The sequence below is a fragment of the Balearica regulorum genome, chromosome 2 (genome assembly GCF_011004875.1).
Source record: "Balearica regulorum gibbericeps isolate bBalReg1 chromosome 2, bBalReg1.pri, whole genome shotgun sequence".
Taxonomy (NCBI): Eukaryota; Metazoa; Chordata; class Aves; order Gruiformes; family Gruidae; genus Balearica; species Balearica regulorum.
Genome location: NC_046185.1, coordinates 155,005,831 through 155,129,040, shown reverse-complemented (window position 1 = coordinate 155,129,040; position 123,210 = coordinate 155,005,831). Strand labels below are relative to the sequence as shown.

Here is a 123,210-nt window from a genome sequence, read left to right as displayed (position 1 = left end):
AAAGCAAAATAAGAGTAACCAGGTAATTAATATTAACCTTTTTAGACCTACTGCTTTGTCGCCAAGTTTAAGAACAAACACAGTTTTGATGTTTTGCTCATCTTTCATAGCATATTCGTTATACTGCCTTATTCATGCATCGTCTGAACTGGAAGCTGTTCACTCAGCTGTGACCTGTGTAGCAGATCAGTGTGTAAATAGAGGGCAGACAGTGCTCCAGCAGGAGAAATAGTCACAGAGCAATCAATAAAAAAATCAAACTTCTTCAATGAATAAATTCAACTAAGACAAATAATAAATTAAAATAATGAACGGAATTCCCACATCTTTGAACTGAGGAAGTGCTTTTGCATCTACCACATTCTAAGCCAGATATTAATACATATTACAGTCCTTTGGATGTGGATACAACCTTTCCATCATAAAAGGCACAGTGCTAGTGTAAGCACATTATATATACTGATACCATTAAATATCTAAAAAGAAAATTTAAAAAAAAATTAAAATTGTCTTACCCTTACCTTTCCAATGTGATCCCTTGAATATAGTTTAAAAAATAAATTGTTTTATTCCTCAACATGTAGACATTTGCAAACTGAGAATAGGATCGTTATGCTAATACATCTGAGTATTTATTTTAACAACAGTCATAACCTATTTTAATCAGATTAGAAAGGACACCAATTATTTAAAATATTCAATGCAGAAAATATAAGCACACAAAAACAACTTCGCAAAAATAAAGGAGCAGAGAGATGCACTGGGCTTTAAAGTCTCAGCTAATGAATCATTTGATGAATGCATCATTTTTACAGCATCTATCCCAATCTTGTACCATAGAGGAAGATATATGAGGATCACGAAATCTTTAGACATCTAGCAGTGATACTGTGCATTTCAAGCAGGAGCCAAAGACAGACATTGGCATTTTGGAAAAAACTTGGAAACTTTTAATCTTCTTAGATGTTCAATGAATAAAACAACCTGTGTTCTCTTCATAGGAAGATATTTTTCTGTGTATTCGCAGATATGCAGGTAAGTTAAAGCAATATATGAAACTAAGAAGTCTCTATCTTCTCTCTGGGGGAAAACAATCACAAACCATGGCCACAATACACTGTGTATGCCAGACAGAGACAAAAACTTTGAACTAGCCTGGGCATAAGGTCTCCATTAAGGACCATCCTGAGGACATCTCTCTGCAGCACAGGGTAGTACAAAAATACTTTGGCTAGCTTTAAAACATTTGGCCATATCATCATAAAAACTCAGGCTAGAGATAATTGTATCAGTTCTTCACTTAGACAATGAAGAGCAGATTAACAGCAATATTGATTTTATACAGCAAAACCACAACATGAGTCAAAAAATGCCAATGCATAACTTACTATCATGAGTGTTGGGGTTTTTTTGGTGGTTTTTTTCCTGAAAAACAGCATTAGAATTGCTAAAGATTTTTCTGCTTTGGAAAAAGACAAAAGTTATTCAGCAACTTCTCAAACACTAATTGTGTACTGAGAAAAAAAAGGAGGAGGCAGGAGGAAAATTTTTAAAAGGAAGAGAAATAAAAACATGAAAGAACAATCATGTTAAACAGCCTATACTCTGTCTCAGAAAGCTGCACATACAGGATTAAATATGTTGTCTTATTTAGCATATTTTTACGAAATGAAAGTATTTCAGAATATAAATAAAGCAAGCAGATTGCAGACCCTATAAAATAGCACTTTTGGAACAGACTAGATTTATTTTCTCTTCTATTTGAAGTCACTAGTATGCACAAACTTAAAATATTGTTTTCTATCACAATTATTTGAGTCCAGCAAATTTGATTTTATCTGCCAAGAGGAATTCATAATAGCAAAATTTAAGAATAGTTACTTGCACCAGTTGAGTATTCACACTCAAAATCTCACCTTAAAAGCATGTCTGTAAAATCTCAGTCCTGCGTAGTAGCCTTGATAAACACAAGACACATGTATATCCTCACATGTAGGAAACACAATCTTTTAAGTAAAGAACATATTTCAAGGGACAATACTGAGTCAGAGGTTGTATTAAATAGCATTTTTACTGACAGTAGATTTATTAATGAGTCTCCAATTCCAACATATGGAAGAGACAAGAGAGCTGTCGCTCTTTCCAATATGAATGTAGCTCCACGATGACTTTGAAGACTTGTATGCCTGAATTCTTATTTTTATAGGCTTTTTCTAATACCATAATTTGATTTTAAATTCTTCCTCATTCTATATCAGATAACTAATACCACATTAAAAGTCTAGTGGTAACCTCCTTATAGCCTGAACTAATTAATTTAATGAGGCACCTTACATCATTGGGTTTGTCACTCAGATTCAGCCTGTATATTTTAGTGTACCCAATATGCTAAGAGCTTGTAGCTGTCTTTGACCCAGCTATTACTCAGGAGAAAAGGACCTGGTGGCATATAGGAATGGCAAGAATAGCAGGCACAAGTGAAAACAGAGAGATTTATGTTATCAGCATATGACAAAGCAAATATACACTAGTTATTTAAAGTTTAAAGTTTGCAAACATTCCCTTTGCACAGAGGCATCTCAAGAGGGATGTGGAAGAGCAGCAGGAGACAAAGTAATGAATGGGAGACTTTTTCCTATTGGTGATTTTATCCAGCTACAGCAACTGAGCTGTTTAGGCGACATTAGGAAAACAGTAGCGTATCAGCTTTTTAACCTGAACTTACAGCTGAAAACAAGGAGAAATGAGGACCATACACCAGTTTCTATAATTTAATGACAATGCACAGCTTTCAGTTTAAAGACTTACATGGTGCTACGAGCATTCTGAGCTAACCACAGCATCAGAAGAAAGAAGCCCTGCATTGCCATTTTATGTGATCTTGGCTCTGAGACATACTCACAAGAGAAAAAAACTTGGTATAGCAAGGACTGTCACAAACTAGGGAAGCTATTTGTAGTTAATAAGAAAAAAATAGCTGCTCTGAATTATACTCTAGAGAACCCTCCTTCTCTGATTATAAGAGTTTGCCATTTAGCTTAAGGAGCTGACGCTTCTATGATGCAGACTCCACCTTACATATCAAAACTCTAATACTCCATGGTAGTTTGATGAAGGGATAATTTTATATTGTTTTATTGGACTTTGTTAACAATACGTGCTTCATGTGACAACCTGTTGCGGTTTAGCCCCAGCTGGCAGCTGAGCATGATGCAGCTGCTTGCTCACTATTCCCGTGTAGTGGGATGGGGAGGAGAATCGGAAGAAAAAGGTAAAACTCCTGGGTTGGGATAAGGACAGTTTACCAGGACAGCAAAGGAAGAGCAAAATAACAACAATACTTACAACAGAATATACAAAGTGGGTGATATACAATGCAATTTCCTCACTACTTGGAACCCAATGCCCAGCCTGTTTCCCCCAAGCAGTGACTACTCCTCCCCAGCCAGCTTCCCCCTTACATACTGAGCATGATGTCATATGGTATGGAATATCCCTTTGGCTACTTTGGGTCAGCTGTCCCAGCTGTGTCCCCTCCCAGCTTCTTGCAAAAATTAACTCTATCCCAGCTGAAAACCAGGACACAACCTTACTGCCATAATCATCTTAAACCAAACTGTTTAGTCTACTTTAGATAATTTTAAAATATTCAGAGAAAAAGGTTTTAAGGATTTTAAACAAACATGTTGCTCCTTCCAATTTACTTTTACTATTTCATTCACTGATACTACAACATTACTAAATTTCCACTTCTTGAAAAAACACTCAAGTTCAGTACAAGTTAATAGCCCCATTGTCTGTAGCTAGATTGGAATAACAAATTGTTTCTTTCTAATGGAAACTATTCACACACAATGCCATTTCTGACAAATTGGATAGCAGTTCTGCAATAACAAGGCTGTATTTTATGGTAAAAGCTCTTGTCTGCCTAGTGGTGTTTTCATCTTTCTTCCTGCTTCACGTGCATTTTCCCTGCATATACCACAACCGCATATCAGAAAAACAGACAAGTCTAACTTAGATACCAATTCCTTTTCCAAGTAAGGCTTTTATTGCAGTACTGAAAAAAATTCTATCACCTGTGATCTGAATTCATAAGACTGCTTCACCAGAAATACTGAGCTTAGCTAGAACCCCAGTTTTTCCATCTAGAACGGGAGGCCGAACACAGAAGACCACTTTTACCCTTTGTCCAGCACAGCAGATTCTCAGATTCTTTTTAGACTCTGCCTTGAAACTGGCATGGTAAGAGTTTCCTCTCTTTTGTCATGGAGCTGTTAAAGCTGTTAGCTAGAATGAAAGCATTACTTCAGATAGTTTTCCTGATATTTAACCATTGTCCATGTTTTTGTTTTTTTGTGGATCACAGCTGCCTCTTAAGAAACAATACAGATAATCCAGGTAAAATGCCAGTGAATATTATACCTATTATACATAAATACTAATTATTTATACTCTTAGTATAAACAACAGCCTGCTTTAAATTTCTAGTAGGTTAAAATTCAAATATAGCCCCATGAATGTGAACAGAAGGAAAAGTTTAATTGTGTTCAATGTGTTTTCTTTTTGAATAAGCAAACTTAGCTCAAAAATGTGACTTATGCATAAAACCACAACACTAGCACTTAAATTCTTACTCAACTAACATATGGTATCTTCTCACATCTGAATTCTTGGTTTCTGGTCAAAGAAAGTTTCTTCCTAAAAACTCCCAGGTCCTTGAAAGAGAAAGCCAAATGCAACTTTTATTTTTCAGTACAATATCTACCTAGCAAAATTACTTAATTTGGAAACTATTTCAAGCCCATCTGTTAAACCATACAGCTGTGACATACAGAAATTTTAGAATATGTATGTGCATGTCATGAATTATTACTGGGAAGGGCAGTTTCAATCACAACACAGGAAGCAACGCAAATAAAAGTTGACAATGTGATACTATTATCCTATTTCTGTGTTTACATTTATATCTTACAAAGGAAGCGGTGTATTTCTTGTCACATTTCACATACAATCAGCACTGTAAATGAACAAGGTGACTTGAAAATAAACCTATCTTGGAGCGATTCCAAAGGGTCAAGAACATGGTCCAGGTCACTGACACAAAAATTATAGAACAGTGGTGGCCAAGGGCACTAGAAATAGTGCTTAAAATGTTAAAGCAGTCTTCAATGAAAGAGGAATGAAGACTGAAGATATCTGAATTTTAGATGAAGATAAATTATTGTATAGCTTTAGATTCAAGAAGAAATAAGTATCAGTATCAGTAATACAGAGCCTAAATTTATGTATTCAAGTCACTAACAAAAACAACTTTTCTTAAAAAAAAAAAAAAGAAAAAAAAAGGAAAATAAGAAAAAGAAAAAAAAAAAAAAAAGCCCAGTATCCCAAACTTAGCACTGGTAACAACATGTTACTATTCACATACATCTCAAAGTAACTATGGGGATGAAAGATTACTATCAGTCAGTTTTAACAGTTGTGCTTGTTAATGAAATACAAAGTTACTAGAAAATAAAGTATGGAACATAATTTTGTATCATGGTATCAGGTGGCCTTGCCAACCATTTCTACCTCAAACTTCTACGATCTTATTAAACTGCACTTCCATTGTGAGTGGCATAGGGAAAAAGGAAATAAGAAATATTTTATAACTTCCAGGTAAGTGACTGTTATCTCATGCAAATGAAATTTAGCTTGAAGCCCTAACCCACACCACAGCAGAGCGCGTGCTGCAAACATGACCATGCCAACTCATTACAAGGTTGGAATGGTTGTAAAACTGAATTAGCTCCATTACAAAGGAACAGAGTACAAATCTCCCCTCATATGCCTTCTTCATGTGATCCTTGGGCTGGAGACGTGCTCAGCTGTCTCTCCCTCCAACACCCATATTATGTCCTTCCTATTAAGGACGATTATTACATTTTGCCCAAGCGTTTGCCAGCTGACGGCTGCCCGAGGGTACCATGTAAGGCACTGCTGCTCCAGACTTGGCTGCCTACTGTCAGACTTACTTTACATCTGCAGTTTCATTTTCACTACTGCCCTGACTCTATAGCAACATCCTATCACTTGATCACGTCATCTACAGTAGCACAGACTGTGCCCTCTTGCCAGTGTGCACGGCTTTCAGGGAAATTCTGGCCCTAACAATTACAAAGAGAATGACTGCAATTTCAGTTATTTTGGCCTCTCCATGCTTCTAATGATTTTTTACCACGCACATCCATTTAGGTACCCCCTGGCTTTGACCCTCTTCAAACTATGAAGTGCTCCCAGTTTGCTCATTAATCACAATCTTGCGCTGACTCGTATTACTCAGCTTGTCGGCTGCATAGCAAGAGTTTCCTCTCAAGATCCCAAGTTTCTAAAACTACACTGGTTATTTCTGAAAGCAAAAATATTTTCAGAGCAGCTGCAACTTGGCTGGCAGTCTAACCATGTGCGTGAACATCCTTCAGATGTTTTAGCATGTAACTGACACTCTTCTCTTCATGCAAGATGCTACACCATACCCCAAAGTACTGCCACATCCTACAACGGGACACAGGGGAAGAGGTCAGTCACATGGACCTTCCAATTCCCTGGGAAAAGAAAAGTTGAAGATAGCTGTACTGTAACACTTGTGAAAGAGATGTTGAGAGACCTGTGCCAACCTTCCCTCATCAAATAAACTTAAAAAATAAATTAGAGCTTCACTAACCCAAATCTGTGACACTGGTAAGGGAGCAACCTCTTTCTGTGTTGTCCTAGAGAAGGTTTCTCCATGCTACAGGGTTCCAACACAGGACTTGATCCATGGCACTGGACATTACTTCTGAATACTTTTAGTAACTAAAGCTTTTAACTTTCCAAAATAAAAGAAAAACTGTTCAGAAATTTATGCCTTCAATCTTCTGCTTATTTGTAAATGCACTTAAAGTTGCATGAATACTTGCCTTCTAATCCACACAGCTAAGGAGCTATTACACACATTCATGCTCTTAGAAATTTACAAAATTGAGTAAAATTTAGAATTATAGAGTCATGGAATATTTTAGGTAGAAAGGGACCTCACAAGACCTAAATTCAATCTCCTGCTCAAAGCAGAGTCAACAGTGAATTCTGGGCTTTGTTCAGTCAGGTCTTGAAAACTTCGAAGGTAGAAGTTGTAAGAAAAGTGAATATTCCTCAGAGCAGTTCACATTCTTTTGTGATTCTTGATAAATTATTTTTATTGGTGGTAATACGAAGGTTAAGAAGGCATTAAAATGTTTTCCATAGCAGACATTATCTCTGCTGTCTCTGTTCCTGCCTTACTTATCCTTCCATAATTAATTTTGCCCTCTGTTCCATGTATTTAACTTTCAGTAATACACCCCGGTCTGGGCCTACATACTGGAAAATATCAGGGTTTCCTAAGGCAGCCACTTCCTTGACTTATACAGTACATGCTTGACACTCAAGGACTTGCGGATCCCAAGATAAGGACAATGGCATTGCAGCAGAATTGTTTCTGGGATGGAAATTCCAATCCCTCTCAGTCACCTAGCAAAATGGAAGCACTTTTTCACAGATGTCTGGTTTGAGCTTGATGAGCATCACCTTATGTCACTAAAATGGAATGAAGCTTCAGAGGAGCAGATCTTGACCTCATGGAGCAATTAGACTGGATATGGACAAGTGTACCAGGGAGGAAGACTTCCAAGATCTAGACCACAGCTTCCCAGAACTAGCTAAGAACCTACTAACTCTTTGTTTGTAGTACTCATCCTGCTTTGGAATTCAGTTGATCCCCTTCTAGCCCACCACACATTATTTCCCAAACTCCCACTGACCTCTCCTACTCCTGTGTTGTGGTTTAACCCCAGCTGGCAACTAAGCACCACACAGCCACTCGCTCACTCCTCCCAGCAGGATGGGGGGAACAGAATTGTAAGGGTAAAAGTGAGAACACTCATGAGTTGAAATAATAACAGTTTAATAATAATAATAATAATAATAATAATAATGAAAATTACAAAAAAAAAAAAAAAGGTAAATAAAACCCAGGAAAGACAAGTAATGCAAACGAAAACAATTGCTCACCACCAACTGACAGCTGCCCAGTCGGTCACTGAGCAGCGGCCCCCCCCAGCCAACTTTCACCCTAGTTTATCACTGAGCATTACATCATATGGTATGGAATATCCCTGTGGTCAGTTGGGGTCAGCTGTCCCAGCTGTGTCCTCTCCCAACTCCTTGTGCACCCCCAGCTACTCACTGGGGGGGTGGGGTGGAAGCAGAAAAGGCCTTGGCTCTGTGTAAGCACTGCTCAGCAGGAACGAAAACATCCCTGTGTCATCAACACTGTTTGCAGCACAAACCCAGACCACAGCCCCTACTAGCTGCTATGAAGAACATTAACTCTATCCCAGCCCAAACCAGCACAACCTGTCTACTCTTTTAGAATTCATTCCAGCATGTCACAAAACTGAGCTAGCTGCTGCTGCAAGCTAACTTGCCTTTTTGCTTTTCATAGTAAAATTTAATTTGATCGAGTTCTGAACTCACAAAAGCAATAATGAAGAATAAATACCATGACAGATAACTTCTTATATCATGTTAATTAATGAGTCATTTTCTCATCTATGTAGAATATTTGTTTTCCTTCGTGGCAAGAAGCATTTTCTTTTTAATGTCTCCAGTGAGCTGTTGTTATTGCACCTGTTCTTTCAGCAGTTGTTTACTTTTTTTTTTAGAAAAGCAACTATTTAAGACACAGCATTCATATTTTAAAGACAAGATACTGTGCGAGGCATTCAGCAGCAAATAGAGGCATTCAACATCAAAGAAATACTACCTTCCTGGAAGGGAAATGATAAGCCTAAGATAATTGACTGTAAACTTTAAACATTAAACATGCTTCATCTATGTTCTATCACAAGAATACCCATTCAATGTATTCACAATATAGTGATTATTTTCACATGATGATCCTAATGTTATTACTCAAACATATCATAAAAGGACTTCGGTCACTTGCATAAACAATCAAAGAAATCAATTTTTTTCTTTATTAGATTTCTATGGAATTCCAAAGAGTTATAAAACAAGTACAGAAAAAAAAAATCAATATGCAAGAAGCTACATATTTAGTATGTTCTTAGCACTAGCACATACTCTTAAATACTACACTCTATATAAGTTTATGACATTATTAACTGTAAATAAAAGCAAAAACAATCTTTTTTTTTTCTCAGCTCTGTTCCACATTTAATTATCACAGAATCATAGCATCGTAGAATGGTTTGGGTTGGAAGGGACCTTAAAGATCATCTAGTTCCAATCCCCCTGCCATGGGCAGGGACACCCTCCACTACACCACGTGGCCCAAAGCCTCCTCCAACCTGGCCTTGAACACTTCCAGGGATGGGGCATCCACAACCTCTCTGGGCAACCTGTTCCAGTGCCTCACCACTCTAACAGTAAAGAATTTCTTTCTAACATCTCATCTAAATCGACCCTCCTTTAGCTTAAACCCATTACACCTTGTCCTGTCACTACACTCCCTCATAAACAGTCCCTCACCAGCTTTCCTGTAGGCCCCCTTCAGATACTGGAAAGGCACAATTAGGTCTCCCCAGAGCCTTCTCTTCTCCAGGCTGAACAACCCCAACTCTCTCAGCCTGTCCTCATAGGAGAGGTGCTCCAGCCCTCCAATCAGCTTTGTGGCCCTTCTCTGGACTTGCTCCAACAGCTCCATGTCCCTCTTGTACTGGGACCCCCAGAGCTGGATGCAGTACTCCAGGTGGGGGCTCACAAGAGTGGAGTAGAGGGGCAGGGTCACCTCCCTCGACCTGCTGGTCACACCTCTTTTGATGCAGCCCAGGACACGGTTGGCTTTCTGGGCCATTGACAGGTCATGTTGAGCTTCTCATCAATCAATACCCCCAAGTCCTTCTTCTCGGGGCTGCTTTCAATCCATTCCTTGCCCAGCCTGTAGTTGTGCTTGGGATTGCGCTGACTCATGTGCAGGACCTGGCACTTGGCATTGAACTTCATGTGGTTCTCATGGGCTCACGTCTCCAGCCTGTCAAGGTCCCTCTGGATGGCATCCCTTCCCTCCAGCGTGTTGACCACACCACACAGCTTGATGTCGTCAGCAAACTTGCTGAGGGTGCACTCGATCCCACTGTCCATGTCGCCAACAAAGATGCTGAACAGTGCCGGTCGCAGTACCGATCCCTGAGGAACGCCACTTGTAACTGTTCTCCACTTGGACATTGAGCCGTTGACCACAACTCTTTGAGTGTGACCATCCAGCCAGTTCCTTATCCACCGCGTGGTCCATCCATCAAACCCATGTCTCTCCAATTTAGAGACAAGGATGTCGTGCGGGACAGTGTCAAATGCCTTGCACGAGTCCAGGTAGATGACGTCAGTGGCACTCCCTTATCCACCGACGCTGTAACCCCATCATAGAAGGACACCAAGTTTGTCAGGCATGATTTGCCCCTAGTGAAGCTGTGTTGGCTGTCACCAATCACCTCCTTCTTTTCCATGTGCCTGAGCATAGTCTCCAGGAGGGTCTGCTCCATAGTCTTGCCAGGCACAGAGGTGAGACTGACCCGCCTGTAGTTCCCTGGGTCTTCCTTTTTCCCTTCTTAAAAATGGGGGTTATGGTCCCCCCTTCCAGTCAGCGGGAACTTCTCCAGACTGCTGGGACTTCTCAAATATGATGGAGGATGGCCTGGCCATTTCATCCACCAGTTCCTTCAAGACCTGTGGATGCATCTCATCAGGTCCCATGGACTTGTGCACCTTCAGGTTCCTTAGATATTCTCAAACCTGATCTTCTCCTACAGTGGGCAGTTCTGCATTCTCCCAGTCCCTGCCTTCTGCGACCTGGGCAGTGTGGCTCAAGCATTTGCCAGTGAAGACTGAGGGAAAGAAGTCATTGAGCACCTCAGCCTTCTCCATATCCTGGGTAACCAGGTCACCCGTTTCATTCTGGAGGGGACCCACATTTTCCCTCATCCTCCTTTTATCACTGACATACCTATAGAAGCTTTTTTTGTTGTCCTTGACATCCCTGGCCAGACTAATTTCTATCAGGGCTTTGGCTTTCCTAACCTGCTCCCTGGCTGCTCAGACAGTTTCTCTGTATTCTTCCCAGGCTACCTGCCCTTGCTTCCACCCTCTGTAGGCTTCCTTTTTTTGTTTGACTTTGCCCAGGAGCTCCTTTTTCATCCACGGGGGCCTCTTGGTGGTTTTGCTTGACTTCCTCTTTGTTGGGATGCATCGGTCCTGAGCTTGGAGGAGGTGATGCTTGAATATTAGCCAGCTGTCTTGGGCCCCTCTTCCTTCCAGGGCTTTGTCCCATGGTATTCTACCAAGCAGATCCCTGAAGAGGCCAAAGTCTGCTCTCTTGAAGATCCTTGCTGCCCTGAGGATCTTGAATTCCACCATTTCGTGGTCACTGCAGCCAAGGCTGCCCTTGAGCTTGACATCCCCTACCAGGCCCTCCTTATTGGTGAGGATAAGGTCCAGCATGGCACCCCTCCTCGTGGGCTCCTCTATCACTTGGAGGAGAAAGTTGTCAACAACACATTCCAGGAACTTCCTGGATTGCTTGTGCTCTGCTGCCTTGTCCCTCCAACAGATGTCAGGGTGGTTGAAGTCCCCCATAAGGACCAGGACTTGTGAACATGAGGCTGCTCCTATCTGCCTATAGAGGGCTTCATCTGCTCGGTCCTCTGGTCAGGTGGCCTGTAGCAGACCCCCACTATGATGTCCCCTGCCCCAGTGCCCCCTTTAATCCTGACCCATAGGCTCTCAGTGGGCTCCTCATCCACGCCCAGGTGGAGCTCCATGCACTCCAGCTAGTCATTGACATAGAGGGCAACACCCCCTCCTCCCCTGCCCTGCCTGTCCTTCCTAAAGAGCCTGTACCCTTCCATCCCAACACTCCAGTCACAGGAGCTATCCCACCACGTTTCTGTAATGTCAATAAGGTCATAGCCTTGCAGGCACATTATATTACTGAACTTTTTAGCTATGCCTGTCAAAGTATTTCTAAACTGTAGGTTCTGGTATATGCGTTATGTTTTTTGTTTGAATTTGGGTGGGGTTTTTGTGCTACAGAATACGAGATAAGACTTTTTCTGGTGTCACTCTGAGCAAAAGATGCATAGAAATGCATTTTTACAAGAAATCAATATTAAATACATCTCTGCTAACTATTTCAATTTCACAGACAAGGAGAAATTAGAAGATGTTATTAATTCCCTTCACAGGAAGAAAACAGATTACATTGCATAAGGCATCCAGTCTGGCTTCTTGCAAATGAAAATGACTCTACTAGTCATTAAAGGCTTTTTTTTTCTTTTCATTCCACAAATGGAAACATTCCATATTTTTCATCATCAGTTATGATCCCAAATCAATACCATAAAAATATTTAGAAGCAAGAATATGAAATATGTACCACTTAACTACTATACTATCAACAGGAGTGAAAAGACTCTGACATTTTTCCTGTCTTCAGTATTAATAAGAAAGGAAGAAAGAGGTGGGAAGGAAGTTGCAAATAGTGAAAGCAAGGAGGAGCAAAGGAAAATAGATGAAAAAAAAATAAATGGAAGGAAGAAAAGAAAAGCTGGAGTGGGGAGGAGAAAGAGTGAGAAAGCAAGCGCATGCTAGGAAATAAGAGGTATTGACTGACCAGGAAATAGTATAAGTAAAAAGAAATACATCCTCTTGAAGAAACAATCTTTGCTGTTATGTATTATTCACAACACCATTACAGAATAAAAAAACAACAACCAAAAAAAATCAAAGGTAAAGATTGCTCCTTGAAATGCAAATTATTCAGAGCAAATACCTACCTTTATTGCTTTCTCTAAGTACTTGTAATCTCTCTCAGAAACTGCTGGCTGCTAACACACAAGCTCTAATGATGGCCCCAGCTACAATAAAAGTGCAGTCATATAACATTCTATCTATCTGAGCAATCTATCACTAATGGCTGCCTGAAGTCTCCACAACCACCTAGATTATTTTAAGCATTGCTGGAGCTTCCATTTTTGGGCAAGCCACAAAACTGGGGGGAAAAAAAAAAAAAGCAGCATAACCTCTATTGTAAAGAGTAAAATCTATCCTCAAAGGGAAAAGAATCCCATGAGAAATACATACATCAAATCCATTGTTTATCAGTACTCATAAAATTCATATAAATACTATAACTTATGCAAAAACATACAGTAAGTAGGAAGTCGAGTATTTACAATGTAACAGAGAACAAGTTCACTTGTTTAACTCTCATATTACAAACCATGTAAATATTGCAAATCATAAACCACAGTTTCAATTATTTTAATTTTAGATAAACTAAAATTCTCCAGTATCATGGGAACTGCTGCATATACAGAAATTTGGGGGGACCGCATTTTTAATTCATCATATCAGTAACTATGTAACCACATTTACATTACCTTAATTATACTGTCATGTTAATTCCAGATTATAAAATTCAAGTCTTTGTGGAAGGGAACCATCACTGTGATGTTTGTAGAACATCAGAGCTTACATTTAGAAATGAAGTTACACTTACCAAACGAACTGAATTAGATTAGATCATTACTAATACTATAATTTCTTGAGGTATAATTAAGGGTACATAATTTTAAGTAGAAAAACATTTATGTGGGTTTTTTTGTTGTTTTTCTTTTCCACATAAATATGATCCCCAAGGCCATAAAATAGGGGAAGAGGTTACTCTTTCTTTAAGCAACCCTAAGTTACACAAATCATATAAATTCTTTTTTATCTCTCCTAGTTCTTTCAGATTTTTTTTCCTTTGCAGTTATTTCCATCAATTCTGCTGAAGGAAGAAATCAGAGACAGCTTTAGGCCAAATTGCCCATTTGGCCCCAATCCACATAAGCACTTATTTGATGTGTCCTGTATTCGTGCCTTTTTGGAAACAAAAGACTAAGCATTATTCCAACCAAACTCTGCTGAGGAATATAACAAATCTTCAGAGAACTCCTTGATAACATCTACTCTTCAACAGAAATGACCTCCACGTAAAATTCCACAGTGCTCACCTTTTTTATAATATAGCCTAACAATTACAGCACATGACCAGAAAATGATGCTCCTGAGATCAGTTTTGCCCAAGTACATTGGAGCCTTCCTCTGCTATCTGCCTCATCAGTCAGGAGGGCATTTTTCTGGATGAGGACACTCCAACACTCCTGCTGTTACAAGGATAATACCATCAAATAATCAAGTAGTTTGGGCACTCATCTGTAAGAAAGAAGTTCTGTATTCTAGACAATGTCATCAGGTTATTGTTAATATTTTTATATTGAACATTCAACAAAGATAATTCACATCACAGAATAGTAAGAATTCTCCTAGATATTTCAAGATCATTTGCACTTCTTAAAAGAAAACTGCAGAAGTACCACATTCTGAGAATATCATGATTAGCCTATATCCTTAATGCGGACTACGAACACGTATACATGGCCCTACCCATTTCCCAACCAGACCTATACCTTTTGTAGCTCATAGTATGGCAAGCTTACCAATTATCCTGTGGCGCCAAATGATGGCTCACTGTGGAAGTTTTCTAGGTGAGAATGAAAGGCTTACGTACTTTTCTCCCCCAAACCAAGAGAATTAACTTAGTCAATTGTATGATTCATTAACCATTTAATTAGCACAATGTTTACTTTTAATGAAGTGTCTTAAGTAGTTTTTTTCTGTTTCTGAGTTTTTTTAAACCTCTGAGCAATTATGATACATGTATGACTGGTATGGCTCAATTATTCGAAACCTAGTATATCTGACACAACGTATCTTTCACAATAACACTCTTTGATCTGCAATATTTTTGGGTGGTGCTTAGCTCAGTCATGAATTTTCCTACCCAACAATAAACCAAGAAAAATTTAGAATAAGAAATGGACTCCAGGTCACGTCAAACCACAGAAAGATGCACTTTTAGAGGCTTAGAACTTGTTTTTTTTCAAGAATCAAAGTTTGAAAGCTAGATAACCTAGAAATACATAGCATGTTAATAATATTTGTTTGATGGTGGCACTGAACAGTGAATTTTGCAGCTGGCAGCAGGAGGGAAAAAAAAAACAATGCCACAGAATGAACCTGCTGAGCACCAATGAGAAAATTTAGTACATGTCATTTAAGAAAAGACACATGAATTTCTTATGGAAGAAATAACTATCAAGGCAAAAGACCACACTGACACATTTTCCATATAACTATTTATAGAACATTTGCCATAAAAACATGGATTCTGCAAAGCTAGTAAGAGCTGAACAATACTTCTTGGTTTTGAAGTTAGACAACATGATTCCCAGTCAAAATATTTTTGCTAGGAATTAATGTGCTACTGCTTAATCATGATTACATTTATATTCTGAGATAAACAAAAACATTGTGAAGTAAATAACTCCTAGAAAAATACTACCCAATTTTTTTTTTATTTTTTTTTTTATAAAGAACAGTTATAGTTATGTAAACTTGGGGATTAGAATTGTGCTTTTGTTTTATACATAGCCTGATTCAAGTACCATTAAAAAATCTTGCCATTTGATTTTAGTGGGAATTTCATTAATGTGTTAGATTAGTACCTCAACTCTGAACTGAAGAGTCAGGTACAGCAAATTCAAAGCAACAGCCTTTTGTCATTTGAGAAAAAGTTGTAGCTGATGTTCAGTAAGTGATTTTCTTTCATGATGAACACAGTGACATTTTACATTATCATCTCTCACTGAAAATAATAAAACATCCTTTAGAGTTGACATATTTTCCCTTTCCCACTTCTCAGGCTGACTTGGGCACTTTAAATGGCTTACACTTGCCACAGAACGTTATTAAGTATTTTAGTCCCTGTGTAAAATGGGCATATTCATAGACTAGAGACACAACTCCCTCTCTTTTAAAAGCTGATATTACAGTGACTCAGGATATTATCTATCTTTACAGTGAAAATTATTTTGATGCATTTTATATGACTATTGGGAAGTAACATTAATATTTTTATTACCTTTTTCATAATGTCTGTACTGGTTAATTTTAAGTAAATTATTTTCCAAGGTTGTGTTAATTGTTGCTCTCTTCCTAACAAAATCAATACCAATTAGAGATGAAAACAAGAAAAAATACATTAGAAAATACTGTTTGAATATTTATTAAAAGACTTACCTGTTTTGGATACAATCATGTCCCCTCTCAAATCTGTGTTAGCCTTCCATTGCCCTCATCTCCATCCCTTCCTCATCCAACCACAACAGCAAGTCCCTTCTTCAAATCCCTTGGAGATTTTCCTATCTCTCGTCTCATACTAGTTCTAGATTTCCTCTCATTTACACCCTATATTTCTAGCATAAAGAAAGCCTTGTGTACGTTAGTGTCACTAGGACTGCCATTATGCAAGAGAGAAATGAAAAAAAAACAACCCAAACAACATAGAATCCAGCCCCTGTATTACAGAATTTATACTGTCAGAACACCACAACTGAAAGGTGAAAACAAATAGGAAAAAGACTAAGTAGTACAAGAGTTTATATGTAACATGTAGGGCCAGGGAATATTGTAGTATTAATGGAAGAAAGATCTCAGTTCTCTTAAAGAAATCATTGTCACCATCTACCCAGAAATGATATCTCGATGACTACTTCTTTCCTATCTCAATGACTACTTCTGTCCTTTTCATGCTAATCTGTACATTTCATGACTAATTTGTTTCATTTTTAAATGCTGGAATTTCTGTAAATCCTTCCATCTCATTCTCTGTTCTCTGCCTGGTTTTTAATAGTATTAGAAAGTTCAACATGCGAAAGTTAATTGTCTTTATGAGTCAGAAGTCTCATGAAAAAACAACAGCTGGGCAGAAGAGACAGCCCCCATAAGCGCCTCAGACAAACGTGGGCTCACGTACCACTAGATGCCAGAGAATCCACACATGAAAGAAATGTCTAGCTGTAGAAAACAGCTTCACTTGGCTGGAAATCCATTCATACATCTCTGCTACTTATGCAATAATCTCGGGGTTTTTTGACATGACTTGTTCTTCCTAGTTTAATTTACTTTCAACGGATGATGTTGTGCCAAATGAAGTACTGGATGCATCCATGATATTGCATCCATGGTACGAACTGTTCTATAGTTCAAAGGCAGCACATGCAATGATATTGGCACAGTAAGTTAAGGTGGGTAGCAATCCAAAGTATTTTTAAAGGGTCAATCAGGATTTCTTAAGTAGCGACAAGATTTAAAGATGGGCAGATAGGCTTGACCTAGATGGCACAGGGAACAAATAGGCAATAAGAAAAGGATGCAGCAGAGCATCTGCAGTAGTCAGTATCAGGGAAGAGTCAAAACCCACCGTCCTCTCCCCATCCCATGTTGGATGGGGCTTTGGACAACCTGGCCTAGTGGAAGGTATCCCTGCCCATGGCAGGGGGCTTGGAACTAGATGGTCTTTAAGGTCCCTTCCAAGCCAAACCATCCTATGATTCTATATGATTCTATTTAGTATTACAGTAAGAGGACAATTAGAGTGCCTAATGTAGTGCGCAAATTACCTGCTGAGGTTTTATTCAGATAGGCAGTTTCTTTATTATCAGTTTGCATATCTCAAAAGAGCCTATTCTCTTAGTGTCAGTATGATTTATATATGTGTACCTAGCTGCATTGCAACTATATCCCACAAGGTTAAATAAGACTGTTTCCCCCAACAAGCTTCAATACTTAATGCAAGAATTCACTCCTTTTAAGATTATAGGCAATTGTATTGCTGGAAGATATTTAATTATATCAAGACAGCCTCAGGAACAAACAGTTCCACATCTTTTCCTCTCCTCCCACCTCTACGTTAATGACTTGACACAGACAAAATACAACTCTTTCCCATGAGCTTTGCTGAAGAACAATGAGTAGCTATAATAAATTATGAAAACAGTGAAATTATAGGCAGCTTCTTAATTAGACAAAAGTAAAAAAAAAAAATGCATCACTGGTAAGTTCATTAAGTACCATAAGGCAACTGGAGAAAAAATACTTTCAGGAAATAATAGCTTCTTAGCATCAAGGCTGTATTTGGCAGCAAGAGGTACAAGTCTACTTCCAGACAAAGTGTGAATGCTTTAGCTACACTGAATAAAACAAAGCCAATTCTAAAGTATGACTAAGTATCTGCACCAAACCAAACAGAACCAATGCAAAGTTTCCTCAAAGTGTTGCTCAAATGACAAACTATCATTAGTTCATGATCTTACAGTAGTCATAATAGTTCACATTAGCCAAAGACCTTTCTAATGATTTTACAGGTTTTGGATCAAGCCCTGATTCACTCAAAAGACCTTAACTGAGCTTTTGCAGAGCTACTCTCCAAGACACTAATGTGATGGCAATTCAAAACAGAACCTTTTGAACAGCGTGGGACTTTATGGGGGTTTATATATTTCTGTAACAAAAGCTCACCTTTATTACAATCTGTGACTCAGAGCTCTCTTCAGATTCAGGAAAGAATACAGTAAATTTCCTGTGGAATCACTGTTGTTCAGAGTATGCAAACTATTTGGCAATGTGTCTTTTCTGTTGTCAAATCACACACTTATTTTAACCTCTGAGTAGATTTGCAAACGTGAGCTGCCTACACATACTAGGTGTAGATACCTATTTGCAGGTATGGTTTCTTCAAACATTTATCTAGGAGCAATTTTGACTGAACTACTCAAATGACTGTACTTCTGCGTGTGTCTGTGTGAAAGCTGACAGGATGAGCACGTGTTTTTACAATGTGAGTTAAGTCTGAGATGTGATGAAGATGTTCAATAAAAACAATAATTATTACAGCAATTAAAATATAAAACTTGAGTCAGCGTTTTGCTGTTGTTTCTGACTCTCTCCCTGACTTGCTTTATAATTTTGGGCAAGTAACAGCCCCTGATTCTGCAAATACTTTTCCTTAAGCTAGGTACCACAAAGAACTGTATTCAGGACAATACAGCTTTGTTTGCTTAAGTTAACAAAATTGGGGTCTTAAGCTGTTTCTGTGACTGCACACATTGCTTGGATCAACAGAGTTATTCTGCTGTACTCCATGCAGCGTTATAATACAAAGAGTTTAAGAAAGCGCTTGTCTACCAGTACTAAGCATTCCTGAAGAAAAATCATCAGTGCACAAGAGGAGAACAAAAAGCCAGGCAGAAAGACTGGGATTCCTACCTAAAATAATTTCTCTCAACTGCTTTACCTCTGTTGCTCCCTTAGAGTCAACCTTTGTCTCTAAGCTGTAAATACTTACAGCAAGTAACTTCCTTTTCCTACCTGCGCCTGAACGTTTGCTACAGTTTTGAGGTGCCACAGCAGCAAGACATACCTGAGAAGGGATAAGGGAGGCAAAAGAGAATGAACAGAGCTGTAGGCCTTTGGGTTTCCCCGTCTGACAAGGCGGACGTGGACCAGGCCGTGCGACACCAGCCCTGCCAGACGGCAGAAGTAACTCTCTTCACTTATTCTGCATTCACAGCGGACGCTGTGTTCTCTGCTCACTGATGCAAGTCTTCCGAGCAACAGGTGAGCGTGACAGGGCAGGCCAAGCCGACTCACAAGAATCGGGCTGTAAGCAACCGACATGCTGGCAGCAGATTTCCCACTCGAGCCTCTGGCAGAGACGGGTACGCGCTCCCACTCGCGCAGCCCCAGCCGCCCGCCAGGCCTGCAGCGGAACTCACAAGGGACGGCTGGGCCGGGAGCTCCGACCAGCCTCAGCCCGCAGAGCCCAGCCCCACAGGGCGGGACCCTGACGGCAGCCCCAGCAAGGCTCTCGCGGAAAGGGCTGCTCGGGCAGCCCGCTCTCGCGGCTCCACACGCGCGACGGGGACACGCGGTGTTAGTCGCTACCGCGGAGACGATGAGTTAATTCTGGCCGACAGAACTAACTCCCTCCGCTGCTGCCCTGCCAGACGCCGGCCATGTTCCCCACATCGCCCCCACCTCAGGCGCCGCGGGGAGCCCGCCCTCACCTGGAGCCCCTCCCACGCCACCGCCCGCTCCCGCCCGCCGCCTCGCGCCACCTACCCCTCCCCCTCAACCTGCCAGCTCCCTCCGAATGTAACTGCACCGCACGGGCCCGCCTCACCCGCCGCAACGGCCGCCGCTCGAGCCGACAGCTCGCCTTCTCATTGGCCCTTTGGCCCGTCCGTCAACCGCCGCTCCTGAAGGGGCGTTGGAGGGCGGTGCCGGGTCGCGCCGCGTAGGGCTGTCAGCGGGGAGAGGAAGCGGCCGCGGCGGGGAAGAGGCGGGCGGCTGGCTGTGTGCGATGTGAGGGCTGCATCTCTCCTCACCTTTTCTTCTTTTTTTTTTCCCCCCGGGATTTTTCACACAACCACCCCCCTCCTCTCACTTTTTCTGTAGAAATATACCTGTCTGTAAATACACACCCACACCGGGATTTTTCGGGTTCTTTTTCAGCAGAGGCCAAGTACTTGATCGAGCGGAGTGTGCACCTCGGGTAACAGGGCAGGGCCCCGCGGCCAGGGGCTCCCTCAGCGACCTCGCTCCGTCTCGCCCGCCGGTGCTGCCCCCGCAGCGCCATGGATCACCAACCGAAGTTCTTCGAGAACCTCTCGGGCACCGGGAAGGCCATCGGGGTGCTCACCAGCGGCGGCGATGCCCAAGGTAGCTGCTCATGCCGTTCGCTCCGGGAGCGAGGGGAGGAGGAGGGGAAGGAGAGGCAGAAGATGAGGGAGTGGGGGGGAGGAACCGCGGACACGGTGGAGAATGGGGGCAGCGGAAAGGGAGGGTGAGGGTGGGGAGCCCGTCGGGGGATGGTGTGAGGGAGGCAGGAGCGCCAGGGGCCTCCCAGGCAGGCAGGGCGCCCGTACGGGAGGCTGGGGAAGGAGCCGGTGGGTGTAGCAGCGCCTGCCAGAAGGCGGTGGGAAGCATGGGCTGCCCCTGGGGTGTCTGGGGGAAGCCGCGCCTGTAGGGGCACATGGAGGTAGTGGAGAGGGGGAGGGGGTCTGGGAGCGGGGCATACGAGATTGCCGTGGTTCTCGGCTTCCTCTTTCCGTGCTAGTCTTCGACCTGTCTCTCTTACTATGATTATTTAAAAGATAAATCATTTTTGCGCGGCCTGGGCGCCTGAGCTGCAAACGTACCCTCATCCTTTCTCCTCCCTCCCTTTCTCATCACATTTCCTCCGAGCCTGCCTTGGCAGGGAAGGATGTAGGAACGGTCCAGTAACTTTTACCACTAAAATGCCTTCACCCCTCGGGAGATGGTGGGGAGAGGAGAATGAGGAGGGAGAGCGGATGGGTGATGTGAGCGCGGGAGGAGGTCGTGCTGCCTCGCACGGCGGGTGGGAGGCTGTCTGCGGTGCTGGGGCTCTGCCAGCCCTCGCCTCATCTGCTTTTCACTTCGTTTTGGCACCGGGGACGTGTCTGTGTTCCTACCCATGATTTAGAAAGCTCACATGGTAGTTTACTCTCTAGCCCTGTAGGAGTATGTTGGGAGCGTGTTTCACCTCCTTAAATCTCTTGAGTGTAGGGGGAGTCCTAGCTACAGGTCAGGGCGAACAAAAGACCTATAGACTTTAAGAGGGAAGGGAAAGAAAAGAGACTTGATCGCAATATACTTAGTCATGAAGTCGTGTTTTCCTACACTTTCGTTTCCCTTTTCTACCAGAAAAATCTCATATAGATATCAATAGTTGAAAGTTTCAGTTAATTACCCTTTCAAATGTGCAATGCTCCATGCTATTTGAGAGGACTCTTGCTCTGGTTTTGCCAGGAGAGTTGTTAAGTGATGATTACTTTTAGCTCCTTGCCTTAAATTACGGTGGTGTGTTTTTTTTTTTTTTTTTTTTTCCGGGAGTGTCTCCGAAGTACTTTCACCCGAAGAAACGGCGCTTTTATTCGCGTTTGTGAATAGAGATGGGAGGGGGAAGTCTATCTTTCGTTTTTGTGTGGGCTCGGTAGTTTAATGACCATGTGCCCCAGCTTTTTACGCGGGGACATGCGGGGCCCAGCCCGCGGCTGGGGCGTTCTGCCCCGTTTCCGCGGGTGCGGGCAGCAGCCTCGCCTCGCTTTCCCGGCGCGGCCATGAGGTGGTAGCTTGCAAGGACCAGTGTCTCTGCGCTCCCTCCCCACCGCCGGTGTGTACGTGATCCGCTGCGAGTCGCTGCAGATTCCGCCTCTTTGCGTCATCTGGGCCGGGAGAAGCATCCTCCCTCCCTCTGCCCGCAGGAATAACGGGGAGCCCCCGGGTTTTCCTGGGATTATCTGAAACTCTTTCTAGTGAGGGGTGGAAGGGATTTGGGTAACAATCGGAGAGGAAAATGCTGCGGTTCCAGAGAAAATGCAAGTTGGTGCACTGAAATCGCTTCTCTTTTGCCCCTCGGTGGGGTTGCACTTGTTCAAGTTTTATCCACAGTTCGCTTTCAATGACATCAGTTCCACTGCTAAATGATTCTAGGAGGGACTGTGAATCCAGGCATATCTGTTTTAATGGTCTGGTCGCCAAATCGCCATTTTAAAGCGTGACAGGGCATTGCCTCGAGCAGCAGTAGCGTGTTCAGCAAGAGGCTGAGCCCTGCTACTTGCTTCCGCGTGGCTGGAGATTATATAATGCAGCAGCAGCAGATGTATCTCTTTTTATAAAGTATTAATCTCCACTTGCCACTATGTGAATTAAAGCATTTACAGGACTGGCAGAATCCACGGGTAGCATCTACACTTTATTATCTGGCAGATCGCAACTGCGGCATATTTACATGGAGGGATAAAAAGTAACAGCCTGTGAAAGTTGTTGTCTGAGGAGTGAGGTTGTCACAAAGACCAAACAAAGTAAACTGGATGCCTTCCAAGTCGTTTTGTAGGCAGCATTACTGTCCTAATTTAGAAGAACAAGGAGGAAAAAAAACCCAAAACGTTTTAGAACTTGATCGTTTCAACTCAACACAGCTGAGGTTCATAACCCTTACTATCTTGGTAACAGTATAGATGTGTAAAATATGCAACCTCAAGTCCGTTTGCATGCTAGGTTAGGAATTAAACAAGGGACAGAATGAGTCATGCCTTGTCAAGGTCATTTGCCCTCTGTAGGGCAAATGTGGGAGAGAAGTGAAGTGGTGAAATATAAACAGAAGGAACTATGCTGCTATTACTGCAGAGTTGTTTGAAAATATATGTTCAAGCGAACTCGAGGTGAGGCAAAACTACTAACTCTGAAGTGGGCAAAAAAAGTACTAATATAAAAAAAGAGTTCTGGTCTCCTGTTTTGTTTTTTCTTAAATTTGTTAGACACTAGAAATCTTTGGAATGCCTGTAATGCAAACTGAATTCACAGGAAATTCAGTAGAAAGAACAGCCGTTAGTGTTGCATTAGACTCATGATCTTCATATCAATAGTGCCTTGATTTAGATTGCGCTGTAAATCTTAGCCTAGAACAAAATATGCTTGAAATTATTTTAAAATATCAGTTACCGCCTTTGCTGTTATTGTACTTTTTACAAGTAGCATTATGTAAATTACACAAACCTTTCTATTTATAGGACATGTTAAGTTTTAAATTACTTTCCCGCATTTGTGGTATTTCCTTGCAACGTTTTTTTGTTTTCCTTCTTACTACCTATGGAATATTAAAGACTATAGAATGTGTATATGTCATACTGGTACTATTACGGTTTAGTCGCCACATTTTAAACACAGGCGTATTCTTTTGTTTGGTACAGTTAAAGAATTTATCAGTGATTTATTTCATAGGAAAAAAGATTTGTATTTTGTACATGTAATGTTAAATCAGTACTGAACTTGGCAGTTCATCACTTTAGCTAGCCAGCTGTTAAATTGTGAACTAAACCAAGAGCTTTCCACCATAATCACAAGTACCTTGAGAGCTGAAAGATGTTTTGACAATTGATTCTCAAAATTTATGGGTTAGTTCAATTTCTGGACTATTTCTAAATTGTAGTGGTTGCAGCTCAGAAAGGTGGACTAATAAATGGGTTTTAAGTCATGCTTCTGTCTTCACTTTGTGGAACTCTCTGGCCATGGTCTGCTTCAGGTCATGAAGTACACTGGCTGTATTTTTATGCGGGTTGCCAGTGGCTGCCACAGACGGTTTTGAATGCCGTAGGTCACTTATGTTCGTAAAACCTCTGATCAGACTGTTTATTCTAGGACCATGATAGGTATGGCTCCACAGCAGGAACAATGCCATCTGAAAGCTTTGGACAGAAGGTGATTGTGTGCTGTTGGGGAATGATGTGTTTGCGGCTACTTTGAGCTGTTGCCCATTGAGCTGTTGCCCAATTTGCTGACTCAAGATTATTGTCTTTGAATGTGACTATGTTATTTTTGAGATAAACTCAAAAAATTTAGGGATTACATGGAAACGGTCTGGAATATCATAGAACATGATTGCTGAAGTAAAGATCTACATATCTCTGTTTTAAGCCTTACAGGCTTCCCAATGTTTCAAGGCATATTAAATATGTAGTGAAGATGTACTGCTGTTGACCCAGTAACTTACATTGGAAGAAGAAGTTTTGCCACTGAACAAATACATTAAAAAAAACCCAAACAAAACAACCCCACAAAAAACCCACAACCAAAGACAAAAAAAGAAAAAAAAGAAAAAAATCCCACACCAAAATAACCCACACTCCTTTTATGTCATCCAAATTATTTAACACTTATGTAATTTGAAGATAGTCACAAGGAATTTTTGAATTTTCACCCCCCTCAAAAGGCACCTTTTCCAGAAAATAATAGCATGTGTGTATGTATAGACATGTATAAAGTACATATATATATGTCCATACATATAAAATATTGTAAATATAATTTTTATGAAAAATTATATGGAATGTAGTTATTAATGATTAACTTAATGCATTTAATATTTTGGAGGAACTGCTTCTATAATTAGTGGATTCTGTGATTGAAACTAGTCTCAAGATAACTCCATCTTCAAATTAAAAAAAAAAAATTATGTATGTAGTCTAGATGTTATGCTATTATAGGTATTTGTGCAGTAGAATGTTCTGATCTAATACAGTGTTACTGTTTAAAAAAAAGTGTAGTATTCAGGTATCTAGAATCATTATTGTGATTATATGTAATAAAATCTTTTAAGCAATTAAAGGTAAATGGAACAAACCCAAATTGTTTTCTTAATGTTTTTTCAGTTCTTGTGTTTGCCTGCTGCTTCTCATCTTTCCTTTTAATGATTATAGGCTCTTACATCATTACTGATATATCCATTTACATACTTGAATAAAGTCTTTCTAGTCTTTTTCTTTGGTAATGTTTAGATATTTTCCTTAGTTTCTGTGTTTTGTTGTCTGGATCTTTGTTCAGGGTAGCACTTAGCGCATATGTGCTAAGTCATTAAGCATGCATTAAAGCCAATGTTTATCTTTAAAATTGGTGGTACTTCAGTATTTCTTGATACTTGTCCAAGATGCATAGTTTTGATTTTTCTTTTATATGGTTAGTATTACAGTTATTTATTTAAAAGTCTGTCTGGCTGACTAAGGTGAGGAAAACTTGTCTTAAATACAAAATAGGGTTTTAATTTTACTCAAACTCCTCTGTTGTAATGGTGCATATGTATATGGAACAGGACGTAGGCACGGGAAAGAAATACCCTTTTGGGGGAAGGGAGTGCCTTTTAAAATAATTTAAAGATATCTGCAGTATTGTTTGTAACTCTTATGAAAATTATTGCTTTCAAAGGCAATTGAATAGACAATATCAAGAAGGACAGTAAATTATCAACTCAAGTTAATTTCAGGCATTATGTGAAGCCATGGAAGTAGTTGCAGATTACTTGAATTTTGAGTCCAAAAGAGCAAAATAAATCTTTTCCTCTGTCAAAGGCTTTAATGCAAAAGCAAATGGTTATTCAGAAAGACTTTAAATAATTGTTATGTTGTAAAAAAAAAAAAAAAATACTGGTTTTACTTGTGGCCTTCTTTTGAAGCTGCTATTCTAATCCTATATGTTTATCACTATATTATTCAGGACTAAATCCATAGTTAACCAGGTAAATCTCTCTTTCAGTAATACGCATATAATTACATTTCATAGTTGTTATGGTAATTCACAAATGCTATTGTAAGACTCCACAAATAATCAAATACAGCAACATTTTGTTAGACAAGTTCTACAGAGACTTCATTAAATTCTCTGTATTTACATACTTGAATCACTGCAAGTGTATTCAGATTTAGATAGCTAACATGTAAAAGTCTAACACTTCTATGTTTTAACTGTATTTTGTAGATACCAAATTATAACATTCTTCAGTCCTTAGCCCTTCTGAAGTGTAAGCTGCTTCTTTAGGAGCTTGCCAATAAACACCCAAGTCCCTTTTCTGTATAAAGAGATAAAATATACATCCCCAAATAATCATAAAATGCATGTTGTGTAAACTCATAAAGTTACAGTGATGGTACTAAGAAAAGGCTTTCTGTCTGTAAGTTGTGGTGGGTTTTTTTTCCTAGGCTTTTTGCCCTTCCTTGCATTTTACCAATTTTTCATGTAAGATACACAGAAACTGGAAAGTATTTGCCAAGAAACTATGTGAGTCTGTGATGAATATATTCACAGGGAAAGAATTAATGCATCTGCCACTTTGAGACATAAATGCTTATATTTTACTCTGTTTTAGAAGTATGAACATTAAGCTAAATCAACATTTATAGGCTAATATATACATAACAAAGGTATGGCAGATCTGGACAATTTGTAATGAGAACAGAGTTATTAAAATACACTGATTAAGAGAGGTACATACTGACAATGATAAAACTGGGATACATGGCCAATAAAGCAGAAATGTGAGTGAGAAACAGATAAAAGACAAGTATGTATCTTTGGTAGAAATGTGAATATTTAATGTCTTCCTTTTTTTTTTTTCCTGATGAAACTATTCTGCTTTTCCAAGTATCAAATTAGAATAAAGAAATACAGAGACTACTGCTGAATGAGACACCAGAGTCTTTATAACTGAACCTAGATTAGATACCTGAAACAGTCTTAGTGGTTCTTCTCAGGTGCCAAATGGGAGATGTGAAAAAGTTGAACCTCAAAACCTGAAGATTCTTAAAAGGGCAGTTCTGAGTAGTCCTCGCTTGGTGAGGATGAACTTTTTCCCTTCAGAAAATGAACATTTTAGTTGCTCTTCTAGAGTTCTGCAGCTAAATGGATAATATACAGTTATACTTGTCTCTAGAAAAAAAAAAAAAAACAACAAAAAACCCAAACAAAAACCAACCCTCTCCACAAACAAACCCAAGCCAACAATGACACTCCCCTCCCTCCCCCTCCCCCCCAAAAAAGGCAACCCCCCCCCCCCAAAACCCAAACTACAAAAAACCCTCCATACCAACCAACAACAACAAAAAAAGCCAACCTCCCACACAACATGTTGTGCATTAATAGAAGCAAGCTGTGGACTTTATAAGGAGTAGCTTGTGCTTGTGTCTTCCCTGCTTGAGGAAAAGGGCAGTGCTGTGAAGAACTGTCAGCTTTATAAAGTTAAAGGTCTTTGTCTCCACTTTCCAGGGGACATTGTGGGGGTGGTTTTTTTATTATGAAAACTGTCTCAGAGGAGATAACTTTGCTCTGAGTAGTAGATTTGTTTTGATCTCAGAGTTAGCTTGCTAACTTTCTTTTCAGTACAGCCTGTCAGATGAGATTCTCTGCTTTGCTTTTCCATCATCCAGTTCATCATCCAAAGCTGTTCTTTTAGCTGTCTTGGCATTTGAGAACTTTTTCCACCTCTGCCACAAGGCTGACTCTATCTGAGAGAATTCTTGCTGTTATTTCCTAAAACAGAATTGATAAGAAAACACTGTACTTCTGATTTTAGTCCTGAGGTTAGGTGACATCTATACAAACAACAAAGCAACTTTTGGTTTTGGCAAATTTAATTTTTTGTTTTGCATTGGGCAACTTTGGGGGCTTTCTGGTACGTTCCTAAGTAATAAATCTTTGAGAAAAACCTCAGTCTCATTCTCTTTTCAGACAAGTAAGCTTTCATAGCTCAGTATTTTTTCCAGTAATGGTGGATATTGTAGGAATAGATGTTTATGGCTTACTGTGTTGTGGGTTTATATATTCTAGTTAGGGACTTTTTACATCTCCAGGTAGGTGAACACTTAACACCTAGGTTGAACAGCAGAGCTGACCTACTTTGCTATTTTGATATTAAGTGCAACAGATTTGGAGAGTCAGTGCCCAATATTTTGGATTTCACATTTCTGGCATCCCTTTTCAACTGATGTGCTGAGGCTATTTCTTTCAGTGTCGCCTGACTACTACTGTCCTCATGCTTTGCATAATCTCTTGTGTCTATGTGGTATGGAAGCAATTAGTTTATTACTTTTGGGAACTTCCTGAATAATGAGTAAGGTAACACAGTATCTGAAGGGGTAGCTTATAACAGGAATTCATTTGACCCACGTAGGGGGACCAGTGGAACTTTCACTGTTGCTCAGGAGGTTAAGTATTTGACCATTGGGCTTAAATAGAAGATTTTACATTAGTATAATTTGTGAGATGTTTGTAAGCAGAGAATTCAAATGTGAGCTTGCAATTCTGGGAAGCAAAGTGTCTTTTAGGCACTTTCCTGTCAAATGAGTCAATGCAGCATTTCTTCTGTTAATTTACTGCCGCCTTCTATCTTTTCAAGTGGGCAACTGCTCATGTCAGGAGCTTTGGCTGTGTTCCCCACAAAATACTGTGTATACACCTGTGTTACTTTGGAAAGCTCAGGAAAAAGAACTGTTACAATATAATTTCTACTGTGAAGAAACTAAATTTTAACTGGTTGAATGTTTTACGTTTCAGATAGAAAACTAATCATTATTGAAAGATGAATTTACTTTCTTGTTTAGTAGCTATTTCTTTTACAATCAGCAGCAATTTTATCTCTGATTAACACACATAGTAGCATCCACATAATTATTGTAACAAAGCAAATCATGGACTGATTGCACTGTCATTAAATAAATTTCTGTTTTGGTAGATGCTGATCGTTGTCTTCCTTTAGAAATAAATTGTTTCCTTTTTTTTAAAGACGTTGAAAATTTATAGTGTACAAAAAATATTGGATAACCTATAACAATGTGATTTTGCTTTTTCTTCCCAGGTATGAATGCTGCTGTGCGCGCAGTAGTACGCATGGGAATCTATGTAAAAGCCAAAGTGTATTTTGTTTATGAGGTTAGTTTTTGTTTTATTCATTTTGTATTTGTCTTCTGACTATATTTGAGTTTTTGTGGAAACCTCATGAAAAGTGAATAGTATAAATTTAAAAATGTTGTAGATGTCATTCCCTTTCATCATATCAATATTTTATTGCGTATTTTTTATTTTTGTGGAAAGTACTTTTTACAAGATATATATTAAAACTATTTAATTTTAAAGTAATTTTTAAAGTATATGGAATTCTTCACGTGCCACCAGAAGCTTGAAAATACTGAGAAAACCAGAGATGGTTTTCACCCAGCAGTGAGCTGTGTATTTGTTCGATGTTTGGCCCCAAATACTGTACTTTATAAATACCTTCCTAAACCTAGTTAAACTACTAATTCTTCATCCTCCAGTCCATTTTCCTCGGGTATGATAAGGCTGTGCTGTCACCCTCATTTCACAGATCACACAACTTGTTTTTGATCAAAAGTACTGTCAGGCTGCTGCCATCTCTCCTGGCTTATAGGTAGAAAGCTGTAACTGAAAAAACTCCGACCAACAATCAAAAAAGACCCCACCAAAAAGCCTGTACCATCAGTAGTGTGTCCAGACATCACAATTTTGTGGTGGAAACTTTTGACTGCATGCGCATGAAGATTGTTAACTTCTGTAACAATGATTTGACATGAAAAAATGATGGGACAAGTTTATTGTAAATGCCAAAATAATGCTATATGTGTATGTCTTACTGGAAGACTAAGCTATTGTTAGACTTCCACCTGAAGGACACTTTCAGTTTTTATGAAATTTGCAGATTAAATAATACAGTAAATATACTTGGCAAGAAATCATTCTGTTCACACTGGAATTCTTGTACAACTCCTTTGAAGTTTAAGGTGATTACAAATCATGATAAATATTTGATATGGAGCAAAACTTGGTAGGCAATATTCCTAGCAAAAAAGTAATTTTAATGTTTAATATAAAAATAGAGAGTACTAGAATTCATAGAAATGGTAGGAAAGTACTTTGGTTTTAGTTTTGTGCATGCAAAATATACAATTTAGCTTTAAAAGGTAGCCAAGTCCATTTTCTTTCTGTGTCTGTTTATTCCTATAGCTCATTTACTAAAGAGATGCAAAGTATATTGAAATGCAAATAAGCAGAGCACTGTGCTCCAAAGCTCTTTTGTACTACAGTGCTACAGCAAGTAGCTCTGAATACTTAGTTCGTGCTAATTACATGGCCAATCTCTAGAATTCCTTCAGTGTTCAGCTGTTTTGCAGGCTTGCTGAAATGGGTCAGATACTTTTACAGAAATAATGGGTTTTTGGCTGTCTTTAAAGGCCAGAACGTGGATTTTTTTTTTTTTTAATTATGCTTAACTTAAGAATTACCATCTTTGTAGTTCATCTTATAATATGTTTACTTTTGTCACCTTTTAAAAACTGTTTTGTATCACAGAGTGTATTCAATGATAAATTTCCAGAGAAATTTGGATATTTCTATTTTTCTGAACTTACAGAATTGCACTCTTTAAGTTATCGTGTTCTTCTGTTAATTGCTGGAGTTTGCCAATGTGAAGTCACAGATATTTCTGAATGAAAATCGATGGTAAAAATCAAGTCAATGTTGGAGTTCTGAGTTTGCATTATATATTGTTGTTCTATCTTCATTGTAACATTGTAGTCTTTAAGAAAAATGCACCTTTCGCTGTAAGTATGGGTAATAGCTCAGATTAGTCCATTCAGTTCTATGTTTCAGGAAGTACTGAATGCTAGGCTTTTTTCCTCTCATTGTTAATTAAAATATGAAGTCAGTTTTCTTTCACAGTGCATATCAGAGAAACATTGTTGCAAGCTTTGAAATGAAACAATTTAATTTCAGCACTTGAAAATAGGAAACAGATACAGGTGACAAGTATAGGGGAAGATAAAAATCTTAGATTAAGACTTGTCACTAATGATCCCCATTATAAGCCTTTGCATGATGTATACAGAGATGTATTTTCGTACATACTTGAAGTTATTTTATGTAATATTTTTAATAAAGTCCTCCTAAATTACAGTTGATCAAATGCAGACATCAGAGTGTTAAGCAATGAGAATACTGTATTTTTAGCCTACGTTTTGAATAGGCATTTTAACTAGACACACATGAGTTAAGGTAAAGCAGTGCTTGTATTGAAGCTGCTCTGAAAAACTGAAGAAACTGAAGTGGCAACATCTGAGAGGTGAAAAATGTTTTCTTATTTGGAGCCAGAAGTGGAGTTAAAGGTCTCAGCCTTTTCAAGCCTACTTTCCTCTAGTTGTCATACGTTCTTTTTCTCCTGTAACTTTCTCTGTCATAAGCACTTTTTTTTTTTTTTCCCCCACTGTAAAACCCTGTCTTCTGCAGTGGCCAAATCTAGCTCCATATTCTAAGTAAAACAATAACTCTTTTTCTTTTGTTTCCTAACTCCATTTTGTTCATTTTATGAACATTTTATGAGAGATTTCCAAGATAAATAAATAAAAATTGGCAGTGAACTAGATAGAAGCAATTTTCTAGCCTTTTTGAAGTTGGACTTACCAAAACCCAAAGAAAGAGTTAGATATTGGAATTCTTGGGCTCTTTATACATACTTTGATTCCCAAAAGGGAAGAGGGAACCCCCCCCCCCGCAAACTCATGTGAAAATTAAAACTATAAAATAGTTTATATAAAAGTTATAATTTGTAATATTTATATATAATTTATATAGTTTAAATAAAAATTTTATAACTATAAAATAAAAAAAAAAACCCTTGTATCTTAATGCATTGGAATTAGCACATTTGAAAATTTTGCTATTAATTTGTGGAAACGGTTCTTACTCTATACCATTGCCTTAGTTTCATATTTTATTCATGTTAATATCTTTTAGTACTTAATTTTAGTATATAAACAGTCTGCAGTCATCCTCACTGACTAGCATCACATTATTCCTCAAATCTACCCCAATCTGAATTAATATTTGAATACCCGTGGACTCATTTTGCTAAGAGATGGAACATGTAAAAGTACAATGCTGCCCTAGGAGGCTAGTTTAAATTTTTTCACTAATCAGAAGTGATTTAAGTTGGTTTTGGTTTGGAGGTTGTTTTTCTTTTTTTAATTGAGGATGAGAAGAAAAAATGATGCCTGTCATTTATGGCATTCATTTTAGAAACTGAGGTCTTAAATATAATACAATACAAATAACCTGCCCTTTTTCCAGGACTGAAGCACATAGTTCCCAGTGGATGCGTGCTCTTACTGCTAAGCTATGGAACTTTTAGATTCTTCATCTTGATTAAGAATCTTTTTCTCAAGAGGCCAGCATTGGAAATGCAATGGTACGGCAGTCACGGATTTCTGTGAGGAAAACGTCATGTCTTTTATGTGGTGGTTTGTGCACTCAGTGATGCTAGTATTTTACGTTGTTGAGCAATAGCTAAAAAAGCTCAGTACGTAAACTTAAAAAATTGTTAAAGCCCCAAATGTCTTGCATGTAACATATCAGAAGATGGCTTGTTCTTTTTTGAAAGCTTTTGTTTGTAGTTAAGACTGGAGCCAAGGTTTGCTCTGGCTCTGCCACTCTCTCCAGGAGTTACAGTGTATATGTATGTACCCTGTGAACAGATGACCCACAGAGATTTTCTTTTGTTCATCTTTGAATAATCAGATTTTGGGTAGAGAAAGAAATAAGCATAAAATGGAGTTGATCTTCAAGTATAGTGCTTGCTGTATTTTTGACAGTTTACTTTTTTCCATTCTTGCCCCATAGTTATAGTATCTTAGTACCTAAGCTGCTATTCTTAGAATCTAAGTAAGATTTCAGTGTTTAAATAACTAAAGTGATAAATGGAAATCATGATCATTATTAACACTTCAATTATAATTGGTCATCTTTTTTTCACTATAGCTTTTCTAGAAAGGTGTTTTAATTTTATGGCTTTTTGTATCTCTTAATGATGTGGAGGAACAGTGTGGAAATTCTAGCTACGTTGTTCAGAGCTAGCTTACATATGCTACTTGGCAAGTGGCACTGAGTTAGAAAAAGCTAATGTAAGAGCTAAAATGGATCAGGCCTGTTCCAAAAGCTTCCTGTCCTTACCCTGTAGTGGGAGGAATTGTTAATACAACCCCTGTATTAACAGGGGTTGTTTGCACAGAGAAAGTAGAACCCATGTGGACTCCTGGCCAGAATCCATGAGTTCTGTCTACTTTAAAGATGCATGGTGCAGGCGTCTTGTCATTGCTCATCCTTAGCCTAGCTGTAAGGTGTATCAAATCTTACAGACAGTTTCAAATAGTAGTTTATCCATTTGCTTTTCCCTCTGTTTTAGATTTGTTAATAAAATATGAATTGGGAATTTTCATCTATGAGTCTCATGAAATGTATATGATTATGTATATAATTACTGTATAAAATACTTTCTTGGGTCCGCTTTCTTGTATTTTTCCTCTCAAGTAAAAATGGAAGGTGAATGATTGGAGCAAATATGTGAACTATATATGTTCTTGTCAGCTTACTATAGTCAGTGTTACAGAGTTAGAATGCAACATTACACTATTCTTTCAGGATTTGTTGCCTATGAATCTTTGTGTTACTGCAGTTGCCAACTGGAACACCGATAGGAAACGCTTGCAATCCATTACTGAGTGATATAAGTAGCATTGGGTTCTTTGTTTTAAAAACAAAAAATACAAGCAGACTTGTGAGAAGTGACCTTACTAGTTTATTAGCCTTCATCAAGCTCAGTTGGATCCGCTGGAATGTTTCTGTCTGAAGATTTTTGCACTTCATCTGTTTTTTTTTTTTTTTTAAGTTGATATGTAGTTTAAGAATTATTTCTTTTCAGACTTGCTCTAATTTTGAAGGAATTGTGCAAATAATGTCTTAGCTTCAAGTGATTATATGTATACATTAGATACATATTAAAGTTATCCAGAGAGTGTACAAAACAGTGAGAAGATCTGTTGAATGACAGACATAGACTGTTTTCCACCTAACTGTTTCTTTACTTTTACTTGATCATCTTATATGTAATTTCATTAATCAAGTCTCACTGTACAGATATTTTTACACTTTCCCCTTGGAATCTGTACTAGAATCCTAGAAAGTTTGAGTAACTCATACTTTTGCTGAGTTCAGGTTATCTTTATATTCTTATCCTATCATGCTGGTGAGGGACTCCAAGTATGATACAGTATTCCTATAATATATATAGCTTTTAAAGCTGGTATAGGCTTCGTGCATTTCCAAGTTACTACTTACTGGATAAAATCTACATATAGTCTGGATCATGCCAAAGTAAGTGTCAAGTTTATAATGTCAGTTTAGTTGTCTTCTAAACTCTCTTCTATTTCTAGTTCTACCCGAAATATTATCGAGAACCCTAAAACTAAATCTGTACGGTCTTGCAAGAATTGCATACAAAAGAAAGATTAACTAATTGTTATTCAGCATGATTATCCACATTTACACATAACCTAAAAATGGAGACACAAACATGGTCATGTTTATTTTTGTTTAGTGGTTTTTATTTGTTTTCTTTAACCTAGCATGTTTTTTCCCCTTTGGATATGAATAAATGTCAAAAAGTTGGATGCTAACTCCAGTTTTATTCTGGTGTCTGTATCAGTTAAGTTTTTCCAGGATAGAACTTTGCTGTATGTATGTATACATACACACATACATATATATTTTAAAATCAGTGTTCACAATATCACCTAATTGAAAAGAATCTGTAATTGTCACTATCTTTCTGCTAGTATTTATGCAGAGAGTTAATAAAGCCAGGCATAAAAAAACCCTTCAGCTGCTCACTGGCTATAGCTTTCCTTCTTTCAACTAAGTGTAGTTCTTTCCGTCTTACAGCATGCATTGGTTTCTGAAGACCATTTGAGTTACGGTATTAAAGATTTCTTAAATGCATGGCTAAAGCTTGTATTTGTCTACTAAATTTCTTTCATCTCTTTCATCTGTAACTGCCTCCAAAAAAGAATAAAGATTATGCGACCTGATTTCTTCTTCCTTTATGAAAAAATTTTTGTTGTTGCTTTTTATTTTGTTTTGCTTATACCTACCTTGGAGAAAAAGTGTACAAAGTGTTACAAAGTTAGATATTTTTCAAAGATCATGACCTCAGGCTGAGGAAGCACATTTTATAATGCTTTTGAAAGTTCTTTCATCTTTGTATTTTTTCAAAAATAACTGAATATTTATTCCTAGGAAGGGAGAAATACGTTGCCATTGTGGTTTATAAACTCTGTAATCTGTGTAAAGTATTACTTTATGTTGAAGTTGTCTTTGGAACTGATCTTTTAGGAAAAGGGTTTGTTTGGCTTTTTTCCCCCCTAATTTGGTACCTGCTTGAATGTTTCATTTAAATTGAGTATTTTTTTTTTTATTCAGTGTTTTTAAAAACTTAAAGTCGCATTAAAATACACAAGGTGAGTATTACTACAGTGGAGATGATACATAATTTTTCAAATCAGACTTCTGAAATACTTTTTCTCTTTCAGGGTTACCAGGGAATGGTTGATGGAGGTGATAATATTGTAGAAGTTTCATGGGAAAGTGTTTCAAGTATCTTGCAAGTGGTAAGTGTTAGGGGATGGGACCCAAATTCTCTCTCATTAATCAGGGAACCAAAATTCTACATCCGGGCAACCACTGTAATTATGGATCCAAATTCGTTGATGACTGAGTGACCAGCACATATCACTTTTAGCAGAGCCTGACTTCTACAGTATGGATGTTTGACACTTTCTAAAGATCTTTGTATGGTCTTGTATTTGGTGCACAGAAATAATCTTGAAAACCTGTGTCCTAGATCTTCAACATTACATGTCATTAGCCTCCTAAAGCCATATTGACAAGCCTATATTTAATAAAAAAGACATTATAGGACGAAAAGATGAAACAACTGTGTTTTGTAAGGCAAGTGTTTTCTTAAGAAACCCTGTTGGCTTTCTGTGTGAGTGGATTTAGAATTATCATAATGGGTGTAATTGCAGTACAGTTCTCCAGAGCTCAGGTAATACCAGTGCCTTTGTACGTTTATATTACAATGTTCTGCAAGGTGGCCATTTGGATGTCCTTACACTTTTCCTCAGCATGGTAATGTTGTTACCTCTTCCAGAGCAGATGCTATGTTTGGCAAAGACGCCTTACTGCTTGCCAAGCTTTCTGAAAACTACCTCCAGGTGAAGCGTGGGTTTCTTTGGAGCTTTCTGTAAAGCTAGTATAATAAATATAAAACAGTTAGCAAAGAGAAAAATATTTTCTTAATTTTTTTTTTTTTTTTAAACAAATACTCTGGATTACTGTGAGATATTTTGTCCACGTATGTTTGGGGTTTTGTTGGGTTTTTTTTTAATACCCTGTCTGTCTTGTAGAATCTGTAATCTTATGATTAAGAGAAAATTAGGATGTCATGGCCAAGCCACACAGGAGTATAAGTAGGAGCAGAATGTAGACATCTCATACATGTATATAGCATACATACTATAAGAATTAACACCTTTCTGAGCCTGATTGCTGGGAATTCCACAGACCAGCAGTGGAGCTGAGGATGCATCTTAAAGAATGTGTTTAGTTGTTTTGATAAAAGATTTTTTCAGCCCAACCTATATTTCTGTTTAATCAGAACAAGTTGTATTGTTTCAAATACATAGTCTCTTTTCCACTTACAGCTCTGGTTTCTTTTAAGTATGAAAATATCTAGTTTAGAAATGGGTTTTTTCAGTCCTGATTGTTATTTTTAGAACATCTCCATGTGTACACTTCTATTTTTTTTGTCTGTAGAGAAAGCTGAACTGCTTCTATTCCACTTTTTTTTTCTCTCTCCTTTGACTAGCAGCTGTTGTGTATTCTGTCGTAGATGATATAATAGTGCCTAGGACTGGCCTGAGAGCTGAAACATCTATTGATAGGGCAAATCATATCAGTAGAGCCTCTACAGATTTGAGCTTAAATTTAGATTGGTGTGACGGATTTATTATAAGGCAAAGGGAAGGAAATGTTTGTGCAAATGTGAGGTAATCACCTCCCAATTTGTTTGCAGGGAAAAAAATGTTTTTGCAGTATTAATTTTATTTTTACTGTGACAATAAATACGGTAAAAATTAGACTTTTCTCAAGTGACTGAACAACATAAACAGAACATTTGTAAATAACTTTTTCAGCAAGATGCCAGCAATTTTCAGTGATAGGGTGCTTTGGTCTATTTTGAAAATAATGACTTCCATTTTTGGAGGAAGCTTTTAAAATCATATTAATAAATACAGAACATAAATTAATAAACAAGAAAATTTAACATTAGTCTGATCTGTACAGCACTAAATGTGGATGCAGTTCTTCCTGTAATTCTGTGGAATGAGAGTAAATGCTAATTTTGAGCTTTAGGGATATATCTTTTCTGTTTATATGTTTCACGATATTAGGGGGAAAAAGTCATGCTTTGAAGTAAATTCATCTAAATTCTTAACTACTTAGTATCATATTACTTTTGCTATTGTCATAACTTATAAGTAATAATTAGATAATTAATTGGAATGCTACTGAAATTAATCCCAAATCATTTCACATTTTTCTTCAAGAGTAGTTCTTTATCAGTCATTTTTGAGCATTTTTTTCCCTTTTCCCTGGTGTATGTGCTCTTGAGAACATAATTTCCTACAGGTTTGATAACTCTTTATTTTTCGTTACTTTTTACTCACTGCAAAATTAGAGATGGAGGTTATGCTAAAAAATAACTATTCATCATTAAACCATCTTAAAAATACAGTAAAATACTGGATTATAAATGAAAACTGTTACACTTCCTTTTTTTAGGGAGGTACAGTTATCGGTAGTGCACGCTGCAAATCTTTTCGTACCCGGGAGGGCCGCCTGCAGGCGGCCTACAACTTGGTTCAGAGAGGAATCACTAATCTTTGCGTGATTGGTGGAGATGGCAGCTTAACTGGTGCCAATCTGTTCCGGGAAGAGTGGAGTGGACTTCTAGAAGAACTGGCACAGAAAGGTAAGTTTGTGTTTAGACCCTCTAGGCTTTTAGTCCAATCTCCAGGGAAGTTATGTACCCTAGCTACACATGTGCAAACTGTATCCAGAGGATATTTCTTAAGTTAAAAATCAAATGCTTACATTCTAGGAACTTACACGGTTATTCACAAAGAAATAGTTTTTGATTTCTGTACATCCTCTCATATATACCTTAAAGATTCAAAAAGACCAAGTTACTGGGCAACTACCTGTGTGGCTTTTTTCCCCCATTATGAATAATTTTTAGGGCCTGAACTTTAAACCTTCTGCTTGAAAAGCCCTTTGTCCTCAAATCCAAACTGAGATGGTAATTCCTTTCTTACAAGAAGCTACACACTTGGTTGTCATTAAATTATAATGCTTTCCTGCCTGTATGTCACTATTTGTTTAAGATCAGAACATGAAGTGGCTGTTGCTAAAAGTGCATTCAGCCCAGTACTTGTCTTTGATAGCATCCAAAAGAATGTATACGGAAGAGTAAAAGAACAGAACAAGCCTAAATAAATGCTGTGTGGATGCTATATGTTATTCATAATATATAAACACTCTGATAGGTTCCATCCATTTCTGTCTTCAGGCTTTCCTGAACCTGATGCTGTTAGCAGTCCTTAATAGATTTCTATTCCATGAATGTATGCAGTCTCCTTGAAAGCAAACAGATTTTTACTGAAAATGTTGTGTAGCAAGGAGTTACACAGCTTCACTGAGCGATGAAGATTGTGAAGAATCTTCTTTTTATTTTGATCCTGCTGGCTTCTAGTTTCATTTGATGTCCTATAATTTTTGTTTTAGAACAAACAGTGAAGGATCAATCCTGCTTCCTCTCTGCATGCCACTCGAGATTTTTACAGATGTCTTATTTTCCCTTCGTCATCTCTTTTTCTAGATGGATGAGTCCTAGTTTGCTTAGTTATTCCTTATATGTAAGTTCTATACCTTTGATCATCTCTGTTGCCCTTCTCTGAACCTTTTCCAGTTCTACCATGTCCTTTTTGAGGTGGGGAAGACCACAACTGCACCCAGTATTCAAGATGAGGGCAAACCATGGATCTACACAGTAGTATAATGAACTTTGTTTTGTTCTCTGTTCTTTTCCTAATATTTTCTAATATTTTGATTTTTTTTGACTGCTATTGAGCATTGAAGCTGATTTATTAATGAAAACAGCATTATTATGTTATTATGCTGAAAATAGCACTATTTTGTTTGTAATGTTAGGGTACATTTTCATGTGTATTAGTTTACATTTATCTACAATGAATTCCATCTGATACTTTACTGCTCACTGTGTCTTGCTAGTCATCTTCATTTCTTCTCAGATACTCCACACCTTTAGAACCCAAATAATTCAGTTTGATCAGTAAACTTTGACACCTTACTGCTCATTCCCTTTTCTAGGTTATTGCTGAGTATGTTGAACAACACAGATCCTTGTAGATCTCCATTGGTTACCTTCCTCAGATACAAGAACGTGCATTTACTACTGCCCTCTGTTTTGCATTTTTTTACCCTCTGTTTCACATTATTTATTCTATGCAAAAGCCTTCTCTCTTATGCTGTGGCTACTTAGTTTCCTCAAAATCCCTTGAGGGCAGACATTGTCAATGGCTTTTTGGAAATCTATGTAGAATATGTCAACCAGATATCCCTTATTCATGCGATTATTAAGTCACCTTTGGAACTCTAGAAAAGGTTTGTAATGCGTGGTATACATTCATAGAAAACATTTTGATTCTTTTTCAGAATGCTGTATTTATCTTTATGGACATTAGTTATTTTTCATTATGGTTTCTACTACTTTCTCTAGTATAGACATTAAGCACACTGATAGATAGCTCTTGAATCCCATATTAAAAATTTGACATATATTTACTACCATCGCATCCGCAGATACTAAGGTAGTTTTAAGCGCTTAAGTGCTAAGGTATTTCATCCTTGAGATCCTTTAGAATTCTTGGATGATTCAGCATTTTCACTGATGTCTTGGGAGACACAGACTAAGACTTAGAATAGGAGCTTTTCTATTCTATTTGCTTATTAATCATGAAATCAGAGCCTTTCAGTGTTGCTGAAGAGAAGCCTTCGAAAGTTTAATGCTGGTTTTTGATTGTTTATATATGTCCATAATCACATCCAGTTTGCATCCTTTTACTTCTTCATTGCATGTCATACACTGAGACTACAATTTGAATGCTATTATTTAAGTCCAAACCATCAATTGGTTACAAAACTTGATAATCTGTTGACACTGAAATGGACTGAAAAGCTCTTGTTTCCTTCTTTACTGTAAGGAGTTCTATGCAGGATTCTTTTGGTTGGTTGGTTTTGTTTGTAGTTATGACTAACCTTGTTACCTAAAATATCTAAACCTAATTCAAATTTTGGATGTGTTTAATTTACAAAAAGTAGAGCAACCAAGCAATATGTCTAAAATATTTTAGAAAAAACAACAACAACTTACAACTCTTTCTCTGGATATTCTTTACAGGAAAGATTGATGAAGAGGCTGTTAAGAAATACGCTTACCTTAACATTGTGGGAATGGTTGGATCTATAGACAATGACTTCTGTGGCACTGATATGACCATAGGTACTGACTCAGCCTTGCACAGAATCATTGAAGTTGTGGATGCCATCATGACCACTGCTCAAAGGTAAATTGTGCATATTATAGAAAACTATAACAAATATATGACAATGGGTGTAGAATCATAGAATGGTTTAGGCTGGAAGGGACCTCAAAGATCATCTAGTTCCAACCCCCTTGCCGTGGGCAGGGACACCCTGCACTGGACCAGGTTGCCTGAAACATCATCCACCCTGGGCTTGAACACTTCCAGGGATGGGGCATCCACAACTTCTCTGGGCAACTTGTTCAGTGTCTCACCACCCTCACAGTGAAGGATTTCTTCCTTATATCTAATCTAAATCTACCTTCTTTCAGTTTAAACCCATTACCACTTGTCCTATCACTATATGCCCTTGCAAACAGTCCCTCTCCAGTTTCCCTGTAGGCCCCCTTTAGGTACTGGAAGGCTGCAATTAGGTGTCCTCAGAGCTTTCTCTTCTCCAGGCTGAACAACCCCAACTCTCTCAGCCTGTCTTCAGAGGGCTGGAGCACCTCTCCTATGATCAGCTTCGTGGCCTCCTCTGGACTCTCTCCAACAGCTCCATGTCTGTCTTGTAGTGGGGCCCCCAGAGCTGGATGCAGCACTCCAGGTGGGGTCTCACGAGAGCAGAGTAGAGGAGAAGAATCACCTCCCTTGTTGTTTTAGATGCAGCCCAGGATGTGTTTGGCTGCAAGCGCACGCTGCTGGCTCAAGTTGAGCTTTTCAGCAACCAACAAGCCGTTAGAAGGGTAATGGCTTTAAGCTGAAGGAGGATAGATTTAGATTAGATATTAGAAAGAAATTCTTTACCGTGAGGTGGTGAGGCACTGGCACAGGTTGCCCAGAGAAGCTGTGGATGCCCCATCCCTGGAAGTGTTCAAGGCCAAGTTGAACGGGCCTTTGGACAACCTGGTCTAGTGGAGGGTGTCCCTGCCCATGGCAGGGGGATTGGAACTATACAGTAGTGGAGGATATAAGTTAAATAGAAGTTAGGTAACTGGTATTTGTAATATTTCTAGAGTGGGAATAAAAGCTCTTTTTGGCTGCATCTTTCAAGTGTCTCAGTTTTTTTTTTTCTTAGTCACTGCTTTTCCATCATTCCTGTCATGGCAGTACTTCAAGCATCTGATTGTAGAGGCTGTATCAGTTTTAGGGACAGGCTTTTTTTTTTTTTTTTAAAATATGGTTTTTGTCTTTCCCAGACATGCTCTTCTAGAGAAAATCCAGACACTTTAAATCTAGAAACAGATGCTACTTTGTACTCTTAGCTTTCCCTAGGTAAAAATTAAGCAATTAAATGATTCTCTTTTTTAAATACAGCTATATCATTACAGTTCTTAACTATGGGTCTGCATCATTTACATTTCTGGTAAATGTTCACCTCTCCTCTCCTAACTGCCCTTACATGTTTTATAAGAAAGTAGTTGTGAAAATGAATTATGCATTGGAAGATACCTAATTTTAAATATGTTGTTAAATATGGTCTTCTATTTTGCTAATGACTTCTTTGTTTGCTAAGCATGGTAAACACAGGCTATTTCCTGATACCAGATTCTGATTTCAAGAATTTGGACTGGATTTTTGAGTTGCAGTATTACGGTTGATTTGTTTTCTTATTTTTACAGTCATCAGAGGACATTTGTTCTGGAGGTTATGGGGAGACACTGTGGGTATGTATTGTCTTCAGCAGTCTGTGTCTCATACAGCTATAATTATGAAAGATCAAGAATCTGAACCGTAAATGTCTAATCATTTGTTATGTTTATTAGGTATCTAGCTCTTGTTAGTGCCTTAGCCTGTGGTGCAGATTGGGTATTTATTCCTGAATACCCACCAGAAGAAGGATGGGAAGATTCAATGTGTGTTAAGCTTTCAGAGGTAATGTATTACTATGTTTGGGATTTCCTGACATCTTTGCAGACGTTTGTTTGAAAAGAGTGATTTAAACATGTAATCAGGACTTTCAGCAAGTCTTTGCTTCTGTTGTCACAGGTAGTGCTATTTGACCTTAAAAGTTCTTTTCCTGCATTCTGTGATTGTTTTGAAGAATTATATGGCCTACTCTAGGGATTACATAAAACTATTCCTATAGATAAGCAGTGTGTGCACCTTTCCTCATTAATTTGATATAAAACATTGCACTTCACCAGTGAGAAGACCTGTATGAAGACAACATGTGTGAGAACTTTGAAGTGATCAAGTATAAGAAATATTTCCTTAAATACTAGCAGTTTAATGTATAGCAATTGCTTATAAAATTGTGCTGTAAATTTCTTTGTTTTTTATTATATGGATGTGCTTTTATTTTTATTATAGAATCGTGCACGAAAGAAAAGGCTGAATATTATTATTGTAGCTGAAGGCGCCATTGATTGCCATAACAAACCTATAACATCAGAGAAGGTTAAGGATGTAAGTGTCAACATCTTTATGATGCACGTTCTGTTTTGTTGTTAAGATGGGGCTTGTTACTAACAATTACGTTTCTGTAAAGTAGATCTGCTTCTGTAAAGCAGCTCATCATAAAGCTTGCTGGTTGCATTTTATATTTGTGCTTTATTATCTGAATCTATAGTCCACTTGAGGGGAAGTTATTTCAGTGGCTGTTAATTAGAACCTTTTCTCCTTGTAAAATAAGACAACAGTCCAAAACACCTGTGTCATGGGTAGAGAGTCTGAAATCAGCTCAAATCAGTAACTATAATCGTACCTTACTTTGTTGCTTGTAAAATTTTAAAAATGGTCTGTCTCACAGTGAAATAATACTGTCTACTTTGGACAAAGTCTTGTTGCTTTTTTCTAAATGATTGCTTTGCAAAAAAAATTTCATTGGTGTCTAAGATCAAGAAAAAACTTGAGCAGAAATTATTCTGCTTTTCCTGCAATGGGTCCTTTAAGAAAAGTTGAAAAATAGTCATTGGCAGGAAGGAGCTGTGACATTTTGATTTTACCTGGGGTTTATCTGTGACTATGAAGTTTTGTTTTCCATAGCTGTCAGTTTGAGAGTAATCTTTGGCTTTTAATTCAGAATTGCAGTTTTACAAAGTAAAATTTAGCACCAGGCGGTGTTAAGTGTGCATACAGCACATAGCTATTATGCATTTATGGAAGAAACATTACTTGCTTGCTACAAATTTCTGTCAGTTAAAACATTCATAAAATCTTCTATCCCTGGTCTTTATAGTTTTTGAATAACCTCTGATTTTATTTTTTTCCTGCTTATGGTATCCGTTATTTATTCCTAATCTTAGGTACTCACTGAAGGTGTATTAATAAACGATGTCTTTCTGTGACTGACTTTGTCTGTTACATATCAAATCTAATGGAAAGAAAGTCTGACTGAATGAAGTAGTTTTATTATTATAATTTTTACTGCAAGTTTTAAAAGCCTTGTCATTTAAGATTAAAAGTCATCTTCATTAAAGTTTTGCTCAGAATCTTTTGGGATGTGTAATCTTGCACAGAGATCAAACATGGGGTGAATAAAACACTGTAATTGAATTTCTTTCAGGTATTCTAATTATAATGTTTAGACCTGTTTTTATAAGGCCGAGGACTGTGCATAATGAAGCCACTATAATTGCAGTTAAAGCATTGAAATCTAAGCCATTTTACCATTAATAACTAAAATGTTCCTTTAGATTAGGAACCTGGAGTTTAGTTCTAGGTTAGAAATAAACAAAAGACTGGCTTAACTTCTATAGTGTTTTCATTACTATTGACATACAAATGTATAGTATATGTGGAATTTTATTATTCCAATAGTATGTAAACCAGAGTAATGCTAACATGTGTGTATATAAAATAACAATGATAATAAAACCACTATATTTTGAAATTCTTTGCAGCTTGTGGTTCAACGGCTTGGTTTTGACACCCGAGTAACTATCTTGGGTCATGTGCAAAGAGGTGGAACCCCTTCAGCTTTTGACAGAATTTTGGTAAGTGAACCTAAAATAATTACTTGTGGTATCGCATGGTACATCTATATTTCGATTAATTATTTGGGAGTGGGCTAGTTCTTTATCTGATTAACTTGGTAAATCCAATTATTATCTCACATTACCTGTCTGAATAGCTCAAATTCAAAATAGTGAAGCACTTCATGTAAAGGAATCTATATTAGGATTAAAAAGCAAAGCTATAAGAACAATTATCCATACTAAAGGGTATTAAACAGCCTGCTACATTTTCACCTGTCAAGGAATAATTAATTTCAGCTTGATTTACAGAGAAATCGTGGCCACTTCTGTGGTTGGAAGCCTTGTACTTTTAAGTGCTTGCTTGAACATTCAAACATTATCTATTTTCAGGCAAGTCGTATGGGTGTGGAAGCTGTGCTTGCCCTTTTAGAAGCTACTCCAGCTACCCCTGCCTGTGTCGTGTCCCTGTCTGGAAACCAGGCTGTCCGTCTGCCTTTGATGGAGTGTGTGCAGATGGTGAGTTTCTGGCCAAATGCCAATCTATAGTTACTCATTAACTACAACAGACTGCTGTGTACAATAACAGTCCATTGTCATTAAAACACTGATGGGAAAGTGTGTGGCAATTCTCTGCATTTGAGAATAATGAACTTCATGTGTGTTCTCTATATGTTATTACTTATTTGCGAACTACTAACAAACAAGAAATACATATTTTTTTAATTTGTTTTAAAATTCATCTCAGATTTTTTTTTTCTTGCTACAACAAATTCTTCAGATGCTTGCATCCATTTACACATCATACACAATAGTCAGGTTTCTGCACTAAAACTGTTCAGCTTAAACTAAAAAAAGAAAATGTGAAATAGATACTTTGATTTTTTTATTTTTTTTTTTTAACCCAGGAAAGCTTTAGGTGTCTGCTTCTACTTTCCTGTTCTCCTGTCCACTGTAATTTATGCTAAGATAAGAGGTAGCTCATAAATTAATGAAATGTCAATATTTCTTTTTTCACTTTGGAAAGCTATTTCAGAATGATCTATTTACTGGAATATATTAAATAATCAACTTCCTGTGTTTTTTAAACATATTGAGTAATCAACTTGTTTTTTCAAGACTCAAGAAGTCCAGAAAGCAATGGATGAGGGAAGATTTGTTGAAGCTGTGAGGCTTCGTGGAAGGTATGGCCAAAAACTTGTGTATCGATTTATTTGCTCTAGAAAAGCTGAATTGCTTTGCTGTTCTGCTGCCACTTTACATTATTTAAAATAAAATGTCATATCCACATGGTTTATGTATTTGAGAATAATTGAGGAGACAGAAGAAGAGTTGCTAAAATAGAATAATCGAAATTCTTACCTGCATAAAAACATTGAAAACAAAGAAAACTCCAGTACTGTGTCAGGCTAGTAACTGATACTAGGACAACTAGTCACAAAGAAAAGAGCTGCTGTGTTGTATGAGCTGACTGGTAGCAGCCGTATGTTTGTTTATTCAAGTTTTTGAGGCCAGTCCCATGAGCTTGTTTGTAAGTAGCTGGTAGTTTTCCAACAGTAATGTTGGAGGGAGACATACTGTGCTCTTACGCGTCAAAAAAGCATTTTCTTTCTCAAGTAATTTCTGTCTCAAGTAATAAAACACTTTATCACCAATCTACAAAACTCATTTGCCAGCTATATAGTTATTTTATATTTTCTCACTGTTGTCTTACAGGATTGAGTATTTTCCAGTGTTCTTTCATTTCCAGTTTTTATTGTTTTGCATTTGTAATAACTTTGGTCTAAATATTACATACCTGGTTTTAAAAGTTTCTGAAAAATTCAAATGTTTCTTTAAAAAAACTATGAGTTGAAAAATTTACTATTTATCTTATCTTATTTACTTATTTATTTAGGAGCTTTGAAAACAACCTTAACACCTACAAATTGCTGTCGCACAAAAAACCAGATGCTGAGCTTCCGAAGGTAAGGGGGCTTGTGTGTGTGTAATGCATGTCTGCTTTTGGGGTGTCTTAACAAACAGTGTTTTTCTTCTTCTCTCCCCCTCTTCCCATCTTAATACTATTTTCAAATCTATGCCATAGGATACTTTATAAAATTAGTTAAATATTGTAATGGCAGACAGATGCTTGCAACACTCAACTTTATTCTAATAATAACTAACATTGTTTTTTTAAAGTGAAATACCATTCCAACTAGAAAACTTCCTGCCTATATGGTTTCTTTTTGTCTTGGACATATGTCTGGTCCCAATTGCTATAGTGTCTGGTCCTAATAGTTACCGTTATGCTATCTGTTTGTTAATATGGAGGGAAAGAAAAGAGATGTAATCATGATTAAGAGTCAAAAAAAATCTTGGGATAAAGAAAGAAGATTCAATATAAACGTATTCTAGCCCTCCCATTTGAAGGGCAAAACCGCTCCAAGAACAAGGGTAGGTCCAGGAATTCATGGGATGGAATAGCGAAGACAGCTGCGTCACGCTTACCTGATCTAATAAGTCAGTGTGCATAATACAGCAGTGGACATTTAGTTCTTTTCTTTGTGGTTTGTAAGTTGTGTATAAGAGGAAATTTGGATTTATTAGAAGGCAGACACTAAATGTATTGTGCAAACAAATTTCAGACAGGTTTTTTTTGTTTTCATTAATGGTTTACTGAATAATTTTGATTTTGACCATAGTTGGTGATTGTCACCTCACTGGTTAGTTCCTTTTTTTGGTTGTGTTTTGTGATGCTTTTTTACTTATTTGCATGATTATGTTAGTTATGGGTTATTTTATTTTATTCCAATTAAATATTTGAGTAATGATTAACAGTATCTTCTCAATACTATTAAGGAGAAAAATTGCATTGAAAGTAGGAAAAATTCATTTGAGTAGCTGACATCTGTTCGGAAATTCTGTGGATAGCAAGTAACATGATCACAACTAGCCATTTTAGTTGACAAAAATTACTGTGTAGTAATGTCATGGAAAACTTCACGCAGTAAAGGAAACTTAGTTACAAATGAAAAGTCATAGTAGGACCTTTCAGGGAGACTACGATAAAATAACTCTAGTTTAAATTATACTTTTGCTTAAACATAAGTAAGTATATAGACCAGAGTTATTTCATATATACCTGCCAAAATCATTTTTTTTTTTTTTTTTTTTTTTTAAAATAAGGACCTAAGTTTGACCTCCAAGGGATCAAAGAATTCACAAATTTTTTGGTGGATATTCACCGTTTGCTTTATCAGATCAGGTGTGCATTTGTGGGGGTTTTTTATGTACCAATGTGAATGTAGGATCATTAGCATTGGGCTTTTGTATTTTGTTTTAAAAGAGTTGTGCCATGTCTTTTTGCAATGGATGACATTAGAAGGAAATGTAGGCCACTTTTAATTGTTAACTACTTGGATTTGACCACAGCAGCCAAATCTGTGTGCTTCAATAAAAGGGATTGGATGGGAATTAAATAGTAGATGAAATGTGCATGTCACAGGAATTGAGGAAAAGGCTAAGCTGATCAGATCACTAGAGCCTGCTGAATGTTTTGCTTCAGCAGTGTTGTTGTACTGTATTTTGCTGCTTGTGTTTCCTTTGTGTTTTTCTACACTACTTTGATTGTGCCAGAGCTAAAAAAGAAACCACGTACATCCTGTTTTGGGGGTGTGGGTTTTTTGTGGGTTGGTTGGTTTGTTTGTTTTTTGGGGGGGGGGGGGGGGGGATTGGAAGAGATGCCATGATCACTACGTAACAACTGTTCTGTTTTTTTGTTTTGTATTCCCATCTACCAGGATAAAGCTAATAACTTCTAGCTCTTCTGCAGTACCAAAGTGTTACAATTCTGTTATAGTTATGAACAACAAGTCATCCAGCTGACCTAAAGCATGATGAATTTTAGTGTATAAGCTCAGGCTGTCAAGTTTTCTTGAATTTGTTTACTTAGTTTGCTATCATTTAAATTCTGTTTGCTAAATTTATACACAGGATTTAAACTTTCCCAAAGGTCAGGCATATAAAGTTTTAATTCTTTACTTATATTTTGCTCTTAGTATTAATTTCAAATCTGCAAATATAAAACAAAAATAATAAATTGCAGTGCCTTCTTCATTTTTTGGTAATGGATTATATTTTTATCTGTTGTAAATCAACACTTACTGATGTCAGTGAAACTATTGATTTCTTAATCAAAGACAGTGGCCCGTGACTTATCTGGAAATAAGCCTTCCATTTCAAGGAATACGTCATATACAGAGGATCTGCATTTTATGCTTTACAGTTAAAATTTAATCCAAATATGCTTATTAGCATTTTACACACAGTAGCACTCTTGCTTTTTTTACCCTTACAGTGCACATCTATGAGTAATTTTTCTTTTTAATGAAAGTATTGAAGTTTTTTCCTCTGGGAAAGAATCCATGAGCTGAATGATAGTGGATTTACCAGTGTAAAGTAGTAATTCCATTGAAAGTGTTCTTGATTTGAACACTGTTGTTGTTTTAGGGTTGTATCTGTTGTAACAAGACAGAAGTTTTTAATAGTATTTTGTAGCTAGATTGTGTGATTTTGGCCACTTGTATTATTGTTCAAGTCTGTAATGCTTACATCCATTTAGATGTAGTTGTGTTATCTAGAGTACAATTGATAACAAAGCAACATAAATGGGGACTAAATGCATAGGTATGGAATACATGCTATATACCAAAATATTATTTCATGCTATATTTTAAATAGTCTTCTCTCTTACATTGCCTGTGGTTGAAATTACAAATTTGTATTTGTTTATCACAGACTTGCCATTTCAGTAGATTAGCTGCTTACCTGGGTTACTCATTAAACTGTGGAAGACACTGTATATAAGCACAGTTACTTTAAATCGTTAGGAAATGCTTTAAAAACTGCCATAATCTGAAAATGTATGGCATTGTGAAAGATGCCGAGTGCTCCTGTTTACTACTATATTGTCAACTGCTCTGAAAACCTGGCCGATACTTTAAATTAAAAGTTGTTGTCTGTTCCGCTTTGCACGGTACTGATGATATACACCTAACCACTATGATGTACAATTAGTTCCTACTCTTCTCTTGGCTATTCTGGGTGGTTTTGCAAAAAACTACTGCTTTGTGAACATGGAACTGGTTGAATAACACAGGGTATTTTATGTTGCTTCAACCTAGCTGAGCTAGAGCATAAAAACCTGAATAACTTAACCTGCAAACCAAATAAAAATGTGATAAAGTCTTATTTAAAAGTGGACATTCTTTTTTTTAAACTATTTGTTTCTATGCAATATTCTGCAAATGGGGAAATACGTGTATGTATCTTCTAGTTAACTTCAAATTTTGGATGGGTTTAGGGGCTTTGAAATTTCCTTTCCTACATTCCAGTGTTTAGCAACTGTGTATGATGAACAAATTAACCATGGTGTAGAAATTAAAGTGCTTATTAAATATTATTTTTCTCTTGCAGACTAATTTTAATGTGGCAGTTTTAAATGTTGGTGCCCCTGCAGCTGGAATGAATGCCGCAGTGAGGGCTGCGGTGAGAGTTGGCATAACTGAAGGCCATAAAATGTTTGCTGTCATTGACGGATTTGAAGGTTTTGCTAGAGGGAAGGTCAGTATTACATATGTGGATTACATACTAGTATGTACCCCATCCCACGCGCTCACCTTTGTTTATGTTCTTAGAAGGTATGTTCTGTCATAACTGTTACGGGAACTGATTCTGTAAGTTATTTTATTCATAAAGATATATAAAACCCAAATTGTAACAGCATTTCTCAGCTATTCTAGTCGATAGATTAATTAATCTTAAGTATGCTAATCACATGCTGCAGAGCTACAAAATTAGTTCAGGTGAATCCTACCTTCAAGTTTTGGTCAATGTTTAGCATATGGTAGGTTTTCCACAGAACAACAGAAGAGTTACTGATTCTGTGCGATGAGTTGTTGCATCTGTGCATCTGTGCTTCTTTGCTATAAGAAACTTTGCAGTTGTGCTTGTTGAGGGAGGAAGCTCCCCCCCCCGCCCCGGTGAGTTAGATTCTTCTGTTCCCCTGTTTTAAATGTTAAACCATCAGTTGGTCTACTGAGGAGAAACTGGATAGAAGCTTTGTTTTTTATGCCTAGCTGGAGTCATAGGTCCCAAAACTAATTTCAAAGATCTGGTTTATAGATGTTTGTTTCACATTCAGTAGGAGAGGATGTGAAAATAGGATCATGATATGAAACAAGGAGGTAGGGTTCAGCAAGATCTGGAGGAAGAAAGAGCAAACAGACAGAATGGAAAGGGATTGGTAAGAATTCAGGAGAAATTAAGTTAACCTCTTGATACTGTTTTCTTTCTCTGCCAAGTTCATTTTTGGTGCTGTCTGTGCTCAACAACTTGTTCCAAGAGCTTTAAATTAAGTAGTACCTGGTGTTTGCTGCATGTCAAGAGAAGTAATTGGATAATTAACAGAATCTCATTTTTTACTTCAAAGATAAAGGAAATCAGCTGGGGAGATGTTGGAGGCTGGACTGGTCAAGGAGGATCAATTCTTGGTACAAAACGGTAATGGTCAATATTCTGCCAATTGTTATGATGAATTCCAGTATTTCATATAACCAGTATATGATTCCATGCTCTTTTCCTTCCACAGAATGTTTTAAGTCCTCAATTTCTTTTTTTTATTTTTTTTTAAATCATTATGTTCCAACTTGGGTATCTTTATAGTATTGTACCAGTTCTGAAGAGAGAATGAAAGTAGGAGTTGGGACCTCAACTTAAATTTCCTGGGATCCATACACTTCAAAGGATTGCACACCTGTAGTTTCTTTACAGTTGATGTGACTCCTTACTGGTTGTCAAGAAGAATTATTTGTATGGATAAATACATAAAATGAGAAATATTGCATTGCCTGCTTGGTTTACTGTTTCAGCTTAGTAAGTAGTTCTTATTGCTGCAGTCTGTAAAATGTTTTTATTTTTCTTTTGGTTTAATAATTTTTAGTACTCTTCCTGCAAAATACTTGGAGAAGATTGCTGACCAGATGCGTACTAACAACATTAACGCCCTTATGGTTATTGGTGGATTTGAGGTACACTGAAATGTCTAATTATTCTGAGTAGAATTCCTAACAAAAGGAATAGACAATTTTAATTTTTACCCAATCTTCATGTAAAGTGCATTTGATTACAACTCTATTTGATACACAGTACAAAAAGTGTTTAGGGTCAGAAGTATTGTCAATCACTGCTTCTGTGGAAAGTTTGAAACAACAGTGACTAGTAACTGCAAAAGGGGATGTTCTAAATGGATAAATGAGATAGCATGATAGTATTTTTGTATTTAAAAGAAAATAATTACTTCAGTAGTGCAAGTTGCAGTCTATACTATATCAATACTTAGAACATACTTCCAGGAGTTCTTGACCTTTAGTAGTAATTGCACTGTGGTCCCTTATTTAAGCCACTCTTTCTCACACAGTGCATTTCAAAATCTGTCATTGATCTAGAGAAGTATTTTCTTTTTTTTTCCGTATTTCATGTTCATTTCATTTTACCAAAATAATAAATTTATGATATCTTGATTCAGGAAAGTATTTTGCCAACTCTTCCCAGAGAAGAATATGCTTATTTCTTCTTGATAAGGAATGAATCATCTGTCTTTTCCAAGCTGTTAGGCATGGCTCTAGTTCAGGAACGTTGAGATTTTAAATGAGGAGTAACAATACCTGAAGAATGGGGAGCTAGTTTGCAGGTGTTCTACAAAGCACTTTGTTATGTCTAAATTATATATTCCCTTGAACATGGATGTTCTATTTATTGTTTGTTTTTAAATGTATTCCTGTTTTTGATACTTTCTTTTTTTGTGTGTATATTAGATTTTAGTGGTTCTTTAATGCTTTGACTTGCTGAAGTGTGCTGTGGTAGAAGTGGCTCCCCCTGTGGTCCCTTCCATTTTATCATTCCAACTTTGCCCTTATTTTATTCATCCTAATTTTTCACCCGATGCCTGTGCCCAACAGGCATACCTCGGACTTCTGGAATTGTCAGCTGCCCGAGAGAAATATGATGAATTCTGTGTTCCAATGGTTATGGTTCCTGCAACTGTATCCAACAATGTACCGGGTTCAGATTTCAGCATTGGTGCAGATACTGCTCTGAACACTATAACTGATGTAAGTCTATTCTGGTGTGTGCGCTTACTAACAAAGCAGTTCTGGTTAAAACTGACTAAATTGGCTAGAACTGGATATTTTTATAGACCAGAACTTTGGAAATGTAATCTGGAAAATGATACAGTTACTTGATATGGCCATATTCATGATACTTTTTTTAAAAAAAAAAAAAAAAAGAGAAGATTAGGATCCCAAATGCTTCCATTAGGTTTCCTCTGAAATTAGTGACCTGTAAATTTGCAAAAGCAAAATAAGATGGCATATATCTATTGTTTATGGAAGAAAGAAACCAAAAGCTAAGACTTGATGATCATTTGATGCACTGTAGAGGGGGAAAAAAACCCCCTCTATTATATGTAGAGTATCAGTATACCTAGCTGTAACAAATACTGAGTGAATGTTGTTCTGTTTAGAAAGAGATCCTTATTTATGTAACTTCATTATTCCTCTAATAGGGAATGTAAGATCCATATTTTTCTAATAATAGGAATTACATGTATTCCGCTAATAACAGATTTAACAAAAAGAGTTGAGACATATTATGAAATATTTTTTTAAAAAATCAAATCCCATGATATGCTAGAAATTAAAAATGAATTCATTAATACTAAACTCAGTTGGACAGAAAGCATTGTCAAACACCACACACATTAAATTGTCAGGCATGCACATTTACAGTTCATCTGCATCACTTAAGAAGCATGAATCTGTCACACATCTGCTAAGAGGAGCAATTCTGTTTCTACATATTCTGACATAATTTTGTTTCTGAAACAATAGCAGCAATATTAGACTTCCTTCAATTATATTTTTTTTTTCTAGAATAGTCTGTGGACACATATGTATTACAAATACAGTTGCAGAGTGTCCATAGTTTGTTTAAAACACAGCAAAGACCTAATAAAGCATTTGTCTTCAAAATTGAATTTACATTTTCACTTATGAAATAATTCTGTTGCTTCTTTATAACTTGGTGAATTACAAGGAATTGCCATATTATATTATAAGTTATATTTTCTGAATTTTGTCTCCAGCCATGTTGGAGCCAGAATGTGGAATTTTTCACTGATTGTATGTATTGAGCTATATTTAAAAAAGTGAAAAATAACAAGCATAGTGGTGATAAGGAGCAGGAAGGAATTTCAAGTTGCTTTTGAAAATTAAATGTCAGTCTATCATCACTTACATTTATTTGAAGAATTCCTCAAATGCTATCAGCTTCAAAAGCACTAAAATAATTTTACCTGTTCAATTTTTGTTTTGTGTTTGCTGTTTTTTTTTTACTATGCGAACATAAATATTTTTATTTTAAGCAAAATAAGCCCTTCAGTTAGGAAATGTCAGTTTCCTTAACTGTTGCCTTGAACAAGACTGTAAGCTAACTAAAATTTATCTTGAAGGTATTCTTTATAGACAACTTAAGTTGTAAATGTTGATGTTGTTTCCAGTTCTGGTAAATAAAAATATCTCTCCAAAATGATTGATCACAAATTAAGGTGAGTAAAATGATTGTGCATAACACCTACTTTTCTTCTTTTCTTTCTTCATAAGCTTTGTTTACCTAACTGACTTCTTTTCATAGGTTATTTCATGTAGAGGGGATATATTGTAGTCAGTTGTCTCTCTCTCCTTGTTGCTGTGTTTTGCTTTATATTTAGGTTTCTAGACATCATCTTCCTTCATTAGACAGTAAAATGTCAGTATATATATATTTTCAATGTAGTAGTTGAAAACTTCTCAAAATTATATTCTTTTACTAATAGCTTCCATCTTGTTTTTGCATTTTATTTTGCCTAGACTTTTCTCTGAAATAAGTATGAAATGTAATGGTTTTGCAAGGTTTAGATTCAATCCAAGGAAAATTAAATTTTGTTCTTTTTTTGGGAAGGAGCAGACTTTTGTATTGGGGAAAACATTTCTGCTTGATATCTTTTCAGTTTTCTACTCTGATTGTTTGAATATGAATCACTAAAACTGCTAATGAGAAATATATCCTTTTATTCCTGTGTCATATGTATAGATCAGGTTCAGTAGTGATGATGCCCCCTATTAAACGTAACTTATAGGCTCAATACAAGTCATGCAATTGACTGGTAAATGAAAGTAGCAGATGGACGTGAATGTCCATGATACCTAGTTTATAGCATTTTTATTTCTGTTGCCACTATTAGGTCAATAAATGCATCATAATTTTCAATGCTGTCAGATTAGTACCTCTTATGGACAGCAATATGTCATCGCACTTAGTTTTTCTGTGGTACTGTTCTTACTTCTAAGTTCTTGACAACTTTTAGTAAGGTAAGTACATTTCTGCTAGGTGATGAGGCCTTATTAGTGTTTGGCATTACTAGACACTTGTCAATGTTAAGCTGTTTGAAACTTGTCAAGGCATGTGAATGGTACCTTGAGACATTTGCAGCTAAATGTGTTAAGATGCTGCATTTGTAAAGAAAAACAATAAAAACCAGACCAACAGATACATAATTTCTGAATGAGAGATTAGGCAACAGTGTGCTTTTCCCTAAGTCATAGATAGTGGACGGTACATTTCTCATAAATTAGAATTTACATTCTGTAACAGATTCTGTGACTCTCTTGAAATGTTCCATTTTTTCCATTTTTTTTTTTAAATATAGGGTTCCAATCAGTTGAATAGTAGAACTTGGTTTGTATTTTGAATAGTGTTTTAAATTCATCATATCCTGTATTTTTCACTTAAGTTTTCAGAATATTAGTGAGAACAATTTTCAATGAAAACTGCAGTATAAAATACGTGGGCAAAGCTGGATGTTTCTGTACCTGAAAAGGATGTGCTTAAGGCTTGTATATCTAGATATACAAAATAAATTGTTTAGGATTGCAGGATAAGAACATGGGCTTCTGTGAAAAGAATTATCAGTAACATAATTACCATAATAAAAATACCCATATTCTCAATTTCATGTTGCTAATCCAGTGAAATGAATAGAATAATATTTCAGATAGCAGACCTCTGGAATAGGACAACAAAGAAGTGTTAAGTGTTTTCGTATGTAACCATGAAGAATAGAAATTTCTTTTAAAATGAAAGTTGGATTACTTAATATTGATCAAAAAGTCCTTAGCAGGTGGAACTAAAAAGCAGAAACCTACTCTGTAATTAAGCAGAATGAATAAAAAGTTAGACTCTTTCAGCTGCAGAATATGGAAAGGATTAAAATTTAATTTGAAAACAAAGCTTACTGATGGGCTAGAGGAAACTGATGGAAAGAGGAATAAACCAGAACAAGGTATGGAAGAATATTCATCTGATTTAGGAGTTGTAGAAGTCAGCGGGGAGATGAGGGGCGGGGGGGAAGGGTGTCAGCTAGAGATGGGGAAAAGTAGAACCTGAAAAAGGATGAGCCTAAAACTCATTAATGTGTTTCTTTTCACAATCTTTCATCAAAACGAAAGGGGTACAGGTTGAACAATTGGTTTTGTGAGAAGAAGAATAGTGAACAGCCACTGAGGAGCAAAGCAAGCTACGGTTAGATTGCCTTAATGCAGTCTCCATGCATTTCCCTTGAAAAACAGACTCCTGTACCCTCCCAGTGCTGGTACTAGCATATGTGGCTCCACATTAATCTGAACTAGGAAGCTGAAAATTAGCCTGGCCAAGCTAGCTAACGAATTAAATTTTCATCCACTTCCATCCTAGCAACAGCTGGATGTGGAGCTAGGGCAGCAAATCCATTGCTTTCAATGACCATTTGCATTTAAATCAACATAAACTCAGCAAACCATATTATCTGTGTGACTGCATGTATTTTTGTAAAGCATCCCTGGTTATGGCAATACCCTTTTTAGTAACACAAATAAAAACAAAAAAAGGGAAGTGATGAAATCATTTTATTGACATAGCATAGCACATCCCTCCACAATCTTACTGTAGTACTTATTTAAGAAAAATAATTACAAAGCAATTATTAAAACCACCAATCACTTGTATACCCTTTATAATTATTGTGACCCTTTATTGAAAGCATTTTCATATTTTGCCGTGGTGATGCGAAGATGTTGCATATAGTCATCTAATGCTCATGCTTGGTGAAGGTACATTCTTTGGATATGTTTGCTGGTATCACTTGCATCAAATAAAATGGCAATATTTAATGCAAGTAAAACATATCTTAACTGCATCTTAACATATCATAAATGCAGACTAACCAATTGTGTTAGTTATTGCTCTGAATCTCCCTTCAGCTTGGTTTCCCAAAAGTCTCAATATAAAACTTTTTAGAGAAACTCATGTTTTGCAGATCTCCAGGAAACCTTGTGTTTTTACCAAATCAGTGCAACTCAGTGTATGTCTTTATTTTTCAGTAGAAATAAAAATGCAAGCAGCCTGACTGAGCTGGGTTGGGCTAGGCAATTACTGAAATTTTCTCAGTGAAGTCTTGTCAAGGAAAAAAAGAAAAAAATTGACAAAAATATATTTGTTGCTCCTCTGGCTATACTGCTGCTCAGAGCTACAGGTCTGAAAGAGCTGTCTTTAGACTGTGTTTCAGGCTTAAACTGGAAATGCATCCTAGCACTGAGCTTAATTGAAATTTCATACTTATGAAATGCATGAGTAGAGATAGACTTCAGAAAGTCAGTTTGCACTTATGCATCTACTGCCCTCCTGTCCTCCTGCTGACAGGATCTGCTCTATCTAGGTCAAAAACCTGGAGAGCAGAATTTTCACAGGTGGGTTTTTTTCCCATCACTTTCTCCTAAGTTACTGCTTTAATCAATCACTGTATAGGTATTTGTGGTGATAGCTTGATAGCTATCTGATTTTGATCTGCAATAGTTTGCTTCTCTGAACTGATTTGAGAAATTGAAATGATGAGACTTCTGTGAACATCAGTCCTTTCTGGGAGAAAGATTAAGAAAAATGTAACATACTATGTAATCAGGCTTTCTGGTGGAGAGTCATTACATAGGTAGTTTGATTCATTGCCACACATCATGAAAGATGCTGATTAGTTTAGATTAGAAATAATTGGAATGATATAATTAAAAAAAATGTTTACTGACTTAAACCAACTGCAAAATCTTAACCTTTAGGTATTATTTTGATATCTATTAGGAACGCCTAATCCTTTTCACGTGACTTATTTTGTAGTGTTTGGAATCTTCCCTAGGACCTACAGCTGCTTTTCAAAGAATCCTTGAACTATACTTGCAACCTGTATTAACTAATCCATGTGCACATATTCCTGGATCTTTCTGGGCCTATGTTCAGTCTATGTGCACAGAGGCAGATATGTGATGTTGATAGAATCCTGGAAGGCATAGGCAAGACTTTTTTTTCCTTGGTGGAAATAGATGTGTGTCTTGACTTTGTAGGATAACATAGCTTTTAAAAAAGCAGCTTTTTTTAAGCATTTCCTTCAAGTTGTAGGTGTTTTACTAGTTAACTTTCTAAACTCCTTAACACTTATCAAACTCTGTTCTTTAAGTGGTTTCTTGCGGAATGATTTCCAGTTTACCTTTATGCTGTCTTTTCCTGTCCAACTGCTTCATACCTCTCTGCTGTGCACACTTCACGTTCACTCTGTATTAACTTGCACTAATCTTCTGCATTTCTTCAAAGAGCATTGTGCCAATGCAACCCCAGTGCACTGTTGTGGTATGTACAGGATATCATGCCCCAAATAATTTCACCAATTGTATTTACTTGGGCCAAGGACAGCCAAATTCACCATCACATGCAAGGAGTCATTAGCAGAGCAATCCAAAGACAAGGAATGTATCACTCATACTTGTACCACCGCTTCAGGCCTATGAAAGTTGTCTGCAGCTACACGAGGCACGTTCCCGCTTTGAGGAGTTTTGCGTACCTATCTGTGTGTTGCCTGCTACTATTAGCAACAATGTGCCAGGCACAGACTTTAGCATTGGTGCTGACACTGCCTTGAATGCTATTGTGGAGGTAAGACTGCATATCTTTTAAAAGTTAAGATGATAAATGCATAAGATGAGGGTACCTAAGGACCTTGAAATGTCTAGTTTTCTAAAACAATTCAGTTACTGTGGGGTTTTTATGTTTTATAGTTAAGTTTTCCAAGACTTATTAAAGATTAACCTAATAAAAATTAATTATGTTGGATGTTTGGGGACTCTTGTTATCTGCATTAGTGCTTAGGACACTTGCTTTCACTGAGAAAAAAGATATTTTGCTTGCTTTGGTTTTGATTTTTTTTTTATCTTACGTAGCTCTTCAACATTACTTAGATGAAAGAAGAAAACACATGTTTTATAAATAAATGCCACATTTATTGCATGGGCTAATGACTGAACTCAGTGCAGTAGAGCATTTTAAGTATGTAGTTAACACTAAACACACGAATAATCCCATAGACTGTATTAGGCTTAACATATATTAAGTGCATATAAATACATGCATAGTATAAGCAGTGAAGTCTACCACTGATGCTAACAAAACAGTTTGAGGCCAGAATTTGCTATGAATGAGTTCTCCATTTCAGTCAGTGTGATCAGTTTTCTATTTTTAGTCTGCTATAGCTTTTTCCCTTGAGTACAACTGCTATAGGAACTCTTGAAGTTCTTTACATTCCTGTTGAGTCTGCTGGAGCTGCAGCAAAGGGAACTGAGTTGAGGTCTAATGCAATCAAATGAGTAAACCTCTGAACAGCTCTGGGCTTTATCAAACCCCTCATTATCAAGCCATATAACTAATTATGAAGAAATTGGCCAAGAAAGTCAGAAAGAGATGTGGGGGTTTGAGAAATGCAGGTTTGTTATCCTGCTCTGATACAGTGTTATTTATTTATATAGAGTGAAAAAACTCCAGTAGTTAATTGAAAGAGCTGTGTCAGAATATATTATGGCTTGGTCTTTGGGAGATGCAATACAGCATCCCTAAGGTGAAGACAACTTAAGATGCAGTGTGGGTAAACTGTACCGATACGTTCGTAGGCAGGACACAGGTGTCTTTACTTCTACATTAGCTGCTTCCCCCTTACCTACTTCTATAAATGTCAGGCTAAGTCTGTTAATCATGACTGGTATCACTTCAAACCATGATGCACCTGTAAAAGTGAAAACATGAAAACACAATGGAGAAAAAAATGATTGTATATATTGCTGCTTCCCTCTTATTTCACTGTTTTTATTATTAATTTTAATTGCAATTTGTACAGCTTTCAGTAATGCTCTCAGTAAAAAATGAAATTAAAATGGTTGTATCTATTGAATTTCATTATGGTTAGAATGTTTATGCTAAAAATAGAAGACTGTTGATTTGATGAAGTTCTGAATATCAGATTTTTCACGAAGTTGGCTCAGCTCATTTGAAAGCTCAACTAGCATTGGAATTCCAAAGAGTACTCCAAAAAGAGTCACCATACCTCCGTGTTTAAAACTTACGAAACCTCCTTCAGGCATTTGAGGTTTGGCCTTTCTAGCCTATGGAGTAGTATATGGATTAAAGAGTCTTTAAAATCCCTCTGTGCCATTTTTGTATTTGGGTATTTCTGTCACAGTCATTCTGAGAGAGCAAGAATAGTAGAAAGTTTCTACTGTGTCTCTTGTGTAGTCAAGAATAGAAATTCTTCTAAATAAATCTAAAGTGAGTAATCCTAAAAGCAACTAATGATTTACATGCTTGCTTAGAGCTTAGTTTCTCAAAAGGCAGAAAAATTCATTCTGCTACCAGAATTATTCTTTTTTTTTTTTTTTTCCTAAGAAAGCTTAGCACTTACAGATCTTTTAAGTCTTTCAAAATGAAGGAAATCTTCACGTGTGTTTATTTCTACAGTGTCTAAAGCCAAGATTTTTTAATATCATAAGCTAAACAGGTACTATCCATCTAGTTCTAGGCAGCTTTTTTAAAATGAGTTAAAATTGGTTTGGTGCTGGATCTGCCACTGTTAAAAGTAATGGAGATTTTTATAAATTTGTTACTGTTTATCGTATGCCAGTATTGCACAAAAATTCTTATGAAACCACATCTGGAAGGGGAAAGTAAAGTGCTTGAGAACATCATAAAATCCAAGACAGGTAACAGAAAGTGTCATTTTGAAGAACTGATGAAGTTCAATGTGGGCTTTTGTGGTGTAGTTTGTTATGTATCTTTTGGTAGGTGGAGCTAAGTAAACGCATACGCTGGTTTTGGTCCTTCAGTGCATTAAACCTTATGATGTTAGAAGTTCTAGGGTTTTATTATTGTAAGTTTTCTCATGTATCAATTCATTATTTATTCTGTAGTCTTAGTTATATTTTTAAAGACCATATGGCTCACAATCTTAATTTCAGCCTGAAGTAGTATTTTCAGTTAGCTGAATGAAGGTTCTGTTTGTAAAGATCTGTGAAACAGAAATACCTCAAATATTACAGCACCTGCAGTTACTCATTCAGAAAATCAGCAAGTCATAGGGATTTTTTTAATGTTACCATAATTCAGGTTTCAAGATGACAAACTTCGCAGGTACTTTTATTTCTCAGGTATTTTTTTTACTAAGCAGAACTGGTGTAGGGACAGTACATCAATTTTGGAAAATTCTTCTTGTCACCAAGTCTGGTGACCTTTTTTTTAATTTTTAACACAAAGAAGGAAATAGTATCTTTTTCTTTCTGTTATTTGCTTTCTGAAAGGAAGATACATTATCTGATGACTTTAAAATAACTTTGAAGGGTAGAAAAATTCATTCTAGGAAGTGACAGTTTCTCAAATAGCTTTTTGACTGTCATTAAAACCTGGCCATGCATAGTAACCTAGTTCCTAGGTTTCTGTTTTCTTACATTTCTATGATTTCCTAAGTTTCCTGGGTCCTACCACGCTGGAGATTTTCTCTGTTATTTTTCTAAGGCTCTTAGGCAGCTCTCATAAATATCGGTGTTAATTGGTGACATGTAAGCAACAGATCTCTTTGCAGAGAACTTTTCTTTTGCTATTCAGAGTGAGATTGCAAGTGGAGATTGCAGTCTTTTTATAGTAAGTCTGTACCTATTAAGAAAAAAAAACCACTTTTTTTTTTTTTTTTTTTTTCTTCAAAAAAGGCTCCAGTAGTGCTTGAAAGAATTACATTTATGTGGATATCATTATTGGAAAGTAAACAATAGGGCAATACATGGTCAGGACTTAAGTTTAAGAAACTGTAACTGTTAAGTATGGTTGGGAATGCAGTGAATTTTAAAATCAATACTAGGAAGAAATAAATTCTTCAGTAATGAATAGAGTTAAAGCGAAGAAGAGAAACTTACTCATACCAGAACTGATTAAAAAGCTCCTTTGTATCTATTTGTATCTGTTAGAAAACTATCACAACTTCTAATTCCATGCACCAAACAAAATTAATTCTTGTTTTAGTATTTGCAGGAAGCAAATAAATATGAGTTGATAGTAGCAAAATATTTTATTTTGACTGGGGTGTTCAATGTATGATTTATAAGAATTACTTTATTACTTCGTAATTATTATACTTACATGGATTATGCTATGTTGGAATTTTTAAGGATGTAATTTTTATAAATTCTTTAAATTCTCTCACCAATGTGACATAAAATTGCATGACAAACCCACAGAAATTCAGATATTTTTATTTAAACTTACAATATTTTCTCTTTGATTAGACATGCGATCGCATCAAACAATCGGCCAGTGGTACCAAGCGTCGTGTGTTCATCATTGAGACCATGGGTGGTTATTGTGGTTATCTGGCTAATATGGGGGCCCTTGCAGCAGGAGCTGATGCTGCGTATATCTTTGAAGAACAGTTTGATATTCGAGAACTCCAGGTAGACAGCATTACAAATGTTTTCCTCATTTTTAAGTAGACCCTAAAATTGTTGTACACATATAGTATAATGTATATATTTGAAGCAGGTGTCTCATGTTATAAAAACCCCAAATGTTTAGATTGTATCTAAAAGCTATGTTTGTCAGTAGCACTTTCATATAATGCCGGTTCTTATGCCATATTATATAAAGGAACATATACCAGTTATTCTTGGCATCAGATTTAGTTAACTCATAAAATTACTGCATTAGTCATTAAGCACTACTAGGTGAGTTGTTTCATTTTTAGACCTGGGCGGTTTTAAAAGAAAAACAAAAATGGGGGGGGAATACCTTTTCCATTTTCCTATTCATGTCAGGAATTGAACAGTATTTAAGGTATAGTAGATGCTGGCTTTGCTGCCACAACTATTCAGAGCATGTTTGGAGATGTTACTAAAATAGACATCTCAGGATATAAGGATTACAGATTAGGGTGTAAGCTGATACGGAACTTGTCTACTATGAGGCTTTCACACCTCTGAGGCAGTTAGTGCTAGCTGTGGTCATGGACAAATACAAAGCTAAACTGAAAGAAATTTTCTGAAAGGAAAATTGATGTGAAATGCATTGTAATTCCTGCCCACTCATTTCCCAGTGGCATGTACTCTTCATGTCATATATGGGAGTACAGCACAGCAGTACGCCATGGTATCCAGAACAGGATTTTTGCAAAGGCAAGATACGATCTTTTGTATTTTTATATATATTGACATTATCCAACTTGGTGCTATACCAGTACAGCATACAAAAAAACAACTTTGTGTTGCTATTAAAATCAGTTATTTGCGACATGGAGGAAGAAGTCAGTTTTAACCCAAGATGAATAGCCATACGCAGTATATTATCCTAGATCTCCAAAAACCTGCTGATCATTTGAATTTGCACATATTTGATGTGCAATACTTTACAGAAGTTGTAACAACTGCAGTTGTTTGAGTTCTGTAAGGCTTGGTAAAAATACTTTTGTTGTTTCTAGGCTAATGTGGAACACTTGACTGAAAAAATGAAAACCAGTATCCAGCGTGGTCTAGTGCTGAGGTAAGCAGAAGTAGTTTTAATAGATGGCATCAGGGATGCTGAGCACTTCCAGCCAAGTAGGCTGTTTGGCCACTTGCAAAGGCACTCTAAGTCTATATTCCTTGATTATTTCTCTAGCATGAGATTGTTACTAAAGCTGTAGCTCCAGAAGGCAAATCTGGGAGCTGTGTGGATGCTCAAGTCCAAAACTTCCTTCTTTCTATGTAAATATATTTGCTTTATAATCTAATATTTTATCCTATTTTCTCATTGTCTTTGTCTTTTATTGTAGATTTTTACTAAAGAGAGTGTGAAAACTAGCATACACGTGTACACATATAGTATGGACTTTACGATAAAAATCCTACTTAGATTTTAGGAGATAACACAAAATATCTTTCAAAAATTGAAACATTTAAAATATGTTGATGAGCATGTTTTAAAATTACACCTTCTTAGGCAGCATGAATCAGGCTGTAGCTTTTCTCCTGAGCATTTATTTTTCAGTATTCTGAGTAGCAAAGGGATGAAAAATGAATACCACAATAAATTGTATGAAAACACCATTATATTTGTTCAGGTTCTACTAGTTATATGACTCAGGTGAAAAAATACCCTGCATTTACAATATTGGTAAGGAACAGCCTAAGGTACTATTCATTATTCATGCTTTTATAAAGGGCAAAATGATGACATGGGATGTCAATGATTTTTTGTTTTAATGCAGTTTTTCCTCTGCATAATAAACTTGTCAGACCTAAAATTATATTTTTCACTACCTTATTCAACAATGGATTCCAAATGACCTGCCAGTGATGTCAGTGCAGTAAAAATAATGCAGACTTCAAAATCATGAGCATGTTACATGAAAGTGAACATATGTGATTACATGAAAATACCCAAGCCATGATTAGTGGTATCAAAAAAAATGGGAAAACATTTGTCTCTCAGTAGCTGTGAAGAAGACATCCACTACTTAATAGTAAGTTTCTAACTGTATCTGGCCTTAATTGTTACAGAAATGAGAACTGCAATGAGAATTACACAACTGACTTCATTTACCAGCTGTATTCTGAAGAAGGAAAAGGAGTGTTTGACTGTCGAAAAAATGTATTGGGCCACATGCAGCAGGTAAAAGGGACCTTAAAATTACAGACAAGCTAACTTTGTATGAACAAAGAGCATACACTATTTAAGCATTTCAAGCAAGTCTGACTTGGGATTAAAGAAAAAAAAAAAAGTGTGTGGATTTTTGTTCATAGGTAGCTCAGAAGTTTTTGGTTAGGATTATATTTTATTGCAATTCTTTCTTAAAAATCTAGGGAAAAAACCACATTAGATTCCTAATGATTTTCATTTTTATTTCTCTCCTGTCTATATTACTTAAAAAAATACACTTTTTAAAATAGATAATATAGCTATCTTATTATTATTGTAATACATCCTTAGAACACGCTTATCTGCCCATAATGTATCTGGCTTCTGAACCCTGGAAGAGATGAGATTTCATTAAGAAAATACGTGCAGGTGGATTGTTCTTGTAGACAGAAGTGAGCTACTCCTTGTGGTCTTTGTACCTTGTATCTCTTTATCTCACTGTACTGCTTGTTAATGGGCAAAAAGAAACTTTCTAATTTGGCTACACTAACCACCAAGACTGAGGTAGAGGAAAAAATACACATAGAACCAAATTTCTCAAGCACTAGTACTGAAACGACTGTCCTCTAAGTCATTTCAAGTTGCACGTATATTCCCCTTGCTCATATATTTTTAGATTATTCAACACTGAGGTTGGCACTTGCTGCATAAAGTCGAGAAAAGTTTATTTTGAAGGTCAGGACCAGCATTAGTTAAACAATCTGTTTGGAGCTATTTGGAACTGCTTCACATATGATTTCAGTCCCATCTGCTGCATTGAAAACGGACAGAAAAGTCAGACTTTGGATCATATAGACGGAGGGTTTAAAAAAACCCAAACCAACACTTTTGTTCCCAGAACTATATAAAGGCTGCTGTAATACTTGGAATGAAAGCAGTCAAAAAAAAAAAAAAGTGATTATTAGTTTAGGAAGTGCCAAGGCCATTGTTTCGCCGTAGTATTACATGCGTGGCACTGTGGCCTTCCTCGTTCTCACTGCAAGTCAGCCATGGCTATGCTTCCCAGACTTCCTAGAGGACACAGCATCGACGCTTGCATTTCTTGGGCTCCGTCTGACACCCCTCCTTCAACTGGTGCCTGCTTTATATTATGTTGAAACCAGGTTGCCCTGTGGCAGCTGGGCAGTGCTTTAACATCAGCACTAAATGGGGAATGGAAGGAAGGGAAAACAGTGCCCTCCCTTTATCCAAGTGAAAAGTATTATCGATTCAATGAGAATTCTACAGGTGCTTAACAAATTTTCAATGTTTTAGCATGATTTATGTGGTGGGGTTTTTGCCTTGTTTTTTTAAGTGGGGGAAATGGAAATAAGATGTAAAGCAGGCATTAACAGAGATGACTGATAAAGACACAAATACTGGTTCGCTAACTACACTAACTCACACTTAAATTTTCACTCAGGGTGGTGCACCTTCCCCATTTGATAGAAACTTTGGAACAAAAATTTCTGCAAAAGCCATGCAGTGGATCTCCAAAAAACTGAAAGAAACCTACCGAAAAGGTGCAGAAATATTTGGTGCTCTCTCTTGTTACTATGATTAGCTATTGGTATATAGGACTATTATGCAAACATATGAATGTGTATTAGTTTGTTTCCCTCTTGATGATATTTTTATTATTCAGTAGTGCCTTGCTATGCTTCCTGCTGTAAGATTTCCCCTCAAGTGAGGTCAATAATTCAGACAGATAAGAAAACAGCTTGCTTTTGGAAAAAAAAATGCTAGTGTGATTGCAGTTTTTCATGCATGAAGGAATTGATGGTTATATAGTTACATCTGTTCTTCCTTTTTGTTTCATGGTGGCTACATGGGAGACAGAAGAAGGTAATATGTCTTCTTTGGGAATTTTTGTAAAGCACTATTTACTAAAATCTAATTTAAAATTGGATGTTAAAATTCAGTCTTATTGTTGTTTAATTAAACTATATTTTCATTGCTAATCACCAAAGCTAAATTTAAAAAGTGGAGATCTCCTAACCCTATTAAAGTACTAATTGATGTTTTATCATTACATTATTCAGTAACTGGAATTAAGCTCCTGTAAGCTCCTTATTCAGTTTAATTACAGAAAAAGGGTATTTGCCCTTACAAGCGTGAGTAAGAAAGATCCTGAATTATTTCATTCTTTTTAGGAAAAGTATTTGCCAATACCGATGACTCAGTTTGTCTGCTGGGAATGCGTAGACGCAACCTTGTTTTCCAACCCGTGGCCGAGCTGAAGAATGAAACAGACTTTGTGTACGTATACACTGCTTACATTTTTAAATATCTCAGCACAAGCTTCCATTCACCACATCAAAGGAACAACTTCTCCACAGTGCTGACACACAGCATTTGCCAACCGTTTTATTCCACCTCTGTCTTTGGCCCATATTTAGCCACTGATTCACTTTGATCGTTCTTGTCTTCTCTAAAAACCCTTCATTCTTTCTCCTCATCCTCCTTATACTTGGAAGTCTCTTGTTATGAATTCTGGGACTCCACTGTCCTTTTCAATAACTTTTTCTTAATTGGCTAGAATTACTTTACTTCTGGTACACTCTAGCAGGGCAGCACTTTTTTTGCCAGTTTAGTATTACGCTTACCTATAAAGAACATCTTCCAGTAAAATCTATTTGTTCCTTCAGTATTTTGTCCTTATCAGGTCAGTGTTTACATCCCACCATACATGTCAATCTCTGATCCTATTTATAAGACAGGCCATTACTGTTAGTAGTCTCATCTCTCTTTTCTCACCACACCTCTCATGCAGGCACAGGATTCCCAAGGAGCAATGGTGGCTGAAGTTGCGACCACTGATGAAAATCCTGGCCAAGTACAAGACAAGTTATGATGTTTCAGATTCAGGCCAGCTGGAGCATGTTGCTATGCACAGCCCAAAGGAAGCAGAAACCGGAGCCATCTAAAGAAATCACTTTTAGATTATTGTAATAGTTGCACATTGTGAGTAACAATGCTTTAGAATCGTTACAGCTTTGTTTTGTAACATTTAAATTATTGTACCAGCACTTTATGTGAAACAATTCAGATGTCACACAGAGTTTGTCCTGTATTTGTGTTATGTTTGAAACAAACCCTAGCATCTAATGGACAAGCACCATTTACTGATCCTCCCCTTTAACAGGAAGTGCAACACTGTTCTATGCACTCTGTAAGTTACTCATCTACCGCACTTTGTTTCAGAGTACTTACACCCAAAAATTAAGTGTAGATGGCTAGCTTTGTGTTGAGTTACAGGATGTGCTTAATCTATCTGAAGTGAAATAAAGTACTGTTGCAAACATCGTGAGTGACTTGTCAGAAATTGTATTCACCTGTTGTTAAACAGTGGGGGGGAAATAATGCTTCACCAAGGGTTCTCTCTATGCTCCAGTGAAGAAGAGCAACTACCCTTGTCCTTCCCTAGCCAGGCTGGAAGTATTCACAGCAGGGCAAGCTGTTTTTCATTGCTGCTCCAGGATGAGGCTAGAACTCTGAATCCTTTCTCCTTGTACAGGGATGATAAAACTATTTTTCAGGGGGAGGGGGGAAGAAGAAAAGCTTTAACAACTAGAGATTCAGAAGGGGGTGATCTGGTCATTGCTTCATGTTTCCTTTCTTTAAGACTATTAAACCCCATAACCATGAAAAAGTGTAAAATTGTGGCTGACAAACACAGCCAAAAATGTTTTCTCAGGTCCGCTTATCTGTTAACTAGACCTTGACAAAAAGTTAAATACTAGGCTGTGTCATATCAAAGTATGACTGAATGCTACCCAAACTAGCAAGGTAAGTTGAACTTAAAATCTACTGTACACTGCTTTGTTAGTGATTTACCCACTACACTGCAATTCACTGCAGCTGGAAGGTACTGGCACAAAGCTTCTCTAACAATAGGTGGCTTATGCAGAGGAGGGTGAAATTATCACACCAAAGAATGAAATCTGCCAGTATGAGAGACATAGTTTTTATATATCCAGCAGCAGACATGATTTCAAACACACACACTTAAAACTCTAGAGTTTTACATATAGAAAAATATTTAATTTATATAGTATTCATATGCAATTGGAGGAGTGAGTCCTCAGTAAAGTATTAAGGTCTGTCTTTGCCATAACAGAGCAAATCATTCTTGTTCTCCAATACTGTATGTTAGAAAATTTTTCACACAGTTATTTCAAGAAGGACAGCTTTTAACTGGTTTGTTGGATACTTGTTAAAAGCAGCAACAAACACTAGCACAGTTGAAAGTTACTACTAAAGCCTAATGATACAGTCACACAGATTGGCTTGTTTTGTACTAGCTTAGATGTTCAGCAGCAATTCATCGTTTGACCCATGAGGGATCTTTGACAATATCTGCATTTTCTGGGCCAAGGACAGCTTGACCACGAGTGCTCTTCCCAACTGCAAGATACCTGCAAGAAAAAAGCAGAAACAAATGAGAAGCTGCTGCGTGCAGTTATCCATAACTCTGCTATACAAGTTAAAAATATTCCCATCTCAGGAAAAAGTGCTGTTTGACATGTACCCATCATTTGCTTTCACAGCATCATTTGGATTTACAGTGGTTTTTTTCCCCAGTCATCACAACAGTCTCCTAAGGCATGGCCCTGACTAGCCCATCTCCTTTGCCCTGTCTTCTTCAGTGATGGCACTGCTAAACCTAAACTGGAATCCAGAAGTCTAAAGCAGCACAAAGTGTTACAAGTTAAAGAACCAGCTCATGTAGCCAGGAGCTGGACATGCGAGAGTGCTCCTTCTCCAGACAGTTTCTGACCCTTCAGAAGTCAAACAAAGTAGGAGAGAGTTACATCTGCTAAAATGCAATAAGCAGGACATAATTAACCCCTCTCTCTAGGTTACAAAAGCAAATGGCAAAAGTAGTATGAAAGGCCAAGGGAAGAAATCCAAGAACTTTATTATGACAGCTTTCACAAACTCTTCTTCAAATTACATTTTTGTTCTATTTTCCAAGTAAGCATTTTCCTAAGTAGAGCATAGACTTACTTGTTTGATACATCAACCAGGTTATCGCTGTTGACAGCAAAAAGTTGTTCTCTGTGCAACTGCTTCATTTCATCTGAAATCCCATATAAGAAATGTGCCATTCCTAGGGAAAAAATAAGATGAAACCACACACTGCACTGGTGTACTGGAATCCGTTACAACTAAGTGCACGAATGAGCACAAACTAAGACAGGCACATGTGCTCGAAGGGAAGAATAGAGACTACCATTAGGCCATTGTTCTGAGACAATAGCTAACTGTAAGTCAAATATCAAAGGTTAGAACTAGGTAAATTAATTTTCTGATGTAGTAAGATTTTTTTTTTCCTATATAAAAAACTAATTCATATTCTATTCTGGCAACTGATATAGTTTGTCAAAAATCTAAGCATAATGGTGAAAGTCTAAAATCTAAAACAGAAAATCTAAAACACCCCAACATGATTAATTCTAAAGAGTCAGTACCTTCTAACAATGTTGAGCCAAACTGCATTTCACAAAGCTTCTATTTTTATTGTGGTTTATAACAACAAACTCTTAGAATTTGCAGTCAGTCACAGTATATGCACAAGACAAAGGTTTGATCACCTTTTTGTACAACACACAGAAATCTGCATACAAAACGCTTTAATGCTTGTGTTTGAATACTTACCTACAGTATTTTAATGTTAATATTAAAATTAGTATTATAGGTCTATGAACAAACAGAGAACTCCAAAATAAGCACAGAAAAGCTTTTTGTCATTCAAATAATCAAAGGGGGGAAAAGAGTGGCTTGGGAGAACATCTGTCAACTAGCCCAAGCTCCTGCCCCAAGCGGGGCTGCCTCCCAAGGCAGAGAAGGTGGTGCAAGTCCTCGCGCAGCACCCAACGATCAGCGGGACGGCGGCTTCTCCCTGCGACAGCTCCCGGGCCTATTGAGCAACGCCCTTCTATTCAGTGTTTCACTCCAATTGCCACAGCTCTGTTAAGATGTGTATTGAAATATCAAAAGAACTTAAATCATTACTCTCCAACATCAATGTTCAACATCCACACGTTTCACTCACGTGCACCTAAAATTGATTACTTTTTTTTTTTTAATTGCTCAGACCAAAACCAAGTTCCATCAGCTGAAAGTCCGCTTCATTCTCTTGTTTAACAAGGTAGTGTTAATACAAGCACATATTAAAATAACGCTAATTTTAACCTTATTATTCCTTTATGTATAGGAAAGGAATGTATTCTAACTTAGCAAGTTTTGGATTGAAATTAAACTGAGATTAGGGGAGGGAGGGAAAAGCGAGGAAAGCAAAGCAACGTGTGAGCAAACTGAACAGAGGTGAAGATACTACCAAGCCATCATAAGCTGCAGATATGTAAAGAAGATATAGTGTAGCATAAAGCAGATTTTTATGTTTTAACTTCTTCAAAAAAAAGTATGCACAAAAGGTTAGTGACATTCATAGTCAATACGCATACTTGTGTCAGGAAAATAATCCTTCAACTTCTTTTGGAATCAGGAGACCAGTATTTCTTTTTCTTTGCTTCCATCGATTCCCCTTTCCAAGCCTAAAATTGTTCCTTTAATCTACCTCTGCCTCCTAGCTGTATTCACCTGACATCAAGGAGCAGTATGAACACAAAAACCTCAGTAGAGAGACTGAAGGCATGTGGTATTTCTGAAAGGGAGCACAGGAACCGACTGCTTCAGTGAAACTGCAGTTGTCTTACATCTGCCAAGTACAGATTTTATCATATGATACAGTTTAGCAAACTATTTTCTTCCCTTTTAACTTAAATAAAAAAAATAAAATATTGCCAGCGCTGGGAGGCTGGTGAGAATATACCTTTATCTGAAGGAGCTATTGGTGCATCTACAGCTGCAAATACTGCTAGCTTAGCTTCATCGATATCTTCTTGTGTGAATTCTCCAGATTTGGCCCATTCAACTGCTTTTTCAAACGTTTTCAATGTGGCTAAAGAATTTGGGTCTCTTAGAAGAAAAAAAAAAAAGTAAAGTTAATTACTCTTACAAAATGAAATACTGTAATCGCTTTGTTCTTGTTTCATTCATAGTTTACTATGTGTCACACATACATACAAGGGGATTAAACCAAATTATAAAATTACTTTTTGTTTACAAAAAAGAAGTTTTAGGTTTTTATTGTTTGGGTTTGGGTTTTTTTTGGGGGGAGTGGGGTCGGGAGTTCAGAAAAAGTGTTATAAACCAGGCATATTTTGAATTTTAGATACACAAATGCAGCAAGTTCAGTTGCCTGAAAGTAGTTCCAAGGCAACATGTAGAGAACTGGTACTTAAAAAGATGATATACCCGCACTGTTTACAACGCGCTGCCAATTTGCTGCAAGAGCTTAGTAAGCATAACTGCCATTAATATCAGCAATAGTAATATTTATGATATGCCGTATCTTCTCCAAGTTGTGTTTCCTGCTACACCTGTTCCTGCTCTCTGTAAAACAGGTGCAACAGGTTAACAACTACTGAAATACTAACCAGGACAAGCCCTACCATGTTGAAGCTTCACAGAGAGGCAAGGCTGCTTAGATTTTAGCTAGGAATCCTGACTGAGCACTGTGCTAGGCTGCCTTTAGTCTAGGAAAATGATTCAAGCCAGGACTCTAGCCACACGACATTTTTCAGTTGGGATTTATAATGAGTCTTTAACACCTCCGGTTCAAATTTCATCCAAAAGTCCTTTGGTAAGACCAATGTAAGGTAACTGTTCTGGACTGGGAAAAGAGGAAAAGAAAACAAAACAATTCTAGCTCATCACCAACAATGCTTTCTGCTGAATCTCTGATGATTCCAGCCAGTCACCAAAGGAAGCTGTGTATTTTTAAACTCAAGACCTCAGGGAAAAACATCATCTACTTCCTGGTCTCAAATTTAGAATAGTCTCGAATTCCCTTTTTTAGGGCCGGCTCAACCCAGGAGGAAACAAGTGAAAGCCAATTGTACATAAATCTGCTACCGAGACAGTAAACACCAAGGACAGAAACCAGAGAAAGCTGGGAGGAGTTTATCAACAAAACAGATATACCTTAAGCAACTAATCTGAACATCATCAGCACTGAATCACTTTCTTGTAATTCAACACTCTTTTTATTTCACTTGATCTTGCAAGAAAGCGACGACTAAGTCAAAGAGAGATACATGTGAGTGCAGCCAGCGGCCCCCTCAGACTTGAACAGGGAAGACTGAACCTGCTGTTACCTGTAGGAGTAGAAAGTGAATATGCCACTGTGACTAAGTTTAGCACCTCCGCCATAAGCCCCTCCTTTCTCTCTGATTTCTCTATGTAGGAATTTAGCTGTCATCAACTGTGCAAGAATTCGAAGGCTGTAACGAGAGAAATATCAACAGCAAAGACGTTAAATGAATTGGACAACAGTAACATTCGCAGCTTCCTCTAAAGTTCAAAGATCCCCATTTGCAATGCATTGCTTCCTGTAAGCTGCAACAGTAATGATAACAATACTCAATATTTAATAATAGCTGAATAATATGACGCCACTGTAAGAGTGGCACTGCTTTGGAACATTCCAGGATCATTTCCATTTATTTCACTTTAACGAAATACAAGAGCAACCTCCTAAACTCTGCTTCATGCAATAGGATTGTCAACTCGGACACATCCAAGTAGGCAGGACTGTTTATTCGGAAGTTAGGGGACAGTAGCCCCTTGTTACTTCATCTCAGCATTTACTAAAACAGGGCATTTCTGGACCTAGCCATGCAAAGGCTGCTCCATAAAGAATTTGTGACAAATGCACTGCAAAGCATTTTCTATTAATCCTCCATCTTCTGTGGTCAGCCTAACACTTTCCATTTTGTTTTGTGCTATGCAACATATATAGGAGCTCCCCGTTGATTCTGTTCCCCACCTTGCATAGTCTGCGGCCGTGTAGGGAGCTGTTCGAATGCATTCCCCAACGTAGTTCACTGGGAAGGGAAGTACAAAATGAGTCTTCATCTGGCATGGTTTGAAAGTAGGATCCTAAGAGAAAAACGTATTATTGTCACATTAGCATAGATGAGACACTTGATCCATTTGAGAACTTTGGTGGTTTTGAGAACTATGAACTTCTGCCAGACAGACAGACACACAAATGCTAAAGCTGCCACTTGACCAACACTGCAGTCGCTGACATTTCGCTTGTGCCCATATTAGCAACCCAGTACACAGAATTGCCTTGGGAAACTCAAGTACATGGACACCATACATCAGCTACTCATCCTTGCACACCGGCTTCTCAATTGTGCAGGCCTTGCATTATTACCAAAGAGTTTTGATTGCCATGCTTCCCCTGCCATGTCTTCACTTTGACTGAAACAACTGTTCATAACTCTCCACTTCTATGCCCACATAAGTGCATGGTCACCACAGCATATTTCAGTCCACCTACTCGGTTTTAGATATTGAAACCAGATTCAGAAACTGAAACCCACAAAAAAAAAAGCAAACTAAGAACAGCAGCAGCCATATGAATTTCTGCTCAAACATCCCCTGCAATAAACTTGATTCTTCCTTACACCCCCACTTCAAAACTTCCAGCTCTCTTCGTGTCTGCAGCACTCACTGCTTTGCCTCTTTCACACATACACCTGCTTGGGTGCTTACTTAAGCACGTTCAGAGCCTTACACATCTCCAGTAGCTTTGATGACCCCATTTCAATACTCCCAAGCCTTTCTTAGCTTCAGAGGCCCACTTCCCAGCCCCTCACAGATCTCAGGCTGGCTGGGCTAAGCACAGCAGCGTATACATGACTGGTCAGTGAGCAAAACCATGGGGCTGAGCTCTCCTTGCCCTCTTCGTGAAGGAGAGCTCAGGGTATGCTAAGCTATTTTCCTTTCCTGTAGCCAAATACAGCTTTTAATTCTTACTTAATTGCCACCGATGCTCTTCTGTCAGGTGTCATTCACATTGAGAATCATTTAGGGCAGAGAGGAAGGAAAGGAAGGGGCTAACTGGGAGTGACACCACACAAGTCTGGTTCTGAAACCAGGATAAAAATAAAATAAGCATCACTTACAAGACACAGTACAGGCACGTATTTGCCTGCAAACACAGGTGTGAACTTTGTTAAATGAGCTTCATGCCAGAATCAAAAAGGATTGCATAGAAGGATGAAGAAGTTTGATGGCTAGTTTAAAGAAATAATCTGGTTAGAGGGTGGAACTGAAGGGCACATTATTATGTTTTGGTGGTGTGCTTCTAAATAGCAAGAGCATCTGTAACAGCTTAAGACAGACCATTAGTATCAGTAACAGCCCTCTAATACCAACATTCCCAACCAATAACGTACTTACATTAACTAGTTTCCTTGTGATCTGCAAACCAGTAAGCATTTCGCTTCCCACGTGTTTGACTTCTGAAGATTTCTACAAGAGACCCAGCCCTCATATTAAAAGGTGATTCAACAACTTAGACGACTACTACTACAAATGCAACCCCTACCCTTCAAACCTCTTTGAAATCACCATCAGACCATGTCTTCACAAATATCAGCAAGCTTTACTTCTTACATTACTTCTTTATATTTGGACTTCTAAGAAAATGCCAAATAAACTTCCTTTAAAGGAGTAATTTGGCATTGAAAGACACCAAGACACAGATTAAATGAGGCCCAGAAAGTTTCAGACTGTCATTTCCCTCATGGGTAGGGGACCTTATTCCAGTCTCATCAGAAATCAAGACAGATCTGCCTATTGATAGAGCAGATCCTTTGTCAACTCTACTGAGCCAAGCACATTTTGTGCCAAATGTCCTGAACATCCAGATAACAAAACAAATTCCTACACAACTGAGGAACTGCATGTTATGTCCCCTATTTCCTTTTGGCCAACATTTCATGTAAAGCTCAGCTAAAAAAGAAATTACAGTTTTACGTGACACAGAAAGAAGAATTTCTTTTTCCATATCCCACGCAAAAGCAGTAACCTCAGGGTAAGGCTTGACAGCTGATCTAGAGGATTACTATTGTCTGTTTTACTGAGGTGAAGGCAAAACACATCGCAGCTTATCACAGAGCTGATTCTTGCATATTTCTTCAGACATCTTTGTAAGGACATGGTATCTGAATTCCAACGATCTTCTCCCAATTGCACAAGATCACAACTGTGTTTGATAGCCTACTCACAAATGAAGTAACTTCTTACCTCAATCACATGGGGACGAACAGGTTTTCTCTCTTTTTTACTTCTAGCTATGCCCTTTATAAATTTTTCTACTTCTTTAGATGCTTCTGGTATCTGTTGAGGTGCTGCATTCACTGAACATCTGTTAAAAATACATATCAACTTTTTAAATATGTTTTTGTGTTTTCAGAAAGTCCTTCACAATTTGCACCACTTTGTCTTCCTAAACATTTTCTATTAAAATCATCAGAGTGTTAGATCTGTGGTCACTGATAATCATTATCATAGGAAAAAAAAAAAAGCAAAATAGTCAAACAAGAATTCACACCCCAATTGCTTTTCTTTTGCATGCCCAAACCTTCAGACCTAAACTTTAGCAGGAGCTGTCAAACCAGTTCTGTGCACAGGACAGGATTACATCAGTTTTGCAAAATATAAATGTCTCACAAAGAAACTAATCTTCTCTGTATTCTCTCTTTACAGGCAGACCTACCATGGTTTTGAACAGTATAGATATTTCCATAATTTTATTCATCATTTCATGTTTTGCGAAACAAAACTTTGCAACTTATGTCATTTCAAATGGACTTATTTTTGGAACTAATGCCTCTGACACTGAACACCTTAAAGTGACCTCTTACTTCTTCTAATATATGCATAAAGCAGATTTCAGAATGTCGTTATTTATTATTTTTATTTAGGATAAAAAAAAATTCAAACCAAACTCATTCTACTGTTACAATACAACATAATATTACTTGTCTCCTGGGCACAAAAAAAAAGGGCAGAATTTTGAGTAATTCTGTAAAATCCCATTTACACACATTTGGTACATCAGTTACAAATGAAATTTGCTGTAAGTTTCTCCTACCTGTTAAAAACTGAACAAAATAAGCCATAGCTACCACTTTGTAAGCAAGGAAAATTTAGACTAGTAACATTTTTGTAGTTTTCCCCCAGACCTCTCGTTTCACAAAACCCCAGTATTCCATGAAGCGCTCTGAGGAACGCGCATTCACAGGCCATGGCCTCTCTTTAACCAAAACGCCTCTTTTCTGCTGGAACTCACCTGATGTTGTCACTATTTAATAAATACTTCTTAATGCGTGGCAGTTTGCGCAGTATTGGTTTAATATCGGACATTTCTGCTATTCTCTTCATCAACTTCACCTGTGTGGGAAGGCAGAAAGACTAGAGATTAAGAAAGAATTAGTGAAAACAAGCACCATAATTCCCAAGTCGAGTATTTGGGCCTCGCTGAAGGATGCCATTAACTTTTCACCTGATCCATCCCACTGAACATTTCTTGGAGTTCTCCGGAAGGCGTAAGGTTTTTGCTGGCTCTAATAGAGGCATATAAATGCCCACAATCCGGAACACCATTTGACAACTCCTGGGCTGTCTTCTTAACCAGCACTCTGAAATGTTCTTCCTCCTCAAATCGGGGGCTGAAAAAGAGTACAAGCAGGTCTCTAGGTCTCATGCAAAAGCACGCCAATGGAATTTATAATAATGAATTATTCATCATCCCAAGATCAACAAAGAGCTCTTAGAATGTTAGCTCTCCATTTAAGTCACTATACAGTCATGCAAATGATGGAATGCTTAGGTTTAGAAACTGAAAGCCACTCAAAGATATAGTTATTAAAAGAAATCCTGAAGTAGGATCTCTAAGAAGAGGAGAATGGTTGGAGGAAGAGGGAGAAAGAGAACTCAAAACACATGCAAAAACACAAACGAACAAATGAAACCCAATGTACTGTACTTGTTAAATATTTCACTCCATAAATGCATCATGTCTGGCAGATTTCTATCCAAGCATAGAGATGAAAAGAGCACACCCTGAAGGAAAAAAGAAAAAAGACAAAAAACCCACAACCCTTCACACAAGACAACCAAAGCAATGGCCTGAGAAACACACAGTAACTTTTTATGAAAGCAATGCAATGATGCCAACCTAATGCTACAGATCACAAAACGACTTTAATGCAGGCTGCGCTACTAAAATCAGAGCAGACATGGAATGTGATTGTACTTGACACAAAGCAAGCCTGTCGATTCCCCCTCAACAGTAAGTAGCAGTTTAGAAACAGAATTTCCTATTTTTCACATGAAGAACAAGTAAAACTGTTCTGGGGATAGCACCTTTCTGCAAAGGGGTCCCCCTAATTCAACTCCAGGAGTCGACCACAGCAGCAGACCCCAGAAAGTCTGAAAAAGTCTTAAGAGATATTGCTGGGCTGTTATGTCCAATACTAAGATCTTGCAAACGTTCCATGTTTCTGAACCCCATTAACAGTGACATACACACATTGACAGCACTCTCTATGTAAAACACTATACCATTCCGTCCTCTATCCTTTGTTTCCAAAACTTTTTGCAGCACTCAAAAATATGGTGACAGATGCTAGTGAAGCACTGTCTTAAAATAGATAATCACCCCTTAAAACAAAATACTAATTTACTGTGTCAAATCTTTATCTCATGCTAAAAGGCACAAGTCCTGTCATGTTTTCCATGTACATGAGCTGACCATCTACCTGGAAGCCCTGACTGACCCTTAACTACAGAGCTGTTATTCTAAGTGTAACGTCTTGAAGCTTATGATTAATTTACCTGTTCATACACATCCAGGTGTGAATCATCTGGAATGATATGTGGGCTGACAGACATCCCACCTGTTTTTAGTTCTATTTTCTGGGCTTGTTCCCTGTAATCAAGGGCTCCACATCCCATCCTGCAAAAAACAAGAGATTTATTTCCATTTTCAGAGTATGCCAAAACCAGGATCGATACGCCATTTGTAAAGATGACCATTTAGGCCAATACTAATTTAGCAACTAAACAATTTGGGGTGCTATCAAGCAAACATAATACTTCATACCTTATGAAAGAAAAAAATAATACACCAAGATTTGCAATTAAAGCATCCTGTTAATTCAAAATGGTGTACTAAAAAGTGTACTTTATGTACAGGCTTGCTACCAACACCCATATGGAACTACAGTAGTAACACCACATAAGCTGTTATGACCAATAAAAATAACAAATTCCTCCCAGCCCAGGTGACTTGATCTGCCCTGTGCCACTCTCTCCCCTGTGATGGGGTTGGAGTTCCTGTGACCACATGGCAAAGTTAGACCAAAAATCTATCCAAGTGAAAACTTTAATTTCTGCTAGGCTACTTTTCATTTCTACCAATTTTCCAATCTGTTTGGGGAACGCTTGTGTTGATGCTGGGGAACAAGGCAATGCAGAGATTGATGGAGAAGGGGGAAGAAGTTAGCAACTCTGTGGGGAAGAGGGAAGTTCACTGTTTCTGCAGGACACCAACCTATCAACATTTCCGTTGTATAATCAGAACAGTTGCTGAAGTTATTAGAAGCAATATTATTTCAGTAAGCTGTATTATATCTTATTGCTTTAGCTTCTAAGAAAGTAAGCCTCTCACTTTGTAATGACATTGCAGAAGAGCGGCACGTATGGTTTGAGCTCCTCGGGAAGCGTGTTCAAGCTGGAAACAGCTCTGAAATAAACCACCCCATTGGTTGGCTGAGCACAGTACTGGACAGGAACTTCATCAGCTAGGGATAAAAAAAAAACAAAAACAAAAGCAAAGAACAACAAACAGCTTCTTACTATAAACGCATAAAAGCGAACCCATTTCTTACAAGAGCTTCATATTGGGAGTTATTTTCTGTTGGCACTTCAGAGCCACTTCTTTAAACTTTGCACATTGCATTGAATACTGGACTGGAGGGGTTTTACTGTTTCTGTCTATGGTAAGGTAATGGATTCCTGGACAATTTGATGAGATAATTCTGTTTACAAAGGCTATATTTCAGAGGTAACATTCAAATAACGAAATGGTAATTTGTTTCTCAACAACTCGAGCAGTTTTTCTCCCATATTTTTTGCCTTCATTACCTCAATAGTTGAGGAAAGTGGGTTCCCGTACTGTATGTACTATTCTGAGCTAGGGCAATAGAATATACACATTAGAATTTTCACAAAACCAAGTTATTTTAAGTATCAAAATTATACAGTACTAAACTCTTGCTGGCAATTTTTGCTGGAAAGCGTCTGTTAGAAATATTCTACAGAGCAGTATGACCTGCAAGATTTTGACAGAAATGTAACAAAATTGAGATCTACAATTTCTTATCTCATCAATCCAAGGGGTAGCCACTGGCAAAGCAGGGAGAAACTTGCACTGAAGTTATGAAGGATGACAATTTTTATTTTCTTCCTATGGCTCCCATCCATCATATCCTATAAAAATTAGGTAGGAAGGGAGAGCAGTAAGGAAGGGTGCTACACCCTGGGTAAGTCTTTGGAAAGCAGGGAGATTGCTCAAGAGCCGAGGAACCTGCCACCTGGAGACTCCCCTGACTGCAGGGCAGGGCAGGCAGTGAGTTAGCAGGCAGCAGGGAGCTCCCACCAGCAGCCAGAGCCCTGGGAAGGGGGTGGCTGGTTTGGGCTGAGAATAGCCCCACATTGCCCCTCAGAGGCGATGGCAAGAAGCGACTGAGATCCACTGCAAACTGTCCACTGCAGAGGTGGTGGGCTACAGGAAAAGGACCGTAACTGGACAACGAACAGTGAACGTGTATGCTTTGTAAAGAGCAAAAAAGAGCAACAGCGGCAAGGTAACAATCCAATAGCGTCGTTGCTCTTTTGAGGATGAAATAGTGGTTACACCAACCTGCGAGCGCTGTCTCCAGCACAGTGAATGGGATTTTGGGCTCAATGTCGGACACTTTTAGAGCGGGGAGACAAGAAGTATCTTGAGGTTTGCTTTGAAGAGCAAGTAATTCCAAACCTAGTTAGGAGGGCAGAATACCAGTTTGTCATTTCCAGCTTTTAGTGAAAGTGCTGTTAAAACCTGCTGAGGTGACACAGATCAGAAAAACACAAAAGAGCGTGAAGCCTAGCAGTTTCTATCAACAGTTCTGTTTCAGTTTTACTGAAACAGATTCTGCAGATTAGCACTTCACAACAGCAAACAGAACACTGTATCTTTGTAAATTCTTTTTCCAACCCCCCCTTCCCATCCTGTTTACAGTAACGTGCAATTTACACCCTGAAGAAGCGGCATCTGCAGCCTGTCCTGTCACCCAGCTCGGTGAACACCAACCCAGGCAACCCAGACCAGGTAAGCAGCTTCTTCTTACCCATCTCCCCAGTTCTTACTAAGCGCTCTGTCAGTACACTGATGCAGCTAAATTGTTGTGTTTAATTTTACATTTCGGCCTCTTTCAGATTCTAGCCGGTCACCTCTAAATACTCTCCAATTTATCTGCTTAAGTAGAAAGCCTCATCTGATTTTCTGCTCCACTATCCCCCACCTAGCACCAAAGCTTCAGAAGATTAATGCCACTTTTTTGGAGGATTTCTACGATTAGATCACTGTTTTCACAAAATTAGATGACTGCCCAGAGTTTCCAAGTTTAAGTTATTGCCTAAAGTTAAACAGAACATTATTTTTACAGCTGGCTTTTTAAGTAGAAAAAATAAGAAATACAACTACAAAATATAAGTTCTATAGGAGCATGGAGGAGACCTCATATACTTAAAAATAAACAACTTCAAGGTAAATGGTGGAATTAATCTTGTACTTAGTGCAAGTTAACATGGGAAAGAACAAGCAGACCAGTAATTTAAAACTTTCTTTTGACCTACTAGAGACATTGGCCATTCTATTTTTAAGTGTTAACACTAATGGAATACATCAATCATACATTGTAGTGTAAACACTACACTGCATAGCCCCCTAACACATATACACAAACTTCAAACGATAAAAAAACAACCCCTTCAGAGTAAATGCTGGAGAGTGCCTGAGAATTTAAGATATTCTACAGAACATGTGCTAAAAACCTGGCTGTGTTTTTAAGCAGTTACCCCAATAAAAATATGAAACAGCACGTTAACCTTTTTCAAAGATTTGGCTTTTTTCTTCTTCAGAAAGAGCATTGACCTTTCTTTCCAGCTTTTCTGCTTCCATTTGTGCTTGTTTATCGTAGTAGTCTTTCTCTGGACTCATTGACAGAGTCAATCTATGTGGATTATCCTGCAGAAATATGTCCCAAAACAAAGCATTATTAATTCTGAGGGCAACTTCCTTCTGTTTTGCCTCAGATTATTGTTTCATCAGCAACAGATAAAAACAGTTTGTGCATCATTTGGCTTGTAGATTACCAAAAGTATCGCAAACAGGTAATTTGAACTCTTCACACAGAACAGCCTGCTGCAAGGGTGGGGAAGAGAGGCAGCTTACCACAAGGACAAGCATGAACAACCTTCTGTGAAAACTGAGTAAAGAGTCAGAATCCCTCAACAGCACGTAGTACTCAGTTTAATTAAATCAAGGTTAAACAACTGTACATAACGCTACAGAGCGGCATGCTACAAGTTTTATCTGGAGTGTTCTAAGATGGGTAATCTGGTTAAATGCAGGAGGGTTTCATTAAACACCTCTTTCAACCTGCCCAAGCTTGAGCGCACAGAGATCCCATATGATGTAAAATGTGCATGCCTTATCCTGCTCAGAAATGCTTTACATCGGTCTTGCTGCCAGAGAACTCCATGCATTATGCAAGTGTCAGAATTGCTGTTGGATTTCTCTTTGTTTATACTGGACTGTGGAATTTCAGTAACAAAATTACTCAAACGGCTTCCATTTTATCTAATACTGGGAGGCTATTCAAAAAATAGCGACCTCAAAAATTGCCCATTTCAAAGTAGAAGCCAAACAGCAACATCTGCCACTGACAGACACTGCCAATAATTTGGGACAATGTAATCAGATTCTGGTTTATGAGTTTCTCTCTCCTGTGCTTATGTGGAAAGACTATGGAAACCCGATTGACTACAGACTTGAAGGGGGAAATGGAAAATTAACCAGGCACGGTGAAACGGGCAGGATGAACAGCATTCTCTCCCTTGCTCCTAGCCTTCCTGCTTTATTAATCTCCAGGCACAATGTACAACAATGCGTAATCTTCTGATACAAAACCACCCAACTGTTCTCATTAATTCCTACTGAGTTATGTTTTTGCCTTAGCCTCCTTAGCAGAACTGCATAGTAAAGGACATTCCCAAAAATACTGCACCTGTACTTATTCCCTACAAAAGCCAAAACCTTAACAACTCCCTACTACTTCCAGACACTAATAATGCCTTTAGGAAAACAGATTTCAATTGATGCCACTGAGCATATGAGAACCAGCATTTACTCACTATTAAATCAGGTTGGCAGTTACCTATAATAGGTCTGCCCTTCAAAATAACTTGAACAATTTGACCAGAAAAAAAAAACCCAAACAAAAACCCACCAACAAAACAAACACCGACCCCCACTCCCCCCAAAAAACCCCAAACCAAACCACTTTTGCACTGCCATCACTGGATTTTTTTTTTTTCTTTCTGGCATTAGCTAATTCAGGGCTTCAAAAATACACAATGTTATCATGCCTTTACCATTTTTAATCCTTCAAGAATTCCAGTAGAATGTATGGAGAGGAAAACAAGAAAAAGAGCAGAAAGCAACTAGCACTGACAGCAACGTTCAGACAACAGCTCAGCAAACACGAGGAGCACCAGAACAACCTTACTTATAACCAAAATCATTTAAAGGAAGAAGAGATACATCTTGCTATGCCAATACAAAGGAACACATAACTAGGTCTTGTAATTCCCTGTTCATGTCTGAGCTTCTCACTAGGAAACACCCATGCGCCCTTCTATAGCATCAGGGATCACAGTTCAGTAGAACATTGATAAAATGGTAATGTTCTAATATGCGTGTTTCCAAATGTCCAACCAGACAATTTTTCTCATTTTGAAAAGTCTTCACTTCAACCATTTAAAATTAACATGCTTCATTCAAAAGTGCTGCTGTTCATCCACACCTAAGAATACATAGTATGGTTATAAAAAATTAGCCTTCAGTCTAATTTTTAACTACAAACTGGCTTAAAAAGTAATACTGCAGATATTTCTGCATAAGTTTTCCTACCTTAAAATATGTTTTAACTTTTTCCTGAAGGAATGCAGGGTTTTCTTTAAGGCACTGCCTGAACCGAGAGACTTTATCTGCAATCTTCAGAAGCTCCACTGGATCCCCATCTTGATTCCAGCAGGAGGCTATATACTGAATGGGAAAGAATAATTAAGTAAGCAGGACAATCCATCTGCATTTCTATAACTGACAGCATCTGTGTTCCAAAACAACCTTAACATTTATATTTTAATGGCACATTTAATATATCTGAAGGGAAAAAAAAAAATCTGAGATCTCTGTTTAAAGAGCTATTCCATCATCATCTGTCCTCTGTTCTCTCCATTCTCTCTAATTTTATCATATCAAATCACCTTTTTTTTTTCCTCTTTCTTTTGCATAGGTGTGTCTATCTGTATTCTGGAAATCTATTGTGATATTCTTTTCATCCCTCCCATTTAAAATAAATTCATGTTTCAGCCCAAGAAAGAAGGAAAAAAGGAACAGGTAGTAGAGACAAAGTAGTACATAACAGTGTACTCTTTTACTGTATCAGTCAGATTAAATGATTTATAATAAGGTAACTCAAACACATAACATAGATGGGACTTTGGAGAAAGAATCATAGAATCATAAAATCGTTTTGGCTGGAAAAGACCTTTAAGATCGTCAAGCCCACCACTAAACCACATCCCTAAGCACCAGGTCTATGTCTTTTAAATACCTCCAGGGATGGTGACTCAATCACTTCCCTGGGCAGCCTGCTCCGATGAAGATACTAAATAACCAGAAATATCCCCAGGATATTTCTTTCGGAAGGTTTTTATTGTAGTTTTATTCTCTAGTTTGAGACTATTAAGTTTGCTTGAGTCGCTATTGAAAGTTCTTCAAATACACCCATAGGGCAAGATATCAAAACCTTCTCCATTTCTACTCTGCACCAATGGGTAAAAATGAAACAAAGCAAAATAAAAAAATCCCAAGACATTTGAAAGAAAAAGCCCTTAAAAGCATATAGAAAACAAAAGTATCGGAACTGTCAAAACTACCTTCTCTTTTCCTACCTCTTTAATTATAAGCAGGTATCACAAGCCTTCCAGACTTTTTCAGTAATATCTGGTCTTATCTATTCTGTGGAAATTCCCTAATGTATTTTAAAGAATAGTATTCTTTTAGAATATGCTCGAGTTAATTCTCTTGAAAGAAAAGTCATCTACTTATTTGAGGCTTCCATGGGGTCATTACAACAACACAGTGCTGGTTCTCAGTAAGCAATCTACAAGTTTAACCATCTAAGAGCGTTGTCCAAATGCTTGCAAAACACTGACAGGCTTGGGGCCATGACCACTTCCTTGGTGTCATGGTTTAATCCCAGCCGGCAGCTCAGCCCCATGCAGCCGCTCGCTCACTCCCCTCACAGCGGGATGGGCGGGGGGAAATCAGAAGGGTAGAAGTAAGAAAACTCATGGGCTGAGATAAAGACAGTTTAATAGGTAAAGCAAAAGCCGTGTACACAACCAAAGCAAAACCAGGAATTCACTCCCCACTTCCCATGGCAGGCAGGTGTTCAGACATCTCCAGGACAGCAGGACTCCACCATGTGTAACAGTGACTTGGGAAGACAAATGCCATCACTCCAAACATCCCCCTCGTCCATCTCCTTCCCCCAGCTTTATATGCTGAGCATGATGCCATATGGTATGGGATATCCCTGTGGTCAGTTGGGGTCAGCTGTCCCAGCTGTGTCCCCTCCCAACTCCTTGTGCACCCCCAGCCACTCGCTGGTGGGGTGAGAAGCAGAAAAGGCCTTGGCTCTGTGTAAGCACTGCTCAGCAGGAACGAAAACATCCCTGTGTCATCAACACTGTTTGCAGCACAAATCCAAACCACAGCCCCGTACTAGCTACTATAAAAAGATTTTACTCTTTCCCAGCTAAAACCAGTACACTTGGGGAGCTTGTTCCAGTGCTTGACCACCCTCTCTGTGAAGAATCCTTTCCTAATATCCAATCTGTACTTCCCTGACACGGCTTAAAGCCATTTCCTTGTGTCCTATTACCAGACACCAGAGAGAAGAGACCAGCACCCCTTGCTCCACCTCCCATCATGAGGGAGTTGTAGACAGCAATGAAGTCACCCCTCAGTCTCCTCTTTTCTAAGCTGAACAAATCTAGTATCCTCAGCAGCTCCTCATAAGTCATGTCCTCTAGTCCTTTCAGCATCTTTGTTGCCCTCTTTTGGACGTGTTCTAATATTTATGTCTTTCTTATATTACGGAGCTCAAAACTGCACAGTATTTGAGCTGATGCCACACCAATGCTGAGTGTAGTGGGACAATCACTTCTTTCAACTAGTTAGCTATATTCTCCTTCATGCAGCTCAGGATATGGTTGGCCCTTTTTGGCTTTATGTGACTTGTATTGAGCTTACCATCAACCAAAACCCCCAGATACCCTTTTGCAGGGTTGCACTCCAGCCTCATCCTCCAGTCTATATGTACATCCAGGATTATACCATCCCAGGTGCAGAATCCACATTTGTCCTTGTCAAATTTCATACAGTTTGTGATTGTCCAGCACTCAATCTATTAAGATCTCTCCATAAGGCACCTTTACCCTCAAGGGAACCAACAACTCCTCCTAATTTAGTATTGTCAGCAAATGTGTTTAGCGTGCACTCAACTCCTGTGTCCAGGTCACTGATAAAAACATTGAAGACAACTGGCCCTAAAATTGAACCCCAGGGAACACCACTAGTGACTGGCCGCCAGCCAGACATTACCCCATTTACCAAAATTCTTTGAGGCCCACCCTTCAGCCAATGGTTTACCTATTGTACTATGTTTTAAATAAATGCATAACACAGAGGAAAGTCCTTCTAATTGAAAAGCTAGAACAGCACTGGAATATAGCTTGGAAGTTAGAGAATCCTTACCACATGGCATTTAAAATTACACAGGCTGTCATCAGTGACAGCCAACATGGCTTCGCAAAGGGTAAATCGTGCCTGACTAATCTAGTGGCATTCTACAATGGAGTGACTGCATTGCTGAATAAGGGAAGAGAAACTTACGTCATCAGTCTTGACCACTGTAAGATCTTTGACAGAGTCCCACACAACATCCTTGTCGCTAAACTGGAGATACATGGGTTTGATGGATGTACTATTTGATGGATAAGCAATTGGCTGTATGACCGCATCCAAACAGTTGTGGTCAATGGCTCAGCATCCAAATGGAGATCAGTAACAAGTAGTGCCTGTCCCTCAGGGGTCTGTATTGGGACCAATACTGTTCGATACCTTTATTAATGACACAGACAGAGGGATTGAGCGCATTCACAGCAAGTTTGCAGATGACACCAGGCTGAGCAGTGCAGTTGATACACTTGAGAGAAGGGATGCAATCTAGAGGGACCTTGACAGGCTTGAGACATGGGCCCATGCGAACCTCATGAAGATCAACAAGGCCAAGTGCAAGGTCCTGCACATGGGCTGGGGCAACGACCAGTCATCAGTACAAGTTGGATGATGAATGATTTGAAAGCAGCCTTGCAGAGAAGGGCTTGGGGATATTGGTAGATGAAAATGCCTATGATGCCACAATGTGCACTTGTGGACCAGAAAGCCAACCGTATCCTGGGCTGCATCAAAAACAGCGTGACCAGCAGGTCAAGGGAGGGGATTTTCGCCCCTCTACTCCGCTCTTGTGAAAACTCACTTCAAGTACTGCATCCAGCTGTACAAGACAGACATTGACTTGTTAGAGCAGGTCCAGAGGAGGCCCACAAAAATTATCAGAAGGCTGGAGCACCTCTCCTATGAAGACAGGATGAGAGAGTTGGTATGGTTCAGCCTGGAGAAGAGAAGACTCCAGGGAGACCTTATTGCAGCCTGCCAGTACCTAAAGGGGCCTACAGGAAAGATGGTGAGGGACTGTAGTGACAGGACAAGGGACAATGGCTGTAAATTGAAGGAGAGTCGATTTAGATTAGATGTTAGGAAGAAATTCTTTACTGTGAGGGTGGTGAGGCACCAGAACAGGTTGCCCAGAGAAGCTGTGGATGTCCCCTCCCTGGAAGCGTTCAAGGCCAGGCTGGATGGGGCTTTGGGCAACCTGGTCTAGTGGAGGGTGTCCCTGCCCATGGCAGGGGGGTTGGAACTAGATGATTTTTAAAGGTCCCTTCCAACCCAAACCATTCTGTGATTCTATCATTACTTTAGTCGTAACTAGGTCCCTTTCAGGCCCTTTTCAAGGCCAACTTCTAAAATATGACCTAAGGGAAACAAACTGAAATATAACCCTCCTCGATGGGAGTATTAACACCAAATGCTGCGTGACCAGTCTTTAAAAGCAAGAATTGTTTAAGAGTATTCTGTTCTAGAATTAAGTCCAACAGTTGAATCAACTTCAAGACTTAAAAATATTGAAAGATAAAGTATATGCACAAATATTTCATTAGACAGAATTACTCACACGATCTGAAGACACGCTGGAAAGTACTGGCAAAGTCAAGCACATTTTGCCAGATCCTACTATGATACATGACAAGCAATTAAATATCCACAATTTGTCTGTTTCACTATATGGCAATCTGATTTGAAACAGCTCTTGGTTGTGCTCTCCCACTTACAAGTCTCATTTTAATCCAGAGCTCTGCTTCTTTACCTAACTTGGTATGCCAGAGAAATGAACTGTACATGCTGAAGAAGATACAATGCTTAAGACACACAAAGCAGAAGAGCTGCTAAGCAACTCAAGCTGCTGCAGAGCGGGGCCGGGGGGAAGAGCACACTGGAGAACGAGTGGCAGCAGGAAGCCCTGATTTCCACACTTAACATAAATACTACAGCTAATTCGTTCCCAAATTTACAACAAACTTCTCAAAGACATCACATTCTGCTGTGGAAAACATTTTCCGTAACAGCTTTGGTATCAAAATTTTAAGCCAAGAATTGAATTAGTGTAAACTTTCACTCATGAATCTTGAAATTAAATTACAGCAGTACAACCCTAAATCCCATAGAAAAACATCATCCTTCTATTTGACTTTTAAAAATACATAAGCATCTGGCCAAAACATACAGTTCCAAGAGCCGGTATGGCATGCCTCTCTTCAGAAGTAATCAGTGCTACTGCAATCAAAGCTAGTATTCAGGCAAAGACAACAGGCCCACTGCCTAAGTCATACAGTGTGGAGCCCAGCAATAGTTTGAAGGCTACTGAAAAGAAGGAAGAAAGATGTACATGAGATGACAAAGGAAAGCTCTTTAAGTGAAAAGTTTTACGTATCAAGAGCCTACAAAATGACCTCATATTTCATAAAGATGTAGACAGTAGGTTTCTTAACCATTACTAACAAAACACCACATACAGGCACACATAGACTTACAGATGTCAGAGCAAGTCCAAAACTCGTAGACTGATGCTTCAGCTGGATTTCAATTTTGTGAAGTAGAGCTTCAATCCTATCTTCCTCAAATCCTTCCCTTTGGGAAGGGGTGATGAGAGAAGGAAATCATATCCATTAACACTAATCACTTTAAGTGAAGTTATAAAAATGAATTATAATATCAATAAAGGAAGCATTACAACATAATGTCTTCTACACTGAATTAAAATTGATATAAAATAATTTTATCATCCTGTGTCATTTAGTGAAACTGCACTAATATCATTAAACTCCTGAAGGTTATGCTGATGAATATGTTACAACAGGGGAAGTAGCAGTTACAAGTTTTAACAGTATTGACCAATATTACTGCTTCTTTGGTGAATTTATCTTAATATAACTTAATTTTTAAGGTAAGCTATTATATATATGCCTGTATTATTATATGCCTATATATTATTACATTACTAATATCTAATTGCAAAAGACTGTATGAAAGAACTAACAGTATTTTCAAAAATTTAGCAGTACTCACGCAATAACTTCATCAACTGTTCTAGCAATTATCTGTTTCACAGTATCAATGTCTCTTTCAGCAATACCCTGGAGACCCACACTGAAGTAAGCTTCTCTTGTTGAGCCATTAAACCTAGAACGAAACACATTCAACTCAGTGACAAGTACTAGAACTTAAGCATTAAGCCTGCCGGCAAAGGCAGAAGAAGCAGAAAGACACCCATCATTTCCACATACACACACATGCACACAGAGGATCTTAAAAGCTAGATAGAAAGAAAAATAATTACCAAAGTGGCAAGAAATAGAACTTAAAAGCATTTTTTGTTCAATTTCAGTAGTAGTAGTGCACTGTTAAGAAAACATATGGCATATGATATTAGAGAAAGAAAAAGAGTTACACAAGAAAAGCTGGTCTTTTCTGTTCATCTTCCCGTTTATCTGTAAGTACTTTCAGGTAAAGAAGTTTCTTTTTTTAAGGTGAAAATTTTAGCTGCCTGTAACACCAAACACATACATTCTACCTAAGGAGTTGAATGAAACAGTACTTTTAAATTTGTACTTTTAAAGCAGTATCTGTAAAGTAAGTGGTGAAGGTGAAGTGTTCCATGCTTGTTGCAACTATTTTCAATGGTACGTTAAAAAAAAAAAGATAATTTTGTCCAAGCTGTCAGCCAGGGTTAACCATAAGAACTCATCTTCAGAGAGACGAATTGATACTTGCAGAAACACAGAACACCTAGCAGTTCGAACCAAAGCCAACAAAAAGCAATAGTAGCTTATTAACTCTAAACATCCACTATTCCATGCCTAAAAACCACAGAAGGAACTCAATGGCAGACTCAGGTGTTGAATTCTGCAATACTGATCTCTGGACTCAAACTTACTCTTCTAGATTGATTCATCAGCACAGTCACTAAGGCAAATTAAAGCCAACTCTATGGCTCAACACCATATTAATACAGTCAACCTGGAAAAGGCTCAACAGACAGAACATACAACAACTGAATCACCACTTCAGGGTCTAAAGATGGATTTCTACTGCCACGCACTGTGGTATTAATACGTCTGCACGGCACTGCATGCATAACGCAAGACTCGCAGGAAGCCCATGACTTCATGCAGAGACAGCTCAAGCCAGGCAGAGTTTCCTAAGGCATTAAAATCATAGATGACTATATCAAGGTTTCCTACATCTGAGACAGCCAGTGGAGACAAAGGCATGATTTTTGTATCCTCAAGTCTAAAAACCAGTCAGATGAATCACGCCCCAAAACCACCTCTTTCTTTCTGCTGACAATAAAGGCAAACTATGATGAGCAGCTTGCCTGTAGTTAGGTGAAGACAATCCACCCACCCTTAGTCTGCAGCGCAGAGCGAACTCAGAAGACTGGTTGCAAGAGCTACAGCTTGAATACGTAAGTGTGCGCAGAAGTACCCCTTCGTACGGAGGTGATGGCAAGTTAATGGCACCTAACTGCACATAAGCACATTTATGCCAAACCTTACTACTACTTAATCACAGAATCAAAGCAAAGAAGCAAAGTAACACAGTACAGAGAAGAGCTAGCAAACTCTTCTGAGTAATACTAAATGACCAAGATGAAAGCCCCAGGTAAATTAGGGCACTGAAGATATATCATGTTTTTATCTACCCATTTTTTTTATTCATAAGCTTTAAACAGTATAACTTCGTTTAAACTAACACAATTTCTATCGACTTACTTTGACGAGCCAAAATTACACTTGAGAATGCTTTATAGTTCATCAGTAGAAACTCTCAAGATGTTTTAATATTAAAATAAGATTATTTTGGCATAAACTGCCTGTATGAGATGACTTCTCCCAACTTAATAGCAGGAGAAGTATTGCGGTTTGTAACTTTTCTAATATTGCTTAAAGTGATGAAATGTAAATTGCAACGCTTACCCAACATCAGGAGAAAAATCCGTACCAACACCAGACTCAATTAAGGCTTTGTAAAAAGGAGAATTCGGCCCATCAACCAACAGTGAAGACAACAGGCTTAATGTGAATGTTTCAAAAGTGTCTGTAATACTGAAGAAAAGTTAATAGCTCTTAAAAAAATATCAAGCTATGATTATGTGACACCCCAGCATAATCACCAAGTTCATCTCAGAAGAATTACTTCTATAAAATAATGTAGAGGGAGCAAGGGAGAAATAATTATCAGTTATGAACTCTGCACCAAATCTTAGGGAACTGAAAGAATTCTGCATCTTTCGCTTACTATAACTAGTAGTAAAGCAAGTTAAATTAGGCTGCAAGGGTAGATACAGTTACTAGTAGGGCCACACAGAAAACCTTGCACATGGCAGGAAACTAAAAGACAGGAAGCCAAGGTTCCCAAAAGTCTAATCCACTGAACAGTTATGTAAGATAATGCCTGATTTTCCCTATGTCTATTTGCTAAGGAAAAAGACAGGAAAAATTCTGCATCTTTCATTTACTAACAGAGGATTTGTCTAGCTTTCCCATGACATTATTTAACTTAAAGATGACATTTATGAAGAGGGTTGGGGGACGTGAAATATGCCTGCATCTTGCTTGAAGTTCTAAAATGAGCCTCTGGTTCACAACTTCATTTTGATACACTTACTCCGTCAACAAGTAGCTGACGCTGACAGTTGTCTGCTTGGAAGGATCAGCAGCAAATGAGTCTAAGCCACATGTTACCCTGTGTTCTCTCTGTAAAGTATAATAAATACATTTGATGCAGACTAAACTCAGAGCAGGAATTACAAATAAAAAAACGACTGGTTATATCTTCATAGCATCTTCCTTCCAAAGATTCCAAATAACTTTACAGATACTCATGACATAACTTCAATACTCATGAGTAAATATACAAACATAAGATATCTTGAAAAATATGAGTGGTATCTCAATTTTTTTTTTTTTTTTTTTTTTTTTTTTTTTACAAGCGGAGAACAGAGGAGAGGATCAAGAAAATCTGGTCATAATTAACAGTCTGAACTGGGTTTCAAAGAAATGCTTATGCTTCTGGACAAGCCACAGAGGAAAAAGGGGAGAGAATGGAAAGAGTTATTTTTGACACCAATGTTTGGAAGTTTAGGTACCATTACAGGGCATATTTCCTGACACTAAGTATCAATATTTCTATCAGTAGCACTGAAAGCTTTCCATTAATAAATGCTTCAGAGCTCCAAATGCTGAGGGACTTGAAAACTGGAAATAAGAAAAACAAACTGCATGCAATCATTACATAACTGAAACTCAAAAGTAAATGTAGTTTTTCCCCCGCTGTAACCAAAACCAAAATTACTTCAGCTCATTTACACACAAATACACTCCTAAACAAAAAAACCTAACTCCAGCACACTGGACTAAAACGTTAACCTGTTATATTCAGTTTCTGCAATTCCAAGATTGCATGTGCACTGTTTCTTTGTTTATGTCTTTTTTTTTTTTTTTTTTTTTTTAACTTACCGGCTTTTCCCAGAGTTTCTGTTTTGGGATGTCAGTATTTGATTCAATTCTTTCAAATTTTATCAATGCTTCCTCATGTATTTGTTTCAAATGTTGTTCCAGTGGAAAATTACCATAAGTGAAAAATCTGCATTTTATATGAAAGATTGGGATTAAGCATCAGATTTTACATGAAATTTACAGTAACAGCTTTTATTATGTATTCTGAATTTCATGTGTTTTCCAGTGATTCAGTCACATCTAGAATGGAACATGGTCTGTAAGGCGCCTAGGTTAAAGACCCAACAGTTTGCCACATATATAAAACTCACAGAACTGCTGGTAAAATACCACATTTCTCAGCTCCTGTTTAATGCTTCAGAGGCCACAAAAAAATCAGAATTTGTTTAGTTGCAGCAATATACAATGTTTGAAGAAAAAATATTAGTAATTGAAGCCAGAATCCAAGTGCTCTAAAGTTTCAGAAGACAAAATTCTTATGGTCTTCACACATAATGCCTGAAACATGACGATCCATGTCTCAGCTGATCTACAAAGCATGGCTGGGTTCTGCAGGTCAGTCTACCAAGCACACTCCCAAGAAACACTGCTGACTTCCACTGGATGAGCATGAGGTATGTCTCAGGTAAATGCTAGTTCCAGATTAAAATCTAAACACAGGTACAATAGAATACTTGGGATGAGAAAACAAAAGATGGCAATTTCACTATCATGACACAAGCTTATGTTCCATAAGTGAATTAATCAGACTGACACACTGACCACAAAATTTGTACAGAGGAAACGATGATACTATAGATTTTCTTCCATATCACTTTCAAATTGACTTTTAGCTTAAATACTAATTCTGTTGGTACTAATATGGTATCTGACTCAAATGAGTACCTATTATTTAGAACCTAATACAGCAACGTTTCATTCGGCAGCAAAAGAACAGCCACTCATTTGTAAGTTCTTTTTATAACTTTTAATCTGGGTTGACTTCAAGGATAGGAATCCCTAGATTCATTTGTGCCTCTTGTATCATAACTCCCTAACGTTACCGCCAAATACTTCTTAGTATGCTCCATTTCCCCACAAGCCATTTCAGTTCAAGGTGAAACACCTGTAAACAAAAATCCCCAAAACAAATCCTCAGAATCAAGCAGGCAGATAGATGTACTCTAGAAAAATCAGCCATCTCTCTTTCAGTAACGCCTGTTTCCAATTGACCCTTCACTTCTCTCCTTAGAGTAAATTCCTTGCTTCAATGCTGTCCTGGCTGCTGGAGGGCACAGGTTACCTAAGCCGCTGGCCATGTGAATGGAATCATTGTATTGCTGGTTTTCCCCTCACAAAAATACAAACACAGTGCTAATGCAATATACAATAAGCTAGTCACAAATTTCAGATACCTGGAATTGCTTGGATGATAATGCGTGGCATGGAACTGTTTAAGCTGCTCCCATGTAAGATCAGGAATACATAATGGATGTCCACCAGATATTACACCGTAAGTGTGATCAGGAAGGATTTTATTCTGCAAGTGCTGTGCAAATATCCTCTCATTATCTGTCTTAAAAGGAAAACATCACATTCCAGTAAAAGTCATCAAAACACATTTTAAAAATAAAAGGTGCTGCACAATAGGACCTGAGACCTCTAACTTACACAAGAACTCCTCCTCGCATAACCATTTTGTTCTCTAGTCCCATGGATAAAACTAGTTATGTTATCATGTCAATTTAAAAGAAAATTCTACAATAAAATCCATTAGCAAGGTGGTCTTTTATACGTAAACAAACTTTCAACATGCTAACTTTAAGAATAACCATGTAACAGATTGTTGACTCTACTGATAACTTAAATGTCACAAAGGAGGAATGGAAATCTCTGGTGCAACTATGTCATCGATAACCCACAGCTTAAGCCACTTCACCACATACAAGATCTTAAAAAAACCCAACCAACCAAAAAAAAAAAAAAAAAAAATCACAAAACTTACAAATGCCCCTTTCATTTCATTAAAAACAACTCCTTTGAAGACTAGAGGCGTCTGAGGATCAGTTGGATTCTCATGTTCTAATCTCCAACCTTCTTGCCTGAAAAAATTAATAAGAGGATGTATTGGGACTTTAAAGGGTTTGGGGTTTTTTTTGGGGGGGTGTTTTGGTTTTAATTTAAGGTTTACATACATCTCAAGCTGTCCACATCTTACCAGAAATCTAGTTGCTGCAAACATGGAAAGAAAGCTGCATCCAAGTACACCGACAGGAGATTTTGAAAATCCTTGGGATTTTGTGTTGAAAATGGATAGAGTGTGTAATCACTAGCTGCAAATTAATAAATGCAAAAAAATCAGAATTTTAGAAAATCTGAGATGCATTTTGGTCTTATTTATTTTTAATCTCACCTCTATATAAATAACTGGAAGATTAGAAACTTACTAAGTAACATGTATTTTTTGAAGAATACACAGAAGTTTAACAATGCAATTATTTTACCATGGAAACTTTGCTTTTGCCATATATATAACTAATTAAATGCATTGTTGTATACTATAAAGAGCCACCTCTATTGGGACTTTGTAGCTGCCAAATGAACAAGATCTATTTTGTTGCCTTGCCTTGTTAGTTTTTTTAATCTCTCACTCACAACATTCACACTTAATAATAATGGGTCTCCAAAGGGAAATTAAGGACAGACAGCTCTACTGCAATAAAACCTCGTGCATTTTAAGTGGTATTATTTACTTTGGGCTCACCTGTGAATGCATTCATGAAAGTGGACAGCGATCTATTTAACATTTTAAAGAACGGATCTCTGCAAGGATACTTTTGAGAACCACATAAGACAGTGTGCTCAAGGATATGCGGGACCCCAGTGTTGTCCATTGGAGTGGTTCGGAACTGTATGCTGCAGGAGAAAGCACAGGGAGGAACCCAGTTGTTTGTGCTGAGAAGCCCACCCACCTCCTATCTGCAGCTGAGACCTACAGGAACATTATCACTGTCTAGTAACTAACCCGGCATGCAGTGGGATGGCAGAGTTACTGAGTTCTTAAGAAAGACTCTTCGACTGCTCATCCACCTCTTCTAGAAAGCATACAACCTCTGCATTTCTACTTCTGGAGGTGGTACAGAAGTTTTCAGCACGTAACTAAACACATTTCTTTTTTACTCAAAAGGCTCAAACAAAATCTTCATGGAAGGTGATGGAAAAAAGAACTGTTTACATCTGGCAACTATAAGGCAATTTATTGGAAAGTCCAGTTTTCGGCTCACCAATACAGAAGAAATGATAATAAATTTGGAGTACTTTAGTAGAGAGCCATAAAGATGACAGGAGCCATGCCCTGTGAGAAGAGGCTGAGGAAATTGGGCTCACTTAGCCTGGAGAAGAAAGGGCATCAGGAGACCCAATAGCTGCCTTCCAATACCTACAAGGAGGTTGTGATGGAGACAGGTTCTTTGCATAGATAGGCATGATAACAGGACGAGCGACAATGTTCATAAATTGAAGCAAGAGAGGTTCCAACTTGATATTAAAAAAAAAAACCACCCCAGCATACGGACAGTCAAACATTGGAACAGGTTGCCAGAGAGGCTGCATAATGTCTGTCTGTGGAAGTTTTCAAGGCCTTCCTGGATAAATGTCTGAGGAACTGCACCTGAATTCAGCGCTGAACCTGTTTTGAGCAGCAGATTGAACAATGGACCTCGAGACACCCGTTCCAACCCCCAAAAAATCTAAGGAAGCCCCTCAAAGGAAGTACTAGCCTCTTTGCTATCACAGAAAAATCCACTTATGAAGCTGGATTACAATTTAGAAACCACAAGGTGATGCTGAGATGGAATGTGCTATACCTATATTAATGTTTTACCTGAACAGATTATTGGAGTCCTCCCGAGCCACATGTAAATACCTGGCTCCTGTACTGTCATGACTAAGCTTCACTGCAGTCAGGAACAGCTCAGGAACAGCTGTCACCTGCATTGGAAGAAAACACCTGTATTACAGCATGACTGCAACTAAGTCAAATAAATCATGGATGATACAGCAATGACCAGTTTGTTGACGCTGTATTTAATACTGCCATATACAGTATTAAATAAATTCTTTGTTCCTATGGTTTGAGGAGGGTGGTGGGGCAGGTGGGAAAGTAGTAAGCAAATAGAAAACAAAGTTTAAAAAACCAATTAAAATACACTACAACCAAAGAATTATACTCTTCTGGTATAGATATTAAGACCTGAACAATTTGATCAGAAACACAAAGAAAAGGCATACGTTCAAATGTCAGTGGTCAGGACAGCAGAAGAAAGATCAAGGAACCCAGTTCTACCACGAACTCTATCACTAGCGATCAATTTTGCAAATTACCTTTACTCTCTCCATTTTTTTCTTTAAAGAAGTGAAAAGAAATTCGACATATTATTTCCATTGTAGGTCCTTAACAAAAATATTAAAAGCAGCTTAGGAGATAAAATATTACTTGAATGTATTTCATAAAATAGCACACAGTGAAGTGCAGTTATCTGTCAAGACTTCTGGAAGACCACATCAAATCCCCAACATCTGCAGCGGACACAAAAACTCCTGGGGTGCGTTATTTACTCTAGAAGAGGTGGCTCCCTGTAGTAACGTGTGCTAATGTTACTTAAAGAATTTGGTTGCAGAGAGGAAACTACGAGTAACTATTCTTTTTTTAACTGACCACCCAAAGCACCTACACAAATATTTAGTATGTAGGCTCCCGGCCTCACTTCGGCGCTTTCCAACCATGGGAGAAATTAGCTATATAAACACAGGAAACGCAAAGAAGGGGATGCTTACCTGCTTTATAGTGAACCCGTGGATTCGCTCGCCTACGCGGTACTGCAGCGCTCTTTCATTAGCGGAAACGCTCTTCCACCGCCACGACTTCTCATTCAAAGCCCTGCAATAACACTTCCCGTTAATCCAAGCCCGCTCCCAACAGCGGTGCTACAACAGCGAAGGAGACCGCGGCCCTCCCCGCCGCGCTGCGGGACGGAGGCGGGGGGAGACGAGGAGCGCGCAACGGCCCGGCCCGGGGTCCCGCCGGCCCCCAGCGAGGAGCTGCCCCTCGGGAGCGGGGACTCCCGCCCGCCCGGGGCCTTCCGCCAGGCACACGGCACGTCGCTTCCCGTCCTTCGCCTGAGCACCGAGTCAAGCGAGGGAGCCGGCTGCAGCGCGGAGCCCGCCCAGGCCCGCGACGGGACCCGGAGCAGCCGAGGGCGGGCCGCCTCCCCCGCCGAGTGCCGGCAGAGGGGCCGGGCAAGGCGGGGAAAGGACTGGCGGCCCCCAGCTCCCTCCTCGTCCTCACCGGCCACGGCTCAGCAGCCCCCCGGCCGCCCGGTAGCGGTTCCACATGGCTCAGCGCCTCAGCAGCGGGACGGGCCGCACAGCCAAGCCGGCGCAAGCGCCGCGGCCCCCGTCCGCATTGGCGGCGGCGGGAGGCTCCGCCCGCCCTGCCGGGGACCCGCCCCGCGCTGCGGCGGCCGGTCGGGGAGGGGGCATGTGGCGGAACAGTCCCGGGCTGTTCCGGGCTGCTGCAGCCCGGGCGGGGTCGCGGCGGCGCCCGTCTGCCGGGTCGCCGGGGGGCGGTTAGGGGGCGGTGGGTGCTCGGGCCCCGGTCCCCGGCAGGGAGAGGCCTTGGGGGCGGCGGGCCCTCAGCGGAACGGGGGAGCTGGGAGGAAGGGGGACACAACCCCAAAACATTCGCCTGTTTGCGGGTGAGCAAAATCTCTTGGAAGTGTTTTCGCCTGTTCAGGAAGTGCTCAGGAAAATCAAAAGCTGTGTTGGTCATAAAGGGAGCAACCTTTGAGTACAGCCTGTGATTTGCTTTTTCAAATTAAAAAACCCCACAACACCCGAGATAATTGCGTTTCAAGGGCTGCATCTCTCCTTGCCCACATCTTGCCAAGGCATCTTAATATTTTTATGCAAGGATTTTGTGAGGTAACCGAGCAAAACTAAACCAGGCTTCAACGCAGCAGTTGTGCCTGTGTGCAGAACCTTTATCTGCTGCGCAAGGCCTTGCACACAGGGACGGCACGGTGCAGATAACCCACCAGGGACATACATCTCCCACTCAGTGTCCTAACAGGGGCCTCAGTGAAGATTCGCAGGAACCACCAAGAAAGTGCTGGTACACGCCTAGGCTTTTATTCCTTCCATTTTGCAAACTAATAGGATTTATAGATAGTAACTTGAGAATTGATTTCATATTGCACATTCATGAGGTTTCCCAGAAGGCTGGCATCTCTGAAATACGGCCGCCAAATCACCAATCCCTTGTTCCTCAATGTAAGAGCCCGATTATCTATTTAGACATGAGGCCTGATGCCAAAAGATGAGACTACGTGGGATTTTAAACAAAACCAGAGTGAGCAATAGGTGCTCGGCATGTCCCACGCCACTTGTCCCCAGTCCTTTGGCTATGATGTTAACTGAAAAAATGGGAATTTAAAGTATCCTGGGAATTTTTGTCTCTACCTTCTCTGACCTCTTCCTCCTGTCGCTGTCTGGCATGCAGTCGTCTGCCTGCCGCTGCTGCCTGGGGTCGCTCACGTCAGGGTTTTATCATCCCTGCGTGACTCAGGCCTCTGCTGCCCTTCTGCCCTCCCTGCCCCAAGCACATCTTCCATCTATCTCCCTGTAGCTCCTGGTTGCTCCAGCGCCGTTCATTTCCTCTGTTTTTCTCATTTGTGTTTTCCATGTAATTTTCCCATTTCATTAATTTTTAAATTAAATAAAAAAGCCAATAACTTGCTGTAGTTAAAGTCTGGATGTTGTGCATTAACCTGTATAACCTGTCATCTATCTTAATTACATATCTTTCTCCTTCTTTTTTAAGGCTAGTGAAAAGATCCAGTAACTTCCATGTAGAGCTTAGATGCTATGTACTAGCGAATGCAATTTGTTTGCTCCCTGTTTTCGTTATACCTGATTTCCTCTCAGCCTTCTACCATTTCACCTCCTGGGTTTTTTTGTCTTTTTTTTTTTTTTTCTGTATTTGTTTCAGATTGAAGTCACACCACTTTGATAGGAGCTGCTTCCAGTATATGTTTCTTTTCGGTATATGTTTCCAGAAACTGTATGTTTCTAGCACCATGAAGGACCAGTCCTGATGGGAACTTCTACATTTTTCCAAGGTAAAAAACAACAATGACATAAACATATAATGAACAATGTTCTCAAAAGAATAAATGTATGAAAAGAAGTACTTCTGAGACTCACACAGAACCTTAAGTTTAGACTGCATAGTTCAATGTTCAAATATTTCTAAATATTTTCATAAACTTATGGGTTGTTATTAGTCACAACAAGGTTAACTTGCAGCAATTTTTATTTTAAAAGACTGTTGACTGTTCAGTTCCTTGGTTTTACTAACAGTTTCTTAATTTGACCAGAAGCTACTGTCTCTTTTTACAGATTTCTTGTCATCAATATTTAGTTTGCTTCATGGTTTATAACATTCATCTTGATGGAACATCAGGCTGGCATTCTGCTACAGACATTTATTTATTTTTAGTTGATGTTTATATTGGAAGGATGATTTACTGGCTGTCTGTTTTCATATCACTGACATACCGTTTGACAGGCAACCTTTCACAAACTTAACCGATCCGAGTGGGCAGAGTTTCAAAATACATTCAACATCATTCCTAAACTTAAATTTAATCACAAAATGGAAGTCTTTTATACTACCCCTTAGACAACTTGAAAATATTTTTTCTTTCTCCTGCTATTGTCTTTGATGTATTTTGTACATTTTGTACATTTCTTCTGGGAAACAGAACAGAAACTGATCTATTACACTATTTTTTTTCTTTGTTTTCTTGCTGCGTAAGATGACCGCTGCACTGGTAATGTACGAGTAGTACATTATATTCTTTGTGAACGTACAGGCACACACACACGTGTGTGTGTGTGTATAAAAATAATTTCGTGAACATGACTTTGCATCTTAAGGATAATTCAGAAAATCCTCACTGCCATATAAAAGCATAACACGTATAAAATGATCTTGGTCGACTTGTCTTGATAAATCCCATGAAATAGTTGGGATTACCATGACCAGATTTTGCTTTCAGTTATTTAGCAACAAATTCTATTTAACTGCAGTTACTTCAAAGAGCTTTTCCACTGGTGAAAATGAGATAACAATTTTAACGTCAGTGTTTGACTAGAGAGATACCTTTTACTTAGTGTTATTTTCCTTCAAAAGATGTTGTTTTCAATCACTTACAAGTTTATCTAAATTAAATATTTGGGCACTAGTCCCGTGCCTGCACAAGATGTTCCTTTAAAGAAATTCAACTAAAATGATTCAGGAATGATAATGCTATTTTGTGTTTGACTAAGAAGTTTCATTCTTTATCCTCTGCAGCAGAGGTTAGTCCCTCCCGCTTGTCAAGTGCATCTTTTCTTATCTTCATGAACAATAAGGCACAAATTTTGATAAGTTAAAAATGCTTAGTAGCTGCTTGTTTCAGCTGGAAGACTATATTTTCTATGATGTCCCCTACGAAACATGCTTGGATCTCAACATTTCTCCCTGCACAGAGCATAGACTGTGTCTGCACCTTTCTTCTAGGGTTTTGTCAGGGCTAAAGTTAATAAAAATTATTTCCTCTGTGACTGTTTCACCCTCCCAGGGGAGAGACCGATGATTTTCTGCACAGCTCTGTACTACATGTTGTCAGAAGGAACATAAAACTGCTTATGAAAGTCAGCAAAAGTTAGGGGAAAAAAGGCTACGCTCAATGTCTACTGAAAGAGAGAAATTTAAAGGGGATACAGTTGGGATGTCAGAAATTGTGCTTTGTCAGTGGGCAAAATATCTGCCTGTCAACCCTTTTCTGAAGACCGTGAGTAAAGACTCTGTGAAGGGAGTTCACAACAACTGTGTGGCAGCCAGTGAGTTGGGAAGAATGAACTTTCTCATCCCAGATGCCAGCCTTTCTCTTCCCCAGTTCCCTGTGATCACCACCCATCATCTTCCTGAGAGAGGCTCTGGTAAGAACAGGTCTTTGAGAGGATGTGAGCACGACTCCAGCTCAGCTGTATCTTGAACATCACTGACCCCTACTAGTACCCTTTGCCTGTGTATCAGGGTTTTTTTCCAAAATTGTTTATGTGAATTCCCATTTTTAAGTGTATTCTCTTCAACAACAAAACATTAGCAAGCCAAGAGTTTTGCACCATGAGTGTCAGCCAACATTCAGCGGGGCACTGAAATCAGTATTTTACAAAGCCACGTGGAGAGAAAAGTTTCCCAGGCCTCAGCACACCTCCTAATTTACTCTGTCCATGTTTTCTTCCAGACCAGATTGCAAGTAAGAGGCAGAGACAGAAGCTGATGGTTGTACGGCTGCTGGTTTTCTGCTTCCTTCCTACCTTCACAAGCATCTGTTTGGCCTGCAACTTAGGACTTGGGGCTATCCCAGAGATCATTTGCCCATTAGGAGGACTCCTGCCTGTGGCAGCTGGAAGATTGGCAAATGAGTACATGGTAGTGTGAAAGAGAGGGAAATGTTCCCCACAAAGATTTTACAGCAGAAAATGGAATGTAAACTGAGCACATTGTTCAGCGTGGTGATTTTTGGACAATTTATCTCAAAGAGATCCCACAAGGTGGACATAGGCTCTCCACCGGGCTATGCGACCCCATGCAGGACTGAGGCTGCAGACCCTGCTTTGTGTTGTACCATCAGAGAACAGGATACCTCCCATTGCTACAGTGCTAGCGGCAGGTTTGTTCTCAACCAATGATTTGAGAGGAAGAAAAAAGGAAAATTGTGTGTCTTACTAAAAGCCTGGGGTGATGTAGTGCTTCTATGTCTTAAGAGTATCTTAAGCAGACTGGAATACGTAGTTACAGTTGAGATGAAAACCTTGCTTAATAGTTTACACTTTGAATAATTTTACTACCCTCCTTCCCATGTTTTCCTGCAACTTTATTAAAAAAATTTAATATTTTGATTGCTTCCCCTGCTAACAAATAGTGTGCTAGTGAGGAAGTCAGGGACAGGAAGGAGAGAGGAGGATAAAAGGAAGATAGGGGCTGGGTCAAGGTTGACAAAAATTATGTGATACTGTATTACTATGCATACACATATGTGAGGAAAGCTAAAGTCACATGAATGTTATTTGTATGAAAATATTGCAAAGGATTGTCACTAACTGAAAAGCATTGCTATAGAATATCACAAATGTAGGCGTGGAAAGTTGTTCAACACCTCACTTTCTCAGGGCTTAAGCAGAACTTCATGTACAACATGTTGTGTCCTGCCTCCAAATTGCAATTAAATGCTATATCCAAATTCTGTACAAGTCACTGGTTAACAGTGACAGCTGAAAGAGTATGAATCTCAAGGATAACAAAAACTCTGAATTAGCAAAGTGGCAGCATTTTATTGCATACAGTATGGCTTAAAAATGTATAACTTACTTATCTTCTAAGGTGATTCTGTTTGGAAGGATCTTCCTTTGCTGCTTGCTTATAATACCCAGAAATACTCAGCTGAATGGCTTACACATCGTTATCAGTCTTTTCATTCATCTTTTTACAAACAGTTTGGGAATATCTCCACTTTGACTATTAGTAATGTTACTTGCTGTAGGAAGATAGCCTAACATAGGTAACCACGAGTTAAATCAGAGTCCATTTTTGCCAATAGAACAAAAACAAAAACCTCACTACTGAGAAATTCCACTGTTGTTGTCTCAGGCCAGTTCATAAACTGTAGTCCACAATATCAAGAAGAGGATAAACAAGTTCTTGATACTGCAGAATGATCCACATTTTATGAATTTTCTTTTAGCCTTACTTGGGTTACATTCCATTTCTTAACTTTTTTGTTGCACCAGAGCAAGACAAGCCAGAATAGAGATTAATGCTGTGCAGATGTGGTTTCTAACAACATACCTCAGTCTCGTTCCTGTCACGCTGTTGACAGAGAGCCTTCATTAAGTCCTTAACAGTGCAGATACACGTTGGCATACCTTTCATTTTGGGGAGAGGAGGGAAGGAAGAGAAAAAATATTTAACCCTCAGATTTCTTGCATTTTTTTACATACTTAAGTGTCAGGGTAGCAGGGGATCTCCATGATGAAAAGCATCTTCTAATTGCAAAGCCAGAGAAGGAAGGTTCATAAAAATTAAGGTACATGCTTGGCCCTTGGTCTCCTCTGGTCCTTATGTAGTCCTAAAACATAGCTGAGGGGAGGGGAATTTCAATTAAAATTGCCTCCAGTAGTGAGAGAGCTGTAGTACAGCTTACTGTGCAGCATCCTCCCATGTGTGAGAAAAGGACCTTGAAGAAATCTGAGGGTGCAAAGCCCCAGGATTAAGTCAGAGGGTTGTGTAAGGTGATGGCAGCCTAACTCGGTAAAGTCTTGGTCCAGCTGCCTTTTAGAAGAGGTCTTTGAGCAAACTGTCTCCATTATCTTACCAGATTTTGTTTCAGGACTAAGTTATTCACTCTAATGAGAGCCTGAGAGTGAATTAACGTTTATGTGATCTGAACTATCAGGGGATGATGCAGCCGGAGTCTGTACTCCAGCAGCCAGAGGAGCAATTCTTGACTAATCTTCAACTTTCCTTATTTGAATGCTTGTTTAAACACTTGGTGTGCTCAGCTGGATGTATTCTGACATGCTGAAGTAGCAGTGGCCATAAAACTGCTATATTTGCATCTGTGACTACTTTAGGTGTGGGAAGTTTGTTATGTGAAGAGGTAGGTGTTTAGACAAGTACTTTCATGACCAGCAAGTATAACCAAATATTGTTTCTTGTTGGCTACATCCAATACATTGAAGTAAAGCAACTGCCCATTATCTGTCCCCATATTGCAGTGTCCTCAGGATGCTCTCATCCCTGCTATGATTTTGCATTGCCCGTGCAAGCAGTGTAAAATCATACGCGCTGGCTGATTTGAAGTGATGCATGGACAGATTGCTCAGCAAACTGAACATATAATGGATGGGCTCTTCCTGCTTTTCCCTCATCTGAGCACTTAAGTTTTTCTGCTGCTCATCTGTCTCTTTTAACAAAACATGGAATTTAATATCCCTGGGACTTCTGCTCTTGTCAGGTTCCATTGCAATTAGTCAGTTGGTGGAGGGGAGGGGAACTCAATGATAGACAGGAAAAGCATGAGCTGCAAGTCTAATTTTCTTAGCAAACCAAGATGTACAAGTGATATCAAGTTAAAGTAATCAAAACATTCTCCAGTTCACTGACTGTTTCTGAGAAAAGCAAAGCAGTGTTTTATTTTAAGTCGTACTTGGTTTTCGATTTTATACTGGCTCTTACACAGCTGTTCAAAATGCAGCACAAAATGCAACTTGACTTAGACTTTGTTATTACAAGCAAATGCTAAGCAGAAACCATCTGTATCTTCCACTGTTAATGTTTACATGGTGCTGCAGTTGGCCAACTCTTATAATCACATTCTAGACATGAGACACAATTGTGACTCTTGTTAAATGTCTGTACTTCCTGCCCTCATTTTGTACCATTGAAGTTAAACTTCAGAACACAGGTCATTGTTCTGAAGGTTCAGAGTCAAAACACTTCAGAAATGGTGAAGGCAGTGCATAATTTTTTAATTTGCTCAACAACCTTGTTTTCAGCTAATCTTTAAGTCTCATGGGTCAAACAATTTCTGCTAACTTACATATGGTGCAGTCAGTCACACTGACATACAAACTGGCATTTCATGAAGTAAACATCAGTGAAGTGTTGCCCCACGGCTTTTGTTCTTTATGGCGCTTTCTACTTATCCGTAGCTGTAATGATAGCCATCTGGAAGGGGAGGTGCACAAGTACCATTACCACAGCTCTGCGCTCACAGAAAGGCAGAAAAGCGTGCCTGCTGCCGGGCAGCTGCAGCTTGTCTAACCCCTGCCTTTCGGCCAGGGTACGCGTAGCTCTCATTCCTGCAGCAGTGGCTTTCTGCTACGTGTCACTGGGAGATTTACCCAAGTAAGGTTGCAGAACTGAGCCAGGGGTTTTATCGCATACATTTTACTTTTACTTACAGTTTTCAGGACATGTAAGTCTCTCTCCTTTGAATAATCCATAAAGTCTTCAAATAGGCAATGTGACCTAATGTGCTGAATGATCTCATGCTTTGTCAGATGTAAAATATTATCCAAAGTGAATGAAATGTGATGGTTTGAAGTTTTGAAAAGATGTCTTTGGAATGTATGAACGTATTTATTTCATCTTCCACATGTAACCCAAATAAAGAGCCCATTATGATGTACTCCACATAGTATACAGTTCATTATGTTCAGCAACATGTCTCTCCCTTCTTGTATGAAAGCAAAGTATTCTCTTTCATCTCTGTTCCTGATAAAGACCTGCCACCTTTTACTGCTTAATAATTGAAGGCAACCTACTACAGAAGCTTAGTGTTGGATAGCTGCCTGCACCAATAATATGAAAAAGAATCGAGTTATTATTTTTGATGCCTTTAGTAGTTATTAAAACCGAAGACTGTATGTCATGACTCCAGGAATCTTTTAACTCTGCCACCGACTTTCAAAGAGAAACCCTGGCCTTGCTAAGGTTAATAGTGACTTCTGTATAGCTATAGTCTCTACTTCAGTCATCAAGTCTCTCAGTTACACAGTTTCCTAAGGAAATCATGAGTTAAGATTGCTATTATTATCTATTTTACAGATGAGCTAATAGAATTTCATTAATTAATCAGGGGGACTCTGGAACAAGATTAATTTCTTTGTCAGAATCACAGAGCACCTATGTGTTGACATATATGGGTGAAATATCCTCTGGAGTTCCTGTAGAATTGGCACACTTTCTACAGATATGCAAATTTATTTATATATATTTGAAATTCAAACATGTTTTTATCTTAATCCTTCATTATGAGTTTCAGAACAAGGTAGTTTTCAGAAATATTTATTTTGCTTAAATGGATCTTCCGAACAAATGGATCAGTTCCTTCTGTGGTGGTTTTACACATTTTGACACCTTTTTTTTTTTTTAGTTAGTTTTCTTGGGAGCATGAAAGCTAATTCAGGGGTCAATCTTTCACAGGACCAGCAAATTCTCTAAAGCTTGCTTTTGTTCATTTTGACCAAAACCGTAGTAAAAACAGTGTAAAAAGAACTCATGAAATTAGTCTTGTAGATTCAGTCTCCTACATTGTTAAAAACCAAATAATATTTCAGTATGGCTTGCATCCATACGTATGTGGCATGTATGTGTCACTCAGCTTTTTATCTATTTGGAAGGTCATTTCACATGTCTTCCACAAACAAACAGAGAACGAAGAGGATGGGAAAATTGCTGATCAAATCAAAGATCACTCTGCAAATAGGATCAGCACAGCAAGGTTTCGTATGCAGGTTTGTCCTTTTGTTTTATCAGAAGTGATACCAAGAACTGGACTGCACTATGACTACGTGGTACGTAGTCACAAATATTAAAAATACAGCATGTAGGTGTGAGGCTATGACAAAAGGGAATGAAAAATAAATTGGAAGAGTCAAATTGAAAATGTGTAGCTATGAATAGTGAATACTTGAAGCCCTCAACACTTACTGTCAATAAAATATGTATAATATTTTTCATTTCACCCATACTATCACATTTCTGTACTTAGCAAGTCTGAAAAAGACCCTCTCTTTCTGAAGCATCAAATAGCCATTTTCCAATTCACCCTATAAAATGAATACCTAATACAAAAACTGGAGTCAGGCAGCATGTAAGTGGCAGAAGACTATCCCTAGAGCAACAGCTGAATATAAAAGTGAACATCATAATAACCGTGACTTATTCAACTCTTAAACATAACTTAGGGTGCAATTGCATTCGGATGAGACAATGTCTAACTAAGCATACAGAAGTGCTGCCATGGGCCAAAGCTTTTGCCCTCTTGCAGTTTGTGTACCATTATTATGAAAAGCTTTTCCATTGTGATAACTCGAGCACATGCAGTTTGCCATTCAAAACAGAACCAACAAAGCTTTCAATAAACGGTGTAATGTATATGCTGAATGTCAAATGCAACATCAATCGTTGGAAAAATCACTGTACATGCAGAAATCATTGGCCTGCTTACAGATATCTTTCTTTCAATAGTTTATTGATAACAGAGCTCACCAAATGCACATTTTGCCTTCTGACAACCCTGTTTGGCTAAGATAAAATATTTACCTGTGTGCTATGTAATGTATCAAGTACCTATGTATGTATCGTACATGTACAAATAATTTAAATAAAATACCAAACATGCAAAGAACACTTCTAGTTCTAGATTATAAAATCTGCTATCCTAATGTTGGCCCCAAACCTTCTTCTGGTACATTGATAGTTTTCAGAGGAAGGCTTGATGTAATTAAATCACAAGAAGGGCTGCATTTATATGTAAAACTGGGCAGTTATATTTTTTGACCCTGCTTAATGCATTGTTCAAAATAGAAGATATTAACTCCGGCCAGGAAATCAAATATATTTTCATTTTCAAAAATAAAAATTTTACACAAATAGGTTTTGGAATAATATCTCATGGGTAAGCTTGTTTTGAGAGAAGATTAATTGGAGAATTACATAATGTTGTTAGTAAGCAATTAAAATTCAACTGAGCCTTAAAATTTAGGCCTTAGGGAACCCTGGTTGAATTTACACATATTTAAAAAAAAAAGTACAAACTGCTTCCAAAATGCCATTACATGCCATGCATATTTAATAGTTTTCTCTTAAATGATCCGTTTAACCTTGCTTAAAGGATCTTGGGAATACTATTTTAGACTACTGACTTTGGAACTATCAAAAAATGCTTTGTCCTCCAAGACCAGGCTTAGGTTTTATTCTACCCAGCACGTTCCTTGGATGGCAAATTTTGCTTTCTTCACACGTATTAATGGCTCAGTTTTCAGGGAACTGATATTGGCAGTGGAGAATTTTAGGTCACCATGATGGTAGGTTTTGGATTAGTGAAAAATTAAAAAACTTTCCCATCATCCTGGCTTTTTGAGACTGTGGATGAGGTAGAAAGAAGAATACAGAGTGCCACAGAAAGCAGATGGAGACTTGTGCCACCCGTGGGGAAGTTAATGCTGGCCAGGGAAGGGGAAGAGAGAAGAGGTAAGCTGAGGCTATGCCACGGGAAAGGGTGGTAACAGCAGTCCTCGACAGAGATTGAGGAGCGTGGCAGAGTTGTTGCTCAAGCAACGCTATTGGAAAGTGACACCTTCTCTGACTTGTTCCAGGACAGTCACAATCTGCAGGTATATATCTCCAGAAGCATCTGAATCATTTCCAGATAGCTTCAGTGTTCAGACCAATAGCAGTTTTTCCTATGACGGCTTCTAGGAAAGGGCATCATGTTTAGCCAGGTCCTCTCTGGCTTCTCCACAGCTCAGGGAGCACAGCAGGGCTGATGCCGAAGGGCTGCAGAGGGAATTTCTTGAACCCTTTTTGCACCATTTACAAGCTGCAACGAAGCATCAGTGAGTTGGACAGAGCAAGGGCTGGCTGTTGGTCCCTGATCGTCTAGCGGGCGAGTGCTCCCTGTTGCATCCTTGAAGTAGGATTTTGTCCTGTGTTACAGTACGGCTTCTACCCTTGTCTCATTTAAAACTGATGTTATCACCCCTTCTTATGGCAAAGCCTCAGCTTAACCCTTGCTTTCTGGCTGGTAACACTGCTGGTTTTAGCTTCCTTCTTTTTACCGCTCAGATCGCCGCCTTGATTGTGCCGCCGGCCAAGGGACCTTCCTGTTCACACAGTTGGCAGTGAGACAAGCCGTGCACTCAGAGCTCATTAGGTAGGTAGGATTGTATTCTAAAGCTAAAATCTGACACTGCAGCAAAATGATAAAACTCCTCCAATGCTATTCACTGTCTTCTCTGAAATTTCCGTGCGGTTATTGTATATGCAATTTATAATTTGCTTTGTAAATGATCTGGGTTGAGATGTGGATTCCCACAGAAATCATACAAAATTTGTAATCTATGGTCTAGGCTGGGTTTTTATGGTTTGTCTTTCTACAAAACTGGACATGCCATGACAGAGCTTTGAAATGAAATTATTTTAACTCGAAACTGAAAGCAAAATCTGGTGGGTTTGCAAAATTGGAGCCAAAAAGAACTATACTTTAAAGGGCCATAAAAATTCTGATTGCTCTGAAAAATCAAGCTGAAGATATTTCCAGATCGGAACAAAAATGGATAGTCTTTTTCCTGAAACAGGAAGAACAATATCTACTTTTTCATAGCATAGTGAAGATAAGGCCGTGTTTGTGTGACACAAGGCAACACTGTGTTCCAGATTCCTCTGCCGGCTTCAAGCAGTTTGGTATGGCTGAACAGCAAAGCGCATTCCCCTGCGGAGATACTGCTTTGAGTTACAGAAACACTGTGATTCTCATACCGTGGCAAAACCAAGTCCGTAAGACAAGATGCAGTGTGACACTGATGCGTTTATAATGCTTCTAGTTTTGTGACTAGCCTGTCCAGCATTCCACTGCTTGGTGAGGACATACCTAGAGGTAATGAATATTTGTGATAAACTGAGCTGTGACTATGAAGAGCAGCATGCAAAGGCCCATGAAGAGTTGAAGCATCCTATGGACCCTTACGGCTTTAAACGGCATACAGTAAATACAATTACAACACCGAGTGTCCCAAGGATTGCTAGGAATACCCGTTTACTGTGCGCTATCCATTCTCAGCAATAAACACCACTGTGGAAAAAATAATATGTGGTCAAAGAGAGTAGTCATTAATTAGCAATTAGCTAACAATCTTCAGGCTCATTTCTTCTGTGTGCTTGGTTTTGTATACCAGTTAAAAATCTCTTAACTTAGTTTTGTGAAATAGGTATCTAGTGAGTATTTCTCTAAAGGAGACAGGACAGAACCTGAAGAGTCAAAGCCAAGACTGCAGAGGCTCTGTTAAGCTTCCTGGCTGTTACAGATCCAAAGCAACCAATAAACCAGAAGAGAGCGGAGGCCTCTCGACTTCAGGTGCTGGAAAACAAAGTTTGGGTGCTCACTGATCAGTGAATACCGCCCAGTGCAAAAAAATCATTCTTTAGTTAAAACTCTTCCTGTCTGCCAAGGGAGAGGGCACCATGTGGTTGAGCTGGCAGCTAACTTTAACAAATAGATTGTAGGATTCTCTATATCAATATTTTCTTAAAGAACTGGAACATTGTGGTTGAAAGGAATGAATGTTTCTGGCCTTTGCACCCTTCGACAGAGGGAAACGCTAATTGTCCTATGAGGCAACAGCCAGCTAGGTTTTCCCATGTCCATTCAAGCTCTTGCATATCTACACAGAATTAAACGTTATACTTTACAGCTAAAAATATATGTGTATGTAAACTATGTATTTATTAATTGTAGTTGTGTTTAAAGGCCAGGATTAAAGATCATAATCTTCTTGCCTGAAGGACTTCACATGAAAATGAAAGGACAGTCTTTGTTCCCCAGACTGGCCGAGTGAAATCCAATTAAAATATCCCCCCATCATGAACTATAAGTATGATTAAGCAATGCCTTGAAATAAACATAATGAAAACATTATCCATCATTTTCAATTGTGGTTTTCCAATTAAATCAGGGCATAACCTATTTGACAATTAGCATGCAATGATGTCTGTCCCTAGTGGTAAATAAATATCAGTTTGAGTTAGGTATGTTGAAAGCTTTTAATTTTTCACTGTTGAGGCACGCGCATGTTTGGAACAAGGCTGCGACAAAATACATCTAACTGGAATATATACCCTCTCACTGAATGGAAATCTAGCATGGGGTGTTTCCTGTGGGTGAAGTTCAACACAAAGGAAAGGGAAAAGGGGCCGATATTGTAAGGGATTTGGAGCTGCACAGAGAATACTCCCTGCGTGTTAGCAGCCAAAATCACACGGCAGAGTGCTGAATGACACAGGGTGGCAGCACAGATCAGCAATACGCGTTTCTGCCCATTGAAAGGATAATAAACCCCCCACGTCCTCCGTGCAGAAATTTGTGATTTTTATTGGGGCTATTTTGTTCAGGCCTTATTGTCACCATGTGATCGTTTTCTTTACACGTCGTTCACCTTAAATTGGATTGAAGTCAAGCTAATCTATGGCTCGGTCTAGCTCTAAATGAAATCGTTAGTGGGTGAAGAAACCAGCTCCTAGAGAGCGTTTGTCTTGGAGTGGGTAAAGTTAGACGTCCCAGTGAAATACTGACATTGTTGAAATCAAATGAGTGGTTTGTTATTGACTTTAATGGGCCTCAGATTTCAGCATTTTTCAATGCTGGGCTAGGATTTTCAGGAGATCAAAGGAAAGGACAGTAAGATTCAGGCACTTAAATCATTTAGTCACTTAGGTTTGAAGATGGTGTTGCAGAGGAGTGATCTAACTTGTTTGAAAAACCTAATCCCAAATCCACATTCAGTCACTTGCCTAACTGACCTGGTTCACAGGGGTTTTGCATGTTTGCCTTCTCTGTTGGTTTAATGCAAATACGTTGAGGAGGTGTGTAATGCTACCTTTAGGCAACATCATTACTGGATTTTCTATACTTTAAAGGGTTTCAGTTTGCAAATTTAATATATGGTTTTAATCTCCTTGTATTCCTATTGTGTAATGACATCCACAAGGTAAAATTACGCTACCATTTCCAGCAGAAGTAAACTTAATACTTATTTCTCCATAGCTAGTATAGAGAAATTCAGGTTAATTTCTGTATTCATATCAGCTGTCTTATGTGTCTGGGTTTCCATCCCACAAAGGCTTATGCGGCTTCTTAACTTTAAGCATGCCAGTTTTTCCATTACAGTCACATGAAATTACTTCCATGTTTAACGTGCATGTTAGCAGGATCAAGGACCTTAGGTAATACAGCGTGAGATAGTGCACATTCTCTAAATTCTGTGACACAGTGGGGTGTAATAAATGAACAATGACCTTGCATCTTCATGTCACAGTGTCAGCATTGCTTTAATTTAATCCATCATATTTATTTCCTCAGGAATAAAAATCTCATTTAATAGTAATCTTGAAAAAGAAAAAAATGGGTTTTTCTTTCGTTCTCTTAGTCATTTGTTCTTCTTTTATGTGCATTCAGCTCTCGTCCATCCTGAAAGATTCTATGGTAACTGGAGATACAATGAAATTATGACATCTCAAGAGAAAAGAGGCTGAAATCTGAACAAACGAGAGAAGAAAGAATTTTTAGCTACTGTTCATAACTCTTTTCACTTGTTTTGAATGACATCTACCGAGCAGCAGTGTCTACTAAACATTATATGAGAAAATAGGTTTTACTGTCTTGCTATAGCTAACACTGAAAATAGGTGCTTTTTTACACATTTTATTTCTTGTCTTTTGAATTAAAAAACAAAACACTTCACCCATTCTTTAAATGCTGCAGTGAAGATAAAGGTCAAGTACTTTATCTTCATGTAAAGATGATTACAATAATCTCCTTACACATTTCCTTCAAAAAGCTGACTTTTCAGTGCCCTCCATATTTTTCTTGCAGTCCTTCTTTGCTTCTGGACGTCCTCGTTTCATTCCCATTTACTGGGAACGTGTATAAGCACCCTGCTTTGGTCCAAATGACTGCACATTGCACCCACTATCGTTAGATACAGTGAAGATAATAAACGAAAAATAAGTTAGTGATAAGCAGGAAGATTCTGTGACGAGTGGAGGCAATCTGTGTCAATGTCAAAAGGAGGAAGGACATTTGCACAGCATACATTATGCAGCTCTAAACACTTTCTTGAATATACATTCTGAGCGCATAGTCCTTATGACAGAGGTTGTAAGGGGATTTTCAACTTTTATTCCTCAGGGCTCCATCCTGCAATGTGGTGTTGAAAGGCTGCAACTCCTTCGGAAGTCATGGGAGTGGTGGCAAAATATTAGCTGATTTAAATTACCGTAGATCCATTGAAGTCTTTCTTCTTATTTCAGTAACAGTTTACACCAGCAAAAATCCTAGTCTTTAGAAGAAAGAACTTAACGCTTCCAGAGGTTGTTCAGCCCGTTACAGGATCAGATCAGCAGCCATCAACACCACCATGGAATGTATTCCCAAGGGACTGCTGGGATTTCATACATCTTGGGTATCTGTAGGAATTCTTCCCATAATTTGAAGAGGGAGAAAAACCTGAGAAGTGACTACTTTGCTAGTAATAAGGGAGCAACTGATATTTGAAGGTCTAATGCTGTCATATTCTGATGTTCTCAGATTAGACAGTAAATGAATTTTTAAAGTAGCGAAGATGGCTAGGGATAATTACAAGCAAATTGTCCTCAGTGTTATTTTTTTAAAGAATGGTTGATCATTAAAAAAAATGCCCCAAATAGGTCCAGCTATATTATCTCACCTCCAAGTAAAAGTACCCAAGATGATTCCAACAGCACATCGGAGCACTGAGATTTTTTTATGGAAATGTGCGGTATAATGGATAATCTGACAAATGTAACTATTATGGTTTGAGCACACCACCAGAATAGCTCCCTGCCTTCTGGAAAGTAACAGTACGTGTTAGAATAGTCCAGACTCAATTCATATCGATCCACATAAAGAATAATGCCTAACCACACTGTTTCAGTAGAATTAATCCAATCTCTTTCCCTACTTCCCTCGTTGAACCCTCAAGAGAGAATTATGGATTTCTTATACTGTTATGCTCATTCACTTACTATGTGGCAATGACCTACTTTCTGTTTAACACAGTGAACGTGGGATTCTGAATGTACGAACATACAGCATTAGGCTTATGCATATAGAGTTGTGATTGTCAGAGATAAAATCTGACATCCAATAAATCTTTGATCTTGGAAAGAAATGGTGCTTATTTGCATCTAAGTACTTGCAAGAAATTGCAAGTAATCCAAATGGAGAATCAAAGCCGGAGAAGCTTTTTGTGGATAATTCACATTTAAAAATTCTAGGCAAAAAGCAGTTTGGGTTTGCTTTGCTCAGAGAAGCATGGACACTGAATTTGCACAAGTTCACAAAACCAGCTTCTTTGCAACTCCCTATGACCTTGCCTTTGGTCGTTGCAAAAGAAATGCTAATTAATGGAGCATAAAGTGATATTTATTTGTTCCTTGTAGTCTCTTACTTGAGAAGGATGCAACCTGGAGGGGATGTTGATATTGGTTATTATAAAAAGCAAATAACATGTCTCCTCAAATGCTACAATCTTGCACATGTACTGGAAGGAATGGAAAGCCAGGTAATGAATAACACAAAGGTTTGGCTGAAAGGCTTGTGAACTGGAATGTAAACATCATACCTCAGAATTACAGGCACATAAGCAATACGTTTGACACATGCTATGCTGGGCTTTACGTCATGACTGCTTTGGTAAAGGGCAAAGCTGTAATAATCCTGCACGGTTTTATGCCAAGAAGAAAAACGATTTGCTTGAAATGTGGAAAATTAGATGATCCCACTGTCAATGAGTGATGTCCTTCATGTGAAGGCAGGAAGGATCAAAAAAATCAAAAAAAGATTGGAAGATGTGAAAATTTGTCTTGAATAGAAGAAAACTTCAACTGCAAAAATTCTCTGCCAATGGAATTTTCAGTGGATGATTTTTTTTTTTTTAAATGACAATCTGACTTTTTATAGAAAGATCATTTTAAACTGAAAATCAGTATTTTGCTCAGAAGGACTGGGCAATTCCTTGTGACACGGATAGGACTTTCTTTCAGTTTTCTTCTAATTTAGATTCCTCAAAATGAATGCAGACTGTGGTACATACAGATTTTGATTGAACTCAGATTGCAAGGCAGATTTCCATATTTTTCTTTTCAGTCAGCATTCCTCCAGTGGAGGAATAAGACTTCTGGTGAAGCTGGGTGTTGCTCACCGTAGATAAAGTTATCAGGCTGGCTCTAGGTGAGTAATTAGGACTTACCTACATGAGAACATTTAGCCAAAGATAGAGTTGAGCTACTTGTCCTGGTGTGCATGTCCTAGTTTTCTACTATTGTAATCTTGTGAATGATGGCTGCTCGACAGTGGCTCTATATTAAACATGTATGTCAGAAGTTCCTTTATTTTCTACTCTAATTGTTTGAGAAATGTAACTTATTTTCATCTACACAAAAAGAAAGGAACTATGAAATTCTTTTTTAAAAAAATCACTTTGTTTTTTATGTAGTCTTATGATAAAATATCAACAAAACCATACATTTTTACAATTTCTGGAATATTTTAAAAATTAATTTTGTTTTCTTTAAATGGCTCCCTTTCTCATATTTAAGAAAAAAAAGAAATTTTCTCTTGAAAATGAAAAAATCTCCATAATAAAAGAAAAGCAATACTGGCCAAAGACATTTTTGGTGACATATCTTTAGATTTACTTTTAATGCACATATACAACACCACATTTTTTAAAAGTTCAGAGTTATGCCTCTGTAGCTGCTACTTGCCCTGTATTATTTGACAACCAAATCTTTTGCAGCACATCAAAGAACATGATCACTAGTCATTACTGACATGCCAAGTTTCAAATGCAAGTTTATCTGCTCTTTGAGTGATCTCTCTTGGGGAGGGAAAGTGCTCATATCACTATTTTTCACAGTTCAGAAGAAGTATGTTTTTTTCACCTTCTCATAATTCAAAATACCTAACCAACTTTACTCACACTGTAAAAGTTAATTAGTGGCTATTATAACATTCCTTTTACTTTCTGACAAGCCGTATGTATATAATTATAGTTTTACATCCTTTCATTCAGTGCATTGCATCATCTGAACCTGCATGGTAAATGAGAATTATTGTCTCTGTGTTTTCTAGCGATATTAATGTTCAAAGTCACAGTGAAATATCCTTCATATAAAGAAGTTTAATCCTAGGGTAATTAGGTTCTTCTTTCATCTTCACTCACAAGACGGAAAAGGAAAAAAAAAATCCAAACCACTGAAAACATACAGTCATTGAATAAGTCTTTCCATGATGACTGTAAGCGAACAGATAGACCGCAAACTTTTTGAAACAGTCAAAAGAAATCCTTTCATGTGGTCTGGATCTCAGCAACCATGTTTGAAAATATGTCATGTATGAAATGAATAATGTTGGAAGTAAGACTGCTACACTCCAGCAGCTTTGTACGTAGTGCTTTCGAGGTTGATTGAAAACAATCAGCTGGAAAGACCTGCGTACACAGGGAAATGACACAAGTGGCCCTTACTAAGATATGTAATTTTCCTCTTATTATGCTAATTAAAGAAAATTGCCTTCAATAATACAAAATGATATATCTATATTGGTTCAATTTAACTAATGTTCCATAGCTGCATAGGCAATCCGTGAAAGCAAATAAAAAGATATTCAGCTAGAATTTATGGTGCGAGTGTTCAAGCAACTCTTGAAAAGGAGGGCTGAGGTTTACACTTTCCCCACTACAGATCCTGCTTTATGTTGGTTCGAGAGATTTTCTAAATTCTTTTTATAATTTTATAAAATAACGATTACTGACTCTCCTGATAAATCTGATTCAATGGAGGCAATATTGCAAAGTGACATATGCTATCTTTCCACTTTGACAGAGAAAGCCCATTTTTTTTGTCAGAATTATGTAATTTCACTTCCAAAGAACAAGAACAAATAAAAGAAAAATCTCCTTTAGGTTTGTCCCAAGCTACTGAAGATTCAATGGGTATCTTTTAAGTTAACATTAATAAAATTTCAATCTAAGCTGCCTTAACTCTGATTTAAAGTGAGTAAAATAAGTTATGCTGCAACTACATTATGCAATGTGGAAAATAAAATGGTTGTGGTCAGAACCATAGTTTTATGTTTCCTGATTCATTTCCAAACTCGTTATTATATCTTTGCGATATACTTTCATGTAATTTCCATTTGTTTCGGGAGACTAGAAAATGTAGCAAAGTGTATGGTTACTGAAGTGTTCCCGTTTCTTTTCAACATGGAGTCATTCTTTAAATCAAATGTAACTTTATTGATTGCCATAATCACAGTTTATGTTCCAGCAGTAATTATAGAAAATTTTTCTCTAAATGTGGGGATAATGAACTTATATAAAAAGAGGTGCAGTACTTAAATTGTGTTGATGTTATGTGGTGACCTGGTAACTATTGCAGCGTAACTTGGCTGTCTGCAAATGTGTTAAGTGTAGGTATGTTAAGTTGGGCAACCATAAAGCTTATACCATTTGAGGGAGGATCCATTTCTTTACTACATATTAGTATTTTCCAAGCAGGAGCTTTAAAATACACCTACCACCAGCTAATGAACTATGGTGGTAAAGCTATGACGCTGTTGTTAACAGTCCCAGAGCAACTGCCGAGAAAAGTTAAAGTTAAGTTTTAAGTTGTGAGCTGAAGCCCATGTGGGAAGTGGGAGGACTCCCAGCGATTCCAGCTCGGGAGCTGAGCCCGTCATCTACAGCAGCAGCAGGACCTTCTGCACTCTTTGACACCTGGAAAAGATTCAGTTTCCAATCCTCTTAAATCTTAACTTGTTTTGCTTAGATTGCTGACAGGTCTGCCAGTAAAGTGCCAGTTACAAAGTGGTTTCCTGTTCAAGGAATGAGGTGCAAGGTGTCAACGAAATTCATAACCAGCCCATGAAAGGAACTTTGATTAGGTTTTAACCGGTAATCAAAGTTGAAAGACTCTGCACAGTTTCTAGTTTCCTAAATCATTAAAACACCCACCGCTGAACTAAACTTACCAGCAGCAGCTTGTATTTTAAGTTAAATGAATATTTGGAAACTTTATTTAAAGCAAAGTGACAGCAGGATGAATGAATTAATTTATTTTGTAGTGTTGGCAGAAAAATGGAAACTGGACAAAGTTAAATATTTCAGATTTGCTGGCAAGAGATGCGCAAAGGAAGACTCTGTAAGTAGTCTGGGTTTTAAATAATGCATATAAACTGTACGTCGGGTTCCAGTCAGTTCATCTGGTTTTTCAAGTGACAAGTTTTTTTGCAAAATCTCCTATTTCTCAGAAGTAGCCAGAATTCATACTTTGTCCTCTGACTATACTCTCATCAAAGCTTTATCTGTCTACATTTCTATGTCAGCATTTATAGCGGTTTTTGTGACCATAGTATCTAAACACCTCACAAGATTTAATTTTACACTTAGAGCACTTCTAATAGGATTTTTTTCCAGAATTTGGCAAATATTTATCCACAATTCAGAATAAAAATTCTCCAACTCTCACAATTCACCCATGTTTTGAAACCATAAATTTCAGTGATTGTATCACCTGCCACTCCCTACCTACGTCATTCCTACATCAAATCATTTATTGATTGTAATTCTTCTTTTTTTTCTTTCCCCTGTGCAACACTAAAAACCTTTTAGAAATCAGCAAAGGACCAACAGCTTCTCTTTCCTTATTTAGTTATTTACTCTGTTTACTTACAAGCAGAAGAAAGAAGAGGGCAGAAGAGCCAAATACCAGTAGGAAGAAGACTGCTGGTAAATTTTCTAAGCTCAGAGGAGTGGCAGATCAGGGCAGGTTTCAGATGCACAATAAATGGGGAATCAATCTCATGCCCAGATTGCCTGGATGGCAATGTGCTTTTGGTATGCAGAAGGGTAAGTGTGGGCTGATGGCTTTTACTTTGGATCCCAAGAGCGGATCCACCTGCTGTTATGAACATACGCCCTGTCCAGTCAACTCTACATACTGGTAGTAGCTACTGTTCTCTTTTGGAAACAAATAACTGCTCTCCTCTAATTGCTTCAGCATGCTTAACCCCATCTTTGCCTAATCCATTCAAACTGCCTGGGGAAACATTTTGCAGCACGTGCATTCATTCAACACACTAGGCATCCAGTCAGTCTCGTGCACTGGTGTGTAGTGCCCAGGTGAATCTGGGTCTGACGTTGAGTTGAGGCCATGCTCATCTGACCGTAGAGATGACTGAGGAGGGAGGGAGGAAAGCAGGCATAAACTGTAGCCACCTTACTGAACTGTTGTGTAGCTCTGGAAGAGAAAGCTAAGCCCTGGGGACAGGTGGAACACGCACAGTTCTTTCTGCAAAGCCTCAAAAGTGAACGTGCTTACATGTGTATTTGACTGGGGCAAATCTTGGTCTTTGCACGTGGTCATGCCTGTAAGGCACAAACAGACCTGGGGATCCGAACAAGGCTGTGAGCCTGCAGAATTCCCAACTACAAACTGAAGGGAATCTGTGAGGAAAAAAAATGACAGTCGTGAGATATGGTATAGTAATGCCATTTATCCATAATCTGTGGAGTTGATTTACTCCTCGTATTGTAAATTCTGCCAAAAATAAACTGCTCTGATGAGGGGAAAAAAAAAAAAAGTATGCAGAAATGATAAGCAAAGCAGCAAAGATTTGCAAGAGGTCATTTTGTGTTGAGAGAAGTAAATGATCTTATAGTGACTTCTAGGTCAAATTGTGCAAGTTTACCAATGTTTTCCTCCGAAGAGATCCACCTAATCTCTTACAAAATCTATTTTTAAAATTTCTTAGGCTAGGTCTCTTTAACTTCATTTAGCTTAAAAACTAGTTCTGATAGATACCATGAAGACAAAGAGATATCAAGAGAGAAAAACCTGTGCTCTTTAGTGAGATGATAGAAATTCATTATTCACAGCTGCATACACACATGATTTTGAGTTCTAACAGCCAGCAATTAGTTTAAACAGTAATGCCACCAAGGGAAGCATAACTTAGTTAAAATTTACATTTAAATGAGATCATTTGGAGAAATCAAATGCAGAACAATCTGTTATTTTTATATAACATTTCATAGTAGATTTTCTTAGTAAGGTATTCCTCACAATATGGTTTTATTACTTGCTGGTCTGAAATTACCATGATACATTTGTACGTGTAGGGAAAAAAAGTGTCTCGCTTACAATTTGTTCATTAACAACCTGATGCAGAAAATTATCTCTGTTCAGGAAAGCATATTAACCAAATTTAACTTAAAGCTTGTGCTTGGCCCTGCTGAAAGCTAAGCACATACTTATGTGTTTTTCTGAACATGAATTGAAATTCTAAATGCATTTACTTGCTTTCTTCAATCATGTTCTCAACCTACAGTGATAGAAACTGTTTCTGTTATGAAGCTCTTTGAATTTGTCAGCTATTTTTAATCTTGTAACCAGTTAAAAAGCAATGATACCTGATCCTGTAGTAAGACTTTTATGCCAGATAGAAATCTCTGGAGATTTAATTGTGAACTTTGAAAATAAGATCTTCTTCTTCTGGGAAGCTCCTGCATTTCCTTTTTTTTTTTTTTTTTTTTTCCTAAATCTGATTTTTTGGTCATTATTATAGTTTAAAATTTTCCACAGAATAAAAAATTTCTAAGTAGAAATTCTTCACATTCCAAAGTGAAAATAAGTCCATTCAGTTTGGTTTTGATGTTAAACATTAAACTGCATCTGACAATGAAGGGGGAGTATTTTATAGGGTTTCTGAAATCTCTTTTTCCCATTTTCCTCCATAGCTGGGCTTCCTGTCTGGATTTTGTAATGGAGAATATGTCATTTTTAAGGACTCTGGAGAGTAACTGGCTCTCCCTGTGGCAAAACAAAATTTCCAGCTATTAGCTTAAATAAGATCCAGGCAAGGAGCAGGGGAAAGCTTCAGAGGCATAGCACTCTGGAGAAATACCTTCCAAACAGATAGGCAGAATAGGACCCTTGACTGCAAACCGCCCGGGGAGGGCGAGCTGCCCTCCAGCCTGGGCACACACAGGTTTCTGTTCTGGGGGCTGCTCACTGGGGTGCCTGCGTAATTCTTTGCCTGCGCGGGCAGGTAGCAAGGGCAGCCTGCAGGCAGCGTGCGGAGGCACCTACAGGAACGTGGCTCGTGCAGTTTAGTGTCGAAAATACCGTCAGCCAGGACTCTATCTCCTACCGGAACGTCTGCAAGAGTGTCTCATCTATGTCCATGAGCCACTTTTCTGCTAAATAAACTGAGTAACTCTATGACAGGGTAGACCAGAAGCATGTAATGGATTACTTCATTATCCATTCAGCAAGTGTTTCATATAGGATACAGAGTAAGACGGGTCTGTGACAGCAAGCATTTATATATAGACATGACAGAACAGCTCATAATGAAAGAGTTGCATACACAGAATAAGAAGAACACAAAGGTAACTGAACTGAATTTATATTAATAGCGAAGAGTTCTGTAATTATTAATTATGGAAGAATCTCCTCTTTCATTTCTTATTTTTATCACTTTTCTTTCTTATTTTCCTCCCTTTTTGTTCCATTGACTAACTGCAGTGGTTTTTAATACATCAGCGGCATGGCATTCTTTGACTAAAGGCTAAACTGGGCTCTGAGCTTTCCTCTCACCACTAGACAATGCTAATAAAACCTCTCTTGAAAAGCATGAGGTAAACCTATTTTGAGATGGGTAGTTGGATGGGGATCAATCAGGACTGTGCCAGCAAAAAAGTTAAAAAACTTAACAGTGAATGGTCAAGGCCAAAAATGATGTAAATTAATGAAAACTTGGCCATCCTCAAACCCGAAACCCAGACTCATCACTCATTCCAGATCACTGCTGCAAGCTCCAGTGTAATAAAACAGAGTTTTAAACAGTCTCGTTTTGACATGTTTATGCATTCGTGATGCACTCTTGTCTCTATCTGAAAATGACCCTCTGGCAATGTCAGCAGACAGAGAGACCAGGAGTGGGATAGGCATGGAGGCTCTCGTCTCTAATGGTCATCTGTCTGCCCTGGTCAAGAAGGAGCAGGACATTAGAGGGAGCCAGCTCTGATACCGC

The 123,210-nt window shown here is 38.2% G+C and overlaps 2 protein-coding genes and 1 long non-coding RNA gene across 7 annotated transcripts; 2 read left to right on the top strand and 1 right to left on the bottom strand.

Moving 5' to 3' along the window:
• Positions 1-20,511: 20,511 nt before the first annotated feature.
• On the top strand, positions 20,512-68,215 carry PFKP (phosphofructokinase, platelet). Of its 5 annotated transcripts, none has more exons than XM_075746575.1 (23): positions 20,512-20,682; positions 29,165-29,238; positions 35,739-35,816; positions 38,053-38,242; positions 40,751-40,916; positions 42,497-42,541; positions 42,641-42,749; positions 43,188-43,283; positions 44,720-44,812; positions 45,185-45,310; positions 45,911-45,975; positions 46,689-46,758; positions 50,249-50,395; positions 51,264-51,334; positions 51,774-51,861; positions 52,792-52,944; positions 58,733-58,885; positions 62,548-62,712; positions 63,732-63,793; positions 64,792-64,903; positions 66,333-66,432; positions 67,063-67,168; positions 67,683-68,215. In XM_075746575.1, exons 1-23 carry the CDS (start codon positions 20,598-20,600, stop codon positions 67,834-67,836), a joined length of 2,508 nt encoding a protein of 835 aa, XP_075602690.1. In that variant the 5' UTR covers positions 20,512-20,597; the 3' UTR covers positions 67,837-68,215. The 5 variants fall into 5 exon arrangements, with proteins under 5 accessions (XP_075602690.1, XP_075602692.1, XP_075602693.1 ...); XM_075746576.1 differs by lacking the exon at positions 20,512-20,682 and adding an exon at positions 20,962-20,985; XM_075746577.1 differs by lacking the exon at positions 52,792-52,944.
• Positions 68,216-68,865: 650 nt separating this feature from the next.
• On the bottom strand, positions 68,866-98,906 carry PITRM1 (pitrilysin metallopeptidase 1). Its single transcript, XM_075746574.1, has 27 exons — positions 98,766-98,906; positions 98,255-98,357; positions 97,302-97,408; positions 96,183-96,334; positions 95,637-95,751; positions 95,424-95,520; positions 94,834-94,994; positions 93,440-93,566; positions 92,589-92,677; positions 91,898-92,026; positions 89,988-90,101; positions 89,453-89,549; positions 84,081-84,215; positions 81,995-82,133; positions 80,766-80,882; positions 79,512-79,644; positions 78,677-78,797; positions 77,826-77,902; positions 77,343-77,508; positions 77,130-77,230; positions 76,082-76,202; positions 75,233-75,304; positions 73,806-73,918; positions 73,135-73,260; positions 71,748-71,893; positions 69,920-70,022; positions 68,866-69,327 (listed from the first exon to the last, which is right to left on the bottom strand). Exons 1-27 carry the CDS (start codon positions 98,810-98,812, stop codon positions 69,234-69,236), a joined length of 3,102 nt encoding a protein of 1,033 aa, XP_075602689.1. The 5' UTR covers positions 98,813-98,906; the 3' UTR covers positions 68,866-69,233.
• A 160-nt stretch (positions 98,907-99,066) lies between these two features.
• Positions 99,067-107,166, top strand: LOC142600615 (uncharacterized). The gene is made up of 3 exons (XR_012834203.1): positions 99,067-99,590; positions 100,467-100,596; positions 101,835-107,166. It is a non-coding gene; the product is annotated as an uncharacterized LOC142600615 (long non-coding RNA).
• The last annotated feature ends 16,044 nt before the right edge of the window (positions 107,167-123,210 follow it).

What these genes read in the sequence shown, in the direction of transcription:
- PFKP (XM_075746575.1), top strand. Translation starts at nt 20,598, where the DNA reads ATGGATCACCAACCGAAGTTCTTCGAGAACCTCTCGGGCACCGGGAAG. An exon ending in GTTATGGGGAGACACTGTGG is followed by an intron (nt 42,542 to 42,640) that starts GTATGTATTGTC and finishes TATGTTTATTAG; the next exon opens with GTATCTAGCTCTTGTTAGTG. An exon ending in TGGTTATTGGTGGATTTGAG is followed by an intron (nt 51,862 to 52,791) that starts GTACACTGAAAT and finishes TGTGCCCAACAG; the next exon opens with GCATACCTCGGACTTCTGGA.
- PITRM1 (XM_075746574.1), bottom strand. Translation starts at nt 98,812, where the DNA reads ATGTGGAACCGCTACCGGGCGGCCGGGGGGCTGCTGAGCCGTGGCCG. An exon ending in TATCATCCAAGCAATTCCAG is followed by an intron (nt 93,567 to 94,833) that starts GTATCTGAAATT and finishes TATAAAATGCAG; the next exon opens with ATTTTTCACTTATGGTAATT. An exon ending in CTGGTTGATGTATCAAACAA is followed by an intron (nt 69,328 to 69,919) that starts GTAAGTCTATGC and finishes TTTTTCTTGCAG; the next exon opens with GTATCTTGCAGTTGGGAAGA.